The sequence below is a fragment of the Fistularia commersonii genome, chromosome 18 (genome assembly GCF_037954325.1).
Source record: "Fistularia commersonii isolate RoL2024-O1a breed Wild chromosome 18, RoL_Fcom_v1.0, whole genome shotgun sequence".
NCBI lineage: Eukaryota > Metazoa > Chordata > Actinopteri > Syngnathiformes > Fistulariidae > Fistularia > Fistularia commersonii.
The window spans coordinates 12921981-13044313 of NC_141301.1; the positions used below are offsets into that span (position 1 = coordinate 12921981).

The 122333-nt window shown below is 47.2% G+C and overlaps 3 protein-coding genes and 1 non-coding gene across 6 annotated transcripts; 2 read left to right on the plus strand and 2 right to left on the minus strand.

Moving 5' to 3' along the window:
• Nucleotides 1-3991: 3991 nt before the first annotated feature.
• Nucleotides 3992-72865, minus strand: arhgap35a (Rho GTPase activating protein 35a). The gene is made up of 7 exons (XM_086164680.1): nucleotides 71927-72865; nucleotides 26161-30010; nucleotides 18963-19104; nucleotides 14019-14096; nucleotides 10919-11050; nucleotides 9448-9553; nucleotides 3992-7781 (listed from the first exon to the last, which is right to left on the minus strand). The coding sequence occupies exons 2-7, from the start codon at nucleotides 29893-29895 to the stop codon at nucleotides 7289-7291; spliced, it is 4686 nt and encodes a 1561-aa protein (XP_086020806.1). The 5' UTR covers nucleotides 29896-30010; nucleotides 71927-72865; the 3' UTR covers nucleotides 3992-7288.
• Nucleotides 72866-77326: 4461 nt separating this feature from the next.
• On the plus strand, nucleotides 77327-82259 carry ap2s1 (adaptor related protein complex 2 subunit sigma 1). Its single transcript, XM_086165017.1, has 5 exons — nucleotides 77327-77480; nucleotides 77963-78112; nucleotides 78428-78541; nucleotides 80128-80187; nucleotides 80869-82259. Exons 1-5 carry the CDS (start codon nucleotides 77478-77480, stop codon nucleotides 80968-80970), a joined length of 429 nt encoding a protein of 142 aa, XP_086021143.1. The 5' UTR covers nucleotides 77327-77477; the 3' UTR covers nucleotides 80971-82259.
• Nucleotides 82260-83771: 1512 nt separating this feature from the next.
• On the minus strand, nucleotides 83772-96032 carry rab4b (RAB4B, member RAS oncogene family). Of its 3 annotated transcripts, XM_086165018.1 has the most exons (9): nucleotides 95760-96032; nucleotides 94128-95668; nucleotides 90077-90157; nucleotides 88924-89038; nucleotides 88690-88752; nucleotides 86212-86366; nucleotides 86004-86099; nucleotides 85740-85908; nucleotides 83772-85650 (listed from the first exon to the last, which is right to left on the minus strand). In XM_086165018.1, exons 2-8 carry the CDS (start codon nucleotides 94141-94143, stop codon nucleotides 85793-85795), a joined length of 642 nt encoding a protein of 213 aa, XP_086021144.1. In that variant the 5' UTR covers nucleotides 94144-95668; nucleotides 95760-96032; the 3' UTR covers nucleotides 83772-85650; nucleotides 85740-85792. The 3 variants fall into 3 exon arrangements, with proteins under 3 accessions (XP_086021144.1, XP_086021145.1, XP_086021146.1); XM_086165019.1 differs by lacking the exon at nucleotides 95760-96032 and having other exon boundaries at nucleotides 83772-85644; nucleotides 94128-94442; XM_086165020.1 differs by lacking the exons at nucleotides 88690-88752; nucleotides 95760-96032 and having other exon boundaries at nucleotides 94128-94447.
• Nucleotides 96033-96910: 878 nt separating this feature from the next.
• Nucleotides 96911-96982, plus strand: trnae-uuc (transfer RNA glutamic acid (anticodon UUC)). Its single transcript has one exon. It is a non-coding gene; the product is annotated as a tRNA-Glu (tRNA).
• Nucleotides 96983-122333: the final 25351 nt, after the last annotated feature.

Here is a 122333-nt window from a genome sequence, read left to right on the forward strand (position 1 = left end):
CGTGCACGTGAGCACGCACGTGGCACAAGCCAAGATCCAGCACAGGAGTTCAGTTTCGCTTTTGTAAAAAAAAATAAAAATCAAGGAAATGTCTTTTCCCAGCCCAGGTGGCGGCGGATTCATTTAAGGCCAGACCACGTGTCTGCAGGCGGATCTGATGTCGTCTTGGAAATTTCAAGTATTTTTTTTTATACCAATTATTTTATTCCAGAACAAAGCTGGTGAGAGCGATCAATCTGCAGCAATTCCATCCCTCTGGGTTGCCTCCGATTGGACGAGCCGCGTGCGTCACCCGTGTCCCCGATTCCCCCTCGGGTTGAACTTTGACACGACCTCACATCATAAAAATAAATAATACTACAAATAAATCAAACCTATTGAGACTCCACTGTGCATAAAACAAGAAGACGCGGTTTCAAACGTATCAGTTTCCAGCCGGTCAATGAGGCCGGCCCCGGCGGCCCCCGGCGGCCCCCCGGTGGCCCCGGTGGCCCCGGTGGCCTCGGAGCGCCGTCATCAATTGAGGTATCAATATGGAAATACCGCTGTGACCCAGACATTAATCAATGGGCTCCTCAGGGAGGAAGAGGAGGAGGGCAACCGGAATCATCAATGAGACTGATCGGCCCGCAGTCAGGCTCGGACACTCGGTATTGATAAGAGCCCTTGCACCTGCGGCGGCGGCGCGACGGCGGCGGCGAGGCCGCATCTGAATTCAATCCCCGCCGCCGCAGCTGCGAGTTCCCAAAGCAGAAGGACACGGTTGAGCGGGGAGACGTGCCTCGACTCATCATAAGACCCGTCTCCTTTTTCCCCATATATGTCTCTCCTCCTCCTCCTCCTCCTCCTCCTTTTCCTCTTCCTCTCGGCCCACTTTGGAACTTCTCCCCCCACCTTGCAAAGACGTGTCGCGGCACAGAGCGCGTTAAAAATCGAGTCCTTTTGTACCTAAACCGTGGATTTCCTTTCGCACCGCGACCGTCTCTGAAGGTTAGTCGAAACTATTTCCTTCGCCAACCTCCTCGGACTTCGCTCGGCGCGTTTACGTGCAGCTCGACCTCAGAGAGATTTCGACATCCGCCCTGTTTCTCGCTCTCCGTGTCCAAATCTTGACCCAATCGATTCTGGCTCGGCGTTGACCCGGACGCAGCGGGAGCCCGGGTGCGAAGCGGGAGGGAGGGGTGGGTAGAGTGGGACAAGTGCGCCCCCTAGTGGCGAGGCGCCGTCTGCGCAGGCGGCTACAAGCGAACGGCGCGTTTCTAAAATAGCCCCCCTCCCCCCCGCTGTTATTAATTCCGATTGTTTTTGTTTCTTTTAATTTAAAATCAACCGCCTCTCCGGTCTATCCCTCGTGGCGCTCATGAAAGGTCAGAGTTCAAGGGTCGTGCGTCCCGCGCCCGAGGGGCCCGCCCTTTTCATTCCCAATCAGCCTCTCTGCCTCTTTTCCCTTTCCCGCCGTGCCAGGACGGAGGGATGCACCACAAAGGTCACGGACATGGATTTCCTTTGGTTCGACTCGATGGAAAGGTCAGACGAGGGCACCGCGGAGCGGCGGCGACGCCCGCGCCCCGGCCTCTCAGGGACCGGGAGCCTCACGTCACCCCCCGGAACGGGCCGTGGCGCCCGGCGCCCTTTTTCAGGGTCCCTCTCCTGGGGGGGGACTCCGGTCTCTCCGCAACCCCTCGATAAAAGAGGAGGTGGACCAGAGCCAATGCACTTTCAAGCTCCCCCCTGTGGGCCGCGAGTCCAGGTTGCGGGCTTCTTTGCAAAAGGCCAGGCGGTTGCAGTTATCAAGCGTTTTTTTTTTTTCAGATTTGACAAAGTTCACAACAGGCTCCGTGGAACGAGAATTCAACACACGCGTGGAATGCAAACGCGTTTAAAATCAAAGTTTTTCATTCATTCATATACACAAACGCGCAGTGGCAGGATGGTTGCCGCTGAGGTTTATCCGAGGCGCGATTATTGCGAGTTGAACGTTTTTAGGGCCCAGCGTGGCGCAGGAGGTGCAGCGATCATCTTTGGAACAGGACACTCCCGGTCCGATACGTCCAGCGAGACGCCGAACCCCCTAACTGCTCCCCTGGCGCTGATGGACGGCGCCCCACTGCTCACGGTTCATCCATGAGAACGGATTTCCCCACGAGGGATTAATAAAGGACGAATTATTATTATTATTATACATTCACTGTCAGTGAATGGGTCGGGGTCGGAGCGGTAGCCGATCCCGGCCGTCATCGAGCGAGAGGGACGGCTCGCCGGACGACATGTTGAGAGACAAAGTCATGAAGACACATGCGACCATTCACTCGCTCATTCACGTCATATGGAGACGTTCCTCCATTCGCCCATCCGGACAATTTAGGGTCCGAATCAAACCGGGCATCTTATCCCCGCAGCGAGGACCAAAATCAAAATCAGAGCGGCACGATTAAAAGAGATAAATCTCGGAGTAGAAACGAGGAAATTGGGAAAAAGAAATGCCACAGACAAGAGACGGGGAAGAGATGCGTATTAATAAACGAATCAAAAGATTTTAAAAAAAGTGAGGAGCAACTCGAAATCCTCGTAAAATAAAATTACTTAATTTTCCCCTTTTAAAGCTTTTATTTTCTTAACATGGGGTTTAAAAGCGGGAAACGTGGAGGCTGTCCAAAATTAAAAGCTAAAAGCGGTCGAGGAACACGTTCAGCCCTCCCCGACCTCCCCACGGACCTCCTGCCAGCAGGTCTAATATGAGTTTAGGCCCGGCTTCAGTCGGGGATTTAAGGAGCCAATAGATAGAAAAGCTTTTGTTTGTTGCCAGGCAACCAAGGTAGAACATAGCGGGTCCACGCAAGCTGTCCTTCAACCTCTGCGCCCCGGCATGCATTTGGCGATAAGATCCCCGACCGGCTTTGTGTGGCGCTAATAAAAACGCAGGTTTCTGCTTTTTTTTTTTTTTTTAAGGGTGTTCTCCTTCGCCCCCGAGGAAAAGAAACAAGGCGGACGGCGTCGGTGTGGTTCGCGATCATAATCGTTATACTCTTGGGCCGCGAGGAGGCCTCTGGTGTCACTCACGCCTCACGCTTCTGCTGCTCCCTTCAGGGGGTCGCCTCTTCCTCCAGACCTCCTGCACGGCAGCTCCAACCTCAGCATCCTTTCACCCGGATCTTCACCGTCGCTCCAGAACATCGCACGTGTGTGGACTCCCATCTTCCTCATCTTTTCCGCGCCCGTTTCTCCACCTCGCTCTGGCACCTACGGCTCGCGAGCCACCTACGGCTCTTCCGGAGACGCATTTGGCTCAATTTTGAGTTGAAAAAAAAAACAACCACTTGTGATATTTCTTCATAATATTGTGTCATTTTAAAGTAAACAGAAATTAGATTTGAAGATAAATTTAAAGGGTCACCAGTCTGTCGGGTGGGGAACCTTTAGCTTCAGAACACGTCCGGGTCGTCGTAAAGGTGAAGAAATTAATTTTATCAGATAGCCAACTACATTACCCGCTTCAACCCTTGTAACGGAAAAGATGGCGAAAAGAAAAAAAAGGCGATGATTACGGTGCTTTCCAGGCTGCGTGGATGGAGGAATTTGCATTTGTAGCGAGAGCAGGATCCGCATGTCTAATATGTAATGATGAAATTGCATCGATGAAACGGTCAAATATAAAGCGGCACTTCAAACAAATCCATGCAGCACCAGAGGTCGCATTAAAAGGAAGACATATATTAAAAATACTATATGGCTCTCGATTAAATATGTTTAGAAATATTTGTCTTTTATGGCTCTCCCAGTCAAAAAGGTTGACTGTAAGCACTTAAAAAAAATCTTGCACCTTCTTCATCTCTCCTCCATGCTCCTTTCCAGGGTCAACTTCTCTGGATGTTCATGACTGCCTGCACCTGGAGGGGGTGAAATAGATTAAATTGAAAACAAAAAAAAACCTCTTCTTTTCTGCAAACCACCTTTTCTCGGCACCTGATTGATAAAAGTCAAGACACGGCGATTATACAAGATTTGATTTATTAACTATGATACAGATCACATAAGGCCTTGCTGTATACATCATTCCCGTTGAGACAAACAACCATACTCTGCAAATGTTTTTATGTTTGACGTTATCTTTTCAGTTTACAGTACTTCATTCTGCTTTTTTTTTTTTTTTAATTCATTATTTTCTCCCTGCCCCAACCCCACCGCAATTATTTCTTTTATATTTTTCTTATGATCTCATAAATAGCGAGAGTGGTGGAGCCCTCTTCCTTGCCTGGAAGAAATCATGCATTATACTGGGCCGGTCTCTCAATCGTTCACAAAGAAACTTAAAAAAAAAAAAAAAAAAAAAAAAAAAAAAACATTGTATTTTTCATTATTAAAATAAAACATAAAAAGAAACTTTTTTTCTATCACCACTGACTAAAGGGCAAAGTGTTAGACCCCCTAACATACCAATAAACAACCATTTGAATATAGTTTTGCTTGTTTCTCATTTTAACTTAACAGACATCTGTCACCATTGTTTGCGAAAGAGAGAGAAAAAAAAGCAATGCAGCCACATTATCGCTGAACCAATGTCACATTTTTTTTTTAATTTTTTTTTTTTTTTAATTCAGTTGTTCTCTCCTTATGTTTTTTTTTTTTTGTTTGTTTTGTTTGTTTTTCCCGTCTCGTCCCATCCCTCAGTCGTCTTTTCCAGTCTTTGGCTGCCTCACAGTCAGTTCAGTATTAACACGTCGATAGACGTAAAGGGGGAACGACGTTCACGCCACGAGTACCAGTGGTGGGCGCTCCCAAATAATGATCCCCATTCACGCGTCCGTGGATCAGTGTGTAATCTGGCCGAGTTAACAGGGTTACACAGCGGGGTGACGACCGCGAGGAGAACCGCATTCCTCTCCTCCACGTTTTGTTTGGCGTCTGGCTGCTCGCCGAGCACAGCTGGGTAGCATGTTTGCTGAAAAAAAAAAACCCCAAAACAAAAACGACAAAAAAAAAAACATCCAAACGTGCACGTCCTCTCCACGATCACAAACACACACACACACATATATGCGCGCACACACTAGGTAAATAGGTAGTGTAGAACAGCTAAGAGTTCAGTGATGAGTTAAAAGGCTTCCAGGCAGAGAGGGAGGAGAGGAGAGTCTTTTAAAAGATGCAATTCAGTGTCAAACAGAAGAAGTGACCACATACGCCACTCCGATCAGGCCTCTGCTATTTCCCGCCACCTCCCTCCCCTCCCCATCTCGCCGGTTTCTACGGTAACAGCAGGCTGGGCACAGGAATGTGTGATGCTCCATTCCGGTCATGCAGACACATGAATGGACTGTCTGTTCTGTCAGAACCAATGAGCCCTCTTGGACAGAGACTGACAGAAGGATGCGGCGGGACGACCGTGACAGTGGGGGCAGTGTTGGGCAACGGCTACACGTATGCAAATGACATTTTAAGAACACAGAATGCGGGCTTGTGTCTTCATTTCCGGGGTAAAGAGCATCGTCTGGGAGGTATTTCAAAAGGGAAGGATCTCGCGATCCGAAATGTCTTTTTGTCGTCCGGGGAAGTGTCGGGCCTAGGAGTCCATGGCGAGAGGTGAAAACACACGCCAGAAGGCAGAGAGGCGATTTCATTCACTGCATGTCTAGTCAACTGCAACGTGGCCACATGCTTTGCGGCGGGAAAAAAAAAAAAAAAAAAAAAAAAAAATCACAATTGATTTGCGTGTTCCTTTTTTTTTTATGTACATTCTATGAGCTCTAAAGATAATGTCACAAGACAAACAATAAATTTTACAATTGCACCCAGAAGAGGAGCTGACACTTGTCAGAAGCACAGCAGGGAGAAAAAGTGGTGCTACGCCCATGCAGTGGCTGAAGCGAGGTCGTGGCTGCAATACTCCTTTTGTCCGCTAGATGTCAGTGTTGCGCTCCCGCAGAGAGGGACAGCAAATAGTGGGCTGATTGGGTGGAGGTTTGGCCGTTCATGTCGTGGCAGCTCCAGTTTTTGAAAATGTGCCTTCAAAGTGCTCAGAAAAGTGCTTTTGAACAAGGTCCTTACTTTGAGAACTGCAGCCCGTACTCACTCGGGGGGAGGGGAGGGGAAGAAAAACAAACAAAAAAAAAAAAAACACCTCAGTGTGAAGGAGCAACGCGACGGGTGAAATTCCAGCAGTGGAGTGGAATCCTACCATTCCCGAGACTCGGGATGGAAGTTTGGCGTTGGAAATGTGTGTGTTCACGTGTCAGCGGAGATGAGGCGTGACGCTCAGGTTTGCAGCAAGAGAGCGGGAGGGGAGGGTTCCTTCCCAGGTTTCCTCGGGTTGGTGAACATCCACAATCCTTTGCCCTGATCTGCGGCCCTGCAAATCCGGTCGGTCGAGTTTTTCACGTTTTCGTCGTCACTGCTGCGCTTGGCGCCCGCGCACGCTTGCGCCGGGAAGTCGATCGACGAGAATTTGCAAATTGGGGAGGATAGAAACCCCTGTCGTGTGACAAGTATCACATCTATCTGGCAGCAGGGATAGCAACGCTAATGTGTGTCACTGCCTCGCCCTAGCTACGGCCTGCGGTTAGCTACGGTGGGTAGACCGGCTCTGACACACACACACACACACACACACACACACACACACACACACACACACACACACACACACACACACACACACGGGTAAAAAAAAAGAAAAAAGTGCGCCAACAACAAATATTCCCGACACAGTAGAAGGCTAAGGGACTGAGGAGAATGGTTGTCAGAGGCACACTGGCCACTAAGTGTGTGTGTGTGTGTGTGTGTGTGTGTGTGTGTGTGTGTGTGTGTGTGTGTGTGTGTGTGTGTGTGTTTGGTGCGGCAATCCCATCAGCTCCCATCCCCGCTGTGCCGTGACCTCGGAGTCCCTCCCTGAGTCCCTTTAGCAGTTACTGGCAACTATTTGTGTGTAGGTTCTCTGTAAGGCAAGGAGGGCAAGCCTACGTGAAGTGAGCCGGCGAGGGGAAGGGGTGAAGTGGCGAAAGCGGGGAGGACGTGGCGTCAGTTCATACGTGCCCCTTCCCCCCCCCGTGCGTCCTTTCTAAAAGCGATGGCGGGCTAGCGAGCCCCCTCCTCCCAAGACATGTATGCTCTCCCTGTACATACTGCATCTCCCTCTATCATCTCCCAACTTCTCCTCCCACATCCTCTCTGGTTTCAATCTATCATCTCTGGTTCCCTCGATGACGAGATCTCCTTTTCTGAACCCTTAACCCTTCCTCGTCGTCGTCTTCTCGGGGTTTTTTTTTTTTTCCTTCTCTTTCCCTTCATCCCTTGTTCACAGCGTGTGTTGTTCTGTAGGGGGGTGGTGGGGGTGCAGGGCGGGGGGCAGAAGAGCAGGGATAGGGGACTGTGGAGTGGGAGGTGGGGAGTGGGGTGGGGACTGGTGGTGGTGGTGGTGGTGAAGGTGGTGATGGTGATGGTGGATAGAAGACCCATAGTGGGGAATGACCGGTGGGGTCGCAGGAAGGACGTAGGGGGCCGGGGACGGAGTCGGTGAGGACGAGTAGCCTCCGGCCATGCACGAGTAGGCGGACGTTCCCCCGCCGGAGGAGAGCGTAGAGGTCGGGGAACCCGGGAGGCCGTCAGCCAGCGGCTGATTGTAGAAGAAGTATGCACACTGGTGGATGAAGCTCTCAATGATTGTCTGGTAGGTGCGGGTGGCGGTCAGGGCGTCCATGGTGGTGAAGTCGGGTCTCATCAGCGTGGGCCAGAAGCAGATGGACAGGTTCTCGCTGGTCATCAGGTTCAACTTGTTGTTCTGACTCACCCTGCGCACACACACACACACACACACACACACACACACAGCGAGAAGAACATGTGGAACCTGTTGGTCACATGGGAAACTCAAACATGGTACCATCTTGGTTTATTCACTCTTTAAACAACGCCGGGCTGCAGCTCCGTGTTCTCCGCTGGTACTTTTCTGCTGGAAATGCGCAACTGGCCCTCGTCATTCGGATTTTGGCAACGCGGCCCCAGGCCTCCCCCACGTGGCCCGTCCTGCCGCGGCGTGGATGCCAGCACCAAGTGTGTATTAGCGCTCGCCTCAAAAGGCTCTCTTGTGTTTTTCCTCTGGAGACGGAGAGGCGTGGAAAGTACCGCAAGGCGAGAGGCGTTACGGCGTGGGTCAGTTCGGGAGTTTTCGGCGGAAGCGGGAAAAGTCCAACAGCAGTGATTACGCCATTGTTCAGACGAGCGCGCTCTACGTGGCTTGCAGGTCTCCGGAAAATTACAAGAATCGTCCAAACATTTCACAGGATGCAGCTCCAAATGGCAAATCCCATCAAGTTAGAATTCTTGAATGGATTTACCGTGATTTCCGGACTATTGAGCGCGCCTGAATATAAGCCGCACTGGCTAGCCGATCGCTATCTCGGTCTTCCTCCAGCGCACTAAAACCATTAAAATAGTCTTCCTCTTTGTTGAACTGGCGATTTCACCAACATTTCATTGGTCCGATGTGAGCTTGACGGCTCAAAAAAAATCTCCATAAATTAGCCGCATCATTGTAGTGTTCAAAGCGGGAGAAAAAAGTAGTGGCTAATAGTCCGGAAATGATGGTAGTAAAGTAGCATGTCTTTGCAATTATCGCTGAGAAAGATTAAAAATATGAAATATTGGGATTCTGTCGAAAAAATAGTTGTGTGTCGTCTTCGTCGTCTGAATAGATGCGAGTCTCCTGCAGGGGTGAGGCTGTGGGGGGTTTCTAGGAAAACCCCCGCGCTATTCACACGGGACATAACTATGTGTGACATACAGGGGGAAAAAAAACTGAAAAAGCAGCATTTTATAGTCCGGAAATGACGGTACTCACTTTCTTGGATTAGGAGGAAACTTTTGAAAGGCTTTACAACAAAATTCTGATGTACAAACGGTTCACAACTTGTTTTAATTCATCGATTATCCATGGCGCCCTCCGTGGCAGACGTGTTTGCTCACTCCGCAGTTGCGTGTCGGCCAAATGCACCGCGGACAGCAAAGGATGAATTTCAATTTCAATTACGTATGACGATAAACGCATTGAATGTTGAATCTATACTGCTCATCCCGCACGTCCCGTTCACCCCGGATAACGGGGTCACGTACAGAGACATATAACCATCGTGTCCATTCACCTTTTCACGTAAATGGTAAAGACATAATGTACAACCGCGCAACTCATTCACGTCATCTGCGGTGAACCCGCTGCGTGTTTTTGTCCTGCGGGAGGAAAGCGGACACCGAACGCCACGTTGTTTTTCCACACTATCGCGCTTCCTGTCCGCCGAGTAGCCCTGCCCCTTTCCCCGCTACTCATAAATCCGTCTTTTCTCCGAAGAGCCCCGTCCGACCCGTGACCTCATCTCATCGACGTCACTTCAGTCGGGTGAGCGGGAGCGGGTGACCGGCGGTGTCGTCAGCGCCCGTCTCCGACCCCGTCCCCTCACTTACTTGTTCAAGTGGCTGATAACATATTTGAAGACCTCGTAATTCTCCTTGGGGAAACGGCGCAGGATGTCCTTCATCGTCTGGAAGCGTTGCTCCCTATCGTTGATCTCTGAGCGGAGAGAAAAAGAGGAGGGAGCGATCAGAGACGGGGGTTTGAAAGGGAAGATTAGGGGACGGCGTCGGGGAACGGGAGCGAAATGGAAACGAGGGGGGAGCGCGATGGAGCGGCGGGGAGTTTGAAGAGCGATCGGACTCGGCTCTCGGAGACGTCCGCGCGGGTTCCACGCGTGACGCGCTTCGGAGGACGCCGCGCCGCCTCTCTTGGGGAAAAACAAAGACCGCACGCGTTCTCCGTGCACCGCAAACACACGTCAGACTACGGGAATTCAAAGCTACGTAAGCGGAGGGTGTGTTAACTCTGACGGCTGCGAGGAGTGAGTCAGAAGAGGTGACGTCGTCAGCTAACACAGCGTATGTGTGTGTGTGTGTGTGTGTGTGTGTGTGTGTGTGTGTGTGAGCAGATGTCCTCCTCCTCTTCCTCCTCGGTCCAAACGTGATTTACAATCAGAGAATTGGGGTCGTGTATTCCCACGATGAGGTCAGTTTGGATTGAGAAACAGATCGGAGGCCGGATCCGGAGACGGGACTCGACGGACGGCTTTCTTGACGTTCCCCGACGGCCTCCTCCCGCGGCGGCGGCGGCGGCGTGCAAATCTGACATTTCTGCAGCATGTGTGCAGTCGCAAGTCCGACAGGAAAATGCGTCCGCCGGTCCAGCAGGAGTCCATTTTTTTTAGTTTCTTCAAAATAAAGCTATCAAAACGTCCACGTCGCTATTCGTCACAAACAGCGGCTCGACCGGGCCCCGTCACGGCTGAAAGGCCTCGCAGCCGCCGTTGTAACACACACACACACACACACACACACACACACACACACACACACACACAGGAGAGGAGGGAAGTGACAGCGGCCCTCGCCTTCCCTTCATCCTCGGGGCTAAATCTCTTCGGCACGAAGCAAGACTAAGCTAAGACTTAAATCTCAATTCTGGAAGATTACAGAACACAAGGAGGGGAGGAAAAAGAAAAGGGGAGGTCGGCGTGGAGCGCCCTCCTTTATCGACCTTTAGCGTCTCGCACTCCGACCGGACTGCGTCGCGCGGCGCTCTGCCGCGTACGTCCATCACACATGATCGACGCCGGAATCTCATTTGCGGCGGCTTAAAAATATTCCTCCGCCGCCGCTGCACTCTTTTCCTCCGCCCCTCCTCCAGCTCCTCACTGGGTGACAAATCCAATTCTCTCCATGGATGGATTTGGATTGCGAGAGTTTTTGCTTGTTAGGTTAAAGAAAAGTAACAATGAAGGGAGAAGGATTTGGGGTAGATTCCAGTACATCTCAGGTTTTAGCAAAGCCCCGTCCCGTCCCGGATCAGCCTCGCCCCCCCTTGTCGTGACAGCGGAAGACTTACTGAAGGCCTCCACCAGCTCCCCCTGCATGCTGTAGGGCACCAGAGGCTCGGGAAGCTCGGAGAAGAAGGCCTTCATGGCTCCGGCCACCGTGTTGATGGTGAAGTCCTTCTCCACCAGGTCCAGGTTGTGATCTGATCGATGAGAAGACGACGACATGCCGTTATTCACCATAGAAGAAGAGGGGAGACTCTGACGTCCTTTGTTTGTGTTGGCGCTACCTGTTGCTCAGGTTGCCATGGTAACGCTGTCTCCTCAAGCATCTGAATGACCGTCGCGCGTCGCTTCTGACGCTCTGAGTCGCTTTTTTTTTTTTTATTACCTCCTGTCGTAGCGGCTCAGAGAAAATATCATCACGGTCACTTTCCGACGTTTGCGAGATATTATGGGATTGTTATCAGAAACGTCGCAAGTACCGTATTTTTTCTTCTTTTATGAGGCGCACTAAAAATCCTTACATTTTCTCAAAAATCATCCGTGCGCTTTATGATCCGGTGCGCCTGATGTATGAATACCGACCTCCAACCAATTTTATGCGGCACACTGCGCTCAAACATCTGTCAAAATGTTTTAGTGCGACGAAGCCGCTCCGCTTGGTCGATTGTCAGACACAGGGACGTTGTATGAAAGTACGTTGTCCTTGGTTGAATAAGGGTTGCAACGTCAGATAATGTTAGATAACCTATTATGTAGTGCTGGAATACAACATTGTTCCAACCTCTTCAGGTGCTCGCTATCGCTGGCAACCATAAACCAATCAGAACGCCACGTAGTGCGCTTATCTCCGCCGCTCTTTGTAACACCGGTACGTCTTGTGCTTCAACATAATATTACTGTACATTTGTGTGCACGAGGACGCCCAAAAATGGCACCTGTGAAGAGACATGCTTACAAAGCGGAATTTGAACTCAAGGCTATCAGTCACGCAGCAGATCGATAGAGCAGCCGTGAAAGAATTCAACATTAATGAATCAATGGTACGGAATTGGAGGAAGCAAACGGATGAACCGCGTCGAGTAAAGGAGACCAAACAGCGTTTCCGAGAGAACGAAGCGAAATTAATGAGATGAATAAAGTTCGACTATATATAGTCTATATTGTCTATTTGTGCAGTTTTCTCTTTGTATTGTCTTCTCAGGACTACGGATGGAAATTAGCTATGAGCTACAATCTGGCACAAACATCTCAGCCTCTGTGCTTAATGTAACTGTACACTGTCCTAATAAACTTTTTAAACTAAATAAACTAAACTGAGTGTTTTGTTTTGCTTTATATATTGTATGTTTTATCGTGCGCCTTATAGCCCGGTGCGCTTCATGTATGAAAGTAGAGCCGTCAGTTGATATGCGCCTTATAATGCAGCGCGCCTTATGGTTCGCAAAATAGAGTAATAGCGCAGTTAATACGGAGTCTATATAAACTGCTCAAAAAAATAAAGGGAACACTTAAACAGCACAATGTAACTCCAAGTCAATCACACTTCTGTCCACTTAGGAAACAACACTGATTCATTTTGACTTGTTTTAAGGACATTTCATCAAAGTTGGATCAGCCTGGAGTGTGTTTTTACACTTTCATTTGAGTGCGACTCCAAATCCAGACCTCCATTGATCGTTTTTGTGTGATTTTGTTGTCAGCACATTTAACTATGTAAAGAACTAAGTATTTAAAAATAATATTTCATTCATTCAGATCGAGGATGTGTTGTTTCAGAGTTTTTGATTTTTTTAGGAGTCTATAATATTTGATCATTTCAATAAGGGTTGGTGAACATATGGATTGGAGGCATTCGTTCACTGTGCTGACTTGGCCCCTAAAATAAATCATTTAAACATAATTAACAACTCATTAATTCCTTCTTCATTTCTATCTTTATGGCAGATTATCTCCATTCCAGCAGATTTCCACAGGATGTGTGTGTTTGTGTGTCAGCAATAATTGGGATTTTGGCGATTGACCTAAGAGCAGAAAACACCAAAGAAACAAATAATATTGGTAATAATATAGAATTTGGTTTTGAGAGATATTGACAACACACACCCCCACGGCGGGACAATGTTTGAGAAGGGCTTAGTCCCCCGTGCAGCGACGGTTGGCTTAAGAGCACTCCTCCCTGTGGGGATCTTCGGATTCACACGTTTCCAGCGGAGAATCAGAGGTTGAATCTCGCGGCGGATAATCAATTATCATGCAGATTAGACTGTTTGTTTGGCGTGCGCTCGCTATATTCTGATAAAAATTGACTTAAAGAAAGCCATATTCGCATTACGCGTGGCTGTTTTGGGCAAATGCGTTGGCTCGGGGTCGGCGAATCCCTGACTAATAACGTGAGAACGGTTTCGCTGGCGTCACGTGAACCAGCTGCGCCCGTAGCATGTGTGTGTGTGTGTGTGTGTGTCACTAACGCTACCTCTGGGAAATCCATTTTCAAAACCCCATTAGCGAAGGCGCTGTAGTTCTGGAACCATGACACCAATTACGCATCCAGACACATGCAACAAAACAATATGCACGGATATAAAAGATACATGCACGTCACGCCGGTGACATAGCTCACATGTTCCTACGTATTGGGAGTAAAACTTGCATGGGAAGCTGCTGACATGACATCTTCACACTGAATACACACTCTTCTCCCCTTAGCTCAGGGTGATTCAGCGCCGGTTTTCAACTCGGGTTGGATGTAGCCCCAACCAGGCATGGACACACACACACACACACCTACAGATATACTGCCATTCACAAGCCATCTAACTCCGCTATCTATCTCGCCGGCGACATGCTTCATTAAACAAACCAATCTGGAGATAATTAACTGCCTGCACCTGATTGACACCCGCGTGGCCACACACCGGGAGCACTTGTACATGTGCACGGACACAATAGCGTGCAGAGAGATTGAGGCGGCAGCTGTGCAGCCGGTAAAGATGCGAAGGGCCAATTCCCCCCGGGAGGATTAATGCTCCCCGGGCAATTAAGGGGATCCGAACGGGTTGCAGGCAGAGGGGGACCTTCATGGTGCATTTCCTCGTACCCGTGATGAAGTGTAACAGGAGAGACCGGTATTTTGGCATATGAGGATCGGACTGGCAGGTCACACACCTTGGTCAAATTGCCGCTGCATGGTCTCCATCTCCGCCTTGTTCCCGCTGACCCTGTAGATGCCCTCCGTGCTCAGGCCTGGCGGAGAGACAAAGCACATTAGAGGCGTTATTTACGGCGCCGATTATTTAGTGATAATTCACCTCAAAAGACAGTTTGTCGGATCCTTTTTGGGATGCGGTGGCTCTTCTGCCACGCTCACTGAAACGACTGGAGGGTCAGCGCTGACTTTTCACCTCCTCCTCCTCCTCGGTTTGTCAACGGTCAAGTCAGATTCATGTTTATTGGGATGCGCCACATCTCACAGGTATTTCAAGACCCGTCATTCAGAAGAAGAAGAAGCCATTTAACACGGGCGGGAAGAAGCACCGGTTATTAAGAGCGACCGTTAGAAAGATAGATGGAGAGAGAATAGTAGGCAGAGGGAGGGATATACCCGTATCACTTGTACAGCACTTTGATAGAGGATCCTCCATAAATACAATAAATATATGTATTATTATCATTGTCATCAAAGGGATGGATGGATAGATGGATAGATAGATAGCTAGATAGCTAGATAGATAGATGGATAGATAGATAGATGGATAGATAGATAGCTAGATAGCTAGATAGATAGATGGATAGATAGATGGAAGGATGGATGATCACTGGGATCATATAAAGATGGCGGCCGTCCAGCAGTCCTGCTACAAATTAAGTAATAATAATAAAAACAGAAATCAACATCACTGAGCCTGAATATTTTCCCGTCTCCACGTCCAACACGCAAACATCATCCGTTGGCCAGATACTTCATGACGACTTGTTTCACATTGAATTTGTTTTCGTTGGGAACTGTGAATAATGTTTTTTTTTTAATTGGGAAAACATGTAGGACTCTGATATCAGTCCCATTTTGACACCCAGGGAGTGTTTTCTGCAGCCATTTCCCTTTACTGTTTTTGTTTTGTGAGTCAGACGGACGCGACATGAGTGCACGCAGGCACGATCTGACGACCGACGAGACATTTCTCAGCCATTAAAAATATCTACCAGAGAAATGGTTACATATTTAAAAGGACAGGACGGTGGGGGAGGGACGGGCTGCTGTTTCAGAATGTGTGTGATGAATTTTAAATGGCTGTCAAAGGCTTTTGCTTGTTTGTTAGTTATTTAATTTGTCAAAATGACTGAAAAAATATTCCTACATCCTGCAGGCTGAGCACGACATCCCTTTGAAAACTAAATAAAATAGAAAGATGAACACAGGGAGGCGCAAAATGCTGCTCCATCGCTGGTTCAGTCTCGTGGAATCCACCGTAGCACCTTAAATAACATCTTCATTTTCAAAACAAGTCCATTTAGATTCCCCTTCAAGTGATAATCATTACAAAATCAATAAGTGAACCTGTTGCTACACGCCGTCCCCGCCCTGAGCACCGGCCGACCGGCGCCCACGGCCTGGTCGGCTCAAACGGCGGCGTTTTCTCCCGAGCGGATTATTGCCGGGCTGCGTTTACCCAGCGGCCTGCACTGCTTTGAATCAAAGCGTCTGCTGAATGACTATTTTAGCATTAGTCTCCTGCGCACGGGAGTCTAATGATCCCCAAGCGGGATCAATACCGTCCGGCATCAGAAGCTATCTGAGGTCGGACAATGCTTTTCAGAAAGAGGTTGTTTTGAAAGACTTCTGAAAACTGACCCGAGCCGTTCCACCTATCAATATCAATTATTGAATCAATCAATATAAATTATTGAATTATATTGATCAATATCATTGTGGGTCTCAAAAAAAGTGCATATTATACGCACAACACACATATATAGATAGATATTCTGTCTGTACATCTACAAATTTATGCATGTATTATGCAATATATACATAAATACGTACAAATGTGTGTATATATATATACATGTACAAATACATACAGATACATACATGTGTGTAGATCCATATATGTCTATATATGCCTGTATATGCATGCATGTACAATACATACATACATACATGCATACATATACACATGTATGTATGTAAAAATACACATATGTATGAGGACACACACCTATATAGATTAATAGATTAATGAAATATACAAGTATGTATGTACATGTTTAAATACATAGATACACACACATATATATATATTTGTGAGTTTGTACAAATACATACATGTATGTCTATATATGCATGTATGCAAGTATATACACATACACATAATTACACATATATGAGGACATACACTTATATAGATAATTGGAATATACACATGTGTATTAACATGTTTATGCATGTACAATATATACACATACATACATGCATACACACATATTTATGTATGTATATGTGTGTATATTATATATATATATATATATATGCATGCATGTGTGAATGTACATACGTGTGTGTATACATTCATATTTATGTATAATACGTTCATACATATATGTTTGAATACAAACAAATATGCTTGAATATAAACAAATACACAAATGTATCACAGCAAAATTGATATAGTGCTATTATATAGCTCTTTCACAACTCAAAAGCACTTCATACTAGATTTCACCCTTTCACACGCACACACACACACACACACACACACACACACACAGATGGGGCCAGCGTTTCCATGCAAGGCCATCTTGTGCAGCTGGGTGTTGAGCGTTTTGCCCAAGAACACCGTCAAGCAAGAGGAGGGAGCCGGGATTCAAACCGCCAACTTCCAGATCCAGCGGGACGCCGAGCACAGCACAGCAGCCCGGATTGATAGAGACAGATAAAAGCGAAAAGGGCGGGGATCCGTTCACCGCCTGAAATTGTACATTCGGTATTTGCTGGCAATTTGGGCAGACAAAGAGCAATCCCCGGCGTGAGAGAGAGATAAGGAGTGGCAGAAAAAGTGGGCGAGATAGAGAGAGGTAAGGAGGAAATGAGAGAGCATTCAGTCCGGGCCCGCGGCATCGATCCCCTCCTTCTCCCAATCAATTATCCACCGACGCTTTTCAAGGCAGACACTAGGAAAACAGGGATGGAAGGGGAGATAGGGAGAGGCGAGCGGCGGAGCGGAGGGGGGGCCGGGAGGGGAGATAGGGGGCAAAATAGGACAAGCGGGAAAGGACGAGGGAGATAGCGGAGCGGCGTGACGAAGCATCGGAGTGGAGGTCAGGCTGATCAAAGGGGGAATGGAGAAAATGAAAGAGATTCGGATAAGAGCAGATGTAATAGATGTCGCTGCTAATCCTTATTACCGAGCATAAGACCGCTTTTATCCCGGGTGTCGAACGCCGCTTTTTCAGCCGTCGCCGCTCACGTGGAGAAACGGGAAGATTCGGCTCACCTGGAATCCCGGAAATTCAAATTTCAAGTTAGCCGCCGCCGCGCGTTCGAGCCGGGGTCGCGACGTCACGCGATCGAACAGTGACAAAAACAGTCGGCGCTGAGTCGCGATTTCCTGCGAACGCCACGATCCAGAAGAAATAGCGCATTGTTACTCATTTCCCCTTCCGGTAATTCTGAGTATGTGCCCATGTGCAAGGCAGCTAAAAAAAAAAACACACAAATTGAGGGAAGCTCGGGACAAACAATACTCGATGACAACGCCGCGGCTAAAACGTACACAAAGAAAGGGAGAAGGGGGAAGAGGAAGGGGTGCAGTGAGCCAGGAGGTGATGAAGAGGGGGTGGTAATATGGGTTACGGGGGGGAGGATGAAAGAAATCAAATGTGACAGGTGAAATAAAGAGTGCAGGCGGAGGGAGAAGTAAGAGTGGATGCGATGAACGGAAACACGAAATCGCCAAGGGGACACACACACACACGCGCGCGCACACACACACGCAGGAACACATAATGAAATGATTCTAGAAGGTGCTAAACTCCGCAGAATCAAACGACGGGCCGGCGTTCACACCTCGACAGGTGAGACCGAACACGGCGCCCGCTCATCTGGATCGGCGCCGCCTGGGCAGGAAAGCTAATAGATACTTTGTGAAGCCTCGGTGCTCTTTTAAAAACAGACGGGGGGGAACGCGCTGCCGTGGACGGGAGAAATAATGTCACCGTAATGTTTGGAGACATCGGGCGCGGGAATGCAACCTGCTTCATTGAGCAAAGGATCTAAAGAAAGGATTTTGCAATTAATGAGGCATGATCACATTAAAAAATCTATTACACGGTTATTACTTAAGCACAAAGGGGCCATATTTCTTTTTTTTTTTTTTGGGGGCTGAAAAAATATGCGGTGCAAATGAAAGATCTGCTGGTATATTTTGATGAAAATCAAATGACTGCAGAACTGGGGACCTTTTTTACCCTTTTCGGGGTGGAGACGATCAATTTGAAGCAATAAATAACATCAGCTTACGGCGAGTTTCCGGAAACAAAATGCAAAGAGGCGATTTATTTCTCTCTTTTCCAAACAGAACTCCGAACCGGGTGTTCGGCACGATCCAAAGCGCTATTTACAGACAACCAGAATTAAGGAATTGACTAAAGGTGCACTTCCTGCGGCGGCGTCAGAGAGAGAAAGCGAGAGGCGAGCGAGCTTTAGCCGGTTTTAGCATCCGAGCAGCGGGGTGGCGATGTTAAGAGGCGCTAGGTGACCACATCTGGGGAGGGAGCGGGCGAGGCGCCGAGAGGCAAAAATCAAGAAACATCGTTGAAATGACATTTTGACGCTCGAAATCTTTGGTTCATTTACTAAAAACCCAGCTCGGCTCGGCTGATTCTCCGAGTAAAAAAAAAAAAAACTCCCGCAAAGAACGCGCCGCCGCCGGAGAGGGAACGAGGAGGAACCTGCAGATGGATTACGAAAAACGACAAGAGGAAAAGCGGAGTGAGATCATCGGCACAGGAGGAGGATTAAGAGGAAGGGAGAATGAAAAATCTGAAAAAGCGGCACAGATACTTTGGCGTGGGATTCAGAGCCGCTCTGCGATTGGTCGACCGGCCTCTCACCTGTTGTTTCGATGAAACGGATGCACTTCTCGATGAAGACGGGGATGGGCCGCTCGGGGGTTACCACGGCGACCAGCGGCATGCCGAAGTAGTTGCTCTCGATGGGTTTGGAGATGGAATGCCGGGGTTTGGCTCGCGGTTTCTGGAAGAAAAACGTGGAGGCGTCAGAGACGGACAGAAGGAGATCGGTTTTTAAATTTTTGCGCTTAATCTGATCGTTTCTTGGAGGACATGCTATCTCTAATTAGCACAACAGGTTATTGTTTCTGCGAGTGTACGTGAGCAACAAGGTACACACACACACACACACACACATTCCTGTAAAACCTAGCTGATAAGTAATCACACATTCCCATCTCGCTCTGTGAATCAACAACGGTAGAATTCTGCTTTGGCCTCCACGCTTTCGTCCTCACGCCGCGCCACGTCCTCCCCCCCTCGTCCGCGGCGGGTCGGCGTCTCCGATTTACCGTTCGATTACTTTCCAGTTATTTCGATTTTTCCCTCCCAGTCCATCTGAGGCGTCGGCGATAATTGCGTTGCGTGTTAATGGAGTTCGGTAGTTGTTTTTTTATTTTATGTTTTTTAAGACCCCCCTCGGGCCTGGATCTCCAGTAAGTCTGTCAGCCCCCTCCCACCCCCCCGGACGCCCCCGAGGCCCAGCCTCGGCAGGCCGGGGCGGGTGAGACGGGACTGCATGGTTGGCTGGGCGCATAGACTGCAGAGGCAGTGAAGGCCTGACAGACAGACACAAGAAAGGGGTGGAGGAGTGCTCATTAGAGAGATGGAGCCCAGCGTGCCCTCTGCTCCAGATACTGGCCTCGCTGCACTCAAACAAACATTTTCGATACACACACACACACACAAGCACGCACGCACATTTGCGGTAATATCCCCAAGTAAAAAGCACGGAACAACTAATTAAGAGTGAAAAGACCGGCAGAAGCCCGACCCCGGCTTTCGCTGCACCGTCTGTTGAGTAAACATCCCGGCGACATTTAAGGAAAAAAAAAAAAAAAAAAAAAAAACGCTGCTTTTCCGAGTCGTCCTTCAGACGCGGTCCTTTCACCGTGACCCGCGGTCAGTTGTCACATGGCGGCGTCGAATTAAAACAGCCAGTTCTTCAGAGTGTCGGGTTGTCGGGGTGGCGACGAGATGGCGAAACCCGAGCCGAAACAGTGGATGAAATAAAATAAAGAGAATTTGGCAGCGCACGCGTGTTTATTTATTGTTGTTAAGCGGGACGGCACAGCGCAGCGGTTAGCGCTACCGCTACGGCTAGAAGGTCCCTGGTTTGATTCCAACAGTGTCAATGTTCTCCCTGCCTCTACGTTCCTCCCACAGTCCAAAAACAAGATGGAGGTCCCAAATTTTGAATGGTTGTACGTCTCGATATCTGGCCCTGTGGTCGCCTGGTCCAAGGTGAACCCCGCCTCTCAGCCAATGACAACGGAGATAAGCTCCGCCCCTTCGCGGCCCTGACTGCAGGATACGCGACGTCGATAACGGGCGGATGTTGTTGTTGCCGCTGAAAGACTCAGACGTGTGTTTCCACTCCAAACCTCATGTTCTTGTCATTTGATCGAGTCGCCTCTCAGACGCTGACTGAGAGGTTTCCATGAATTCTCTCGGAAAAAGAGACGTAGAAGCAGATATGCGTGCGTCTGTGTGCAAATTCTTCCCAGGGGTTCCAAAAACCAAATTTCACTCAGCCTATCTTGGTGTACTGAGTTGCAACTTTAACTCTCTACTTCACATGTGTAAAACTCAAGGACCGCGGGCCAAATGTGGCCCGCCACGTCATTTTATGTGGCCCGTGAGAACTTCAAAAATGGTCTGATTGTCTTAAAATAAATAAGTCAAACACGTGCATTCACCATAAACTACATTTCCAGCAATTCGTCCCAATCATGTTACCCGCTAAGTGACGGCACCCCGCCATACAGGTCGCAGTGTATCCACATCAAAGCAATTTTCAACAAGTGGAAATGAGAAATAGAAATGATCCCTAAATGTCCAAGAAGAGAAAAGTTGATGCAGATGGAAGGCGAGCGCATGTCTGTGCTTGAAGGAGAAAAAAAAAACAGTATGTCAAGCGTTATGAGGCCGCGTCGGTTGTCAAAGAGTACAATCTACGCCTGCATTTTGACACCAAACATGTATGCCAAAGTTAACAAATTGGCCCAAAAATTAAAAGCCTTCAAATGCATATGTAACAAGGAAGGAGAATAAATTTAGAGTTATTTAACATTAAGAAGTAGTTACATTTATTTTATATCACATTTACAACACTGTTACCGCTACATGTGACTCTCTGAGGGCAGCCATTATGCGGATGTGTCCTTCGGTGAAGACGAGTTTTACATCCCAGCTCTACGGGGGAGTTTGAGCGACAGGTCAAACACCTGTCAAATACACTGGAAGAGCCAATCAGAAGGCAGCTCTGCTCCCAAGGGGTTCCTTCACAGCCCATCTTCCACCCCTACACCGCATCTTCCGGCCCTCGGCCCGGTAATCTTTGTTTAATCCCGGCGACGAACCAACCGAGTGCCACCAAAATGCAACCGGGAGCGCCACATGAGCGGATCCACAGGGAGAAAAATCCGGACCGGAACACCGTTTATCTGGCGGCTCCATCCGGCCATCCCTCGCTACACTGCACAGCCCCAATGCCGCGCCGCAAACAAGCTGTGCACAAATTGCCTTTTCTTTTTGTCTGGAGAGACACATTTGTTAGCAATAACAGATGCATAACAACCTGGGAATCAACCGAGCTGAAGAACTAAATGGCTAAATGCCTTTTTTTTTAATTTCGTTTCTAGCTCCGAGCAGCACCTCGTGGTTTATAAGCGTCCCCTTAAATTGTGTGTATATGCGCTATCTCAATTATCACACAGTCTGAACCCCCGCCTCCCCCTGCAGTTCTGCCTTCTGGCCACTCCTTCAAGTTGCTGACTGAGACAGGATGTGTTTGCCGGCCGCCGACGAGACAAAACAGACCTCGGCCACGGAAGACAAACACGACGTAGACAGCGAGACGACAACGCGGAGAAATCCCACCCGCTTCGCCGCCTCTCGTATTTTTGTCCATCGCCGGTTATTCTACATCACCGTTGGCTTATTGTTATTCTTTTGTTTTTTTTTTTGTCTCCTCTCCTATTTTTCACAGGAGAACACCAGGCTCGAAGTAGGTGACTGCAGAATTTAAAACATCCTAGTTTCTGGCTGACAATGTTTGAAAAAATAAATACATTAAAAAAAAAAAAAAAAAAAAAGGCTTCAGGGAAAGAGGGGGAATGTTTCTCTCGGTGAAGGTGGGGGTGCAGGACGGAGACACAGTTGGTCACTGCCTGAGGTACGGGAGTTTTTTTTTTTTCTTTTTTCAAATGGGCTGAGAGTCCAGTTTCCATTATTTGTTCCTACTCTGTCACAACTCAGAGCAGACAGCACCTCCAGGCTGGGAGGCGGGAGAGTGTTCGTCGCTTATATTGCCGGGCGCGGTCGCAAACGTTTCGCCGAGAGGACCGAAGGGCTCGGCGACGCGCCGGTTCTCCTGAGGGGGATCCGGGCGGCGTCCGACCCAAACACCGAGACTTTATTTCAAAGAGCGGCTCGGTGAACGGCTGACGGAGCGCTGTCAGGTTTGCTTGGAGTCGACCTGCGTGCAAAGCGGACCGGCTCACAATGCAGTCGCTTAGACGGCTGGTCCCCAACCTTTTTATCACCGGTCAACGCTTGACAATTCTACCACGGACCGGGAGTTGGGGGGGGGGGATCAAACATAGATTGTTTATATTGCAAATATAATAATAAACATGAATCCACTGTGTACTCGTATGCAACTTGATCAGCAGTTTCCTCGTAACACTGCGGCAACAACATGAGTATATTGAAGGCTTCATTGCCTCATTAGAGAGCCGCTCACCGCATATTATGCAGAGCGGGCTTGGTCTGTGGGAATCTCCTGTTGCCATAAATCCATATTTCAAGCAGAACTACTGGTATTGTCTGTTAAAAGCTTTCTTTTTCTTGGAACTTGTATGCTCTGCTTCTACCTCTTCACTGGGCCTTTTCCTCTATCGAGAAGAAACTTCCCAAAGACCACATTTTGCGAGCTCGTGGGTTCAATTTTTGGCGCTCGAGAGAATGTAACCGAGAGAATCCGGGTCATTTTTCAAAATAAAGATTGTTCAGACTCAGATAATAAATCCAACGGAAATAATTATTTCTTGGGCGGCCCGGTACCAATTGATCCGCGGACCAGTACCAGGGGACCACTGACTGAGATAATGGATGAATGAAAAACTCATAAATGTGAATGTATCTTGACAGTTCTCATATCAGTGCGCACTTTTAATTTCTGATCCAGACTTGCTAAGGGGCGAAAAGCATGGACATCATTCTGACATGACGATGACTCCGGCCAAATGTACATTTGCAGAGATAGAATGTGTTGCCACGCGCAAAAAAAAACCAAAAAAAAAACATGGCTTCGATAATTTTGAAACATGTCATGAGAGACCGAGGGTGTGTGAAAACAATTATCAACCTCATACTGAACCCCCTCCCCCCCCCCCCCCCCCCACCGCCGCCAACCCTGTTAATAATTACGGCCACAGCGTCCGACCTGAGAGCCGGAGGGGAAAATGCCACGAATGCATGCAAACACTTAGAATAGAATTCATAACAAAAGAATGTCCTCTGGGAGCGTGCACGCATCCCTGCGTATTTCACAACGCCATGCAACAAGGTTTATATATAATTAAAATATAGGGAGCGACATGGCTTTGACACTGCGGTCTAATGAATTCATATTTCTGTGCGGGATTAGCTCCCGGGGCCTCGCACATCTGGGGGAAGTAAACAAGGATTAAGTGCGTTAGACAGAAGCGCACGTGGATTTGCAAAACTGATGGGAAGAAGATGCTCGCGTTCTGTCTCTTCTGATTCACGCCGTGTGTTTACACGCTCGATCCCGGGATTGATAATTGCGCGGGGTTCGAGTCGCCGCGACCCCGAGGGAGACGCGAAACTGTCGGACGAGGAGCGGGGGAACGCTTGAAGGGGAAATAAAAAAAGGAAAGCGCGATAATGGGGAAATTCAGGAGCACGGACGACAATCAATATTAGCGGAGGCGGACGCTGCGCTGACAGGTACGCGCTATCAAACCATAAATATGGAGGAAAGGCTGCTGTGTAATCAGCGTCCATAACTGCTGTCATAACCGGCGCCGAGGGGGAGAAAGAGAAGAAGACGAGCCCTGACGGGTGACAATGTTCAGCTTTTAGTTTCGGAGGCACGACGGCGGATCAGGAAAGTCGGTGAGGCGTCTGCTCTCTTTAAAATAGGGGTCTCAGACTCGCGGCCCGCGGGCCAACCGTGGCCCTCGGAGCAATATTTTGTGGCCCCAGCCTGAAATCAAATCTTTGCGATAGTGCGGCACGTTGGTTTTTTGTCATATGTATCTGGAGGTTTAAAACGGGCAAGGAAAAAATGAAAAATTAACTTTGAAATCTATTTTTTGATTCAAAATTTGAAAACAAAATGATTTTTTGATGAAAAAACATCTAGTGACATTGTTAAAACAATCTTTTCTTTTCTTATTTCTACAAAAAGACGATAAAAAAAAAATACGATAAAAAAAAAAACAGCAAAATTCAAAAGATTGATTTAATAACCAGAATAGCCACCATTGGCCTTGTAAACATTATACCTCCTCTTCTACTTGCTACCAATCAATTTCTAATAAATTCTAATGGCAAAAATGTTCCCACCGTGACAAGATTCTCTCTTTTCACTCAACAATACTTTTAGTGTGTAATTTCATCAATCTTTTTTAATATTAATTTTTAATATTAATTTATTCATAAAGATTTTTATAATTTACCTGTTGACCTCCTTTACAACAAAACAAAGGAAAACTTTGGACTTAGTGTTACTTCTAGCTAATGATTTTACTGGTCCGGCCCCCTCGACATCAGATTTGGCCGTATGTGGCCCCCGGACCAAAACGAGTTTGACAACCCTGCTTTAAAATAAATAAGTCTGCTGAAAACAGAGCTAACGTCGGGTGTAGGGCGAGGAAAATACAATATTATAGGTCTCCTTGAACTGAATGTGTAAATTTTGAAAAACAGGGTTTGCATTCTAACGCGAGGTATAATGAGATTGTAATTCCATTACAGCGGGGACGACATCTTCTCTGCAGAACCACATTATTACCCTGTTACTGAAAATAATGTCCGGGTCTTGTTATGAGGAGCTTCATGGGGGGAGTCATTTATTTAATAAAACTGTTACCAATTACATTTCTTGGATAACAGATTTTCCCTTTTTTTTTTTTTCCTCCCCTCAATCGAGCTTATTGCTGCTCGATCGCTAATAGCAGATGCCGAAATATCCTCTGACGTTTGATGGCGACGAGTTACGGTAGAAGACGCGTAGCGGAGCGCAGTTTGGAACATTTACATTTCTAATTTAAACGAGAGAAAAAAAGGCTCGTGTGGAAATTCTGTCTCGTTTCAATTTTCTGGCACAATTATCTTACAAACAGGGTCGCCGTTCGATCATTAATTCAAATTTCGGTTAAATTCTATTCTGGTGCGGCGGTTATGAACGTGTGGGTGAAAAAGAATGAACAAAATCTCTATGTATTCCGTGCCTCTTCAAGTGTTCCTCTCCTCGGCGCTAGAAGTTTAGCGATACTGACAGAGCGAGGACAATGCAGGAGACACGCTCCCTGAGGAGAACCCAAAGTGTGTCATGTTCCTTTTTTTTTTTTTAACCCAGCAGAGGAGCAGGAAGCAGAGATTTTGTATTGTGCTCATTAGTTATTCTTAAATTTAAGAGATAAACACAATTATCCTCCTGTAGCCATGATTTATTCATGACGTCGAATTTGCATTGCCGCGCTTCCGCGACTATTTAACGCGTGACACTTTGCTCTTTGCTGCTCCCTTGTTTACGTGCTTCTTGAAGAGATTTAAAGCTTTGATTTAGGACAGATGTAATATTTAGCGGGGCGATATATCCGGGCGATGGATTCATTCTCCACCAAACAGCTCATATTTTGCCGCTTTTGTGACAAGAGCCGCTCCTGACCGAACACCCTTCGCAGTCACTGTGTATCGCAGGGACGTCACTTCACTTCCAGCCCATAATTTAACAGTACAGTTCGAGTCGGGTGCGAACGCTTACCTTTGTATTCCTGCGCAGACTTTTCAGTATGTTCCTCCTTTTCGGGTCCTCGCTCTCTTCGATGGAGTTGTCCTTTTGCGCCCCTCCCTCGTCCTGGCCGGCCTTGGGCGGACCGCCCATCTCGTCGTCGCTGCCTATCGAGAAGCTGGTCCTGAAACTGCTGAATTTGCCGAGCCGTTTGGATCTGTCTCTGTAAAGCTTGGGCTTGGCCCCGATGGCTGATAGCTTTCTTCTGCGCTCCAGTGAGCTACTGTCAGCCTCGCTGTCTGAGCCGTTCCCGCCGGCACTCCCGTTGGAGTGTCCCTTGTTGGCATTGCGGATGGTGATGATCTTTCCCTGTGTGCTGTCATGAGGAACCGAGTAAATGTTCTCCTCTTCCGTCGGTCGAGGTTTGCTGACGGCGTCCATCGGTTCCGCGTAGTCCGAGGGGTCGTACCCGCCGTCGCTGCCCGGAGCCCAGGTCACCGCTTGGGGCAGAGAGCGACGATTCGTGCCGCCTTGCTGATCCACGTAGGGCCCGAGGTTGACCTTACGGACGGGCTTGGGTTTCACTTGCGGCGGGATCTTGTTGTTCAGCTTGCTTTCAAACGTGCTGATGTCAGAAATGATGGAGAAATTGTCACTCGAATCCAGCTCCGGTAACTTGAAGCTCGCCAGGTGGGAGCTGAGACTTCCGTCGTCCCTCAGGGTGGGATAAGGAGGTGAGGGGTCAATATCGTCCTCCGAGTCCAGGAGAACGTTCACCGGACTGGGAGAGCCACAGCGAGGGCTGGTGCTCTCGTTAGTACACGCCTCGGCCACGTTGTCATACATGTGCGTGGCCTCCACGATAGTGCGCTTCTCCACCACCTCCTTGAAAAAAGACTGGAAAAGGTCTATCTTGTGGAGGCCCCCGACGACCCCGCCATGTCCGCATATGACCGTGTTAAATCTGGCGTCGATTTCGTGGGCCAGCTCCTCTCCCTGACAGACCTGCTCCTTAGCCGATTCTGAATCCGACAGCTCCATCGGACTCTCTGCTACGGCTAACAACTGAACGGGGATGATATCTTGGACCTCGCAGAGGAACGCGCACAAAGTCTCCATGGAGGCCTTGCGACGGGCAGAGTAAACTGCAACGTAGCCGTGGACCAGTCTGGTCTTGCGGAGGGAGAATGAGGAGTGGAAGGAAAGCAAGGACAGCTCGATATTCTGCTTCTGACCTCCCACGCTCAGATCCAGCAGGACGGACGTGCCGCTGCTGAGGCTGGAGGTAGGACGACAATGCTGCGGCAACAGGAAGGGCGCGAGGAGCTGGTCTAAGTCATACGTGTCCCCGCACATGAGGCACATGACTATCTTCAGGTCTGTTTCCAGCATCGGCTGCGAGTACGAGTCTCTGAAGGCGGAGGAAGAAGGGGGCAAGGGCGGAGAGCTGCTCCCTATGCTTCTCCTCGTCTCCAAGAGGCCCTTCAGCATCTGGTTCACTTGCTTCTCGTTGACATTGCGCCCGTAGCCCATGCCCGGGGAGGCGGGGTCCAGGTAGGCGCACTGAAGCTTCCCAGCCACCTGCATCCCTTGCTGGATCAGAGTCTGGGCTGTCTCTCCTCCAATGTCCCCTATAGACCCCACCCCTCGCTTAGTGACCAGAAGGAGGGACAGTGGGAGTTGCAACAAACTGTTTTCTCTTTCCCTTCTATTAATAGTCGACTCCCTAAGCTTCTCTATGCTCTCGACCACATAGGAGAGGGACTCCTTGGAGTTGTACAAACACAGACAACCGTGAGGGGTGAAGGTCGGCGTGTGGAAAGAATTGACCGGCAGACGCACGTTGCCCTCTATGGGACGCAGCGTTAACTCGTACATTTTCCCGTCCAGCACGTACCTGTCGTCGCTGGTGCACAGGGCCCTTATCTCGTTTGCCATCTCTCGGGCCAGACCGTCCCTACCCAAGATGACCAGGTTGATGCGCTCCGCCCTGCCCCCGTCGGGTCTCGTGCTGTCCGACGAGGCGTAGCGCGTGGGGAACCTGGAGGCGAGTATCTGCTCTATCTTAGTGTCCACACAGTGGGGGCTGTTGGGACAGGTGTCCTTGGTGGGGTGGTAGACAAAGTGGATATGTTTCAGCACCAGGGCGTCCCTCTCCGCCTGCAGCTTCTGCAGAGCTTTAAACCTCTGCTCCTCACCCAGCACCTCCTGAATGGCTCCCATTTTCTCCTTGCTTGGCTTTGCGTCCACTTCGAGCTCGTAAAAGAGCTCCGAGTATTCAAGGAGCAGCTCCTGAAAGTCCTCTTTGGCTCGGTCGATGATTTCCTTCTGGTGTTTGCTGTAGATATCCGTGTACTCGGCCTCATCCAGCCACTGGTAGAAGTCTTCGTTCATGATGAAGCTCCGAGCCTCCTCCCACGGTTTGCCCGGCGTGATGAACGGCGAGACGCTCAGCTTCTCCTTGAATTCCCATCTCATCTCGGTCCGTTTTCGCTCGTTCCTCAGCTGCTCCAGGTGGTTCGCATAAATGGCCTCGGCCGCGGGCGTTTCCAGGAGGTCCTGGGGGATTCGATCGTCCTCCATGTTGTCGATGTGTGGCGTCGTCTCCCAAGGTGTGTCGTCCAATACCACAAACCACTGCGAGAAATCTCTCTTTGTTTCCAGGACCTTCTGCACTCCAGACCAGCTCAGGTGGTCTATCTCGTCCAGCTCTGGCAAAAGTACGGAGAGTACCGTGGGGAGAGTCGTGAGATAGGCCTTCCTACGTTTTTCTATATGCTCTTGCTTGAGTCTATGTACATGCTGCTGAAAGAGTTTCTTGGCTTTCGCCGTGCCCTCGAGAAAAACATAGTCCTTATACTCCGGGGCCGTCTGCATGCGCGCACTGACAGCGGGCCACGTTTCATTATGGTTCTTCACAATTCGGTTGACCAGCCACTCGTAGCGGTCTTTGGCTGAGGCGATCTGTTGACTCTGCTGTTTCAGCGCCTCGAAGTACGGGATGATCTTGGGCTTGCCCCGGCTCTTGTCTATCAACTGAACGAGGGACAGGAACGCGAGGTCGACGTTGACGTTTGACCGCGCGGACGTCTCGACCACCTGGAGATTCTTCTTGGTTAGGGCAAAGGTGTGCGAGTCTTTAATATACCGCTCAACTCCTTCATCGCATTTGGTGAGGACCAACACTACGGGTTTCTTTGTTTTGGCTAGCTGGTTGTAAAGGTTGGTGACAAACTTCATCTGGTCTTCAAAGCTTCGGTTCATACCCCTGCTGACGTCCACGCAGAGCAAGAAGCCGTCGACCATAAGCTTGCCCTCGGGCATTTGTTTCTGCTCAAAGTCCTGTTCGAGCCCCAACTGGTCTGTGCAAAAGTACATCAGCTTCTCGGCCGACGCCAGCTTGGTAGAGGCCGCCCTCTTGATGTAGGGCTGTAGCGCCGTGCTCCGGTGAGGCTGGAATGTCTGATCGTCGATAAATTCCGTCTGCTCCACCACATTCATGCGGCACTCCGGCCCCTCCTCCATTGTCCGACCGGCCTCCCCCCAGAACAGGAAGTGGTCATTGTTCACCACGCGGCCTCCGAAGTCACTGGTGCTGAGGACCGAGGTGTGGTCTAGGTAGAAGTCGTCCGCGTTCGGCCGGACGAAGCGGTTACACAAGCAGGACTTTCCCACGCCGCACTGGCCTTTCTCTTTCTCCGTACCAGACAGCCCAACCACAACCAGGTTGTAGGTGGGTGCCCGGACATCTTGCTTTTTGGCCATCATCGTCGCTGGCAGAGGCTCATCCTGCCATGCTGGCCACAAGCTCTAGGGAGAGGAGGAGGCTGCCAAGGAAGCAGGGTTTCCATGCAACAGGAAATCACTGGACTGGAGTCTTGTCCTGCAGGACGGAGAGAAGGACAAGACATAAAAATGACAGGAATGCAACGCATTTCAATCGCAGGCGCGATTATCGCACGGCCGCCGGGTCTTTCATCCCGTCGCCTGTGCGCAATTAATACGTAATGTTTAATCAGCGGTCCTATTTCCACCCCGAACGTTTCCTGAAGAGATTGAGGTCAACGGCAAAGCCGCTGGAATGCCGCACGTTACTTAACCCAGCTGTAGTTTCCGAGCCACCCGCCCCCCCCCCCCCCTTCCCCGCCATTAAACTCCTTTAACTAACATTCTCCACGGACTGAGCCGCTCACGGCGGGGCCGTGCGCGTTTCGTTCCTCGATTTCTGGAGACGCATCAAGTGTTGCGTATCCGCAGTACGCGAGAATTAGGTTGGCTTCCCTTTTAGAAAACGGCGCAGACACGTGAAGGTGAATCGCGCACGTCGGATAATACCACGCGCGAAAAACCCAGGCCTGCCGAGTTCCTTCTACCCCAAATATGAGACACGAGCACCGGGATGAAAGAAGATAAGTGTTCTCGAGTTTAAGTTACTAATTGGCCGACTAGGGAAAGCCATCTGCATTTTAAAAGCCTTGGCTGACTCTCCCACATCAAAAAGTTGTTTTCTCAAACGGACGCCTGCAAACACATCATAAATTTGTTGATATACCATCACTGGATCCCGACATGCTTATAAACAATGGAAACCCGTCCAAATTGGCGCCGCCTTGTTATTAAATGGCACCTAAGCTCGGGCTCATATAAAGAGGCTTAGTTGGCTGGCCAATCTCAACATATTCCATCGCTTGATCAGACCTAAAATAGACCGATAAGAGACAGGCATGAGGACGTTCTTCATGGAATAACCCTCTCTGACAGCACAATTTCAAAGGAACAAAAGTTTGCCAGCACTGTCAAACTGCCAACACAAACCAGCAGCATGAGACAGCATCATCCGTGTCAAAACCGGGCTATTAATGCGGTAAAACAGACATTTAAACCGCTGCTCAATATGGATAGCTGCTCTGACAGGAAGTAGAAGAGCAAGACAAAGCCTTCGTTGCCGCTGAATCGAGCTCTACTGACAACGGGCGTGGAGGGGGAGGTTAACTTCAAAATCCGAATTATCGGGGATGATAATGAAAACGAAAAGGTCGGCGAAATGTCCGACTTGATGCTGATTTTAGAGTCCACACTGTTTGATGAATGCGTTTGATGAAGTTTGATCTGTAAAATTCAGAGGTGGTGGTGGTGGGGGGTAACTAACATCATGGAGGCCAGGCGTTCCCTCCGCGCTGGCAAATGGAAGCAGAAAGGGAAATCAATATGAAATAGGCAGTCCTTTGTAAAGATGTTTGTTGCGGAAATATACATGGAAACGGATTAAGGCGCCCGCGGAGGAAAAACGGCGAGATGGGTTTCGGTCTAACCGAGAGCAGGGGACTGCTGGGTTTCAGTTTGAGCCAGGTAAACAATCTATCATCTCCATTGCTGCTGATTACAACCAGTTTATTCGGTCTGATGTCTGATTTAAGCGCAAATACTGAAGAAAAAAAAACAGTAATTAGAGTGGAAAGTCAAATTCGCATATTTAACTTTGCATAAACCTCTACTTTTAAAAACTTAATGCTTTTTAGGAGACGTCAGAAACTAGGGGTTCTAATTTGGTGCCTTGCATATGTCATTACACCTAATTTGACATTTGAATGTAGTTTGCAGACAATATCTTTGAAACGGTGAGTCCGCCCACATCCCTCCATACGCAACATGGTGTTTCGGTATTAAAGTGGATGGGATGTGTTTCGGCAAAATTCCTGATACGGTGGTTTCAAGAGGGCGGATAATTTAAGACTTAAACGTCAGCGGCACCAGCGCGGACCGGGTCAGGCCTCGTCCAAGAGCGCAAAGTCCACGACGCTCGAACGGAGGGTATTTTAAGGGCGTGGGGCGCAACGATTCTTACGGTTTCAAAATACCATCCAGGGTTCCCGATAGGATTCCGAGGAAAAGCAAAAGCGTCGATGAATAAAATCTGGGCACGACTGGAAAAGTAGGACGGGGTTGCAGGTGCTCAACGAAGTTTGGTGAGCTTGGATTGAAAGGTGTGTGTTCAGAAAAAAACTGTAAGAAAAGCATTATGTGTGTATTGTTGCAGATGCTGTACTATGTATTTGTACTATATATTACCACTGCATAATTACAACCTTTTCACAAATAGGATTCTGTCTTGTGCTCTCTCTCTCTCTCACACACACAAAGACATAACAGTTCAGAACTTGTAGAAGAATAATTTGTTTGCTACTTGAAAAAATAAATAAATAAAACTGAGTGTATTATTTGCTGTCTGAAGAATCCCATTCGTTGCCACGGCTGCTTATCGAAGTGAGTCGATCCATGTGAGGTTCCGGCAAATCCGGGAAGCGTCGGAGGCAGACCGCCGTCCCCCAGGCTCATTTGCAATCGAGTTCACAAGTTAATGTGACGATCACGTTTGTCGCACAACTGAAGTTTCATCGTGAAATGCATTGGTACGGTAAACCCTCGTTTATTGCGGGGGTTACGTTTTAAAAATAACGCGCTATAGGCGAAATCCAAAACCCGTTTTCAAGCCCAAGCGTTTTAAAAAAATATAAAAATATAAAAGTTTTCTTACAAATAACTATGATAGTTTTCAGAAAAACTGTACAGTAAAATAATAATTTTAATAGTTAATACGTTATTTTCCTCCTTCTTCATGAAGATTCATTTATTCTGTAATGGCGCCCTACGGCAGCATAGCTTCTACCTTCATTCAGCATGTCCAGAAGTTTAACTTTTTCTGCGCTTGATAACATATTCCTCTTTCTTTTGGGCGCGTCGTCAGGTGCCTTTTCCGGTGCGGAACATTTCGTCGACAGTGTGGATTTTGTCATGGAGAAAATTTGCAAAATGCAAATTTGGCAAGCTGTACAGAAACAAGACGCGGAGATTTCTGGATTTCTGATACTGGTCTACGGTTCTGTAGCCAATTTGGATGCAGAACACAACATACTGTACTGTAAAAAGAAAAAAAAGCACTAAAAATAAAAATAAAAAAATACATGCACTACAAAAAAATACGCGAAACAGTGAAGCCGCAAAAGGTGAAACACGTGATAGCGAGGGTTTACTGTATTCCTGTTTTTCCCTGAGGGATAGCATGAAGTTAGCCACTGGGTGCTAGCATGAATTTAGCCCCTGGGTGCTAGCATGAAGTTAGCTCGACTAGATCTTTAGCAAGGTTGCAGATGATGTTGGACCACACCCTGGTAAGCCGGGGTGATTTGCGATGACGGGTGAACGGGACACGTGTCGCTACACAACCACGGCGGCTAACGCACCTGCAGGAGCTTCGCTTTTGAGAATGGTTTTCAGCGATCCAACGGTTAACTCACACAGGTTTCTGCAAATATGAACACGACAGCACACACAGACGGCCCGGATCAGGTCTTATCTGTCAATGCCGTCGATCAGCACGTCGTACGAGAACTTTTTTCGAACTTTTACCGTCTCTGACCTCATTCGTACACCTGCCTTGTGGTTGTGACTCAGCCAAGTTTTGACATCTAATCTCAGTCATACTGCAATACAGAGCACCGAGTCTAAACAAGTTCCGCGCAACATGAAAAAAAAAAAAAAAAAAAAGGCGTGGAATTTCTACATGGGATAATGATTTTAAAAAAAAAATAAAAAAGGAGCGGCGGATGTTTTGACTCCCGGAGTGACATCGTCAGGAACAATATTTCTCCAACGCAGCAGCAGCTGTTGATGGAAAATTAAAACGATTTATCGGACTGACCCGACCCCCGAGCTAAACGGGGAGGAAAGTATAGACGCGTCATTACGGCTGCACGGTTCTGCGCCTTTTAACACGCTTCCCGCTGGCGACGGAAACGCGGCATTTCAGACAAAACAGCTTCCGTTGATAAGAAGAAAAAAAAATCTATTTCCTCTTTTTGCAAACTTATAAAGGCACCGCTGCAGGAACCGTGTTCAGCTCCGCCGCCGCCCTGTTGTCGCCCACTCAAGACAGCTGGTCTCTCCATTCGCCCGGTTTCTGCCGCCCATGTCCGGTCGCATACCGCCGTCCCGAGGCCCGGAGGCACGGATAGGTTAAGGCCTGCGTCGCCTGCGTCGGCCTCCGACCCCGGGACCGCAGGGTAAACAGCGCAGGAAGTGGAAGAGGTGCAGGAAGAAGTGGAAGGCTTTGAATGGAAGTGGGTGCGCGGGGGAGACAAAGGGGGTTAAAAGAAGAATGGCAATGAGGAGAAGGGGATAGAGGTCATCAGCCTGGGTCATGTGAGCAGCACACTGGAATCCCCCCAGGAAAGAGGGGCCGAGCCTAGCGGGGCCCGCCTGAAGCTAAGGGTCAGGGCCCAGGCCGCTAACATCCCACTCTCCCTATCTAATTGGGAAAAAAAAAAAAAAAAAAAAAAAGCACTACAATCAACCGCCATCAAAAAAAAAACACATCTCCACATCCTGGTTGCCTCGTCTTTTTCCTTCTTCCGGTTACTCTGTTCCGAACGTCTCGCTTTAAAAATGGTCGAAACGCACACGGCGGTCTGGTGTTAACCAAAACACGGCGTTCTAGGTCAGCGGCTGTCTCAAGGACGCGGGAGGCGAGCGCAGATAGGATAAGATAGGAGAGGTAGGGCACTGGAGGGTAGGCTGAGCTAATGGCGGGGCAGCAGGGCGTGAAGTTCATGAAAACATGTGCTGCAAAAGGGAAGCGCGGAAGAGCCGGCGCTCGCTCGACGCTCATGACGCGGGATCTCTTTGCCTTCACGGGGTGGCTGCATTCCTCACATTACAAACCTAAAAGAGTCGGCGAGGGAGACTCCGAAAAGGGGAGTTTGGACGGGGTGGCGGTCCGTCAGGCGTGTCTTGATTTTGTTTTTTCCACAAAAAAAAAAAAAGGAAGAAAAATCCTCGCCGCTTTAGCATTTTAGCCTAATTGAGTGCAGACGGAGAGCACATTTTGCGTGAGCTAAATAAATACAGAGTGATCAAATTTGATGAAGTGCTGAAATCTAAAGGGTGACTGGGATAGCAGATTCAGACAATATTTCAGTTTAGCATATATTTATATGTACTTCTTCACTTTAAACATGCAGGAGGTTCATAGGAGACCCAGACTTGCTTGGACGCCTGAATAAGAGAGTGAATGGTTGTTTGTCTCTGTATCAAATGAGATGGTGAATGGTTGTTCTTAACATGGCCAGAATGAAAGGGTAAACCATTTGTGTTCTCCATAAAACGTGTGAAAAACTGAATGATATGACATGTGGATATGATTATTGAATGAGAGGGTGAATGGTCGAATATCTACAGGACAGTCTCAGAAAATTAAACATTAAACAAACAAAAATTCCTTTTTCATGATATTATAATATTTTGAGATAGGATTTTTGAGTTTTCTTAAGATGTAAGCCATCATCAGCAACATTAAAATAATAAAAGGCTTGCCATATTTCAGTTCATTTGTAATGAATACAGAACGTATGACATTTTTGTTTTTGTAATTGCATTACAGAAGATAAAGAACTTTATCACAATATTCTAATTTTCTGACAGTCCTGTATATTGAGAGAGTGACTAGATTTACGCCTGTAAATGTCATGTGAATGGTTGTATGTCTACGCAAGTAAATGACAGGGTGAATGATTGCATGTCTCTATATAACATGTGAACCGTTTTATGCCTCTATATGACGTATAAATTCAAATCTTTGTACTTTTTAAGACCTTAAAACACTTTATAGCCTTGACTTTGACACTTTATATTTTTATTTGTATTTCTTATTTTCCCTCCTTCCTATTATCTATTATTGTTATGTTTTACTTGAAACTCTGGCACAACAATTTCCTTCGGGATAAATAAAGTTGTTCTTATTCTTATGAACGACATTTATGGTCTCTATATGTGGCCCAGTGATCAACTGGTGACAACGTTTAAGTTTAGCATACATTTAACCAAAATTATATATACTTAGTATATCTTCAGTTTCCTCCCACTGGAGACCATGAATTGCTCGCACATGTGAATGAGTGAGTGAATGGTGAATAAGTGAGTACACAAATGTGTGTGTGCGATAAGTGAATGATAGTCAGTCCATACAATGTGAGAGCGAATGGTTGCACGTTTCTATATGAAGAAATCCAAATGAGAACGGTTTTGTGGATGCGATAAGTGAATGGTTTTGCATGACGTGTGAATGAGCGGGGGAATGATTTTATGTCTCTATATGCGGCCCAGTGATGGACTGGCAGCCGGTCCAGGGTGAACCACCCGGTGAGAGGCGGGATAAACTCCAGCTGCAGGATAAACGGTATAGATAACGATTGAATGATATATAACACAAATGGTAATCAATAGTTTTAACGACGTAACATTTAAGTACTTCTCGGCTATAAGAGAAACGAGTCGTTTCGTACGTTCTCGGGAGGGAGTCGACAGAAACAATTGACACTGAGAGTCATCGAGCTGCTTAATGGTGATGAAGATGGTGATGAGGATGGCAGAGAGGCCGGGAGGGGAAACTTTCATTCTCCCTTACGTTCAGGAACGAGGCTCCTTTCCGTTGGCTCCGAAAAAAAAACCCAAAAAAAACCGTTTTCGCCGTCTGATTCACTCCTGCCTAATTCTCGTCTGCGATGAGTTATACTTCCATTCTCGCCCCGATGGTTTTTCTGTCTCTTGCTGTCACCCTCAATAATGTCTTGCTAATATAGATTACCCTCATCGCTACGCCAACCCCGCCACCACCCCTTCTGTCAGGATTTTTTTTTTTTTTTCATTCTCAGTCTCCCCAGCGCTCTCAGGGGACCTGATGTCCATTACTGAGAAAGTGGGCTTGAGGGAAGGGGGATCGGGACTGGGGAAGGGGGATAGAATAGAAATGGGAATTGGGGGTTTGGAAAAGAGGGGGGGGGGTTGTTCTGTTGACGGGGTCGGTTGGCGAGCGGCCCGGTCGGGGGGCGCGGGGGCGTTAAACCGATACCACTTCCTCCTCGGAAAACGGTTTCGAAATGTGCCGAATGAACGCGGGGAGCGGGGTTGAGATCAAATGGCGCAAAGCTAAACGTATAACCTCCGTAATCTGTGGTTACCATAGCGACACTTACCGCGCCGTTTACGAGGGGAGGGAAATCTGGGCGGACGTTTTCTCAGGCGGTGACTTCGCATTGTTTAAAGTTCCGCGCCGTGAAAGGCGTCGGACTCGACCCGGTGCATTTATGCAAATGTTTTGTTTGCGGTGTCAAATGTCGGAAGGGACTTGAAATATTCATCTTCTGTGTTTCCGCCTAGTAAATCATCGCACGGAGATTAGAAACAGCGAGGACGGCTCGGGCATTCTTTTAGATAAACCCTCTCGAGCCTTTCATACTTCTGTCAGAAAAATGAGTTATATTTCAATATTTAAAAAGCAGAGTGATATACCACCGCTTCCAAAATTGGATGATACTCCATTCCTCAACCGGATTTAAGAGACTTACAGCTTTGCACCGGATGACAGATACCACAAACACACAACCTCCGAATTTCAATCCTGCCACACAACATATATTCTTTTTATATCTGACAGATATATTCTGTAACACCGGGAGCGACCGGAGCGGCGTGCCGACAGTCTTTCCCGATTCAGGTGCAGATCAAGCTGGTCAGCGGTGACTGAGATTACGGGCGGCGGGGATTATCTCCGGGCTATTTGCGTCTTCCCATTTTGCGGGATCAAAAATGGCGCGTCCCGTCCATTAGCGTGATCCGATCGCCGGGCGATACGACCGCCCGCATGAGGAAAAAGCCGGCGATGCGGCCGATAAATCCCCCGTCTGAACCCTGACCCCAAACATCGGAAATTATATATCAGTCGGGCTCCACGAGACGGGAAACATTAGGAAAACACGGCGCCAGAAACGCAAATTCAAAACAAATCATCGATCCGACCGGCGGCATTCGATAGTTCAGTATTTCTTGTGTTTTAATTAGTCGCGCTTCCAGCTTCCTTTGCCAAGGTCAAAGTTTCATTTCACTCTGCAGAGGCGTCTGGCCGCCGGCCCACGCCTATCGTATTTTTTTTTTTTGTTATTTTCCCCAAATACGCTCCGAACCCTCTGCCAATCAGAGACGGCGCGGCTTCTCGGGTGACGCCGGGTCCGGCTAACGGCTACCGGGGAGAAGTCTTTATGGAACAACACGAATTCCATTACTGTGATTGGTTTCAGGTCTGGCCAGTTGCGCTGGAGGAGGCGGGGAAGGGGAGCGTTTGGTCTTTTTTGGCGGCGGCTACCGTCCTCCTGCCAATCACAGCCTGTCTAGTCTAGCTCGGCGGGTTTGAACGGAAAAACATCAATCCGGCCTTTTTCATCCGTTCACGATTGATGCAGCTTTGTGATATGACAAAAAAAAATTAAAAATCACCGACGGCTGTATCGATTTTTTTTTTTCCCAGCGCCATAAAATACGTCATTCCGGATATCGCCGCTCTACATAGAGAGTACGTATTCATGGATATGTACTTGTAAGGGGTTCTGCCACGAGGGAGGTCCCGGGAGTCCGACACGCCAGGGACGACCGGACCTTCTCGCGCGAGTTCAACTTCCCCTTCCTCCCGCCGCCTGGCGCTGCGCTGATAGGGTGCCGGTTATTGATAGACCACCTGAAGGGAGAGGAAGGATACAGGATAAGCCCTGACGGGAGGGAGGGAGGGGTTGCGGGTATATAAACAAACAGTCACCAAATGAGAACGTAGCGTAGCGGGAGTACGACGGGAGGACAGGATTCACGGGATAATCGGAACGGCGGGGATATTTTGACGGCGCGGGGGTCGGAAGGGCGTACGGGTGGCGAAGGGGAGTGTGTTAGTGCGTTGAACCTCCTCAATGGCGGCATAAGTCCTTGGTGATAGCGCGGCTAAATATAATGTGCCGCAAACGGGGGCCACTGACAGCTGTAAATTCGAGCCAGCGCCGCATAACTCCACCCGTGCACACACACACACACACACACGCTCTCACAGCGAGACGCCTTCTTCTAAAGATAAGGTACTTTCTCTCCCCGCCGACAGCTAGCGAGCGCAAAGAGAGACGGGGCGGAGGGGCGGGCGGGTTTTGCAGACATCACCCGGCAGACTTGGACGACGCCTCCGTGACCTTCCTGCGCTAACAGCGAAGTTAGTCATTTCCAGCGGCCGAAGGGAAAAAGGCAAAGCTCCGACGGGATGGAATATTAATCAGAAGCCTTTGACTTCTTTGATCGGGCAACAGAATTGTTCTGCCTCTCTGGGTTTCCGCCGCAGGGGACAGGACCTTTTTATTTTTTATTTTTTAAAAAAAGCACACACCTGGGCATTTTCCTTCCTTTTCTCACTTAACACACTATTATGGAAGACGTCATCTAGTTCAGACCCAGTTCCTGAAGCGGCGACTCGGGACAGAAACGGCCAAACATGGAAAGCTTTGCACGTCGGAGATAGAAAGACCGCGGCTTCCAGAAAGCGTCTGTCGGCCCGAGGTTATCAACACAAACAGCGACTGTTGCTTTACACGCCGTATCACAACAGCACACCAGACTGTACTTTTCCCCACTTAATTAAACCCGACTATCTCCGCTGTTATTCTATTTCCCTCTCACTCGCTTCTCCCAGAAGATTCAGATACCATCAGCTCATTAAATGCCCATTATGAGTCGCGATCGAAAGCGAATACTTTTATTTTTAACCGCTACGATCGAAAGCGGTGCGAAAGCTGTGTTTTCTTGAATATTTGGGGCTTTTTTTTTTTTTTTGGAGGGGGAGGAGGAGGAGGGTGTTTTCCAGCCCAACCCATTCATAAAATTGTTGCTAGTTCATTGCCATTAAAAAAAAAAAAAAAAAAAAAAAAAAGTCGGATTGTACGTCAAGATATTTCAAAGAATATGACTGTAAAGGATATGCAGCTCGCGCTGTGATAAGGCAGAGCGGCGAGATTGTGCAGCATTCCAGAGGGAGTGATAAAAACTAACACATTGCCATTAAATGAACTGATAACATCCATAATGTTCTCTTTCTCCCTCTCTCTCTGACAGCCTTTCAAGCAGACTTCCGCTCAGCAGATGTCAGGCCGGTCCGCCGCTGATGTTTACGTCCATCCGACGCGTTTTCCGGCGTCTGCAGCTCCTCCCCGAGCAGCCGGAGCTGATGGGACGGCACAAACCAACACGGATCGAAATATGCCGCCGCTCGACTTGCACGGAGTGAGTTTGCGTACGACTCCCGGCTCTGCTCTTTGTGGAGGATTCAAACCCAGCTGCTAATCTTCCACCTGAGCGAGCCTCCTAATTCTTCGGGCGAACAACTTGTTTGACGGCCGCGTAGCGCCGGTGCATCTGCCTCGCCTTTCATTTTCTTTTACGCGCCAGGCTAAACGGCATTTACGGCCAATTTTCCGAACCTGGTTCTTACTCGGAGAACAGCTCCTCCATCTGTCCGCTCCTCGATAAGTTAGCGTAAACTGAAATGCACTCCGGGGTCCTTGCGGTTTCGCGAAAATGAGAATTTAGAGCGTCTTACGTTGCACTCAACGAGCCCGGGCATAAACCTGAGAGTGATTACATTATAATGCTCCTAAACAAATAAAAATAAAAAATCCCTCGCATCATTTGAAGGTGGACGGCCTTAATTCTGCCGGGCCTGAATCTTGAAAACAAGATTATAGATTATATATAGAGACATTTCGCTGAGTTTTACCCCCCAATTGGGTGATTTCGGGATTCATAAAAAATATGAACTCACCCAGCAAAAACAAAATAGACTTATTAAGGAGCAATAGATGAGCTGCAGCATGACCTTGGATTTTATTCAACGCTAATAGCAAAGCGCTTAAGACCGGGAAGACTGGAAAACCATTCAGCCCAGAATAAACTAGGAATTAACCAATAAACCAAAAATAATCCTCAGCAAAAAGATGACTTGATTGCAAACAACTTTCCATTATGGAGGAAATGCTGAAGATTCAGCTTTTGTCTTTTGTCTGCTTTGGACTCGAGTTGGCGCAGCCAAAAAACAAAAAAAAAAACAAAAAAAAAAAACGTCTGCTGCTGGTTGCCGGCTCGAGTCAGAAGCGTGATCGGCTCCGGGGTGTTTCGGGCGGTTATCGCACCTTTGAACTCGAAAAAAAGAAAAACGCAGTGCGGATGAAGCAACATACAGCAACGGCGGCAGCAAACACGGATCCACCGGGCGATGTTTACCCACAGAAAGAGACGACTCACGTTCGCCGATCTCCACGCGGCGATTCCTTTTGATTAACGTTCAAAATAGGGAGGTTTTAAATCTGCACGAGACCTTCCATCTGGACTCGTAGATCGCAGGCTTTGTATATAATCGAGTTTTTATGATCCTCGGAAGGAGATCTTACATCAACCAGAGATCGCCGCAACTATTAATAAGAAACAGATGGTCTTCACACACCAAAGCAGCCACCCTGCACCTCCATCCATATGCTACAACCTAGATAGCGCCATGATCACCTCTCTCACACACGTGCACAAACTCCTCTGTGCTTAAAACAGCAAAAGCTTATATTGTAATTTCACAACTTTCCTCCCTCCGTCCCCCGCCCGCTCCCTTCGCTGCTATAAGAGATGTTCACGCGCTGCTGAATCTTCAGACCCATTAAATGTGGAAATGACTGGAGTGAAGAGCGCACAGATGAGGCAGAAGGAAAATGTAAAATGTAAAAAAAATAAATAAAAAAACATGCACGGCAACGTCTGCGGTACGCCGAAATATATAAAGTCCAAAAAATTTATAATGTGACATTGTGACAATTCGCATCTCCAGACGGTCCCGCACGTCGCTCCTGGCTGGACGGGGACAATAAAAACAAACAAAAAATAAATAAAACACAAGGCGTGGTCGGACCCTCCTGCTGCTTTTTGTTTTTCACAAGTCTCGATTGTTGACAACCGAAACAAGAGCCGTACACAAAGCGGGTTATTATCGCCTGCGTTTTTACACAGACCTGATCGATGGACTCATCGACGTTACTGCAAAAATTGCTCATTAAAACAAAATGGATCTTTCTTTTTTTTTTTTTAACTTTTGGACCCCCCCGGTCATTGTTTGTTATAAAAGAAAAAAAAAAAAAAAGCAAAATTGCATCTTTTTGTTTTGCTTTTTTTTTTTTTTCTCCCATCTGGATTGATACGAAGGAGCGGAGAAAACGTCGAATTATTTTCTCGGTTAAAATTGCAACCTTTTCAAAGAGCCCGGCGATGAAACACGAGGGGAAATCAGCAGAGGAGTTAGTTATAATCTCTCAAGCAGAGTGAGCCGAGGGGGCGGCAGTGGGGGGGGGGGGGGGCTACAGCTCCAGGGTGGAGAGGAGGTTAACACCGGCACCTGCTGCTAAGTGCTAAGCACTTGTGGTCGGCTAATGGTGTGCACGCACACACACACACATACACACACACACACACAAACGGCTGCTTTACCATCACTCATGTGCACTCCTCTCTGCTGTCACTCTGACAGGCCTGGACAAGACAGAGATGAACCCTAATTAAAAAAAAAAAAAAAAAAAAGGGAAGACAAACCCTTTTTTTTGCTTTTCTTCGCTCTCAGCTGCTGCACAGCTGTCTCTGCCTCGGATGGACTATAAAGTTTCTTCATCTTTAAAAGCGCCCGGCTCTGTCTTTGCGTCCCAAACAGCCGAAGCCGCCGCGGCGTCGGCGGCGTCGCTGGGTACGGGGAGAAAAAAAAAAAAAAAAAAAAAAAAGGACAACCTCACGGACCCCCTGGAATAGTCGCACACATCTAAATCCCCGTTGCAGCCCGCGGGGGGGGGAACGAAAACAGCAAACCGAAAGGCACGGGATGACAGTGGGAAAATTATTAAGCTCCAGAATAAATGTGGAGGACTGCGGCCAGAGACGGGTGAGTCACCGCACACACACACACACACACACACACACATGCAAACCAACTTATGATACAATTGAAGACACCTGAATCTGCCATATGGCAATTAAAGATAATGACCTTTTACTGGTTGCCACAGTAACCAACTGTTGGCACAGAGGCAGATGGCTGCCCGCCCCCGACCCTCCTCTCCTCCCCGCTCCCTCTGTTACTTGCGGTGAGGAGGGGAGGGCTCGCTCTCTTCACTTTCCTTTTTCTGTTCTTTCGGCCTGTGCGATCCATGAGCGGGCAAAGCCAAGCCAAAGAAATAGGTCACTTCCACGCTTTAATAACCCCCCCGGCTGCAAAGAAAAACAGCCTCTGGTTTCCGCGGTGATAAGAACGTGAAACAAACCCTGGCGCTCGGACCGATGAGTAAGACGGGGAAAACACCTGACTGCAAACCAGTCGACCGCCCCGGTTCTCGACAACCGGCCGGCTCGGACAGAAAACGAGAGCCGGGCGACAGGATGAGTCACCGGCCAGACAATTAAAGGAAAGTTTGGGATCTTTTGTGCTTAAAAGAGGCCGGGCGACGGCAGGACGTCTGCAACGTGTGCCGACACAGTCTCTTTTGTTTCCTGTGTGTGTGTGTGTGTGTGCGCCACAAGGATGCAGATCGATTCCTCTCGGAGCACTCTTAATTTTTTTTTTCAGCTTGTTTAACATACTTAATCCCCTTTTTTGTTTTTTAGCCTTAGCAACAAGAGCTTGCAAGGGAAAAGAAGCGAAGCGGTGCGTTTATTCGTTTTTCGGCTACTCTGCCCCCCCCCCGGCCATCGCCTCTGGAATTCTCCCAGCGCTGCGAGAGGAGGAAGCGGACGGGCTTGTCCAGAGGTTACAGGGCTTGTGCTTGGTCATCCATTTTAAATCAGCCTCCAGACAGACACAGAAGCGCTATTACAGCTCAGGACTGATCTGGTCGCCGCTGATCTGCTGCAGCTGTATTAGGCCCCGAGACCCGAGGTCTGCGGGAGAGAGAGAGTGGCTGAGAGGCGCGCCGCTCGGCTGATCCCCTCCAAAGCATGTCTGGAAATCCCGAACTTACGCTTAAGACTTGGAAAATGTCCTGTACGTTACATGCCGGAGTCTCAGGTTAGCGATAATACAAAAGTCATGTCAAGTCAGGTACTATATATTCATGCGTTCGGTATCTAAGACGGCTTATCCGGCGTTCGAGGTCACGGCGGGCGCTGGAGCCCGTCCTGGATCAGAAAGAGAAATTTTATTGATCGCGGAGGAAATCGTGCGATCCCAGATGCTCCGTATAGACGCACATAAAAATGAATAAAACAAGATGAGGTGAACGGAAATAGATAAATAAAGATAATAAAATATAAATGTTGTCCGCGAGCCGTCTCAGTTCAAAAGGCGGGGTCGCAGGGCCACATATGGAGACGCGTACTTTTATATATATTTTTTTTTCTATTGATTTTTCTACATCTTTTAATACTCGTGCTTATACTTTTTATATGTACCCTTTGAGTAGGAGCAGCTGCTGTAACGAAAAAGCAATTTCCCCTCCGGGGAAGTCATTCTGATTGGGATCCGAATCCTATCGCACATCTCCGACTAACCTACAGCACATCTCTTTGGGCTTTATTTCATTTATACGTTGTCTAACGGCACTTTCCACTCCCCGGCAGGTCTGGACCGCACCCGAAAAATGATCTGCAGAAAGCCAACGTGAGCAAACGGAGCAAAAAAAAAAAAAGAAGCAGAAACACCGCGTTTTAGCCGAGATCTGGAGATTTAGCCAGATCCCGGCTGAATAGCGGGCGACCTTCTGCCTCGACAAAACGAAAAAAGAGAGAGGAGGGGGAGGATCTCGTCTTCGAGGCAAAGTTTGCTTCGAGTAATGTTTGTATAACATGAGCTGCCGAATAAGGAAAATAAATAAATAACCGCATGATTAACCATCTGTTTATTTTGAAGTCAACAGTTGTTTGAGCCCCAGAGGGAGGTTCGAGAGGGACGGCTGGAGGCCGCCGGTGGCCACAAAAACAATCCGGAAAAGCCCGGGATGGGGAAAAGGAGGCTGCGGATCAGATCAGAGCTGCAGGGGAGAAATAAAGCCAAGAAACTCCCTTGCAGTGAGTCAAGAGTAGTCAAATCTGTTAGTGGACCACCGGCCCATCCATGAAATGGACAGAATATCTCCTTGCAGGTGTCTATAGCAACATCCAAGTCAGACCATAGCGTGCGCACACACACACACACACACCAAATCTGCCATTTCCACATTACAACTCAAAATGGAAACACGTAATTGCATTGGTGAGGGATTTTTTTTTTTTTTTAAAGTGGAAATCCCTGGGTTCCTAACAAAAACACACTCGGCGCAATCGTGTCCTTGACCTTTGACCCGGCAAAAGTCTGGTAGTAAAATCAGCCTCGCTCCCCGAGTTGACATTGCAAGCAACTTTTGGAAATTTCCCTCCAGGTTTCTGCTGAGAAGCGGGACGTATAGAACCCGGAGCCTCCGCTCTGCCGGTGCAGAGACGATAAAATAATCAATAACGACCTTTGCTAACCTCCCCCTCAGTTCTCGAAGTTACATATCGTGTTTCTTCCTCTTCGCACTAGTTTCTGCGTCTGCCCCTGTTACTCCTCCAGGCCAGGAAAGAAAATGTCTCAGGAAGGGGCAGGAGGTGAAAATTAGACGATTCTCACGCCTGGAACTGGAAAGAAACCAAGTTGGATTTTGCAGCAACTCCCTCGCTTCCCTCAAACAACGAAGCGCGCGCAAACACACACACACACACACACACATTCTTCCAGTCCTGCACATGGCGTTGATGCCAAGCCTTATCCATCATTCAGTCTCTCGCTCCATCCATCTCTTGTTTGCTCTCTAATTGGCAGCGTTGCTCCAAACTACCACGTACCCGCACGAACCCGGCAGGATGGCGAGCGCGGACGGTCGCAACGCTTTCCTCCCCTTGTTGCCGTCACAGAGCCGTGGAAGAGTCAAATAAAAAGGCCTTGAGATGATATCGCTGTCTTTTAAAAAGGGTCAATCACAACCCTGTTCTAAGAACCGAGGACCTGGTTCCTCAAAAGGATCTGAAACAGCAAAAGAGTTTGAATCTAGCGACTATATTGCTCAAAAAAATAAAGGGAACACTTTAACAACACAACAGAACTCCAAGTCAATCACACTTCTGTGAAATCAAACCGGTGTGACTCCAAATCTAGACCTCCATGGGTTAAAAAATTTGATTTCCATTGATAAGTCGGCACGATCAAGTTCATGTATAGAATCAAGTATTTAACAAGAATATTTCATTTGTTCAGATCTAGGATGTGTTATTTTAGTAATCCCTTTATTTTTTTTGAGCATAACAGTATCTCCACATGCTCTTAGCCCATCCCCCCCCAAAAAAAAAAAACAACAACACATTTCTATGCTTCTAAGCAACATCATGTCCGTCCATTTGTCACGAATAATTAAAGCCCTGCTATTACTTACAATCAAACAATCATGGCAGCTGCGTTGTTGACACAGTTATTACTGTTACTGCCGACATTCCTGACAGTAAAACGAAACAAAAAAAAAAGCCCTTTCCGATAACACGGGGCAGCTTCAACTGCAGCCTCTGTGGCGGAGGGACTTTCAAATGCGACACGCCGTTTCGCTTCCGACGCTGACGTCATCCTCGATAACACGCACACAAACACACACACACACACACACACCTCACAAAGACACAGAAACGCACGCATCCGGCGAAGCATGCCATCCTTAAGCCCTTCTAATCCTTGATCTCAGACAAAGGGAAGGGCTACTCTCACGCACGCACACACACACACGAAAGCGCTACACGACACACCTTTTCTCTGCACGACGTGCACGCCTGTGTCTTGATGAGCACAAGGTATGCTCGTTGCAGTGACGATCATGTGATAGCAAAGGATTGTTTGCACTTGACACAATACGTGTGTGTGTGTGTGTGTGTGTGTGTGTGTGTGAGGTTTATTTTTCCCGTTTCGCTCCCTTTCTCTTACGACCTGATTCAGCTCACTTTACTTCCTCCTCTTCGCCCTGTGTCTCCATGGGGATTTGAACAGAGGAGAGGCAATCAACAAGTTCCCGTTGATCTTTCTCTCGACGAAGCGATAAAGGAAACACGTGTGAGCCGCCGACGACCGAGACAATACACGCCGTGACCGAATGACCTTGAGCGGACGGATTCAAAGAGCCTCCGCCGAAAAAACGGGCGCGAGAAAACCCCCCGAGCAGGATAAAAATCTATCCTGGCGAGTGAAGCTGGATAAATCCCCAGTTCCTATTGCACGCCGGAGACCGCCTGCCTCGGTGGCAGTGAGGAGGGCCTTTGTTGATAAAAGAAACGGAAACCCAGTCACAAACTCTAACCTGTTGCCGCGACTGAAACAAGAAAGACGATTAGCCCCCGTCCGCTACTAGAAGGGTTTCGTTGCGCTTTCCTTTTCCCGATCTTTAAACTTCGCACATTCACCGGGTCTCAGAGACGGGGACGCCACATCGCGATATATTCGAGAGATTAATTAACGAACGACATCTAAGCAAAATAATCGACCGAAACGCCTCTCCTCGCCCGCCGAAGAGTTCTGCAAAGCTTCGCCCTTTAGCGCTTTTTCGCTAATTGCGTGCTGAGCCGTTGGGGCGTCTTTGCGCGGTTGTGAAGTTTCCTCAGCCAGAAGCACGGCGGGGGTCCGCCCATCGGGCCGCGTTGCCCCGGTGACGACGATCCGCGGGGGCGGAGGTGACGCCGCCGCCGCTGAAAGGAAGAGACGGCGGGCGCCGAAACCGAGCCCCGGAGCTGACGGCGTCCTCCGAGGCGGCACTGGAGGCTGACAGGGAAGTGCTCTCAGAAGTTCGATGCACCTGTGAGACATCTGAGTTTACAGCTACCGTGTGACGAATTCAGACATCCAGACATAAGAACGACACTTCTCTTCTTTTTTTTTTTTTTTTTTCTTCAAATGTGGAAAATCTTTAAATCCCCCCTGCAGAAGCGGCGGCGGCGGCACCTGTCCTCGCTTTAGAGTGCAGCTCTTGCATCGACGCGAACAACTTGTGATGAAATTTAAATGGAACTCCCGGCACGATCAAGAGGATAGAAAAATGAATACGCGGATATAAAAAGGGGAGCGGCGCGTCTGTTTTCAAACAGCCGCCGACACCGACCGGACTGGTAAATATTGGCCCGTTGGAATATATCTACCATTATTTCTCGGCCGCCTATTAAACGCTATCTCTTCATCTCTCCATTAACTGGCCTGTCAGGGTGTCTGTTTGCAGGGCGGTTCTCCACATTGGCATGTTTACCTCCACTCAGATTCCCATTTAGATCCCGCGGGGCGGGAGGATGTCGGGGCACGTCCGTCCACGAGTCAGACTATCACATTAATCCATGCGTTAACTCTATTTGCGCCACGTGTCGCGAAATCCTTTGGAGAAAAAAAAAAAAAAGAAAAACTTCAGTAGTGCTCAGCGGGGCGTGCGCCTTCGAATTAGATCGAATTGCGCAGAAAAGTAAACACGAGCGTCCGGCTTCGGCCTCCGTGCGCAAAGAGAAATCATCGCGAGGAGTCGGCGCTGCTTTCAAATCGAATATCGTGAGATTGACGTGACAGGCGTCAATCGTGACCCGTCTCTCGCACGGTTCAGTCCTGGGATGGGGATGTAAAACTCCATGTTTTCCTCGTGTCTCCTTGTTTTCCACAAGACCCAGACGTGTGAATTAGGGCGAATGTTTCCTTTTGACGTTTACCCTGGCGACCGGTTCGGGTGAACCCCATCTCTCGCCCAATGACAGCTTGGATCCGCTGTGAGCGCAACATAAACCATTTAGATGGTGAATGAATGAATGAATGAATATACACCGCTCAAAAAAATAAAGGGAACACTTAAAAAACACATCCTAGATCTAAATGAATGAAATATTCTTATGAAATACTTTGCTCTTTACACAGTTGAATGTGCTGACAACAAAATCACACAAAAATGATCAATGGAAATTAAATGTCTTAACCCATGGAGATCTGGATTAGGAATCACACTCAAAATTAAAGTGTAAAAACACACTCCAGGCTGATCCAACTTTGATGTAATGTCCTTAAAACAAGTCAAAATGTGTTGCTTCCTGAGTGGACACTATGATTTCACACAAGTGTGATTGACTTGGAGTTACATTGTGTTGTTCAAGTGTTCCCTTTATTTTTTTGAGCAGTATAGTTATTTACTGCGCGCACCAAACTACTGGGTATGTGCAGCATTCAGAAACGGCGGTGGTTTTACTCGGCACTCCTCTGACGTGTTCCGATCTGCAGAAATCAGGTTGTGACTTCAGTGACGAAAACAAGGCATTCTACGGTGTCATTCTTTCACCTTGGACATGCCGGAAACCTCAAGGCTCTTTTTAGATTGTTTGAAAGGAATGGAGTTGCAAAGTGAGAAAAACAAATATTGGATTGAAGTTGTTTTCATCCAGAAGTTAATTGTGACTTTTTTTAGTTTATGAGACACTTAGTAAATGAAAATATCTGAAGAATTCTGAATTTGTGCGTTTTTCTACTCGGCCAGCGAGATCATTTCCTGTCAGGGGTAAAAGTGACTTCTTGCTTGGAAATCAAAGAGGCTTTTTTTTTTTTCCCCTCGTTTTTATCAAATGGTTTAATTGGCGTGAACCGTTCTGGATGATTGCGGCCGCCGCCGCCGCGGCGGCAGAAATATGGCCAGAACCCCTTTTAACACAACGAAACCAAGCGCAGTCACTTGACTAGAACGGCAATAATCGATGTCTGACACAAAGCGGCGCGTTACGCTGCAAATAGGAGGGCCCTTAAACAGACAAACGTGCTCGTGCAGAGTGGAGACGCGTCTCCGCGAATACAAATAAGCGTTTTATAAAGAACGGTATGTATGGAGCGTGCCTCGGACCAGGCTCCGAATGGTTAGGGTCATAAAGACTCGCGGCCAGATGTCTGTCGAAAGAACCTAAAGCACGTCGGGAAAGAACGAGGGCACGAAAAGATCGCAAAGGGATGCAACACCACAAACTTCATTCATCTTTCGTTACTCTCCAACTCCGAGGCAGATCCGGCACGGCGGGATGGAAACGGCACCGAGCCGAGGGTTTCCGAGGTCACGACCTTATGTACGTGCCGCACTCGGGGGTTCCGTCTCAGCTGTCATTGGTCGAAAAAGCGGCGTCGCCGGCCGTTCGCTCTCGAATTCACATATCTGTGCAATCCTGGGTGTTTTGTGAAGCTCCTGCGTGTTTTTGGGAAACCGGAGGAACCCCGCAAAGACACGGGGGGAGAACAGGGAGGCTCCGCACTGAGAAGAACCCGATGGGAATTGAAAGAGGGACCTTCTCGCTGTGCGGCGGAAACACAAACCTTTGTGAATATTGTTTCTGGGCAAATTATCCAGCTTCTGTTTTTGACAACGCCCCTCCACCACCACCACCATCGGAGCGTGCTTCTCACACGAACTTCACACTGGCATGGGAGACATCCTCCTCACTGCCTCACACACACACACACACACACGCACGCACATACCATCATGGCTGCAGACAAAGAAGCTCACGTGGCTCTTTTTTTTTTTTTTTTCCTCCATAATTCAACAGCTTGTTCACACATGTAAGGCCCCCAAACACCTTCCCGCTTAAAGGTTTTTTGTTTTTTTTTTTGTTCAATACGCAGACACAGCATACATAAAACACCGGCTATAATAAAAAAAAAGAACGAGGAACGTTAAGACAGCCCAACGGCAGCTGGACCTGATTGGTGACAACACTCCCATTCATCACTCGGCCCCTGGAGACTCCGCATCCCCTTCGCCGTGACAGCAGCCAGCAGCGCGAGCACGCCGACGTGCACGCAGTTGTGTTACAAAAAGCGCAAACTCGCGATGCACAATGGCCCGTGTCAGCGTAAACACCAATCAAACAGTGCCACTTGTGAACATGTGTGTGTGTGCGCTCTTGTATCCACATATATTATTCATCTACATGCAATCACATGAACAAAGTGTCTCTGGTGGGTGAGATAAGGGCTTCTTTATTTTCAGCGTTTTTTTGTTTTTTTTTCCTTGCTTGCGCGCAAATGTGTGTTCTACCGATCGTCTATTGAGCACGCCGCTCGTGAAAAGCAGGGGTTAGAAATGAAGAAAATAAGCCGGGAGGGTGGAGTGAGAGGTTTAAGGATGGAGGGGGAGAAAAGATAAGCCAAAAAAAAAAAAAAAGCAATCTCTTATTGGACGTAGGAATAAGACAAAGGCGACGACAGAGGAAGTGCAGCTCAGAGACAGCAATGAAGGGGCTTAAGAAGCCTTATCACTGCCATATTTTCATTTTTACTGCACAACCTTGGATTTATCACAAGAGATGTGTGAAATTCATACATTTGTCTGCAGCACAGCAAGAAAAAGAGGCAAAAAAAGAAAAAAAAAAAAAAAAAGTCATCCACGATGCCGTCTGCCTGCACGTAAATGCCGGCACAGGCGCCTGTGGCGGGAGTTTTACTCGCACCGACACATACACAAACGGCGTTCTCCTTCATTCGTGAAATGACAGTCCCGATTCTCCTCCTCCGTCCTCCATCCACGCCCTGAGTCTAGGGCGGCGCGCGAGCCAACCAGGCACGGGATGAGCTGGATTAGAAGGGGAGGCGCAGCTGGGGTCCCCGACGCCCCGTCACCCGAATCATCATCACGTAACGTTGTGAAAAATGGTCATTTCCAGCACCCGAGGATCCAAACACACCTCAGTAACGCCAAGGTTTCAGCCGCTGAGTCTTAATTTCGGGTCCCAAACACAACGGGTGCGACAAATAACCGGATCAGTGGATATCACACCCTCAAAGTAAACATGGAGGACGATCTTCCGGGCTGCCTCGTCGTGAGCGGTTTTATTTTTATTTGGAAAATACAAGAAAATGCATCACTCGAAGGACTACAAGATTCAAGACGGCGCCTTGGATTCAAGCGCTAATAAACAAGGAAAAGTTTTCCGCGGTTCTTACCGAGGGGCGAATGAGTTAACCGGTGAATTATTGGGGTAAAAACATATTAGCATTGCTTTTTTGCCTTGTGGGTGTTAGCTGAAAACAAATAATTCAAATTTCAATTAATTCTTATTGACATAAACCCGAGCGAAAATGTTTCCACCCCGTCCCCAGCTGCAATGAACACACACACACACACACACACACACACACACACACACACACACACACACACACACACACACACACACACAAAAGAAGAAAACTACTCGAGTTCACCACATCCTCCGAATTTCGCAGAAGCTTTAAAAGCCGGCGTACTAAAGCGCTGGGATCCTGGGATTTGCCTCTCGTCTCGGAATTAGCGCGTTTCAGCGCGAAAAGAGGCCGAAACAAAACTGATAAAAACGCTAAATGTTAACGGAATGAGTTTCCGAGGACGCGCCGCCTCTTCCACCGGCCAGGAGAAAGACTCGCGATGGAAAGCCGGCCAATGAATGGGAGAGGGGAAGGAAGGCGGGCGAGCAGGTGCTGTGTCGGTGGAAGATATGGCTTCTGTCCACCTCAGCATTTCTAAACAGCCAGTTATCTCCGCTCTCCACTGGAGGAGAGGTCATTGCTTCTTTCTTTTCTCCTCTGCATCACCATCCTCCCAGCTTCCCCCCCCCCTGTTTTTTTTTTTTCTTTCTCTTCCCTCCAGCCTTTTCTTCTTCTGTCTCATTTCTCCGCTCCCCACCTCTGCCTTTGCAAACCCCCTCTTCTCCCCTTCCGCCACCACCATCCTTCTCTTTTATCTTTACCGGTATTCTCCTACTTTTGCCTCTCCGCTCCACCCTTCTCCTCTCCATCCTCTCCTCGCCCATTCAGCGGCGAAACAAAGCCGCCCTCGGCGTCGCAGGACGGCTAATCAAGCAAGACCAGAACGCGGCGGCTTTTCAGATCCACTCCACCGCACAATGATACCGGGCCGCCGCGGGACCGCCGCCGACGCCGAGGCGGGGGACGGGGTGGAACGAAGGAGCGGGAGAGCGGGAAAGGTGGAGATTTAATGAGGGGAAAAAAAAACACACACAGGAGATAATAACCTAGAAAATATTGTCAAAAAGATATTATGATCAGGGGAGGCGTAGCCGTGTTTACATTTTTTTTATATTTAAATGAACACCGAATTCATTTGACAGCGCGAAGGACCACAAGCAGGTAAAGATGAGACGGAGGGGGTGGAGAGAGGACGCTAAACGATAATTGGGTGGAGAAAATACTCCGACAGGCCATCGCCAGCGAGACCGCCCGCTCATGACAATGATGAAACCCGGTAATGGTCAGTTGCAATCTCCTGCTTATTTTTATTTTTTATTTTTTTTTTGAAGCTAGTACGCCATCCCGGGCTCTCTCCCCGGCGAGGAAAATAAAGACTCACCGGCTTCGGGGGAAAACTCGAAACCACAACAAAGAAAGCTGGTCTTGCAAGATGCGGAGATAGACGGGAATATTTAGACGTGCCACGGGAACAATGAGGGAGGCGCGTACAGCTGGGAGTCCACATTCCGAGTATTTTGTAAGCCGGTGAAAACACAAACCGACATGTCTTTTAATATGAGCGTTATGAATTATGCAGGTGAGAAAACAATTTCATCAATTTGTCCGACGGTGTGCGCCGACGCCGTACGGTTTCCCACAATCTGATTCACGCAGCAAAGCGCGAAGCGTCCAAAAGAGTCACATTTCATTAGGAGTTCTGCGCTACTGGCGCTGTATTGTGCTTATGGACACACAGGAAGTTACTGTTGTGCACGGCAGGAATTAACCTTGTCGCCGCATCACATGTGACTGCAGACTAATGTGGAGCTATGTCCATTACGGCTCAATATATTTAGTCGAATTGGATTTTATTACAGGCGAAGAGCAAAATAAACAGTTCTGGGTAGAAAAAAAAAATGGATTCAATGTAGATCCAGAACTAGGCCTGGGTGTCGCTGACAAGCTGTTATGAAATATTTAAGGATAACAATAATAATCATCATCATAATAATTTATCCTTGATTAATCCCCGTGGGGAGATTCGTTCTCTGCAATCAACCCAACATCGGTGTCTTGCTCAACAGCACTTCGACACACTTGAGGAGGAGCCGGGAATCGAACCAGCTCTACCTCCTGCGTCACGCCGCCCCCAATATAATCCATAATAATATATAATATAATCATATACATTTACTTTGTGATGCGCCGGATTTATGTTGGTGGTGCTGGAATTTGAATCCATTCATCATTTCTGTGCATGTGTGTCTTTCTTCAATTCATTAAAAAAAAAAAAGGAGCTTTTGTTAGCCATTGGTGGTTAGCGTGTAATACCACCTACCGCCACCGGGGGCAGTGTAAGAGTCACAGTTCTGCAGATCCCCTCCAGGAGCACCATATTGCCACAGCCCAGGCTACAAATTATGTCGTAAATTAAATTTTCTTCAATATTGCCCTGCCCTAGTTTTTGCCAGGGCACAGCACGCACACGTACACACACACACACACAGACACACACACATGCACAGAGTGAGATCAGGGAAGAGGCGGGAGTTGCCAGCACAGACGAACACATCCTCTCTCTACAATGTGAGAGGAAGACAGGAGAATTGAAAACAAGAGCAGGAAGGTAGGCAACTTGTTATGCTCATGGCTAATGTGCCACTCGAGACAGAATCTGAAACATTTATATAGTCGCGTTGAATCGCGCAACTTCTAATTCTGAATCCGATCTGAAAGAGTTGGCCTCAGATCGGATTAAAAGCGACGTGAAAAGGGAGCGTAAGCCGACACGGAATCCGACCCGCAGTCGAGTAAGATCCACCTTCACAATTCCTGATTCCAGTCCAGAAAGAGGCAATCGAGGGCAGATTCTCCAAACTCCTTTCTAACCTTTCAAACTTCTAATCTAGGTTGCCAAATTAGACTGCTATCTCGAATTATAATACATTGTGATGATAGGAATGATGGAAAACTAACCCGGTGCTAAACTTGGATACTGGAGTCTCAAATCTCCACTTTTTAATTATTTTTATTACTATTAGGTTTTTTTTTCATAATCGTGGCTATAATATGATGTTACCAAATAAAATAGCATAGAATGCACCCTAAATCGTCACACATTTGGCGAATTTCAATTAGCAGAGACATAAAACAAAGTAAAAAAAACAGCATACAAAAAAAATTAAAAAAATAGAAGATTTAAAACATAAAAATGAGAAATATAAAAATGTATATTTGCATTTCATTCTATATTTTTATATATTTATATCTGCCATGTCAGCCGTGCCTTAAAGTAGTAGAACTAAAAGTGAAAACAGGGCCGCTTATGAGTATAATGAACTGACTGAGTGAAATCAACAACATGATTTACAAACAAGTGCAAAGTATCTGGACATAAACAGTGGTGTGTGTGTGTGTGTGTGTGTGTGTGTGTGTGTGTGTGTGTGTGTGTGTGTGTGTGTGTGTGTGTGTGTGTGTGTGTGTGTGTGAAGCTACGTATGACATTTACACAACATAACTTCAGGTGAGTTGCAGGAAGGCGGCTGGGGGGGTTCGGCTAATCGAGAGCGGCGTCGAGCTGGTTAGTTGACACAGCTGACTCGGGTTATCCTCTCAAATACGGCGGCGAGCCGGACCTCGGACGACCCTGCGGCGGAATCGGAGACAGACCGCGCGGTTTCACTTCTGAGACTCCTAATGTTCTTTGCCTGTCGGTTGAAACCACAGCAGGGCATCCGGTGCCAGAGCGGCGCGCCGTACCCGGCGGGCCTGGCAGACAGCTGCGGATTTACGTCCGTCCAAGCGGGTAGTTGTAAATAAAAGACCTGACGTCAGCGGGCGGTCATGTTTGTTGTTTGCGGTTCCGAGAGCTCGCCGGCGAGACGCGTCACGGTACGTACACAACACGGAGTACAAAAACACAGCCTGGGAGGTGGAGGAACACATCGCGCCAAAGGCCTCCGAGTCCGTTTGTTACTTTGGGCACCGAGCGGCGTTGTAAAATTCTTTAGCGCCAAAATAGCACCCGTGTTAAATAGCTTTTCGCGCTCTAAAAAGGTAGTAAGATCTCCGACCAGTTGATTTGGCTGAATTGCGCTGTGACAAGAAGAAAACATATGATTGGACGGTCATTGGTTGGACATATTCCTGCAACTGACATGAAGGAGACTCTCAACTGCACTATTTACATCCAAATATCATAATTACTAGGTTCGCTGCATTGATAGTTTGGTTTCTTTCACGTGCTGGAAATAGCCGAAGCTAAGCTAAACGGCTCGGCGGGCTCGAATAACCTGAAAAAAAAAAAAACGGGGAAATGGCTAGTGGATGATATCGCAGCGAGGGTGAGGATCGACGGACTCGGCCCCGACGGAGGTAATGAAAGGTGTTTTTCCGATCGGGAGGAGGGAAGGACGGGCGATGCGGGCGGCAGACTGGGGGAGCGAAGCTGTGAGGCTGAGAGGCTGAGAGGCGCGAGCGATGGCGAGCGGCGGAGGAGAGTGTGATGGTAGGATGGGATTTGAGTCTTTTAACTTCATTAGTTCCGCCTCAGTCTGGGGCCTGTAGATTATGTCTAATTAAGCAGCTTAACATGGCTTAAAAAGCACCACACAGAAAGCACAAGAGCCTTATCTGTCAACCTGCTCAAACGATTCTCCTCTCCGTCTCCTCTCCCCGTGGCGGGCTAACATGAATTCTCTTTGCGTGGCCTTTATGCGGGTGAGATTAGGGGCTCTGACTTCGGCGCGGGGCAGGACAGCGAGCGGCTCGGCTGATAGCGGCGGCGTGGGGATGTGGTGAGACGGGGAGTGTGTGTATATGTGTGTGTGTGTGTGTGAGACCAGCAGCAGGGAGGCAGATGCTTCCTTTTAGACTGCGGGGAAAAACAGAATCAATGCAGAAGGTGGGGCTCGGCCAAACACGGGTCCTCCCGTCATTGTGAGCGGCGGCACGACGATTATTCCACCCAGCGGTGTGCGCCCACGTACGACAGAGGACGATGCATTTCCATCCTTACGGACCTCCCGTGCAAATATTTAGCAACTTCCAAATGTAAATCCTCAATTTGGGAACGTAAAAGTTAAATAACCCGATCGGTTTTGGAAGCTCCAACCATTTCTTGTGCAGTGCATGGTTTTAACTGGTATCTCACGACAGACAGGGGAAAGTAACATCGAAGTGGCGGTGCGGGCGAGGAGGGCCAAGGGAGGGTGGGTGTGCGACCTTCCCCCACCTCGGGCAAGAATTGACTCACGGAGTCGTCCGGAGGTGCGCGCCTGCCATCCACCCATGAAGCCCTCCTCGACTCGGCCTTGTCAGGTCAGATCTTTTCCCGGACGACGAAAGATCTTTTTCGGGCAAGATGGCGGCCCTCAAAACAGGTCCATTTTGTTAGCAAACACACCGGGGCGGGCGGGCGGGGAAAGCGTTCGCGAGAGGTCTGTTAAGCACGACGGCCGCCGATTGCGCCGACTGGACTGCGGACGCACGGCCACGCCCTAATCACGATAACAAGGAAATTATAAATAAACTGGGGGGAAAAAAAAGAAACAAGCGTGAAGGATAAGCAAACCGCTACGGATCAGAGAGCAGCGCGGCGATGAGGAGATACGAGTCATGGCCGGTCTGATGTAGTGAAGAGAAACATTGCAGGACCTGCAGAGGGAGGAGAGATGAAGAACGAGCTCCGATCTGATAGAAGGGATTTGCCCTTCCCTGGAACAGTAATTTACTAAAGCCATTCTGCAGAGGCCCATCAGTGGTGATCTGCTGGCAGATTAGACGACAAAACCTCATCCCTCGCTTTCCCCCGCAGCCAATCAGCAGCGGGCGGCGGATGAGGGGCGAGCAGAGGCGGGGAGGGGGACAAAATTTCCTGTCTCTGTCTACCGAATTTTCGGGAGGTCGCGTAAACAAACACAATCGCACACGCGCATGCAGAATTTATCCGGGGGGAGCGAATTGGAGTCTGAACTATTGCCGTTTCATTTTCCCACCCCGAGGATACGGCGGCTAACACGGCTCGCTCGCAAGAGCCGGGGATTTGTCATTTATAATCAGTTTTTTTTTTTTTTTTTTTTTTTGCTGTTATTTCCCTCGCGCCGGCTTGTATTTTCTGCAGTCTGTATCCTGCCCCGAAGGTCCGCGCAGAATTTCTCCCGTTGTATCGGGCCGGCCGCTTTCCCGTCCCTCCATCTCGCACAGCAGATGCGCTGCGGAGGCCCCGTCAAGTGCGCCCCAGCTGTGCAGGCGACGGGAGCTGTTTACCACGGTGCCTCGTCGGGGAGCCCCGGGAGCGGCGCCCCATGTGGTCACAGAGCTCTCACAACAATTGCACGATATATATATATATAGGACACGAGGCCGAACGCTTTAGACTCTATCAAGAAGAACAGAAAAAGAATTAGCACTCGAACTTGCACGCTTGAGGTCGGTAGGGACGCGCAAACACACGTGTCAAATGATGCCTGACAGCGAATACTAGATACCAGACACGCCGGCAAGTGATTTGAACGGACGCCAGGCGAGTTGATTTTCCTGAAGTGTGTTTCTGACGCTCCCTATTTCTTCCCCGCTCCGTGACTCGGGAACGCCTTTCACACGACGCCAATAAGGTCAAAGCTGCTCCGCTCATCATTCGACATCTGGCCAGAGCCAAATGGGAGACAGAGATATAGATATATATAGCTGGCCGAGCCCGACTGTCATTGGGCGATCGGTGGGGTTCAGCCTGCACTGGTCTCCTCATGTGGCAACACACAACCATTCACCTTCTCATTCACACATCTGGGCACATGAGGTTTACCAGGGAACCTCCTGCATGTTTTTGGAACGTGTAAGAACATGCAAACTCCACGCAGAAAGACCTCCCGTCGGATTTGAACCAGGGATCTTCTTACTGCCAGGTAGCATTAACTGCTGCACGCTACTATGTTGCCCTCATATATATATATATATATATATATATATATATACACACACAAGTATATACACATACACACACACAGACACACATACGTCACTCAGACACCATATGTGTCACTGCTACACCGATACCACTACAAATATTGCCGTCGTTCAATGTTAGTCGCAATCTTTGCATGTTTATACTGTCTAGACTTCTTATATATTGTCACATTGTTTATCTTTTTATATATATTGTGAGCATTGTTAATTGCTCATTCTTAGTTTTTCTATTTTTGATAGCTTCTCTTGCATACATGCACGTTCATACCCTCACAGATATATATGAACTAAAAAAATAAAAAGAAATATATATATACACACACACACATATAGATATATAAAATTTAAAAAATACATATATACATATACAAATATACACACATACACACACACAAACATATATATATATACATATACATACACATATATATATACATACATAGTCACACACAGACACACACACACACACAGATATATAAAATAAAGAAATATATATTCACATATAGACACACACACACACACACACACATATATGTAATCTCTTTATGTGCGTTTGTGGATTTGTCTGGGATCACCTTAGATCATTCTGGCAGCAGAATCTGCAGGATCTGTGCAGCGGTGACGTCTGTCCTCCCCAGAACAAAACACAAACGGGCCCAAAGGCTTTGTCCAGGGAGCTTTATGAAGGAAATCTGTTGTCGACTAAACAGTGCAGACTCCTCTTTGGGCAGAAACCTCCAACAGATGATAAAGATAAGGTGTGTTTTCAAATCTATTCTGTTTTAACCACATGATGATGTTGATGCTGTGTCATTTACTTCCATACATCGATGCTTGGATGTGTTATTGTACCTTTCATTGAAGAAGCTCAATGGTGTGACAATCAACACGCAACACTGCGCAGACACCGCCAGCATTTGTGGGCAACTGACCACAACAATCTAGCTTACAAGATGATTACTCTATAGATCTTGACACACACACACATGCACGCAAGCTGTTCTTGGCAACGAATCCCTGACCGTCAACATCTCGTGTCTGCCTCGTCAACACTGACATGAAAAAAAAAAAAAAAAAACAAGCGCCGCGAAGCAACAGTGAGCTGTTCCTCTGCCATCACATCCTCCCTTTCAGAGCTGGTGCTCAGCCTCGAGGAGCTCTGGTGCTCAGCATCAGCCCTCCCCGAATCATCCACCCATGTCTCCTGTCAACTATGACCTCTAGAGAAACAGGCGAGGGGAGGACAGGAGAGGAAAAAGGCAAGGCCCTCGATGTGAGCGCTGCTCTGTGGTCGAAGAGACAATTTCCCAGAATCCGATCCGCCGCGGTCAAACACCGACGGCGCGGGATGTATTTACATAGTCGAAACCGGCAGAAAACTGAAATACTACAGGTTGCGTTCTCCCGTGCAGAGTTTGCGCAAGGTCTGACGGTAGGTTTACCGCAGCGATCTGGTTCAGGCCGGTTTGACGAGTCCGAGGCGCGGGTTGGGTTTGCTCAACTGAACCGCGCACAAATGGAGATCTCCTTTACTGTCAAAACAGCGGAAGTCGAACGGCGTGCCGCGGAACCGGGACGACGCGTCTGATATACCTTTCTGTTCATTTTTTAATTCTAATTATTATTTCCTTTCTGTGTGCATACTTGCAAGCAAAGTTTGGAACAAGTCCAGCCTGTTTTGTTATCGTCCGCATTCTTTCACGTGAATGCGGATGACAACAAAACAGCAAACAGGAATTTAACGTGCTTTGACAAATGAAGCGAAACGTCATAAAGAAACGACCAAGTTAAAAGGAAAAAATCCTACTTTGACAAGTTAGCAGCCGGTCTACGGCCCGGTTGAGGAATGAGGGATTAACGTGAATAAATTTATTTAAAATATGGTCCACGTCGAGCGGGTCCTGGCAAAGACGAATTGCGACCGAGGCGTCATGTCCGCCGGCTCGCCTAATGCGCTCCTTGATTGTTAAAAGCTAATGATGAACGATTTTCTACTCAGTGAAGAGATATGATCGCCGACTGAGAAGAGATTACACTCTAAAGTAGCGTTTACCATAATCACCACACGATGAAAACCCCATTAGTCATCCGGAGTCAAAGGTAATGAACTGCTTTGCCTTTGTGGAGTAACTGCGAGATCAAACAGTGACAGGCTCGCTTGTGCGCAGGAAACATCTTGTTTCTCTTTCAATATGCGCCTTACCCTCGTGATTACATTTAAAGGTCAGGTGTAAGTTAATCAAGCCGATTCGTGCGCCGTTCCAGAAGCTCATCTAGACGACACGGAGACCTTCGTAAAAAAAAAAAAAAAAAAAAAACGCTGGTGGAATGAAAATATCGGGGGGATCATGAGGAAAATAAAGTGTTTTCCAAGGAAAAAAGAAAAACGGTCTTCGGCGACCTGTTGAAATAGCGATGTTGACTGCTCTAAACTGATGAAATTCTGGGAAGAGGTAAAAAAACAAATAAGTGAGATTTAAAAATTAAACAGACCAATTGATCCGCAGCAATTTATTATGGGTACAGCATCAACAAGCGACCTAAGGAAAAACCAGGTGTTTACGCTTAGAGTTCTTCTATTAATTGCACATAAAATGATCCCAGTAAACTGGCTCAAACCCCACCCACCTACCCTGGACCAGCGCCGTCAGAGGCTTAAGGATGTAAACTGCATGGAACGCATAACAGCAAACTTACGACTTCAGACAGACCTATATCTTGACAAATGGGCACCCACGAAAAAATATTTGGAGAGTTGAAGATATTATCTCTATTTGACTGAGTTAGATGCTTTTTTTTTTGTTTTGTTTTTTTGTTGTTTTTTTTTTTCTGTTTTTTTAGTTTTATTTTATTTTTCACTTGCTATTGAGGAAATAAGTGACCTATAAAGATTATTGTATAATGTATATCTTGTTATGAAGTTTTGTAAGAATGTGTATGACTCTGTTAAGGAACCTGTTCTAATAAATGTTCAAAAAAAAAGGAATAGCGATGTCAAGATACGCGATGACTTCCTGGTCGCCGCCGTCGCTTCCCCTATCCGGACCGAATCTCGGGTTGCTTCAGGAACGCTCAGCTGTGTTTCAAATAAGCATCTACCGCGGATTTCCACGTCCAAGATGCACATCCATGCGGTTATCTTTGTTTTTTTTTCCCCTTCCAGGTACGTCACGTGGAGTTAAAGGACGACAGTCCCGGCTCAGCCCGACCTGACAAACTGCATTCTCCGTGACCTTTTCCCTCATTGGGCAAAAAAGGTCTGCATTCTCTTCTCTCTGACAACTGTGACTAATTCAAGCCGCGGCGTGGTCGGCCTGTCCTCTCACTCCTCTCACTCCTCTCTCTCTTTCTCTTCCTCTCTCAGCAAACCTTCAAACAGGAAAAATGTTTACATTCTTTTTAACATGTTTTTCCCTCTGTTTTTTTTTTTTAATCCGTTATCTCAGTGACTTATGACATCAAGAAAAAAGTTGTTTTTCCAAAAAAAAAAAAAAAAAAAAAAGCAGAAACAGAAGAAATAGTGCAGGCTCAGATGTGGGGATGATTTCCAGGCAGTGATAACGCATTATGTGTATTATTAGAAACAGAAACATCAGCAAAACTATTGTCGGGCTGTTTGGACGTCTTTTTTCTGAGTCATGTTGAATCATTTTCTGGATTTAAAGCTAAACCGGAGCCGGACTGACAAGTTCAGAACGGGTCTGACCCCGCGCGGCCGCGCTTTTCGGCTTATTTTCGTCCGAGAGTTTATCAAAAGAAGAAGAAGCGCTCAAAAACCGCGAGCGTCTGCTGTCAGATTGAGACGCATTTCTTCTCCCCGGCTCTCATCGGGAATGTTACAAAATGGTGGCTCCTCAGGAGCACGGGGCTGGAACACTGCGGCAGGAAATGAACTCTGACATAAGAGCTGTGAACCTTTGGGCCCCTGCTGCATCTTGGGAAATTATGGCACTGAGAGGAGAAATGACCCACGTCCCTCCCACCCCCCCTTCGTGAAAAAACCCGACCGGGAGCGAAAGCCGCTCGCGGTCCTCGGAACAACCCCGGCGGGAAGCGAGATTATAAGCTCGACGGGGAAAAGAGTCGGACGAGCTCGGATCTCCCGGACTTTCCGAGAGTTCGGAAAGCAAAAGTGACATTGCCCTCATTCCTCAGACTCTGTTAAGGTTTATTTTGTTCTCTTGATATTGACCGGCGAGTCCAAGGGTCGCCGACAGCCAAGGCAAACAAACCCCACGAGATCTGGTCCTCTCATGCGGCGGCCGCTCGAATGCGAATTCTCAGAGCGAACGCTCACAGCGCGTTGTTCTACCCGTAATAAAGAAAACATTCAAGCCGCGTCGCTTTCCAGCGTCTATTTAGCTCAAACAGACGCGTCTGCCCGACGACGCCGAGCGCTCGGAGAAACAAGGTCAAAAGCGGGGCGACGCGGAGCCGGGGCCGGGGTGTCCGGGAGCGTCGTCTGTCTCTCTTGAAGGCAGATGGGCCCCGAAGCTCTACAAAAGACGGCAGCCGGTGGCTGGCAGACAGGCGGAGGCAGGAAAACAAAGGCCACCGTCCTAAATTAGGATAAAAAAAGGCCGGCTCTTGGCCCGGGACGCTTTGGGGACGCCTCCCGTATCAGCGGGGAGAAATCTGGCCGTCGGACCCGGGCGTTTATCGCCACTCCGCTTGATGGCCGTAAGACGGCGGTATGGACATCATTAGCTAAGTGGTGGATGGATGACAGGCGGCGGCGCTGCGATCGATAGAGGCAGACCCGGCCGTGCGCGGCCGCGCCGTGCTTACTCATCAGCCCGGGCGCTGGGCCGGAGCCCGAGACCGAGCCCGGACCAGATAAGGGATGTCGAGGTGTCGGGGGCTAGCCGGCCGCGATAACAAATAGCTATGAACAGCCACCTTATCTTCTCACCTTAAAGAGGATATGATGGCTGCCGTCACACAGCTGCCCAGCAGCCCGAGCCACTCGGGGTCAGCCGCCAACACTAGCAATGAGTCTCGGTGTGTGTGTGTGTGTGTGTGTGCGTTTACTAAGCGCTTGCATTTTGCAGACCACAACATTGCCCTTTGACTGCAAAGGATTTCAAATTCAAAACGCCAACTCCTTTAAAAGGAGGGCAACAAAACATCCATCCATTCATTAGCTTTCCAGCTTATCCTGCACTCGGGTTCTGGGTGGAGGTCACCGGGTGAGAGGCGAGGTTCAACCTCAACCGGTCACCCGTCAGCCACATCTGGAGACACTCGCCCTGTCATCCATCCAACCATCCATCCATCTTCTGTCGCTTATCCTGTCGCCTGAGTTTATCCCGGCTGTCATCGGGCGAGAGGCGGGTTACACCCCGGACTGGTCGCCGGTCGATCCCAGAGCCACATACAGGACTGTCTCAGAAAATTAGAATATTGTGATAATGTTCTTTGTCTTTTGTGATGCAATTGAAAAAACAAAAATTACTTTAAGATATTCTAATATTTAGAGATAGGATTTTTGAGTTTTCCTAAGATGTAAGCCATAACCAGCAATATTAAAATAATAAAAGGCTTGCAATATTTCAGTTCATTTGTAATGAATCCAGAATGTATGACACTTTTGTTTTTGTAATTGCATTACAGAAGATAAAGGACTTTATCACAATATTCTAGTTTTCTGAGACAGTCCTGTATATAGACATACAAGTGTTCACTCACTTTTCCCAAATTTTTTGGACCGGGAACGCAGACACGGGGAGAACATGCAAACTCCATACAGAAAGGTCGAAGCGCTAACCACTGCGCCACCGTGCCGCTCTCATTCATACTTCAAATAGAGACATTCAATCATTCACACACCATATAGATACAAACATCCATTCATTCATTCACATGTAACCGTAAACATAAAACCACCCATCCATCTTAGGCGGCCGAAGCAGGGAGGCCCAGACTTCCCTCTCCCCGGCCAGATGGTCCGGCTCTTTTGGACATAGTCTCTGGAATACCTCCCCCGGGTGGCATTAAACCATTCACCCTCATTGCAATACAATCGAGGTGTAATTTTGCATCTCAAGTCTCTCAAGACCCCACACAGAAAGAGCATGGATACCGGGTGGAAGCTCCAACAATAGCCCGCACCAAAACAATAAGGCAAAAGATAAAAACCTCAGAAAGGCTTTTTTTTTTAATTCAAAACAATAAAATAAAACCCCCGTTATCCAGGTCCCGTGTGTCCTTGCACACGCCGTAGACCGTGTCCGCGCATGTTCACTTGGGATGTGCCACCGGCCACCGCAGCGGCGACCAGACCGGCCCAGAGTGGCGACTGAAACAAACATCTTGTGACAAGGTGGTGCCCTTCCCGTGTCCTTAACCGCAGCTGACAAGAACACTGCGCCGCTCGCCACAGACAGGAGCCGAGAGAGGCGTAAATAAACACAGACGGTCGTATTTGATGACAACGTATAAAAAAAAAAAAAAAAGAGGGGAGAGCAGAAGAAACAGAAGGGCAACGGGTGCTTTGGAGGGAGCCTGAGAAAAGTTGGGGTCAAGTGAGGTGCTCCGCTGTGTCCGCCGGCCCCGTTCTCCTCTCTGCTTTGTGACGGTTATTGGTCTGGGATGCCAGCTTTAATTAGAATAAGTGGAGCGCCGTTCCGCGGCGGCCTCTCTCTCTCTCTCTCTCTCTCTCTCTCTCCGGGGCCAAGTGCTGCAGGTGCGCGGGGACTTCGAGGACGGACATGTCAGCGCGGCGGCGGCGGGCGAAGCAGCACGTGACGCTAAAAGTACGAAATATCCCGCTTTAACCCGCACGTGACACACCTCTGCATTATTTATCACCGTCATAGCCGGGATTGTATCGCAACCTTAACTTGGCTCGATTATTTTTAAACCGGTAATCAGTGACTGACTCGCAATTCAGTATGTCATCTCAGTCATCCATGTAGCCCAGGGGTGTCAAACTCAAATACACAGTGGGCCAAAATTCAAAACTGGGACAAAGTCGCAGGCCAACATTGATAGTTATCAAAAAAAATCTTCCTGCAGATATAACAATGAACCTTTTCATATGGATCCAAACAAGTTTTGCTTAAAAACTAATAGCTTAATACTATACAATGTATAACTTAATATTGCACACATGCAAAATCCTGTTTTCTGCCTAATTAGCAAGGTGCCAGTATTAGCATAAGGTCGCTATGACTACTGTACACAGAGGAGAGGGCGTTTACAGGTCCTGTTGTGATTTTCATGCCAAAACACCAGCAGAAAATTCTGGGATTTGTAGAATTAGCGATACATGCACTGTAGACTAAACCGGCAGGCCAGCTCCAATAATCATTTTTTGACACCTATGAGTTTGACACCTATGATGTAGCCTATCCGTCACTGGGCGACAGGCCTGGTTCACCAGTGGATCACGAGGTCCCGTAAAGACACATTTACACCTCACGTGGACACATACGGTCATCCGCTCCCTCATTTGAAATTTCTCTTTTGTGGGATGATTTATTTCTATTCTACAACCATTCGCCTTCCCGTTCGCACGTCAAATAGAAATACACGACCATTCGTTCTCTCCTTCGGACATCCGGACAATTCCGGGCCTCCGTTGACCTTTTCGAACGTGCAAACTGTCGGAATCGAACCGGGGATGTTTTTGCTGTGAAGCAGAAGCTCCAACCCCCGCGCATGCGCGCTAAGAAATATAAATGTCTTTGGAGGAGAATGTCTGCAGAGATGTTTGAGTAGCGTCGAGGAGCAGAGCGAGGACAGACAGTTCTTTAACATAATAACATTCCCGCCAGGAGATGGTTTTTATGTATAGTCAGGATTCCTAGACGACTCCCGCGCTCCTCAAAGCTCTCAGACACAGAGTCAGGTCGAGTCGATGCCGCCCAAACATTTTTTCCTTTCTCAATGAAATCCGTCTAATGCGAGAATTCCAGCACGGAATAAAAATGGCACGGGGAGTCATGTTGACATGTTCCACGTTGGGTAATCAGAGAGCACGCACACACACACAATACACTGAATCATGCACTCAGACTCTTTTTTTTTTTTTTTTTTTTTTTTTGAAAAGGATGGAAAATGATGAACGCGCATTAAGTGCCTGGCACTGATATTGCTTGACAGGCTCTGCTAAACCAACAGTGTCTCTGCCAGCATACCGGGAGCCAAACAGCCCACCGGGCCAAAATTGACTCCCGGCCAGGGCAAAGTATCAGGAATGTGTTTCAACCTATTTTCTCACTTTCGTTTCTTTTAATTAAAATACATTATACTCATTGTCCCTTGTAAAATGTCAAAATGTGTATATGCATGGCAATACTGCACACACACAGCAAGCTAGAAAGCATATCGGTGAATGTGTGCATATATATATTCCACGCGGTTGTAAATAAAAACTCGCAGTGCTGCATATGTAAAACATATGTAAACTTTCATTACATTTCTCAGCTGCATAGCAGTAGAAGTGCTGTGTAACCCCTTTTTTTTTCCGCACCGAGTCGCCTGTTAGCATCCAGGCATACGGCATTTTCCCAAGTCCTGAGGATTTTCAAAGCTCGAGTACGATTCTGTTTTTCAAACAGTCGAGCGACTCCTCGAGGCCGCAGTCACGTCGGCGGGTCGAAATATACAGCGCGACGCTTTCATCAAATAAATGGAAGGTGAGCCGTGATGCAATTATTCAAAATTGCTTGAATGTGCAGAAAGTATAGGCAATATGAAAAAGGCGGCTAACTGGAAAGAGCCTGTGCGTGATGAATTGTCATCTAAGAGGAAACGTTTCAAAACAGAACAGACGAGGTTTTCTTTTTTTTTTCTCTCCTCCTCACGTCTTGTTACTCTGATTATTAGAGAGAGGGTGGAGAGAGAATAAAAAAAAATTTAAAAAAGCCTCCTTTGTCAAGTTAGTGTGAGAAATGTGCACGTCCAATTCCACAGACTCCAGCCGTGCCCAGAGTTATCCTATAATACATGTGGAGGTGGATTTAGGGCAGTTTTGTTTGGCTTCTGAGGTTTCCAGTGTCTACAACCATTAAAAGCGATCCCTGCACGGCCGACGTAAACGCCGACTCAGAACCGACCGAGACGGCCGAGAACACGTTCCCGCGCCGACGTCCCGTCCGAGGGAAGCTCCGGACACCTCCGTCGGTAAGCGGCCGGCGCAAATGTGCGCGTGATTATTACCGCAAAGGCCCAACCTATTGAACTCTGGGCCGCGGCCTCATTTCACTGGCAGCGACTCAATCATAACATCTTATCTACGGACGCGCTGAGTCATGGAATTCAGCTGTGGCCAATAGCCAAGCAGCAGGGTTACTTATGGCTGCCATTGATTGGTTGATCCGTGTGTGCAGAGCTGAAAGGGCACATACCAGGAACACAGCCTGGAGCAGAAACTAGCAGCGGCAGTTTTATCACGCTGTTTTACTCTCCGATTCTCGCTGCTCTTTTCCAACAACCGACAGCCTATCATGCGTGTGCGTGCTTCCCCCCCCCCCCCCCCGTTCTTAGATTTCCCGCCGCTCCCCTCGTGTTCTCTCATTGAAATTACCATCGCTCATTACCCTTGCCCCTCCGTTGTGTAATTCTATCTGGAATACCAAAACAAGAGCGGCTCACGCCCAGAGGTCACCGTTCCTCTGCGGCTTACATCCTGCTCCTTCGTCACCATGACCACGCAGCCTGCAAACACTGTGTCAACTTTTCTTTTTTTTTTTTTTTTTTTTGCATATAGAGGCTGGCTTAAATGCTTCCGGGCCCTTTAAAATGTCTTTCAAAAGCCCTGCTCCGAAAGGTCTCTCTTCTCACCGCTATTTGCCATTAATAATTGATGTGCATTGAAGAGCAAAGCCATTAAAAGCAAAGGGATATGGAGACAATTATGGGATGGGTAATGGTTGATTTCGCTGAGAATCGCTCTTGTTTTTTTTTTTTCAGGTTAGCAACTTGTTATCGAGGGGGGTTTACACGTGTCCGATGATGAGGCGATATTTCTATCGATTGTATTCCCAAAAGCATAAAGCGGGCACAGTCGACTTCACTGACCGGAGGCCGGTCTCCTCGCGCATAATCTGGTCATTCATACAGAATCGGGGCAAAAGCACAGAGGCCTTTATATCAAGCGGCCTCCATCTGCAAATCTGTAATGAGCAGGGGAGCTGAAACAGTGGGGAGAGAGAAGGGAACCTCAGTTCAACTGCGGCGGGCACACTTTCTAATGGAAATTCAGATACAATCATCCCAGAATGCACCTCTCCCTGCCTAATAATCGGCCACCAGAACAAGGCAGCCATTGAGAGGAGAGTGACTGAAATCTGGTCCGCCAAACTCCAAAGCTGCCTGCTATAATTAGCTCTTTTCTCCATCAAACAGAGGCGTACACTGACTCACAAGCAAGCCACTCCTGTAATACACCAGAGAGAGTAAGAGGGAGATTTAGCGAAAGGCACAATTTTTGATGAGTCGAGGAATGCTCTGCCTTGGGTGGAAGGTCTCAGCTTGTATTGACAGGTAGGCTGGGCGTGGAGCCGGCGACCGCCTTCTGCCGGTCTGAGGTTTCAAGCGGTGCCGTGGACGGTTTCAAAAGTCAAAAACATTGGGGATTCTATTACCCATCCGGCGACGACGAGGAATCTCGCCGTTAAAAAAAAAAAACAAACAAAAAAAAAAAAAAACACTTAGAAACTCGCTGCTGATGATTTTGCACCTCCGGTCTGACGGATCTGCGGGGGGTTGAGGAGGGCGCGCTGGTAGCTGGGCCGCAAGCCTGGCCAAATGGCACAGCCATTAGAGGAAGAGGAGGCTTCCTGAGAAGGTGTGACCGCGCTGCAAAAGGCCCAATCAAGCAGGGAGCACGAGTGCTGCTAATGCCTTTAGCTCGCACTGGAGAAACCGGTCTTTTCCCAGCAGACGTCTCTGAGTCCGCTCCCCGCTGTCCTCCCACTCCAACTGACTAGGATCAACCAAAAAGAGACTATTCGAAACGGTAACGCCGACGAGGGCGGGTCACGAGGCGACCGGCCAGCTTGGAAAATGACGCTAAATATGCAACAACGCACCGTTTTGAGGGTCACTTGAAACGTTTACGGCAACAGGTCGCTGCCCTGTTTAACGCCGATCACCGGGCGGAACCACGAAAAGAGAGAGGGGGGTCCGCTCTGAAGACGGATTTAAAAAAATACATGGGGGAGAAAAAAAAAAGACCCCGGAGAGAATAAACTGGTGGCAGTTTGATGATTCCAACCCCGCTAATAAAACGTATCCACTTCCACTGGAGCCAAACTTTAGCCCGGGAATATTCCCAGAGAAATCAATGAAAATGTTGAAAACACCGGTGATGGGTTTCATGGCTCTTTGAGAGGAGCCTGATCTTCAAGCTATGATCCCCTCTGAGGGCCATTCAAAGGAACGGCTCTCCACTTCTTTTTTTTCAGTTGTTTTTGTTTTAAATAGCGGGGCTGGGATTTGTCTCTCTCACTTTGTTGTCGCCTTTGTTTCTCTTTAAGTGCATCCGCAAAACGATGCTTTTTTTGCAGCCTCTTTTCGACGGACGCGCCGGATTTTCCTCGCTCTCGCGTTCGGACGAACCTCACGAGAAAGATTCGGGGCGGTACGACGGTCGTCCCCTACGAGCTTCCGGATTTGCCCGGAAAACATTTGCGTCGAGTGTTTTGTCGGTTATATTGTGAAGTGGATAGCGACGTGGGGAAAAAGCGGCAACCTAAGTCAAAACACCAGATTCACAGGGGTCGCTAGCGGCCATTACTGAACTGCCAGCCGAACGCTCTGCCCTTTTACGCTGTCTGGCAATGACACAGCACTGCGGAGCGAAGCCCCGGCTGCAAGACCTGCGTTGCAGCTGTCTCTCCGAGTTCCACCCGGCCGAGTCGTCCCCTCTTCACATCCGCCCGAGGCTTATTCTAAAATCAATACCATGCATCGTGGGGTTCGGGGTAAAGTTACTAGCGCCCGCTGACAAAAAAGGGAGTGGCCGACCGGCCCGTTGAACACGTCACGGCGGCGCCGGCATTGAACCGAGACTCGCGGGTGACGAACAGATAAAGCATCCAGATTAGGTCACCGTGACAACCGTTTGCATGTTGTTTTCTTTAATTAGACTGGGAAAATATCCGGCAGGTCAAGGCGGGTATCCCCGCTTGACTTATTCGAAACGGGGCCCCGAAGACGAACCGGAGGGGCCTCGCGCACGAAGTCGTGAATGACGAGGCCGGTGGAGACGTGACCTCCTGCACGGGGCTTTGCAAAGAAAGTGGGGCAATTAATACAAGAGCGCAGAATTACACATAACACAAGTATTTCGAGTGTCCGGCCTTCCTGACCCGGAGTGGGCGGTCGGTCGGTGCAGGATGTGTCCTTTGCACAAAAAAACAGCAGAAAAAAAAAAAAACAGACGAAGGGACCCCCCCCCCCCCCCATCCCCATTTACTCATAAGCCACAAACATCACATTGAATTTCGCCTTTCAAAATAAAAGTCCCTGCTAATCTGGATGATGACATCCAGATCGTTCCCAAACGTCAGTCTCACTCTTTGGACCCTCCCAGCCCAGGTGTTGCTCTGTGCAACAAAAAAAAAAAAAAGAAAAAAAATATAATCGTTTATAATAAAGATCTATTTTTATGACCCCCCCCTCCTTCCTTTCTCTTGTTAACTTTCATTAACAAAAAAAAAAAAAAACAGCGCAGGGCCACTCAACACCCTCGCCGTTGTTGCAATAATGACCGGTATTATTATCATAATCATAATTATTACTATTTTTTAAAGCTTTAAATGACAAATGGGGGGGAGGGGGTGACTCCCAGTTTTCTTGTTAGTCCAAACACTCCTGCTGCAATCTTGAGGAGGAGGGGACACAAACGCCTCCGAATGCTTATAAAATAAAACCCTCCTCCACGGAACCCACAACAGCTGATTTAGGTTTATATTATGGTATGGAAGACGAAAAAAAGATGGAATATAGTAAACATACCATGGCGTTCCTTCCTTCCTCTCTCCTGAATCCGTCCACTCCTTTCTCCGTCGCTGAGCTCCTCTGCGACTCACAGCCGGCGGAAGGACTTTTTAAAAAACAGATCCCCCCCAAAAAAAAAAATGTATTTTAAAATAAAAAAAAAAAAAATAAACCCACGAAAACAATCCGCTTTATTCTACACGCTTCCCCCTGACGAACCGTCCGTCCGCTTTCGCCTTATTCTCTTTTCCGAGCTAAAGTTTGGACGGCAGATCCCCCCCCCACACACACACACACACAAACAAAAAAAAAATGTAAAAATAAAAAAAGGAAGAAAAAAAAGGGGGTCTCTCTATCTCTCCATTTTCTGTCCGAGGAGGAGAAAAAAAAACAACCGAAAAAGAAACCAGGAGGTGGCGGCGGGGAGGAGAAGAAGGGAGAAAATGCGGTGCAAACTCCGGCTCTTTCTTTCTCTCACCGCGGCTGGAAAACGAGGAGAAAAGGGGGGGAGGCGGAGGGTAGGCTGCACACACACACACACACACATATGCACACTGCTTCCACCAGTTATTATCTCCTCCGCCGTGTCACAGGAAACACAAAAAAAAAAATATATAAAAAAAAAAAAGGAGTGGGGGGAGGGAGGGTGCACAAAGAGTCCGCAGGAAAACGCGATGTGCGTGTCCGTCCGGCGGGCTGTGCGTGTCGGCCGCCTGGCGCAGAGCCGCGGGGAGCCGGCGTTGCTTCCGCCGCGGAGCCCGGGGAGCTCGGAGCCTGCAAGGCGGATCCTGGAGCCGCTCTCCGGCCCCGCCGTGTGCTACGCTCGGCTCGGCTTCTTCTATTTCTTTTTTTTCTTTTCTTTTTCTTTTTTTTTTACTCCGCTTTCCCAATAATGGCGGACCTGGAGCTCCCGATCCCAAGCATCTCCCCTCCTATCCACCGCCGACACACACACACACACTCAGTGAGAGAGAGAGAGAGAGAGAGAGAGAGGGTGGGAGGGAGCGAGAGAGAGTCTCGCCCAGCGGTTCATGCACACAATTACAACACACATGCACACACACACTCACTGTTTGCGTGCTTGTTTATTCTCCTACGCGTTGACATGTTAACATTTAGGGAAGAAAAATATACATATAAATAAATAAACCAACAAAATAACCTCAAAGGAGTCAGCTGATTTCCTCCATGACCTCCGAGGAACATGGGGACCGTGCTTTTTCAGGAGCAAACCGAGCATTTAAGTACAGTTGTGGAGTCACAACAACAACAAGGACAAAGAAAATGACAACAATATAAACAACAGCTACTAAGACGACGCCCTCGGCACCGCCGTCGACAATAACAACAAGTATTACAACCAAAACAACACCGCCATCAACAATAACAATGACAACAGCGACAAGAAGGACGCAAACAAAAACAACAGCGATAACAATGACAACAAAAAACAAAACTGGTACCGTCAACGATAAGCATGATTGCTATGGCAACAATAGAGACGATGAAAACAACATGAATACCGTCGACAAAAACCGCATCAATACCACCAACCGCAAAACCATGATAACAACAACACTCGTCGACGTGTCGACAACGACGATAACAACACCGACTACATCAAGAGTGCCAATGACGATAAATGTGTAAATACTATTATTCGGTTAAAGTCAACTTTATTGCAGATACCGCCATATTGCACACACACAGGACTGAAAGTGTGTTGTTCTAGGATGCTCTATTTTTTGTCATTAGTGTTAGACGTAATGGGAGTAGTAGTAGTAGTCGTAATAGTAGTAGTAGTTTTTAGGTGTCCTGTGACTCCAACAGTCAAATATTGATACAAAAACACGCTTTCGTCCTGTCAGTGAACGTAACATTTTATTCTGGAGGCTTTTTAAAGATGAGATCACGACAGATATAAATATATTTAAGATTACAAGGTATCGTATCCTCTCCATTGCAGTAGAAATGAGTTATGGAGGTTATTCTAAATGTTGTTGTTTTTTTTAATATGACTGACTACATGCTCTTATTGACAGTGTGATAAAAGAGAAGAAAGTAAACGGTGAATTCATCCAGGAGTTACAATTTAACCCTCTTTAACACAACTTAGAGAAGATTAACACACATCAATATATAGAGGCATTGGTTCAAGTATGCAGTTGGTTCTTCCTGTCAGGTGTTATGAAACAATTAAAAAGACAGATGGCGGATTACTGTAATTATCTTCTGAAATGTTGCAGACATTTCGTCATCGTTAGCCATGTTGTGGAGATACAGGCGTTATTTCAGCCGGGCCGTGATTAAGCCTGCCGGCAAAATGATGCTAGTTCTACGATGTAAAATAATATAACTTCTTCCATTGTAAGTTTATTCCATCTCTGTCTTTCTAAGTGTACTTTCGGTGTTTGTTTGTTTTCCTTTCCTGCTGCCTGCTTATTTAAACGACCGGCCGCGGATCGGGTTCTGCGTGCATCCTCCTTCGGCTTCTACGAGAGGCGATTTCATATTATTTCACCCCGTTGTGTGGCGGCATTGTTTCTGCATTTAAAAAAAAAAAAAAAGAGACTGCATTCAGTTCCTCATGTTTGTAATTAATAGCCTGTGCTTGGTCCATTTGCCTCACTTGGCCTCATGTCTCACACACCACTTCCTTTCACAACTGATCCTCATTCTCCCTTCCTTGTTAAAACCCAAAGCGTTTGTCATTCCCTAACAGATATTTAATGTTCCATGACTTCATCACATGCAATAAATTTGCTGCGCGGCCACCCCGGGTCTTCTTCCTAAAACTGTATCGAGTAGCGCTGAGGGAAAATATTAAACACCTGAGGAAATCCATCATGTCGAAGGTCACTCCCCCGTCGTACGTGTTTGCGCGCAAAGAAACGTCCGAGCGGTTTAATTAGTTACCCTTTAAGTTGTTTCTGATCGCAGTGATTAGTTGCTCGGGGAATAAATAAGAGGCCCGAGGACATGTTTTGACGTTTTTATCGGCGTAGACCAAACATTTAATGAAAAATATATATGTTTCTCGCGGGGGCGCCGCGCTCTCGCCCCGCATATGTGGAAAATGGCTGCGGTGACGCTCGGGACCTCCCCTCCGTACGGACAGCTAAGACAGACATTTCAGCTCTTGCATTGCAAATTTCTCCTGGAAATCTTGTTACCGTGCCTCTCTGTTTGGCCTTTATTCAATTTCCTGAACATGCTTTTCCAATCTGGTATCTCAAGTCGGCGTATGGATAAGATATAAGCGTATCTGTTGCAGATTGCAAAGCCCTGTGAGGCAAAGATACGATTTGAGATGTTGGGCCATCGAAAATAAAATGGACCCGACGTAATAAAATACATCATCCAGATGTAAAATCTGATGGCTTGATTTTAAAATGACATTAGCTGCATCTGAGTGAAACCTTTTTTCGCTATGCTTGCAGAGCCGTATAAGAGATTTGTAACCGTGAGGCAAGATTCTTCAAATTTGAAGTATGGAGGTCGGGTGTGTGTGCTCTCGCGGGTTGTACTGTGACCCTCCATTAAATACACACTGCGGCGGGGTTCAAGGTGCGCTGCCCTCCGTTTGAATAAGTCCACAAGCTTCTGTCCAATCACATTAGTCACCGTGTTCTCAGCCATATTTGCATGACCCCAATCACACAGAGCGAGATTAGTCGGGGTCAAAGTTTCTCTTGAATATTCTGCCTCCGTTTTGCATGTCTTTTACTCTCCTTCCCGGCGCAAGCGCTGCTCCGCTTTTTGTTAATTGAGCTATTACACGCCGACACGTAAGGACATTCGTTCGACATCTTGTTACCGCGAAGCTCGCCGTTTTGAAATACGTGAGGTTTTACAGTACCTACTGCGCGCGCGTTTATTTCTAGTTTTTCTAACTCTCGGGTGTTTTTGTCGGAGGCCGTGTGATGGATTCTAGTAAGCTTAAAAAAATCCGGCGTGTGTTTTGATTTTCGACGCCTCTGCTTTATGTCAGGATGCGGGCGAAAATTGGCCTTTTGGCCAAATCATAGGCTTCTGTAGTTGATCAGCGAGCGCGTCGGAATTCACGAGGAAAGTCGGGCCGAAAAACACAGGCCTGTGTCTTCAGTTTACCCACTGGTTACTTTTGCTTTTTATTGTTTCCCTCATTCTACCTCAAACGTCTCTGTCTTTGCAGCTGAAATATTTTGGGTCCCAAGGGCAAGCGCATTCCTCCACTCACAGTTGTGCAATCCCTGACAATCACGGTTCCCCCATCCCCCTCTGACTCCCTTAACACCCCGGATGCTCAGAGAGGCGAGCTGTCCAAACTGTCTGGGCAATGTTCTGTGGCTGTGACTGGCTGCCCGGCCAGACCAGTAAACAAACTCTGAGGCCTGACTCTGCAGAATGCAGCCACACATGATGTTCTATCCCACAAGAGTAAAGAACGGTTCTGGGAATTTCTTTTTTTCTAACTTTTCCGAATTGTGTCATTCTGAGGTGTTCGACTGCGGCGGCTAAAGGCTTTATAAAAAAAAAAAAAAATAAAAAAAAAAAGACTGAATGTATTTCGGTTTGTTTGCCTTGGGTTTTTGTGATCCCAAACAAAGGTGGAAAACTCACTTAACATTTGGGTTTTGTAACAATGAGATTGTTTTGTTTTGCGCAAAAGGCAAAAGGCCCATGAGGTCCTGCAACCGCCAGAAGTTCCAGATGATCCTGTTTGGACATCGCTAACACTTCCCACCGTCACAGTTTTTTTGTTTTCGCGGTAGAAGCCTGCCGAAGAAAGGAACTAATAAAGGCCCCCGAGTTGATCCTCTGAATTTGGCACAGATGAACTCCAAGTGCATATTTTGCTCGTGAACTCATTATTTATTTGTCCTTATCGCTGCTCTATCACTCCTATATGCCAGCCATAATTTAATAGGGTTTTATTGGCACTATCAGCCCTGCAAAACCAGCTCCTGGGCTTCTAATTGTCTGTCTGTGCATTTGTCTGTCTCCTGTCTCTTTTTAATGGCCAAAACCAAATTGCTAATAAAGTTTTATTCAATTGAACTGAACAGAAACCAGAGATGATGCTGGACTGAAGACTCATGGATTTGCCCATTTGATTGACATGAAAAAAGGTTTATTCTTTCAAATTCAAATGATTAGCTACTAACTGAATCACCGCCTGCTCAAAATATATTCATGACCTTCGTTCTGATGTATGTTTTATCTCTAAATATCCAAGCGATTTGCTTGAAAATAGCGATAAAAATAACAATAAAAATAAATAAATAAAAGAGAAGGAACCGCCCCTTTGGTCTCACGCGACCCAAAAGATGACGTAAGAAGACCAATCAGAGACGGACGCCGGTTGTTGTAGTGTCTTACCGCCTTCGAAGACTGCAAAGGGTGGCTGTAAAAACTACATATCCCGACATGCAAGCTGGTCTCGTTTCCGCACTCCCTGTTAACTGGAAAAGATAGCGGACAAGCGGCGGGGAAAGAAAATTACTGATGTATCTGTGTAAAAGCACGGCATAATTTCTCAGGAACGTGCTATTCTGGAGCCTCTAAGGTCCACATTTAGGCGTCGAAAATGGTAAATATGTCATAGAATAAGATAGGACTATTTCCTAGAGGTGGTAGCGTATCATCACTAGCACGGTACCGCCTAGCCTGATAACCTTTAGTGTGTAAGCAGCAGCTAAACTACCAGAGTAAGCTAAAGGTGCAGACACAACGTAACGATGTTTCATTATATATACAAGAATAGTTGCTAAAGTACAAATATAATTGTTTTTACTGGAGCGCTTACTGTTACTTACCTGATAATGACACGATAGGGTGACCCGCAGTAACTGTTAGCTTTGGCGTAAGATAATGTTAGCGTGTGTAAAAGGCTTCCACCGGTGACCGCGAATCTCCGTTTGCCACATTCAAAGTGTTTACCGTATTTTAAGTCTCAGGCGAGTGACAGGTGTGCAGCTTAATTAATTTTGGTCTTACACTTGAAATGCTGTTCGTGTTGCTAACTAATGTTTGTCCCTATCTTCGTTGTCACCGCGTCGCATCGCACACCAGATCCGCTTCATCCTGATCCAGAATCGAGCTGGAAAGACACGACTGGCCAAGTGGTACATGCAGTTTGACGATGATGAGAAACAAAAACTGATCGAGGAAGTGCATGCTGTGGTCACTGTCAGGGATGCCAAGCACACCAACTTTGTGGAGGTATTTTTTACTTCAATATCTGACAGTTACAACTGTGTGACAAATATTTATACCTCAAAAGATGATCCAATAGCAATGATATGATCCTGCATAATGACACAGACGACACATAGTCATTGGCAAGATCGTGCGATTTTTACCAACCTTTAGAAAAAACAAACAAACAGTCTGACAAAACTATTTTTGTCCCACGCATGACGTTTTGTAATTAAAACAGTTCACAAAAAAGCTTGGTATAATTTTTGTTCACTGTACTTTGTGTAGAATTTTGATGACACATTGAGCAGGGGTTTTAACATGGGTTCGCTTTTGCAGTTCAGAAACTTCAAGATCATTTACCGGCGATACGCTGGACTGTACTTCTGCATTTGCGTGGACGTGACGGACAACAACCTGGCATACCTCGAGGGAATCCACAACTTTGTAGAGGTAACTGACTCACGAGTTACAATACAAAGAGTTACTAGGGAAGTGAACTATGATAATTTCCTTCTCGCACTCTGATGGATTTCAGGAATGTTTGTAAGTGTTAAGGATTTTCCGCCATTTTTCTTACCTTATGATGGAATGCCTCACTTTAAAACCGTAAAATCCCTTGCTGTGAGGTACATATCCCGCGTGATCTGTTGTAATCAACATGTAAGGATGTATGCGGTATGTCAAGTACTTTACAGCAATATCACAAATGTCAATTTTATAGAAACCCCCTCTTTCTAGAATAAACACAAACTACCATTTAAATATTTTAATTCAGTATAATACAGATCTATAAGTATAGACCTCAGTTGATTCAATTTATGAATAGATGGTGTTTAAATTTGGAATCAGATTTGTAATTCTGGAACCAGTTGTGTCACTGAAGAATAATTGAACATGACACAAACCACGGACAAACGGGTTTTTAACTGCGCTCATAGTCACGTTGATTTCGGTTGGAGTCCTTACCTCAAGTGAAAATAGAAATAAAACAAATTCCTAACCCTTTAGTGCTTGTCATTTTGAATATATGTGTTGTGAATGTAGCTTCAGACGGGTCACTCAAGCCCATTTCAAATACATGATATTTCGAGTATCGGAGGATTTCAGCCCAGATATTCCCAGCATGAGTACTCTTGTTTGAATGATGGGCATCTCAGCTTGAACATCGGCTATAATAAAAGACATTGCAATTGGTTGAACAACAACAAAAAAACCCATCTGCTTTCCGCCTACCCTATCCCTCCGGACGACGAACCGAAATCTGAAAAAGGAGGCCTAAAATCAATACTGTTACTAGCAACAGATATTTCAAAGGATAAAATGCACACCAAAAGTCTCTGGCTTCTAATCATTTTCATTTTTTTGTTGAAAAGCCGCAAACTACAGCTGTATGCCTGAAGTACGACCTGCTGTTTTTTTTTCTCTCCCTTCCGAAAACAAACAGTAGACCATTTTCAGGACTGAAGGTCATCCGATCTAATATTTGACTGTGAAGGAGTGCATGTTAGCCACTTTGGAAATGCAGAGCACGGTCTTTCCCACTGATCTTCCACTTAACGGAAATCTAAAACCAAACTTTTTCCTTTTCTTTAATACCATTATTTCTAGCCTGTTCAAATCTCTCGTCAAACAGCTGATTTTTTTTTTTTTTTTTAATTATTTTTTTCCGTTTCTTGTACCTTGTGGCATTTTCATCTCCCACAATGCTGCATTCCTAACAAGTGGTCAGTAACTCTGTGTTTTTGAATTAGTCATCTATTTCCAAATGTTCTCCATACAGAGGGTCACGGAAACATAACATGTCATTTCTGCATATTGTGCATCAATGCCCTTGGTTTTTAAATCATCCTGTTACACGGGTATCAGAAGAACTCTGCGGCCACAACGTCGTCCAAATAGTTCTGCATTAATGCGTGACATTTAGCTGTACAACTAGCAGATGTCCTCAGAACGCTCCTATCTGGTTATCTATTATAATACTGGATGAAAAGGAAAGAAATATTTGACTGATCGTTTTTTTTTTACCCCCTGAAAAGGTGCTGAATGAATATTTTCACAACGTATGTGAATTGGACCTTGTATTCAACTTCTACAAGGTGAGTACGCCTACGCAGATTTCAATTTTACGCAACGGTCCCTACAAGCTTTTCAGCAGAGCAGAGCATATAACGTTTTTTTTTTTTTTTTAGCAGCTCGTAGAAATGAACGTTTAATCACTCAGTATTTTTGACCTAATCGGTTTCACTGGAAATGGATCTATTATGAAAAAGTGCTCCGCAACTGACGGCTAATTACCTAAACTGTCAGAAGATCCGCCCACATGCCAAGTTGAAGAACTACCCACATTTGTCTCTCTGGCGCTGAACGTGACACCCAGAATGGAAAAGGCGAAATCTACACGTCCCGACAGCGCGCTCGATCTGCCGCTGTTCTGCCATAGCGCCTATTTTGCACATCAATCCGGCGTGGTAAAAAAACACGATTTACTCTTATTGAGTCTCTTCACATTCATCTGCGTGTTTAACCGTAAAGTGGCTATTTTTACATTCTGACCTCGGGAAACAAAGATGATTGAAGGAGTCATGACGACTTTTCAGCCAAAGCCAGTTTTCCGCAAAGTTTCCGTCAAGGAAGAGGATATTGTTGCTTTCACCAAGAACCACGTTGCGTTGTTTTCTTTTTTTTTTTTTCTTAGCTTTCGCTGTCCTCTTGAAATGCTGAAAACCTTCTCGTCGACCCCGCTCGCCCTCTAACGTTCCGCCTGCCTTTACCCCCAGGTGTACACAGTGGTGGATGAGATGTTCCTCGCTGGAGAAATCAGGGAGACCAGTCAGACCAAGGTCCTCAAGCAGCTTCTCATGCTCCAGTCACTCGAGTAGAAAACGAGCCCCATCATTTGCTGCCCCGTCTTTCCCTCATTTACCTGGAGCTAATCGAGCAGACCCCGGCCCCGCCAGGACGTCAGGAGGGGAATGTTTAGAAGTACAACTACATGATCTGGTTTACTTAAGGACATAGACAGCAAGGTAACCTGTTTGTGAAGGTGGTCTTTCTCCATGCATTATTCTGTGTTTGCCGTATGTATGAGTAACAGGGATCAATTGAGGAAAGAGGCCGCGCATTGCATTTCAACGCTGTGCGGTAATGACAAACATTTCATCACCAAATTCAACGTAACTTAATAGGGTCTCCCTTCCCACTCCAAAGCCAGAGGCTGCATAAATTAGTTATTTCTCAAATGAACCTCTTGGGCTTGGCCTCCCTTTTGCTGTGCAGTGCAAGACAGACCTGCCCCGCGCTCCTCTTCCTCTCAACGTTATCGAACGACACTACTGTAACCAACAAGCACCATGTATAAAGAGAGCCCGCCACGTGGATGCAGAACAATCTGAAGTCATCTCACAATGTCCGTCAACTCCTGTGTTTCCACCGTGCGCTCAGATTTGCACCCGGACGGCCCTTTAGAGTACTTGACCTCCCGTTGTAAAGCTCATAATTGAATGGAGCGCACTTGGGATGAGTGCCATTTTCGACGGTGCCTTATGGCAACCTTCTCTGTGCCAGACACACTCATGGCGCACGCTGACCATGGAAAGTGTAGGTTTTTGCTCTGATAGCTGCATTTGGGACGCAGATGACAGTGACAAAACTCCACATCACATGGTGCTTGTTTGTTACACTTCACTTATAGACAAAAAAAAAACCCAACAACCTGAAAATGTGTTTTACGTGGAGCAGTACTCCGAGGCCGGCTTCACATTGTCTTTCCAGTGTTGCTTGCATACAGCGAATATTGTGTAATTAATGCCTCCATTCCAGAGTGATTCCTGTGTTTGGTTCAGACGGTATTTGTTTGAAACCTCTGTGGTGTCTCACGTTAAGTCAGCATTTAAAGGTCTCTGAAGCGCATCATGAACAATGTCACTACCTTTGACGTCATACTTAGATTTTAACCATATCCTGCTTGAAGCTATATTAGATGTCACTTCTGGTTAACTTTTGTATATTTTTTTTTTTAAGATTAGCCAATATCTGCAATTGTACCCCTTCCCTTCTTGTCCACATAAAAGCCCTTGATTAATGAGGTTTATTAGTAATGTCTCCCTACTCGACTATCTGCATCTGTATGTCACTATATGTAAATAAAAGATGGTGTGATCAGTGAGCACATCTGATTCATCTTTTTCTCAAAATTCGAGGTTTGATTTAATGTCATCACACATTACTGAAGGAGATAAAGTACGTTGCTTCAGCAATAAATGTGTTAACGGACCGAAAAGACAGTTACCAGACGAATAGGGGGCTGGTGTATTAGCGCCATCTACTGGCCACCTGTCAGCACCGCAGTAAATCATACAACTGTTATGAGGTCATCTTAACAGCTTGTCTAAGATCGATAAATCAGTCAATATATCCACTTTAGCCACATTAAACCACTCAGGCTGTTACTGAATTGACCCAGAAACGTAAATCCAGACGACTGGACACAGTGGGCATTCACTCATCGTCTTCAGATGAGACCGATACGCTTACCTCACTGACCGTCTCGGAGATCAATGACTAAAACGCCAATCCGACCCCGACTTGGCCGCCGACGCTCTCAGCGAGAACATGCAACTGCCTGATCGCTCTTAACGAACGGCGAGATCCCACGAATTGGCGGGATCCGGTTTCCAGCAGCTCTCTCCGGGGACGCGGCCGGAGCCTTCGGCTGGGAGGTTAGAGGTCAAAGACAAAGCGGACACATTAACAGCCGAGACACCTTGTTAGATTTTAACTGGAAAAACAGGCAAATTTACTGGGAATTGCATAATCAATACAATCAATGAGCGACACTCACCCTCAGTGGACAATAGACAAATCTTATTTACAGAATAGGTTACTCCAGATGCACAGCAGTGTTTACATTGATTCTAGAATATCAGTTACAGCAACAACTGTGTTGAACATGAGTTTTCAAAACTGGATGACGTCAGAAAAACATGTATTATATGGCTATAATCACGAGATCCTGTAATGAACCCGACCATAAACAGAGGAACGGACGCAAACCCGATTTCCCACAATTTATCCGGAGAGGCGTTCGCCACATCGCCGGTGATATTTAGAACTCAAGAGTTGCTGCCGTCGGCCGCTCGCAGTGCCGCAAGTCAGCTGCCCGTCATCATAAAGTCGGTGGCGAGAAAATAACCCAACCTCAGACGGCGGGCGCCTGTGTAACGCGGCGGGAGCGGCGGCCTTTCGCAGTAAATTCAGGTTTACGCTGGGATTCTTCCGACTTTTGGTACGACCGCGGCTCACTTTGCAGGATGAGCTCCGCAGAGAAAAGCTCCGGACGCTGTCGGTTTATTAAGTACTTTGTCGATGACGATGCCAATTGATTAAAAACCCATTCGGGAATAATTAGGAACACCGACGTTTTGTCCTCGCCGAGAAAAAGAGGCTTCTCTACTATTTTAAATTGGAACTCTTTAGTGGAAAGGCTCACAGTACAAAAGACTGCGTTTCATAACCCATTCATTTAACACCGATGTCATAATTAACTAACGTTATCCATATTTTATGACTCCTCTGGATCTCACTTTAACAGCGGCCCGGCTGTTCGTCCCCAATCCGATTGAGATCTCGGTTATTGTACGGTTTTAAAAATAAATAAATCAAAATAATAAATCAAGACGTCTACAAGTAAAATCTTTATTACAGAGTACAGTTCAAGTAAAATTAAATGTACAATTCTATTGTTACAGCATATGAACGAAAGATGTTAAAAGTAAAAGTGCACTTGCAGAAGGAGACAAACTATCACAGGATGCCGATAGTAAATGATTTTTTTTTCCTTTTTTTTTTTTTGAAACCGCCCGTCTCGATAACCGCAGCGTTCCCTTCTCGCGCAGTTCGCGATCCTTCTCCTTTTAAGTGCCGGATCACCTCAGCTTCAACGCTTTGGGTTTAACTTCACCTCAGGCCGGAGGAGATGGAGGAGGGGTCAGTTTGACCGTCTCTCAGTGCTTTCAGACACAAGCAGTGGATTTGACTAAACAGTAGGTCATTTGGTGTTTTCTTTTTTTTTGGGGGGGGGGGTTCTGACTTGTTAACTCTTCTTCAGCGGCCCCGCGGTGATACATGGAAAAATGAAATCCATGTTTCGGGAGAGGAGGTGTGTGTGTGTGTGTGTGTGAGGAGGGGGAATTCCCCCGTTTTCTCCCGGGTACCGCGGGGTTTTGCTATAATGAGAAAACATCTGCTCGGCAAGCTGTCGCAGCGGAGCGGGGCCGCTCGGCTCGACGGTCGAAGCGAAAGCGACTCGGAAGGTTAAAAACAGAACCCTGAAATTTTATCGAGGCTTGTGCGCAACCGCGCGTGATTAAACAGTGTCAAGCCTCTGTGAGGGAACTGGGTGGGCGGTGGGAAAGTTTCCCAAACATGGCACTGAGGCAAAACCAATTGTGGTTTCCTGTGACGTTCCTTATAAGGTATGTGCATGAGGAGCAGCACGCATTAAAAGATCAAAAGAGAATAAAAAAAAAAATAAAAAATCCCTGCAAGCGGGGAAAAACGTTAATTTTGCCCCGACTCCTAATCCTTGCTCAACACTCCGCGGGAGGTCACTCATCGGAGTCAGGGACCTTTGGAGTAAAATGGAGAAAAATAAAAGAAGTCTCTTCTTTTGTGCTTTTGGGTTTATCCTTAACCCGATCCGTAGTCGGACGCGGAGTGATTGGACGGGACTCGAGAGTGAGCGGAGTATCTTGGTTGCGGTCGATAGTCTACGTCCTAAAAAGTGCACGGCGATGCACGCTACAAATTCGAAACTCGATGTGACCGCATGTCTTAAGAGGAAAAAAAAAACAAAAAAAAAACACAGCCTGCAGGAAATGAAAAACTTTCCACGACACTTACTAGTTGCTTCAGTGTGGATAAGATTGAAGGGAGGATATACGCTGGACCGCCGCAGGAGGGTTTGTATACGCGTCGGTCACCGTTTATATACAAGTCGGAATTAACCGAGTCGATCGACGAGAGGACACGTTTGGCCCGTTTCGGCCTGTGAACATCCGAAAGATGCGCGACTGTAAGAGTGCAAACAAGCAAAACGTCAATAAATGCCTTCATGAATGTTAAAACTCGGGACGAGCTCCATTCACATCGAATACGAAAGTATGAATCCTACATGGAGAAGTTTAAAGGGCCCGGATATACCGCCAAAAAAAAGAAAAAAAAAAAAAAAAAAAAAAGGGGACAGAAACAAAAAATAATTTATCAGGAAAGATGTGCAAATAGAGAAAGCTTAAAGAAGCGCGGGACGAAACGTACAGAAATAAAAGCAGCGGTGCAGCCCAGACACCCAACCCTTGACGTGTCCTTGTCTGGTAAGCGACAAAGGAGCCGGGGCTCCTCGCTCTCGCGCCTCGGGGTTCCTCGGGGTGACCTCCTCGGCCAAGAGGTAGAGTCTTACCAGAGGTCAGGGGTTGCGGTATCTCCCTGTCCGCTCATCCAGGTGATCCGAGGTGTGTGAGGTTGCCGGAGGAAAGGTCCCAGACACCCCAAAACACCTGGAGCTGACACCAAGAACACAGAGAGAGAATGACTGCGAGTGGCTTAAAGTGAGGGAATCCATTCAAATCAGAGACGGCGAGACGCCGCTGACCTGTACGCGACGTCCTGTCAGTGTGGGGCTGGGGGGAGCGCGGGGGTCCGGCCCTAGCAGTTACACTGCTGCTTGTTCTGTGTGGTGTTGCCCCTCGGTTGCCGCAGCTGCCTCAGCGAGGCGTCCCCGTACTGGATCCCCGAGCCCATCCTCTCCGGGTCCAGCTCGCCTTTTGAATCAGAGACGAGCGTGCGGGCGTTAGGGTCTGCGCGCCCGGGCGTCGGGACGTCGCGCGCTTCCTCGGCAAACGACCGCCCGCCGTACCTGAGTCGATCTTGTTGAGGATGGTGCGAGCGCACTTCAGGAAGCCCTCCTCGACGTTCTCCCCCGTCAGAGCGCTGGTCTCCAGGAACATGAGCTCTGAGAGGATTTTAAAGAGGAGGGGACGACGACCGATAAAAAACAAGATGAAGCGCGCGGGAGCAGCAGCTTTTACACGGGGGGGGGGTAAGAGAGATTTAACGCCGGTTACCGTTCTCCTGAGCGAAGCGCGACGCCTCCAGGAAGGTCACCTCTCTATCGGCGTCCAGATCCTTCTTGTTGCCGCACAGGATGATGACTATGTTGGGGCTCGCCAGCGTCCTGGCGTCCGTCAGCCAGTTGGTCAGGGCGTTGTATGTCTCCCGGCTGCAATGCGGGACGGACGGGCGTGAGTCGGGACGGCGAGGCGATTGTAATAAATGTAATGTTTCAAAGCCGCTGAGAAATGAGTTTCTTAGCTTGTGCAAAGTACCGCTCCTTGTTTTTCCGTTTTTTTTTTTTCCCCCTTCAAGGTGCGGTTGTGTTACGACAAGGTGTGTGACGGATATTTTCAAAAAACACAAGCTCTGACAGTAAACAGACGCCAGCGGGGCGCAGAGTCGCGACGCCTCCGGGGTAAAAACAGCCAAAGTCGGCTTTTGCCGTGAGTTAGGAGAAATCCTGTATTCAGCGAGTCGACTGTCGAATTAAATGTTTATAAATATTCATACGTCCTGTTATTTTTAATGAGGCGGGAGGAAGAGGCGTTTTAATTATTTTAATCGGCTTATTTTAGTTTCTCTCCGAATTCGGTTTCGGGGTGCTTTGATTTTCTGCTAAAACGTCTGACGATGTTTAGACGGCCAATTTAAGAGCGGCTCATAGCTCATCCGTCCCCGAGCTTCTCCTTCAGTTTCCCCGTCAGGGCTGTCAAGCTTTCAAAACGAAGGAAAATTACAAACGCTCAACCCGCAGGGACGCAACGTTTCTTCCTGTCCGCTGACAGGGAAAGGCGGGGACCGACTGCTGGCCATCTGGGGGTGTCGAGCAGCCAAGACTCTCTAATACGGAATCCATCAAGGGTAAGATTTTAGCCAAAATATCGCTTGGCTTCGGAAAAACGCTGCAGAAATATCGCTACAGAACTGCGTGTGGGGGGTGAGGGAGGTAATGGCTCCTTCGTGCTAATAACATCAGCCATAAGTGATGGTACGGGTGACGGACATTAAACCGTGATGTCCTTCGTTTCTTCTCCTGTACGACTTGAGTCTCCTTGACTTACGGTTTGAACTGGTTCTGTGGCCGAGCTCGTAACTCAATTTGCTCGTAAATCAAATTAAATTCCCCCACTGAAATTTACTGAAATGCTATTAATCCATTCCAGCCCCTCCCGTATTGAGGAAAATGTACTTTACAAATAACAAATTATATATAAAAAAAAAAAAAAATACTGCACGCTTAATTCTACAATGTGTTGCTAAGTAACTTGCATACTTTATGGCTAAACTTCATTTAGCGACAAAGTGATCGCTGCTCCTCTTCTAAAAATGATCAAACCATCCCCGACTCTTCCGATGGCTGCCCGTTCACATTCCCGCCGTTTGCTGCACCGAAGCCCCGTAAATGTCCCGTGGCTTCTCACGCTCTGTATTTTACCCAAAACAACTCCTCCTCCTCTACATGGACAAGTTGACAACATGCACAGCTCGCTCACGATTTTCGCTAGGCTTGCTAGCGGCGGGCGGCGCGTCCGACTTCAGGGACGGCCGCGCCGTTGTCAAACGCTCAATCCGCTCGCTTGTAATTCAGATCTCGGCTCGTATCACGGAGCAAAAACGAACAAAAAAAAAAAAAAAGAAGAAACAAAAATACGACTGAGCGATGGCTCGTATCTTGGAAAACTCGTGCGGTACCGATGTGAGCGTTCCCCCGATTTAAAAGTTCTTTGCATTCAAAACCGTCCGCCGACCTCAGGGCACACGCAACACAACCCTTTCTATCTTCTGCTCTTATTACTATATTCTCTTTATCACACATTTTTGTTCTACCCTTCGGGAATCCTGTCGCCGGTCTTTGCTGACATCTCTGAGGACTCAGATGCTGAAGTGTCATCTGTTTCTGGACTCCGAGTTTGGATGCTCGGCTCCGTGCGCTGGAAGCCTGACCGCAAATGTAGGCGTGACGGGAAGTTTGTCGAAAAACCCCCCGGGTCAAAGCCGCAAACGGCCCCGGAGGCGGGACGCGGGTCCGCCTGGTGGCACGAGGCCCGAGAGGTGAGGGGGCGGGCGCGGGTCGGCAGAATGATGGCTCGCAGCTGGATTCGCGAGCAGCCAGGGCATGACGTAAGTCGGGCCTCTTTCGCAAGCCGGAGGGAGCGGGCCGTTCTGCTGCGGTCCAAATAGCACAATCCTTCAACCACTTTCCAGTCCCTTTTCCCGGAAAACCTTTTCACCTATGAAATGGGATAAATGTCTCTGGATTCCAACCCCCCCGACCCCCCACTCACGCCGATCTTCTCTTCCCCTCGTGTTATCTCGCTACCATTTCCCGTCAGCTGACACGGTCTTTGATGGGATTTGCTTTACGATTGCGGCTAGCTCCCGGGAAGATGCCAAATTCGGCCATTTTAAATATGAATAATATGACAGAAATGAGCCACGCTGCCCTTAACATGTGTCATACATAAAGGTGTACGAGTTCGGTGTTTCACCTGGTAATGTCATAGACGAGGAGCGCTCCGGCTGCTCCTCGGTAGTAGCTGCGTGTCACCGAACTGAGAAGGTTACAGAAATGGGGACGTTAGAGGACACGGAAAAAAAAGATATTGTAATCACGATATTGCCGGCAGACGACAGGGTGCATGGGAAGGTAAATGAGACGGGGGGCCGCCGTCTCATTTACCTCAAACCTTATATTTGCGAGCTCAGATTGAAGGGGTGGTTACCGGAAGCGCTCCTGCCCGGCCGTGTCCCAGATCTGCAGCTTCACCGTCTTCCCTCCGACGTTGACGACTCTGGAGCCAAACTCCACTCCGATGGTGTGGTTGGAATCCTGTTTGACTGCCGAGGCGCCGAGGGAGAAAGCGGAGGAGGGGGAGACGGTGAGGTAATAGCCGGCCTGTTTCTTGTTACGTGTTATTTTGTTTCCTAAAAGCTGCAGTGTGTTTCTCTTCCTGCTAAACTCTCAACTGTATAAGCACTGAGGCAGCCTTTGGACTTCACTTGTATATCAGTGTTTGGATCCGTAATGCGCATCTGTGTGGTGCTCGTTTGAGAGACGGGAGCCGTTATCTTCAAGCAGCTCATCTGCACATTAGAGGAGAGGAGGCGTTCGGAGACGACGAAACCTGCCAACCTGCCCTCCCTCTCTTTCTGCTAACAACCCAGGGGCCGAACACAGCTGACGCTCAAAGAATACGGGGAGGCGTCGGCGCGGCTCCATTACGCACCTTCCTGCATGAATTCTCACAACAAAAACTATGGAAAGCACCTGTCAGGCTGCTTGACTTTGTGAAAACACAATATTCAAGGGCATCTTTAATTCGAATGCGACCGACGCTGGCATTGATTCGGGGACAAGTACTTAAGGTATTGTCTGCAAATCGTAGCTCATGTCTAATAAAGTAGCCATCATATAAAATGACTATATTTGTGTGAGCATAAATTCAATAATCTGATGGTGAAATCTGAATCCTGATAAAGAGTCAAAGTATTAAGTCATTCAAAACGTGAAAACAACAAAATACCAACATCACTTGTCAATGATATTCTTCATCAAATGGTTACCAATACATTTCTTGTTTTTTTTTTTGATAGAAGTTGTCAAATGTTTTGAATTTATCCGGCTCAGTAAACTCATGTATCCTCTCCCTCTGGTTTCCCCTCCCAGCCGTCAGGGAACAACTTTCTCGAGAGGAAGTTGGTTAAAAAGTCTCTCGTGACAGTTTCTGTTTTCGTATTCATGCTGTCTGTGTGGGACTATTTGATGCGTCAGGCATCACGTAACTCGTGAAATCAGTGAATACAGTGAAACAGTATCTCACATAATGCGTTCCCGGCGTGGCTCATAAGATTTAATAGGGGAAAAGAAAATCTTACATTTGTTCTCAATGAACTGATGGAGGAGGCAGGACTTCCCCGTTCCAGCGCTGCCAATCACCAAGAACTTAAACAGGAAATCTGAAAGGAGAGGAGGTAAGAGATCAATGCAAAGCCGACACGGGGGGAGAAACCCAACCTGCGGCTCATTGCGATCCCATCCTCGGAGACAATCCTTCTAATCCCGCTGAGCTACAACGTGCACAGCACCCAGCAACCCCGAATTAACCTACTAATCACCGAGTCCTGCACGGAATCAGCGCAACATAGTGCTTACGCTTCAATTATATCGTTGTTTGTCCGAGTTGGAAGGTGATGGTGCGTGAAGCATTGGAGACGCTGAGGCATGTAGTGACATGTTGAAGCGTTATCTATTAAACTCGGCTGGCTGGAACTGACTAGGACAGGAGCCAGCTGGTTGGACAGATGTTGCAACGGAGATCCTTGACTTTGAATCTGAACCTTCACAGATGATGCGGAACCCAAATGACTCAGAGGCCCCCCACCTCCCACCTCCCACCTCCCACCCCATCACGTTCTAGACAGCCTATGGCCACTGATCATCCGGGGCGTTATTTCATTTTGTCATCAAAAGCGCAACAAGGGGGATTTTAGAATCCAAATTGCTGAATCTGCACATTTTTATGACGGTAAAATTTAGCATACTGCAGTGCAACAAATCAATTTTCTACGGCCACAATCAATATTCTTGCTTTGGGTCTGCAGGAGATTGGAGTCAGAATGCTATTTTGGTTAGAGCTCAAGCGAATCTCCGGGCAGAGCTGGTGGCCTGGCACATTATTAGTGACCACCGTTGAATTCACATGGCGGGAGAACATGTTGCAAATATTCAGCTCTTCCGAGGCCAACGGGAGCAGCAGATGTACAGGAAAAAAAAAAGGGATGACACTGATCTTCTTTCCTCATCCAGCATTTAAACATATTATGCTAATAACCCCACCTGCTTTGGTAAACAAAACCCACTATCACCAATGCAGAATTTAGCGTGTGCTTGTCTGAGACGGTGTTTTCTCAAGCAACGTGAGATAAGGGTCACATTCAGGATAGCATGAGGGGTGCGGTAAACAAGCGCACACATACGCGCGCACAAAAACACACTTACACGCACGTACACACCTTTCTTCTCACACAACGATCAGCCTTACATCTAAACCATGCCTTGTCGACGGCCGTGACAGCAGAAGATGACAGAATCAAAAGCAAACAGCTCTGTTTTAGAAGCGTGCCTCAGCTTTTCAGGATTTTCCTTGACATCCCGCACTCCCTTGTGGGATCTGCATATCACAATCAAGCTGTCAATATGTCAAAGCTGGAGGGAGGAGTGGTGCAGCTTGGCGCTCTCAAAAGCAGCCCACCCGCCAATAGTGTTCTTTGTACATCAATATTAAATTACCCCTGAGGAGATGGACTAACGCTCTTGTGTACTTTCAGTCTTTGTGACAACATTTAATACACTAATCCCCAGATCATCTCGAGGTGTATGTTTCCTGTGTCCTCCGATGTATAGACAAGTGTGCAGGACATGAGGGAAAAAAAGTTTCCCGTCATGTTTACTCGGCTGTTAAAGTCACAGAGTAGAACAGAGACTTAACAGATCACATCATTTTATGAGCGATTTGATGAGAGACCATTTCCAAAGTCAACGCAAAGAGAACCACTCCCTACTAGGTGCAATGTCTGCAGAACTGAAACATTAGCTAGGAACTAGGGTGCCATATTTACTTGAAAAATATACTGGATCCAGTATTGAAAACCCCTAGAAGATACTCGACCTTCTTCCTCTTTCCTCTCAAACTAACCTTGGTCTGTTTTCTCAAAGCAAAATATTTCGGATGAATAAAGTTCAAATACTGAGCCTTAACGCAACACAGCTGGCACCTAAAAACAGAACTATTTGGACATTTTGGCTTCAGTTAGGAGGACATGCAATAAAACCAACTCACAGGACAGAGACGGTTGTGTGAAGTAATGTTGAGGATCCTGCATCGACTGAAATGGAGATCCTATCACAACCCTAGTGTTTACTTATTTGATGATCAATGGGCTTTTTCGAAGACAATTTTCAAGATATTCATCATTTTATTTCCATTTATTGGCTAGAATACGGAAATACTTTTAAGCATAAAATGAAATATTTATAGAGTTTGGGCCTGCATTTAAATTTGGAAAATGTGATGAATACTTTTGAGGGGTAAAATCAAATACAAAATTAAATTAAAATAAATAAACCTCACAATCATCATAGAATGGCTGACAAAAGTTTAAGCCATTTCCATTTCGAAGAAGATTTTTTGCAAGCGCATAATATTATTTGGTTCCACATGGGAGTCTAGTTTATTGTGATTCCTGGTTCACAAGAGAGAACAGTCATGTTTTCAGTTTTGCTTGACTGACCTCCTATTGACAGAAAAGGTCAACTGTCTGCAGCAAGGGAAAAACTAAACTAATTGTTTTTTCTTTTTTTGAGCTGTAATTAAATTCTATGTAAATAGGAAAGTGTTAGAAATAAACAAATCCTTTTAAACTGCACAAAGAATGAAATGAGAATAAATTATATGAAAGATCTTAGTTATTTCATTCTTTCACCGGGGGAAAAAAGTAGAAACAAATCACAATCCTTCAATTGTTTTCTCATCCAAATAAAAATTTAACATCAATTATCATTTCCTTGTGAGATTATATTGTTTGTTTGTTTTTTCTCCAGAATTTTAACAGGCAACACTGCCCTCTAAAAACCTGCCACAAAAAAATAAATGAAATCAGACAGTCTTTTTAAAGGGGGGGTGGTGAAATGTGTGGAACTCACATTAAAAAGTGATTATCATCACTATACTCGGTATCACACCTGGTAACTGAGATTTTCTCACAAGCTGATGGATGTAGTAGTACGGGTCAATATCACAAAGGTGCTTCTAGATGCCTTTGTCACCCCTCAGTTACTTCTTTTTTAAAGAAATGCAATCAATAACTTTGTCGATGTAACTACTAATGAAGAACAGGAATGACAAAGAATTAAAAAAACATGAATGAAATGGATCTTGGACAGTCAGTCATGTACTTCTTGCCAGTTTCACTGCTGCCCCTCAAAGACAGCAGACAGCAGAGGAGGCTGGGGGGAGAAATCAATAGAAAGCTATTACAGCTACCATTAGTGCCGGCACTTTCACATAAATACTGCTGGAGTAAAATTTCATAAAGGGGATGAAGGAGACAGAGAACAAGTTGGGGCAAAAGGACAGACATTGTGTGACATTTCAAAACATGAGGGCCGAGGTTGTCTTACTTATTGTTCTCATTGCAACATTACCTCAATGTATTTGAATTCTGTCTCTGCAGAAGACCTGTCAATTCATTGGAGGTCGCTCATGGTAAATGGGTGTGTGTGTGTTTCTTTTTTTCCCCCGTCAATCATTTGAAACCCAGACAATCTGCATTCAAACTAGGAGGTTTAAGCTAGCAATTGCTGCAACAAGTAAAAAGCAGCGAGGCTCGGCTCTACAGGTAACCGAGGCTCATACACAGCTTTCAAACTTCCTTATCCAGACGGGCCTTGCAGCTACCACTGAAATCAAAAACGCACCGCTAACAAGATCTCCATGTAACATTAATGCAGCTTGCAAAATGAGCCAAACCGCCGCGGAGCCCGAAAAAAAACCACCTATGTTTACCACCTTGACTTTAAGTAGTTACGTGTCTAAAGTTGATACAACTTTCACCTGCAAATCATACACCATATGTCTATATCATCTTCCTGATGTATCGAGGAAACAATTAGCACCGTCGCTGACAGGAGTGCGCAGTCTATTAAACACAACCACATTATTTGCTGCAGTCATATGAAATGACATTAAAAATCAGTTTCTCCCCGTAGCGCGTACGAGTTTGACACCTTAGGCGGAGGCTAGCGTTAGCTATCCGCGTAGCTAGCCTGCTAGCCTAGCAGGGTTGTCACTACAGAGCACAGAGAGGTGGGTTAACTGCTAGCAAACATGACATTATGTACACTATCACCCGACTGACACACACATACCGTATGTCTCGGACATGTCGGCCTTTGTTGTATTTGGGAGTCAACCGGAGCTTTTTGAGTGATTTCACAGGTGTTCGCCGGACTCCCACCTCTTTCGGGGTGTTTATCTAAGATGCTAAAGGCTCCTGATCCTCTGAGCTTCCTTCGTTTCGACCACAAGCAAACACGGCAGCTGCGTGTTACGTCACGTTTCGGCGAGTGTTGCCTTCACGGACTGATGCCAGTGTCGGATTTTTTTGGTTTGAGTAACGCAAACCGTCAAAGTAATCACAAACGTTATTTTCTTTATTTTACGATGATCCAAAAGATGGATTATCAGTGTTTCTTTACTCTGATCAAGACAAGGCATAAAATGTCAGTTTTCGAGTCATGTTGGCCGTATTTGTTCCAATGTTTGCATTTCAGTGTTTAATGGATGCTTTCCAGTGGATTTCAAAATAAAAGTAATGACAGCTGACAGTCTATTACAACTTTTCTTCATTATTTATGGTCAAAAAATCTCGGAAAACGCTTTGAGCATTTCGATCTTATTTATTACATGTAGGAGAGGAAGCTTCATCAGCATAATCAGAATTAAAGCAGTCCCGTTTGAATCGAAATGACCCTGAAAGCAAAATTGCGTGTGTATTAATATCTGATTCAGACATTTCCTCTGGAGGATTTGCATTTAACAAAAGATGATCTAGTTTTCTTCTATATAGTTTATAGTTTTCACTTGTTATTTAAGACACTTTATAGTTTATTTGTATTTCTTATTCTCTCTTTTTTTTAATGTTTATACAATTTTCTACTATTATTTATTTTTGATATATTTTTCTTGTAACTCTGGCACAACAATTTCCTTCGACATACATTAAGTTGCTCTTATTCTTATTCTTATTCTTATTCTTATTCTTATTCTTATTCTTATTCTTATTCTTATTCTTATTCTTATTAGTTGTGGGTGCAACAAAAGGCCACAAGGTGGCAGACAAAGCTAGTTTTACCTTCTGGCAATATTTTCTTCAACTATTGAGTTAACGTAGAGGTGGCCCTGAGGCCTCACCATGACAGAGCATGGCTTGGAATTTAATACCCTCCTCTGAAATATCTTGCATTTTCACAATAAGACCACGATAATTACCTCCAAACCGCCGCCGTTATCAAAAGAAATATTAAAAATGCAGCAACATTCACGTGCAGCGGCGTGTGCTGCCAAACCCAACGCTGCGTCTAAGGTGCGCGGATACTTCTCCCGACTTGCCTCGTCTTTTGAGGTTTTTTTAGGAATGTCTGTTTGTTCTCCACTTATTCATTCATCACCTTTCCATTACCTTGCGCACACAGAAACCCTCACGTCGGGCCCAGGGCGTGGAGTGGAAGGACGCCCAAAGGCAACAGGTAATAAATTACAGCCTCCCATTCTGCTAATATCTCTCTCGGTCCCTCCCAACCTTTGTTCCGCTCTGGCAGATCCCCTCATCTCTTCCAGGCCTTTTCACAGAGATAAAAGAAGCGGGGGAACATACGGCTCGGCGTCGTGTGGGGGCGAGGATGTTTTCCTAAGGTGGACGACAAGAAAAGATGGCCTCAAAGGTGTGCAGCAGGAAGGGAAAAGAAAAAGGGGGGGGGGCCGTCAGTTGCTCTGCTTACCTTTGCGGGCGCCTCATTGTTTCTTGTCCTCTCGTCGAATGCAGGCATCGTCATTCCTGCAGATGTTTGCCTGGACCGAGGGGGGGGGGGGGGGTCCGTGTGTTTGGGTAGGATTTGTAGGGGCGAGTTGGTGGGGGTTCGACCTTGGACTGCTGTGTTTCAGCCAATTAAGAGCAAAGGAAAAAAGAGAGATCCATTGGACTCACGTGTACTTTTCAGGACAAGCCTCCGACAACCCCAAAAAAAAAAAAAAAAAAAAAAAAAAAAAAAAAGAGGTGTAAAGGGAGGAGGGAATTTCAAACCGAGATCAAAACAAACGTGTCCGGGATGATCACAGAGGGGAAACCCCGACGACAGCCGCGCTGTTTACAACAAACACTGAGTCATTTTTCCACTGATAACAGGTGACGCTCCACGGTCGGCCGGTGTCTTTAAATCTGAAGTGTGTCACATAATGACACATGAACCATACAAAAGGACCGAGTTATAACCTGCTGTTTTATATACAGTAGAGATGAAAAGCATTCCCCGGGGAACATTAGAACATATGACACTGTAAACCTAATCATTAGATGTGAATGCATTAATGAGCAGAGTGGAAAGAGACCTGGTTGAAGTCTTTTTTTTTTTTTTTTTTTCTTCTTCAAACCCAAGGCTTAACCTATAGCGCTGCTTTGACTGTAGAAACAGAGCTGTGGAAGATAAAACCGTCTGCACCTGTCGAAAAACTCACCGGAGCCACGTCGAGGGGGTTGCGTACGTGCGCCGCGGTTCAACTCGAATCCGGTCGTATTCAGACTTTGGGTTATTTATTGGCTTTAGGGCAGTAACGCTTGTGCAACTGTTTGTTTGCATCCTCTCGCATTCACTGTGTGCACGGCTTGAGTCAATAAACCCCGCGGTTCAGGCCGCGCAGACCCCGGGCTATTTGAAAGGGGATTGGTGCTGCACCACAAAGGCAGCAGCAGTCTTTGAAATGGAAAAATGATAAATGCGTAAATCTTGACTCAGAGGGTCCACACGGATAAAGAAACTCATATCAGATCCCCTCCATCCTTCTTTTCATGTGATGCTTGGATCTCCAACATCTTTAGTAGGCATGGCGGCAGTGTGGTTGCAAGAAAATGCAAAAACATGTATACATGGCATTGTCCCATATGGTCTAGCGGTTAGGATTCCTGGTTTTCACCCAGGCGGCCCGGGTTCGACTCCCGGTATGGGAACACAGCTTTTTGGGGGTGTCGTGGAGCAATCGTCCTCGGAACCAAACTTTCCTAGTTCAATTTCCTGGTTTGAAGCTCTTTAGCAAGACGTTGAACCCCGAACTGCGATGCTAGACGGCAAGCCAACCGCTCACGGTTCATCCACGATGGGTCAAATGCAGAGAAGGGATTTCCTGCAAAGGATTAATAAAGTATCATAAAATGACCCAGATGTGTGAATGATCTGCGTCTCCGTTGGTGTCCTTGCGATTGACGGCTCCAGGGTGAACCTCTCGGCCAATGACAGCCGGGTTAGACTCCAGCACTCCCGAATGCAGGATAAACAGTATTTATCCCCCCAAAAAACTTTGCGGTGGATAACTGGCATTGCGGCATTTTGTGGCATCAGAGGTGTAGATTTCATCCGCAGATTAGCCCGGCTTGGCCGTCACCCGTGCTCTTCCACTTCTTCTGCCGGTTTCTCAGGGGTCTCTAGTTGGTCGTGTGGAGTCACTGAGGCGAGACCGAGCGCCGGGGGAACAGAGGAACGCCAGGAAGTTCAAGTAAACCCCAAAAGAGTGGAAAGATAGGCATCTTGTATCCGGGTCTACAAGAGCAAAGGTGAAGGGAATACTTCCAGCTGTCAGAAGCACAGGGCTGAAGAGTGTCTTTTTGATAATAGTGATAATAATGGTGATATTCCGTCTCCCACGAGGGTGGCTTTTTTCGTTGACCGTGCAAAAAGTGTCGCACATTTTCCATCCCAAGTTACATTTTAAGCTATAAGGGAAGTGTTTGCCTCTGACGACGTCCCCTTTTTCCCGTGAAGATGCCGTCGGTTCCAGTGTTTGTTGCCGAAACGCAGCTAATGTCTGCTTCTTAGTCAAAATTAAAAATGTTAAATGACAGATTTATGGTTTTGTTCTGCCGCGCTTATTTTGTAATTGCAGGGTGAGAACGCACATGCCCGACCTCAACAGATAATGAACTTAATGAATACATTAATTCAGATCAGACATCTCGTTCTCAGATCGCGTCGACTGAGTTTTCTTCCGCACTTTGACGCTTAAATGACAAATGGTCGTGTTTTGCCTTCGTTGTTTTGCAGCGGTAAAGGAGTCAGTAGGGGTGAGGGGTTAAGAGCGCGGCAGGACGTGGACATGAACAGCTGTGTAAGTGGAAAGAATCCAAGTGACCTCTCTTGCAGCAGATAACTATCTCCAATCCCCGGCGGCGTCTTTTTCGCCATCAGCACAAGAACTCAACCCTCTTCACCTCCACAACACAGATCCGGGCCACTTTTCCGCTTTTCACACTGTCGGGCCGAAGCCCGGGGGCGAGGACACCACTCGGCTGCTGCTCACAGCCCCGGTGTTATCAGCTGCCGGGAGCTTTGCATTCATCATTCACACACACACACACACACACACACACACACAGACACACCTTTCCCAGCGGTGTCCCAAACACAGGATTAAATTTCATCCAGGATTAAGAAAGTATTTACTCCTTAAGAAAGAGATTTTGATACGTCACCACTGCTGGTGGTGCCGTCGGCCTCACTGACGCACTGGTGGAAGCACATAAGAGGCTTTTTTTTTTTTTTTTTCTTTTTGGGACATGACGCAGACCATAACAATGTGTTACACAACTCAAAAATGTCCTCTTTTATTAAAAAAAAAAAAAAGGTTTAGCATCCCTCGCAACCATACCAACTTGATCATGTTATTTCCATCGTAACAGAGCGGACAGGTATCGAGATCTCCGTCTAATATCTTTGTCCTTGTTCCTGTTTTATGAAGCCAACATTCTCGTCTGAAATTATTGTCACATCTCGCGCAAGTTCGTGAACTTTGTGAACATTTCTTTTTTTTTTTTCAATCAACAACTTGCCCTGATCCGTTTCTGCCATTTCTGTTTTCGCCTTCTTGGAAAATAATCCATCACATGTTCGTGTCTGACGCTCTGACACATATTGACATATGGAAGGTCTTATCGCCTTCTCCGAGCGCACGTCTGCTGGACGCGACTTGTCAAGGAATCTCAGCGTGATTCACTCGGCGTGTGGAATTCATGCCAATTAGATGTGCTGTTAAATTACAAAAAACAAAAAAAAAATCACCTTGCAAGGCCGGGAGGGAAGACGAAGGCGCCACATATTTCTTTTTTTTTTTTGTTCAATTTCCGCTCTCTTTTCCATTTCAGTGTGGAAAAATAGCACAAAGACACGTTTCTTTATTCTGCAGAAGACGGCGTGATAACCCCCCTCCCCGTTTGAAAATATCACCGCCATTCAGGAACATGTCAGGGGACACGTACGCAAAGGCGGATGCAAGACGAGAAGAAAAAGAGGCTCCTTCCTTTACGTGTGTGTGTCTGACAATACGTGATCAAAATCACAAACGTCTCGGCAATCGTTATTTACTTCTTCGGACTTTGACGTGCTTTTTTTTTTCTCTCTCCTCTGAACCTCCACGGAAAGGATTCTCTCTCAGGTTCTCAGCGGGCTCATATGCCTCCCCGCAGGCACAATCATATACCCTAGACGTCAGTATCCATCACCCTCTTCTTGAAACCTGTCAGGGAGCGTATTCTCTTCCAACAGATAGGATCCCGGGATTTTCTTTTAATTCATTTTTTAATGCGTAAAGAAAACAAGTTTCACCGCGTGATTCAGTTTTATCTGCCGTAGCGTTTCGGAGATTGCAATCACGATAAAACTGGGATTCCTTGGCGTGGAATATAATCTAACCCTGAATAACGGCCCCAATCTAGGTCAGTGGAACTCGTCTGTAAGTGAATCCAAATGTCAGGATGTGAAAAGGAGCCCCCCTCTCCGAGTCCGGGTCTCCTCTTGTGTTCTCTCGCAAGTTGATTCATGCCCTTGGCCGGCCCTGCGGCGATGTGTCAGTGAGAGAAAACAGTTGTCCCTGGAGGATGATGTCAGGAGCCATGATGAATGACATCACTGACCGCAGCGCCCATACATCCTCCTATCAGTCCCGGCGCGTTGTCTCAGAAAAGGTGCAATAACTTCCCCGCGCTCATGGAATCTTCCTTTTCTGCTCGATCAAATTGCACAACCCGAACGTGAGTTACGCACAAGTCACACCGGAGGCGTTGACCTATTTTTGCAGGTCTAGACGTTACACCGTTAAAAAAGAAAAAAAAAAAAAAAAAAAAAGCTTTAGTATATATTAAGGCGTCATAATTCTACTTTTCAAAATCCTTTTTTGAAACAAGAGATGGGGAGGGGGGGGGGGGGGGGTCGCTGACCTGGGCGAGAGGGGCTAATCTTTGGCTAATGGGGATCTCCAAAGCTCCCAGGTGTGCAGCACCTGTGCTTTGTTTGGCCCTGTCATGCAGGTGAGTGTGTAGCGCCCCCTCATCTAGCTGTCACCGCCGCAGCCCCCCACAACTCCCCGCGCTCCCCTCCTATAAGATCCAATTGTGTCCGGATCCCACATCCCCTCGAACAGCTATAAACACGGACGAAGCCGCACCTCGCGCCGCGTTTTCGTCCGAGCCGTTCTCACGCGGTCCGGAGCAGCTGTGCCACGGGTTTCGATCAAAACCGTTTGATTTTCCAAAGCAGGGTGAGATATGCAGACGTCCAAGGACACCGGGGCGGCGTGCGTACATTCTCCAAAAATAAAAAACCCTCTCGGGAGAGACGGGAGCGGTTTTGTTTTCGAGACATTTTTACATGCGAGCGTGTCCTTCGGAAAGGTTCGCTAAAAATTCAACAGCGGTAAACGGAGAGAACGAAAACCGGGGTCAATTTTAACAAAGGTTTAATGATGGCATTTATCAAAATCGCAGGGGTGCACGTGAATTTTCACGATCTCCGCTTAAAGACACGACGCTGCCGGGTCGTCGGTTTTGAACCGACGCCTTGAAAATAATCATCATCACATGATCAGGGGTGTCCAAACTTTTTGCAAAGGGCCACATTTGGTGGTGTGAAACCATTCAGTTTGACACTTAATGAACCGTTAACATTAAATGCAAATGAACAATTTTGTTAAATATTTAATTGCAAATAGCATACTTTTCATGTCTTAACATAGAGCACAAATCTAAAGTTTTTACCAGAAAGCTGTCTTTTATATTTGAATGCCACATGAAAAAAAACTTTCAGAAAGATTAAACTTATCTAGGTTGATTTGAAAGATGACATTATTCACTATTAAATGTTCACTATGAACTTCGCGAACAGGAAAATAACACTAACAGTGATATTATTCAGAAGTACAAAACATTGAGGCCCACATGAATCCTTGAATTACTCCTTATTAAAAAGGAAAATGCAGTGTTTTTCATTATTTGTATTTAAGACTCAGGTCAAAAATAGGAAATAGAGAAAAACCCATTGAATTAGATTGTATTGTATATTTTATGACAAAGGCTGCTGGCCGGTATAAATCTGAAGACGGGCTGCATTTTGCCCGCGGACCGGACTTTGGACGTACGTGATCTAGATTATTCAGCAAACTGTGAAATATAAACAAAATGATTTCAGACAATAGTAGATATGAGGTGTGACGTCTGAGACTCAAAAGACTTAAAAACTGAAATTTTAGGAGTTTTACAGGAGTCAATTCTGGATGGTTAAGTACAAGGTGGTAATCTGAGCTGTTTTAGATGAGTCTTTTGCCCAGAAATAAGAATCACGGAGGAAATGCAATGGGCTGAAATAGCAGTGGCTCCGCAAATACCCGGTGAAAACATTGCACGGCGGGTAAAAAAATTGCTTAAACAAACTAGTTGTAGTCTTGTAAATAGATTCACAGACACGGTCTAAAAATTTGTTTTAAAAGCGATAAAAGCGTTAGTCTTTTCCCAAAGTCCGCTGACGTTCGGGCGGCTTTAGGGCGAGCGTTTTCTGACAGAGACGCAAACGGTCTGACTGATTTAAACCAAACTCGGAGTATGAAAGAGCTCATCGCCGATGAGCGGCTCGTCCCTGAGACTCTCCAGCTGCGGCCCCGTCCTTATTTCCTCTCGCTTCCAATCGCTCTCACCTAAGATGACAGGGTCTCTGTAAACACCGGCGGGTCTCACTTCCATATGGAGTGTGCCTCTCTGTGTTTGCCGATCCTTTAAACACACTTTCATTACCTTTATTGGGATCCCGGCTGCGAACGCGTGCGTCGGACTCGGTTTAAATGATAATAAAAAAAAAAAGAAGTAAACAGATTGACTTCACCTCGATGTTTCTCTCAGCGTTTCCAGCGAATCTCGAACATTAAGGATGGGCTTTTATTCCCTACAGATCCCCCCCCCCCCCGGTCAATTAAATTAAACCCCAGTTCAAAAGTAGGTCTTCACAATCCGAGCTTTGCAGGGGCCTAAATGGTCGGTGAGCAGGACACAAAGGAGCGGGAGGATTATCTTTTGTGGAAGTGACAAGTTTTTGAAGCTGAGTGGGGAGGTCAGGAGGCCTTTTCGGAGCTCACCTGGGAAAGTGGCAATTTAGCCTATCCCTTCAGTGGTTACTATAGCAACAATGTCTGACGCCCTTTGTCTCGGGGACACGAGTTTAAACACACATCAAATTATAATCCACTCTAACCCATTGTGTTTCGCCACTACATTTTTTTTTTCCCCCCATAATAGACTCCCTCGGTTTCACATGCTTGATTTCTGATTAACCCTCTCATTACTCGCGACTAAAGCAAACCCTCGGGGCTACGGCGGCTTCTCTTCAGGCGGCCACACCATCCCCCGCTAGCCCGCTCCCCTTTTTTCCCCGGGACCCCTTCGAGGCACAAACAAACGACCTCCACCGGGACCCAGCGGCAGGCTTCGGCGGTACGGAGCCGCTAAAGAAAAACGCCGGCCTTTTGGAGCATCTGCTCGACGTGTGAATTTACCTGGGCGTAAACCTTGCGGGAACACATGGGCGACACATGTGGCGCACCTCGCAACGCGCTCGGCTCCTCATCTCACGTGTAAAGTTTTCGGCGAAAGCGAAACCCCTTTCTTGTGTAAGTCTGATGCCGAGCCAAAATATCGCCACGGCGCCGGGATCGCTACGGAAAGTTAGCGTGCTGTTTGCTTTGATCGCAGAGAATGTAACTAATAGCAACAGGTTATGTAGCGTATTAATCTGGAATAAAGTCTCACAGGTGGAAAAGTGTTAGACCTGGGCGGTGCTGGGATAGAAGTCAGGGGAAAAAAAATATCAAAGAGAGGTCTTAATACGATCATGTGGAGACGGAATTGTTTTCCTTTGTGTGTGTGTGTGTGTGTGTGTGTGTGAGAGAGTGTGTGTGTAATAGAAACGGTTGTGGGGTCGTATGTTTGCATGTAACCACGTTGAATCATCTCTTGTTTCTGACTCAGATCTCAGTCAGGACAGGCAACCCAGACAACTTAACCGTAACCCCCCCAACACACACACACACACACACACACACACACACACACGCACACACACACGAACATCGCTTTCATTATTTTCTGTACATCCAAACTCAGGTTTGGTTGAAGCCTTTTCATTTCCTAGGTAATCTCTTAATCACAGAGCCCACCTGGGCATTGGAGGCTTTGTTTGTACAGAAATCACTTTCCATGATGTCACTTCCTCACATTTACACACACACACACACACACAAACACACACAGATCTCGATCTATCAAAGAAAAAGAAAAAAAAAATTGATGTATCATAAAAGAGTTTACTGAAATTACAAAAAAAAATGACACAAGAGTTCAATTCCCCTCAAAACAAAAGCAGGCTGATAGAATTTCGCTATTTTTAGGTGTGGAGGTTGTTCAGCGAACCTCAGGAAGTTTGTCTTTGGCTTCCACGGATTGTATTTGTCTTCAAGGATTCGACACGAGGTTAAAAATATTCAACATTTCAGGATGAAAAAGTTATGCGGTCGATGCTAAGTTAGATTTTTATTTTAATTTAGATTTCAGTTCCAGCAGCTGGGATAAATGCGTTTTAACACGGCTTTATCATTAAAAAAAAAAAGCCTTTTTTTTTTTTTTGGTGCCTTATTCCATGGTGCACTCGTTCAAACACAATTCCTTTACCGTAGAACTACAATGCAGAATTGCAAGTGTGCGTGTGTGAACGTGAACGACAACACAAATCTTTCAATATGTACAGATTATGGTATGTTTTGCAATAAAACATAGACCTATAGGTGTACTTTTATAAGTTTGCGTGCACGCTTGCGTTCACCTACACACACACACACACACAGAGTATTGAAGTTTCATCAACTACTGGAGGGCAGAATGGAGACTTCCTTACAACACAGAGCTCTATAAACCATACTAGCAATTATTAAGTCCCCTTGATGTGGATAACATAGGTTCTTGTGCATGTGTGTGTGTGTATATACTTTAAATATGTGGATGTGAACGGCATACACACTCAAAAATACTGTAAGCGACCCTTTGCTTTTTATTAATAAAAAGATAATTGTGATAATTAGCCCGCAAATGCAGAAACAGTGTCATATCCAAGCTGCCTGGTGCGATTCAGCACATTTAGTCCATTTACTACGAGAGCTCTGCGTGGAGGAAGTTAACTTTCATAGCTGTGGTCGGCCGTGGAGCAGGAGATGTCCTTGTGACTGAGAGGAATATAAGGATCCCCTCATTTATTTGTTTTTTCTTCTTTTCATGCATTATTTAGATGGTGCTTTTCAAATAGCTTACATGCACGGATGTGTGTGTGTGTGTGTGTGTGTGTATGTCTGTCTGTGTGTGTGTTGGCATTTCAAACCTAAACCTAGCAGTTACTCCACTACCTCCGGCCTGTATAATTTTTCAGAAATATTCTGCATGCGGCCCCGTATCGGCTATCCAGCCAAAGCTGTTATTATCGGAGATCTTCGAGCTCAGCAGAGATACCGCCAGCCAGCCGGGCTTGTTATCCCCGACGGGACCCACTCTAAGCAATCATTTTTAAAATACACAGCAATTTACCAGTTAAATAACCAGCTTCTTCTAGCCGTTCAAATAAATCACCGTAAGCTCCTCGACACCGTAGCGGCCAGACGCTCCTTAATACGCGCCTCGGAGTGAGCGCTCACTCAGCAAGTGATCTATGTCGCCGCACGCAAATACAGACGTCGGACACATTCGCACACATAAGCGCATGAGCGGATACAAATACACACTCGACCCCCCCCCCCCCCCCCCCCCCCCCCACACGGCGCCCCGGACGCCATCTCCCCTGATCCCCCCCACATCGGCCCACGCTAGCCTGCTCAGCCTCTTCCTCCTCCTCAATCCAAACACACTCCCGTTTGAAGAAGAAATTGGGCCCAATAAATCAAAAAAAGTGTAACCAACACCAGTGCCACGCCTGTGTTTCTCTGCCCCCCCCTGGACCCCCGGGAGCCCCATTAACAGGCTCTCCGAGCACTCGGGGAGGAAATAGGTTAGCCGCGACTCCTTCCTCTCCTCCCGGCATTGGGCCGGCGCGGTACGCGGCGCAGCACGTTCCCACACTGTCAGGGTTCACCTCTGACTTCTGACCTGGGAGAGAACGGAGGGGGTTGGGTTTGATTGTGTTATGGAAAGGGGCGGGGGGGCGGGGGGGGACCACCCAGTCGGGCTCTTAGGGGGCCCCCTGGGGATAAGATGGCGGCTGGATGTGGAGCTATTCCCTCCAGTCATAGCATTACGGCAGGTTCAGGAAGGGGAAGAGGATCAAAGTGCGTCATTTGGGCTGCCGGGGGGGTGGCTTAACTCTCCAGCCGGTGAAGCGAGGAACGACGGAGAACCGCGGAGAGATCTGGAACATCTCGCCTCAGAGCGCGTTCGGTCCTCTATTGTATGCCGTCGCTAGCTTTATCTGAGAGATGTCCGTGCTACAGGGGCTAAGTGATAACTTGATTGCACGGGTGATCGGACAGAGGGATCACTCCGTCCCGGGGTTGTAAATCTCTCTTTATCACCTATCAAATAGCGGCCCCGGGGTTATTCGGCTCTTCAGGAAAGTTTCCGAGTGACCCGACGCTTCACCGGGCAGTAAAGCGGAGCGGGACTGAAGGGACGGTCCTGTTGTTTCAGCTTTAAGTGACAGTTAACGCGCTAAATGGCGGCCGCCTTACTGTCACGCTTCATTTGCCTTCCTGATGTAAACGCAACTTTTATATGCAAGGTGCAGACAGGAATAGTGGCTTTAAAAGGCTGTAAAACTATTGAATTGTAAATAAATTGTCTTTTTAGTTTAGAAAATCGTTCACGCAGACACCCACGCATACAAGTCATCTTGTTTTGGCTCCAGATTGGACTCTTTTGTTTTGGGCTTTGCCACGTTGTTGTGTTTTACCGTTTCAGAGTCGTCCCCTCTGTTACGGTCAGGGTTTAAGTCCTGTATTTGTTCAGGTTTCACTCCTCTCTGATTGTACTCCTCGCTTCTCCAGAGTCGATCAATCACTCCTTGTCGATACTCCCTGATACCGCCGTGTCTCATCGGTCAGATTCCTCCCTGCCCTCGCGTACGTGCTTCTCTCGGATATCTGCTTTCCCGCTCCGACTCTCCCGTGTTTGGCTCCTTATCCTGATTCCAGCCAGACTATGTTATAAAAAGGAACTAAAGCATCATACGTGATGAACTTTTCACGCCATTCGTCCTTGCGTTCTGCCGGCAGAGGACTCCGGGTCCTCCGACCAGTTTTAGCTCCAACTCCAAGTTGTTTTCTTACGCTTCTATAGGAACTCATCCGACCATTTTTAAAAACTCTTGCTGTCGCCTGTCGCCTGTTTTCTTGCGACGGAACCAGCAAGAAATGAGCTTACGAAGAAGTCCGAGCTCTTCTGGCCAGATGCGTCACGGAGGAGTTTCCAGGGCTCGTAGGGGAAAGTCCATATTTTGCCAAAAATAAGTATGAGGGAGCTAACATGGCTAATCGGCGCAGGGGGAAAATACAAACACTCCAATCCATCTGATGGTGTTACCGCCATGCAGAACAGGAATGCTGTGGCAGCTTCGCTGTCCGTGTTATCCATGACGTCCTTCTCTTTTTCATGCTTGTTTGTTTTCAGTGTGGCGCTCGAGGTACACGGGCGCTCGGTCACCCTGATCCCTACCCTGGTCCCTTACTGCCAGTGAGAATGCAAAACAAAAAGGCTAATTTTTGGAAGGAAATTTGAGCTGGACAGTTCTGAGAACTTTCTATCCATTCTTGTCGAAATGGACTTGAAGAAATTAAAGTCCGGTTGCCACGGCGAGAAGCTTCCAACAAGAAGTCACCATGATCTGGATGACTGAGAACCTCCTATCCTATCCAGAAGCAGCTATTGAAGACCCAGAACAACCCCGGTCCAGTTGGTAGAGCAGGTGTCCCTCCTATCTGACATTTGGCGGTTTAATTCCCGGCTCTTCCTGTCGGCATACTCAAATTTCCTTTGGAGAAGCCCCGAACCTCAGGCCGTCGCCTTGCGTGGCAGCTCTGCCGCCATCGGTGTCAGTTTATGATAATGCTATCAGGAGTAAAGCACTTTGAAAACACTGCAAGTTGAGACCATTCAGCCACTACGCTGATCACATTTGACCGGACACCTTGTGCAACCGCTGCCCTGTTGTCCCGAGTGCAGGGCATGTTGTGTTTACTGGAGTGTGGCTGAGGGGCAAAGGGCAGAGAACAGCACACATCAACAGAGGGGGGAGAAAAAAAAAGGGAACAGGCAAAAAAAAAAAAAAAAGGGCAATAAAGAAGGAGTGACAGTGGGAACAGAGTGTGTGAAAACAAAGAGATTTGACAAGGCAGGGCAAGAATGCGCCGGCAGGTAGTGGAGGGGCCCAGGAAACAGGGAAGAGCTGCGAGTATGCTCGATCCTGACCCAAAAAGTTTGGATTGAGGCTACAAATGGATTTTGTCGAGGACTAGCCGGTCAGCAGCGATGCTAATTCACAGGCAAGGTCACCCATGAATGTCAGGGACAGGTTGACACGCAATCTGCGTACGGTCGCGACCGGAGGGGCGTACTTGTTTACCTCCAACACTTACCTGCTCGGCACGACGGAAAGAGATACACGACCGGCTGCTGTTCATTCCGGCGCAGGAATGTGTTGTGTGAACTTCTGCGGGAGCTCGCTCGCTACAGACATGAGTCTTCGTCAAAGTCGCGAAGATGACGGGTCGAATCTTTAAAAAATCAGACCCGTGTCAGAGATTCTAAAATAAACATTTCAACTCAAAGCGCCTAAGCGGTGCCAATCGACACGACCAAAAGCCTAAGCAATATAATTTAAATCGTCAATTTAAGATACAAACCACTGTCTGCTCTCTAATTACACCTTGATCGCACCTATTCAGCCCTGATGACGAAAGATCTATCGAGATATAATAACACACAAATATCGTGTTTGGACGCGCAGGTAACGACGGTTGTGCAAAAGGCTTAAAAAAAAAAAATCTCAGGAGAACCAGCGAGTGAACGAAGGAAGGGGAGCAGCTTGTTTGTGTTTGGGGCAGGAGACAATGAAGGATTCTGATCGTGTAAGAGGAGGGGAATTTCGGGGAACGGAGCGGCCGCAGACACGTATTGCGTTTCCCTTTTTCCTCCGAAAATATTTTTCTCGGTCGGATCTCGAAAAGGCTGAACTTAGTTGATTTTGATTTCCTGTGCGGAGGGCGGCTTGTCCTAATAACAATATACCGAGCCTCCAGATCGCCCTGAAATGGTCCTTTGTCTATTGTTCCACCAGATATCGACCTTCCACAAATAGAGTCGGGCTAACGGTAACAATGGCTCTCATATCCTGGCTTCGGATGACCTCTCGACTTTTCAGATATTTTTAGGTGACGTTATTGTTTCATATCATTATGACCATATCCAATCATTCACATATTTGTTCATTCATTATCTATACAGCTTATCGTGGACTCGGGGCGGAGTGGCTTGCTGAAGTCGATCCCGGCTGTTCTGGGCGAGAGGCGAGGTCGAAGCGGTACCGGTCGCCGATCGCTCACGGCATCACATATAGTAACACACAACCCTTCATTCTGCCGTTTACGTGGTACGTCTCGTGATAAACCCAACTTTGGTCCGAGACTTTCGGGATATAAATTAGTTTGAGCCTGGAGAGCGAGCGAGGGACAGATGTCTGAGAGTAAGATGATACCGGGCTTGGTTTCTACCCAAGTGACAGGAGACACGGGTCACAGTGACCAGGACAAGTGACCCTTGGCAGCTGGGGAGACGGCATGTTTTTTCATACATGCGCACATGTGCTGTGTGTTGCGTACGTATGTGACACATGATAGCATACCGGGCAGATGTCTGACCCAGAGATACCAGTTGTCCGGAGATTCCCACGCTAAATCCGCAAAGACGACGGCCCTCTCTGCCCGCAGGTGCGAGTAACTTCGGGGTTTTCACATCCAGACGAGGGAACGCTAACTGTCGGGCGTTTATGATCGATGCGGTTGGGATGACGTGGCGCGTACACAAACACGGCGACGCTGTTGACTATAAACAGATATAAACGCATGACGTCTCCGTTGTGTTAACACGGCTCCCGGGGAAATCGGTATTTAATCCATCCTCCATAGAAGGCGCCGACATGCAGCCTCCAGGGACCGACTGCGATTCTTCCTTTATCAGCGTCGTTCAGGGACACTTCCAGGGGATTAAACCCTTATCGGACACGTCTGATGAAAACAGGAGACGGGATAAAAACAGACGCAGGGAGAAGAGGAAAACATCCCTCAGACTGCGAAGACTAATCTACCACATCGTGTTCTTGCTGACTGAAAATTCCAACATAAATGTATTTCATAACTTTAAGTGCAGGGTACGAGATCCAGGCTTACTATATCCGTTCTCACTGTTTTCCATCTTTTCCACAATGAAGCTCCTCATATTCAACCGTAGGTTGAAGTAGAAAAGCACGTTTTCAACCGAAGAGGGCTTTCATACTCAGCCACTTCTGCCCTTGTCTCTTGTTTTTGTGCGCAACCTTCAACATACCTTTGTTTGAGTGTGTCTGCAAGAGAAAAGCCTCTGTGTCGCGTCGACGGAGGTCAGATTGCAAACAGGAAATGGTAGCTGATCAGGTCTTTATTTTCAAAACAGTCGGCGACAGAGCAAATAATACGCTTTGTTGAGGTTATTTGTTTTAAAGGGGCAACGGAGACAGTGGGACGGGCCGGGGAGGGGGAGGGGCAAAGAAAATAAACAGCGGAAATGTTTAAGTCCAAAGAAAGCCGGTCGTCTCAGGAGAGGGCCTGCCGGCGCATTTCTGTAGTTTGCATGGGACACACGTCGGACGTATAGCAACATTACACTCACACTCATCATTGATAAGATAACAAACACACCAGATTTCTGATTTAACATTGAGGCGATGGGTTTCCACCGTTTCCATCGCGGCATCCAATCCTATCGGCCTCAAAGTCGCCGGTTCGTTGAGCCAGAAAAAGGTGGAGGAACGTGCCACGCATCACGTACGTCCCTCATAATCTTATGTACGCCAGAGTAGACGTGTGATATAAAGCGCAGAGCTGTGGGATAAATCCTGGGATTGGGTTCAGAGGGGCTCTGCTCTGAGCGGTGTGACGTGCCCCTCGTTTGCCCCCAACCGGCCCAGCAGGAGCGTAATCTCTCTTTTCACTTTTGCCCTCTTCGCCCTTTCTCCGGAGGGACGCAGCGCTCACAACCGGCCGAGCAACGTCTCCAAGCCGGATATAAAAACGAGGATGATTTTCATTCCCGCCGGAGTTGGTGAATCGGAAAATTGGATGGAAATTGGAAAAGATGAAGTTTTGATCCGTGGAGTGTCAAAAAGCAGAACCTTTAGATTAATCTCCGAAGGCGGTGTGATTTGCAGCAGGCTGTCTGGTAACACAAATCTGCATTTTAGAAAGATGCGTTTTTCTTTCTCGCCATTCATTACCTTCACTGCTCATCGGCACTCGGGCTTCTGGAAGTTATCCCTGGACCGGCCATCACACGCATATGCATACAACTTTTCACGCTCAGACTGAAATAGAAATGTTGTTATACTTTATTAATCCCCTGCGGGAAATTCGTTCTCTACGTTTAACCCATCGTGGATGAACCATGAACAGTTGTCTGGCAGCACCACTTCGAGGAGGAGGCGGGAATGTTCACCACCCCCAACCCCCCAAAATTAAGTCGGAAGGAAATGTTTAGACTTTTCCTGGAGTCTTGCTGGGGTCGTGTAGCGCTCCTGTCATCTGGGTCGTGAAGTGCACAGCCTCAGAGCAGTCGTAGATCGGCCTTTTCTCGGTCTCGGGTTCACAACAATATCTTTCAGTCTTTGCAGTGACGTAACACAACCAACAGTTTAAAGATGAGCTCCAACAAAACATTAACAAGGAGACCTGGTTGACAAATCAGGAGAGCAGTATTGGCGGTAAGGACGGTATCTGTTGGCGGTATGGATGAACGGGAACGGCATCGTTACAGAGCGTCCAGAAAGAGGAGCAGATGGCGGAGCTTTGGACAGAACGGCCCGTTTTGGACGACGTCAACTCTCCGATGTATCACGACCGAGCGGAGAGGGAAAAGCGAAAGACTGAAATAGAAGAGGCTCTGCAAATACCTGGTGAAAACATTGACCGGTGGGACGAAAATACTGAAAGATCATAGTTGTCGTCTTGTAAATAGTGACCCTGTAACAGTCAAAATCTCAGTCTGAGACTGGGCTGCGGCTTAAAACTCTTGAAAAAAATGCCTTAAATGTGAGATGATAGTTTTCTCTATAAAAGATTCCCAAATCTTTGGATGTACGGGTGGCATTGGTGACTTCGGTGAACCTCCTGTCTGGTTTTGGACCAAGAGTCCGGAGGAACCCCACACAGATACATGGAGACGCCACCAAAAAAAGGCAAAGCCCCGTTGGAATCCAACCGAGGACCTTCATGCCGCGACGCACACCTGGTATAAAAGAAGGCAGTCAGATCTGGTTTTTGTTTTGGATTCTCTGGATCAAACCAGTGATCCACTTTGGTCCGTGCCATTCTGATCGTTCCGCGTCGGCCTGTAATTTCACCGCCGCGGCCGCCTCTCTGTTTAGACTGCTATCGCAAAAAGGACAGAAATGACAGGTGAACGAGCGAGCCGCTCAGTAATCTTCCGGCTTGTTGGCCATAAACCCGTTTTAGATGACAAAAGAATCGTGACTCAAACCGGAATATTGTGCCAATGCCTTCCCGCCGTTGTCTGGATTCCTCTTCCGAGAGCACGTCTTTCATTATGTCTTCATGACAGCGTGTCTCCAAACCCAAACAAAGTCGAAAGTGATCCGTTCCGGCCGTCGGATAAGACACTCGCAGTACTTTCTACGTGACCCGTGGACGTTTTTTGGAAACCGAACAATGCGCCGGTTTCACGGTTCCGCCCACAAACGCAGATCGCATCTTTCATCAAAAGGTAAGGGAGATTCCTTGGTGGTTGCCATTCAAAGAGGTTTTGCAAAGCATGCAGGTCTTTCCACCATGAAGAATCACCAGTTCACCTTGATCCCAAACCATCACCTCACATTCCGGGCGCCGACACTCACACACACACACACACACACACACACACACATATTCTCATCCAGTTCAGCTGTGCTACTTTTATACTGAGTTAAAAGACTTTCAGCAGTCATTAGCATCGCTTTTCAATTTAGTATTTTGCAGACCATAAGGCGCAGAGCATTATAAGGTGCAATATCCCTGTGTCAGGTGGGAACAGTACGACAATCAACCAAAGTCGCGGTAAAACTTTTTGACAGATGCTTGAGCTCAGTGTGCCACATAAAATTGGTTGGAGGTCAGTGAGCACAACATGAATTCATACATAAGCATACTGGATTATAAGGCGCACTGGACTATAAGGCGCACGGACCATTTTTGAGGAAATGCGAAAAATACGGTAAACCCAAACACAAACACATGGACGATCCTGTGTTTATGACACAGTTCTCTGAGCGCCGAGGGCTTCAGGGCCCCCGGGCTTATCTGAGGCACTCAAAGAGAGTTCCTCAGCTGCAAAGGAGAAAAAGTCCACAAGGATCACCATAACTCATCCGAGTGAGACGCCGAGAGAGGGAGAGCTCGACTTCTTCCGAACGGCCGCGTAGGCTTCCTTGGTAAGCAGGTGTCCTCTTTTAGGCCTAATCCTCCCAGACCCCTTTTAAAGTGGCCTGATGTTTACTGTTCTCCCTCTGGCCGACACGCTGTGACGTCAGCGCGCGGAGATACCGGCGCCCGTGTCCGCAGCTGAAGTGTGTATTTCAAGGCGGTTCATTGCGGGGACGGGTTTTTATCGCCCGCATCTGTTTCACTTAGAGAAAATTTATGATAATGGCCCTCCAGCCAGCGCTCCACAGGTTTTCCTTATTTATCCATTTAAGCTCCCACCTCCTTATCTTCTACCTCTGCCCCCTCTGGTCAACGTCTCACCCCCTCTCTTTTTCCCTCCACTATCTCATTTCTTTTAATGCCGCTTTGTTTTTGTTATTCCTCCCCCTCCGGCTCAGTTTCTCGCCTGCAGATGCGCCGCGATGCCCGCTTGTTTACTTTTTTTTTTCCCCATCCTCTGGTTATGTCATACTCTCCGTCTGCAGCCCGGGGAGGTTTCTGTCAGTCAACATGTCACGGAGCGGCGCTCATCCGTCCCCCCCGCCCGCTTTCCATCGGCTCACAGACGAACGGCACGTCACCGTTTTGTTTCTCTGACCCCTTCAAGCCGCAAGTTGCTTTACATGCACGTCTAATTTGGGCCGAACGAATGAGACAGCGTCGGTTTCAGACACCGCGTCTCAAATAGGCCTCCCCCTCCTTATATAACTCGGCAGCCAGCAGCTTGTCAGGTATGTTTATCCAACTATATTAATATTACCCAAAGTTTCAAGTGTCTGATTCACCCCTGGTGCGTCCGAAGCAGCTGCGAGCGCCGTTAATAGAGCGGCGTCTGAGCCCGTTTGACGCGTTCAGATGATTGAAACTGGTTAAATCAGCAGTTACTTTGGTTGGGGTGGGGGCAAAAAAAAAAACTCCACTCGAACCAGAACAGCACGTCTCCTGTTGGCTGATAAAAGATGTGTGCTGAGGGCTTATCAGTCAGCTCTTTGTTCACTCCAGCATGTGTGTGTGTGTGTGTGTGTGTGTGTGTGTGTGGATGAATACTATATTACAGCTCTGAAGTTAGGGGTGGGTTATGTAATAGCGAGGGGGGTGATGGAAGGACAGAGTAATGTATAGGGGCGTGCATACACTAAACTGTCTTTCCTCGCCGGGACATGTCGGAATGGGAATAGGACGGCTGTTGTTTGACCCCGTCTCCCCGCTTCAGCTCATCAATACGTCTCTTTGACCGAGACGTCCCGCGTCCCACCGGCCAGCCCCTACGCCCGAAAGCTCCCATTAACGCTCCACCTCCATCTTAACGAAAAACAAAACAGCCATTCAGGACGTACGGAATAATGTCTCAATGACTAGCATTCCACCTGCGGGCGCTAACAAACATGTATTGTCTTTTGTGAATGACTGTACCGAATATTAAGATGTGCAGGGCGGGATGGAAAAAAAGAAGACAGGGGATTATTCACAGAAACGCAGGTGAGACGGAAGGCAGACACCCTCCGATGACAGCGCTGTTGAAACAGATGTCGGGTGAGGCCGGACTCGAACGGAGCACAACTCGAGCTCCTTCGGGAGCGACGACATGACAGCGCGCAAGTTATTATTATAGCGCGCGATGCACTTCGGGGGTTAAAACCCGGTGGAATATTAGGTGACAGGCCGCGTAGTACCGTGTGATGTCTGCTCCGGGTGACTTACGCGCGGTGAGGTTTTGCCATGTTACCCCCCCGGGGGGTGAGTCTGCAAGAAGGGGGATGAGCTAATTTCGGCGTGCACGTCGGCCCGCCGGTCTACTGGGGTCCCATGTATGGAGGCACCGACACGTCTGCGGCGGCAGCCACCACGTAAACATTAATTATAGGCGACAGTCAGCAAAGAGAATGACAAGTGAGATTGGAGATCAGTGAAGAGCTGCATTCCATTCACGTCACTTCATTTATCAACGTGTATAAAAAAGGCTGACTATGATGATGAGAATGATAATAATAAGAATACATTTTATTTAAAGCGCCTTACTCATCACTCAAGGACACTGTACAGATATAAATATATATACACAAAACACAGATGTAAAAGAAAGAATAAAAAGTAAAAACAACAAAGGTGACAAAGGGCTAAAAATTAAAAAAATGAACCTTTAAAAAGAAAAAAAAAGGCCACTTTTGTAATTTGAAGTGGGGGAATGAAAATCAAAGTTTTATTATATTATATTATATTATATTATATTATATTATATTATATTACACTATATTCTATTCTATTCCATTATATTATGCTACGTCATATTATATTATATTATACTATATTATATTATTTTATATTAAATTACACTACATTCTATTCTATTTTATTCTGTTATATTATATTATATTATGCTATGTCATATTATATTCTATTACATTACATTATATTGTATTACACTATACTATATTACACTATATTATATTATATTATATTATATTATATTATCAACAAACCAAGGTCAGGGCAGTTTCAAAATGAGCTAATAACCTGGGATTTAAGGGCTGTTGTTCTTCATCCCAATGCTCACATTAATGTCTTTGCTGATCCAGGCAGCTGCAGTGCGATCCCCACGTGCACGGATTAACTTTGCAGAAGCCGGGAGACGGGATTCCCTGTCGGATGCCACGGCCTCGGTTGGCGTGTGATTTGCAAGGATGGGAATCAAGGCCTACCTAGTAACTATGCAGATTTTATCGCTCCCCTCACGGCATCTCTCACTTCTCAGCTTCCATTCATTCCCAACTTCCATATTACAAGTCAAAACAAAGAAAGAGGAGAGAAAAAGAAAGCAGGACTTTTAAATTCACCACAAATATGATCAAGGTCAATCATAATGGTGGGTTACTAACGCGAGGATAGAATGAGCGAAATCAAGAGAGACTAAAAACAATGGCCAGAAGAAGCACGCCAAACACCGCGTTGTGGTTTTAGGTGACTCTGCCAGACGGTTCCTGTTTAAATCCACGTCTGTCCACATTCATATCGTGAAGACCTTGACGATGTAATAATGGCTTGGAGAGCAATTTTGGAGCGCTTTAGTCTGCTCAAACCCATCTTTGACCCAGTTGGTGTTTAATGTTCTCATTTTACATTATAAAATACCATCAGCGTGTTATCCTTTCTGATCATTTCATCCACGACTTTAAGAGGAGACGCTTCGGGAATTGTGAAATATCTCACTAATGAGAGCGGGACGAGCTGACAGCAGCTTGAGCTTTCACCGGCGGCGGCTTGAGAATCAAACGCAAGATGGATGGACGTGTGACACGGAGGAATGCCGTGAGAGCTGTACGATTAGACGGCAATATCTCTTACTGGGTTGCTGTGTGTGTGTGTGTGTGTGTGTGTGTGTGTGTGTGCACGAAATGAAACATCAACAGGCCCCGGGGACCTTTTCCCTGCTCATCCTCAATCAGCATGTGACAGCATCCAGTGTTTGTGACGGCTTTATAAACACAGCCGCGCCGCTCGCAACGCCGCCGCGCACGGAGGGGAGGATTGCGCAAAGAAAATACCGTATCCAGAGAACGACGAGAACATTTTGAAAGCAACACGGGAGTGCGTCGGGGACGATCGGCCTCCCGTCAATCCTGGAAAATGGCTGGCAGACGCAAAGCCGCGCTGCAGGCCGTCTCGGCCAGGACTCCCAGGGCGTTTTGTTCTAACACCCACAGGCTGCGCTGTGCAATTACAATAGCACCAATGAGCCCACTTGTATTTGCTAATTTTTACACACACACACACACACACACACACGCATGCGAAGGCACGCTACGGTTTGACAGAGAAGACTGTTGTTCTTTCGGGTTCGTCCTCGGCCGGCTGCTCCGAGACGCCACGAGTCTACATTTCAAAGACCAAGGTCAAAGCGTCTCGCATTCACCAGGAAGTTACACGGTAATGAGACCAATTAGGAGGCTTCTGCACCCACATATTGAGTTGCCTCCGTTTCTTCGCCTTCCCCTTTCAGAAGAAAGCCTCGCTCTGTCCTCGGAGAGGATCCACATTTTTGAACCGAATACCCCTAAAAACAATAAATACGGCCTCCGCTCGAATTTGGCCGTCGGGCCGCGGATGACGTTGGACTCCCGCGGACGAGCAGAAGGGCATCGCTCCCATATTTACTCGCTGTCCTCGGCGTCTCCGACCCCCCTCCCGCCCCCAGCCTTGACTGAGACACTAAATATTTGCCCGCTCAACTCTTTAGCCACCGGCGGCAGAAGTAGCACTTACAAGATTAAGCCTTCACTTTTAGCCTTTTATGAACATAAACATAAAAACACAAAAAGGATTCAAGCAGGGAATGTGAGTATCCATGTGCATTACTGTTGCAGCGGGTGTTTTTTTTTTTTTCATACGCGCCAATATCAGCACGCTTTTACAGTTTTGCAGGAATTGGAATTCATCATGTTCACCAACACATTCGCTGTTGTTCAGTTTGAAGGTTTGATACAGAAGGACATTAAGCACAATGATAAAGCAGTATAATCGGCCCGACCGCACCCTCAGTGGATTTCGTGTTGTGCTGCGCTCGAGGCTGTGCATTTAGAGTAACAGGTTTTGTCCTTTTTTTTTACCGTCTACTCTGACCGCCGGCTGAATTTCACCTTTGGTTGTTATTTACAACTGTGAAATATGCGTACACAGTGACGTATGGCGGGGGGTGGGGGACACAACGACTACAGCTTGTCAACTTTCAATGTTTTTATTATGATGGAAGATCATGACAGTTTGGTAGACACCTTGCACCCTGAACTACCGTCATTTCTGGACTATTGAGCGCACCTGAATATAAGCCGCACCAGCTAATAATAGCAATAGATATCTATCTATCTATCTATCTATCTAGGTGTGGAAGTGCTTTATAAGCTACCAGATAGATATAGATTTAATATAGATACCGTATTTTCTGGAGTATTGACTGCACCGGAGTATAAACTGCACTGGCTAAATATGGTGAAATAAATATATGTGTACATAAATAGACCTCACACGTCTATAATCTGCAGGTGTCCATGTTGTAACATGAGATACTTACACAGAAAGATGTTACACAGAAACATTTTTTTGAGCTTTTTATTAAATACATAACAGTAACATCCAAAAAAATATGTACTTGAAATGCTTTTTTTTTTCCCAAACCATGCCTGTAACATGGCTGATGACAAAGATTGATATAAATAACACTAGGAAAAGTCAATTCATCCATTTCGCTCTTCCTACTGCGCATTACAATCAATAAAAGTTGTCTTCTTTGGTGTCGGAATTTGAACAACCTCAGAATTTCACAGTGATTTCATAGCTCCGATGCTAAATGTTTTGTTGGCATGAAGCTCATTAGCCCCAAAAGAAAATCTATTGAATTATAGTCCGGAAACTACAATAAGGTCATTTCCATTTCTACTTTTGACACAACAGAAAGACCGTGGAGGCATGCAAACTCTGGGTAATTCAAGTTTTACACAACAGCGTCTCACACGGTGGAGGAAATGTCACATTGAGAGCCGCAGTAGCAAAACTTAACCTCGGATTCCTCATTGACCGCGACAATAAACCGTGCCGTTAAACCAGAGGTACTTAGACTCTTGGTTTCTGGAGCGGCTCTTTGTTCCCATTCTTCTGGCGCTGAAAGCCGCTTCGCCGCTGACACACACCAGACGTCATGACCCCGTTAGCGACGTACCCGGATCCTCTTTCCATTCTTACCAACTCGACCCTTTCCTAATGATTTATCGGCCGACGCTCTGCAGGCCGCCGAGGAAAAACAAAGGCGGTCACAAGTGAAAAGGAGTCGGATAAAAACACCTCCGTCGAAAGGGTCGCGGCCGTTTCGCCGACTTGAATAGGATCGCTTGGAAGGTGGTTTGCCTGTTTTTTACAGTGACGCTGTGTAACAGAAAGGGGCGAAACGCAGATAAAAAGGCAGGGAGATGGAATGAATTCACATTCTGACGTAGCATCTAAAACATCGGGACTTTCATAGTGTGGCAGCGGTGGTTAAGGTACTGCGCGGTCATGGGCGCGAAAAAAAAACAAAAAACATACTTGCACCGTCACTGTAAGGATAACTGAGCAAGGCGTCATATCATACATTCACAACTTGCATTTCTAGTTTCTACGTGCCGAACGTGTTTGGGGTTTTCCGAGCGTTTCACCTCGATGCAGGCGCCTCGGTGTTGAAATCATCGTTCAAAAATTCAAAAGCCGCTGCAGATCAGCGATCCATCACAGTTAACATCGTGTTTGTCTATTGTCACAGATATGTTATCACGGCGCGGCGCAACGGAGAAGCAGTTTCACATCACGACACTGCTTGACCCCCTTTTTACCTCCCCTTTTCCCCCCTCGATTAACCAGTTCTAATGGTCTTTATCGAAGTTTACGTATTTCTCGATAGACACCTCGCGATGTGCCTTCGAGCACAGCAAAACAGGGGAACGCGTTATTTGATATAAACACCGATTATTCTTTTATCCGAACATGCAACGTCTTCTCGTCGGGTCTTGGTCCGGCTGTACCGCGTGGATCCAGACACGTAGTCTGGACAGTGTCTGGGGTCAAGGCCCTCCGAGAGCGCTCTTCTCATAGGTCACATCCTGTCCAAAGGGGGGCTCCTCTTTCCGTGGGAGGCGGGAGGCTGGATGTCAGAGGTCGGGGCCGCTCTCTCGGGTTTCAAAGCCGGCTCGGGGCCGAGGTCAAGGGGTCGCCGCGGGTAGTTCGGCTCCGGTTTGGCCCTCGGTGCCTTTGCAGATCACGTTAATGGCTTCCCGCAATTAAACACTAAAGATGGAAGCGTTTATATCTTCTGGCGAGAGGGGGAAAGACAATGGCGGTCGCCGCGACAACCGTCGCTTCCGGCCAATCACGTGAGCCGTCTCTCGGGAGTCCTAGCCTACCGCGCGGCGCCCGGGGATCGCTCCTGCAGGAGAATTTAGCGGTTCTCGCTTGGTTACCGAGGGATTACTGAGCAATCAATTACCGAGGGCGGCTCTTCTTTGACCCGAGTTGACAAACATGGTCTCGGTGTGAACTCGCCGGCTGGCCGTGTCGTCATGTTTCATCGCGGAAGAAAAAAAAAAGGCACGTACTATGACGAAATATGGCAAACATTTTTTTGCAGAAGGAAAACCATTGTTGCTGGCGGTCGGAGAAACCTCGGGGTGGAGAGGGAGCAAATAAGAAATGAAAGAAAGGGACTGGAGAGAGCACAGAGAGGAGAAGGTAAAGGTCATCTCGCCGGCCGGAGCCCGAAGAATAAGTCATTGTTTCTTTATTCGATTGAGAAAGTGAAGGCAGATATTGAGAAGTGGGATAAAGGGCCTTTCTGGAAAGGAACCAGAGTGGGGGCGGGATGGAGAGGGAGTTGGGCTGAGAAAGAAACTGAAGGGGAAGAACAGTGCCAAAAAAAAAAAAAAAAAAAGAAGCAGCAGACCCGGGGCAAGATCGAGCTTTAACAAAATGGACGTAAGTAACGCGGCAGATCCTGTAGATTAGAATCAGGTTTGTAACAACCTCTCCGCAGCGCCGGGACCAAGTGGAACTCATCTGCAGGTGTTATCTCGCTTACTGATAAAGAGCTTTATGCACAGCGTGGCGTGCGAGACGGGAGGGACCGACAGCTGGCCCCGAAAAACCTTTTATAAGTCCAGATCCAGATGGAATATGTCGATCAATGAGCAGAAAATGCAGTCCGACAGTCACGGGTTAGACTTTATGAGGAGGAAGTTTAAACTCCGGATTTGCGGAATCGATTTTCGGTCGAGCCGGGACGGATTCGCGTTGTTTACTCCAGAAAGGCTTCGGTCCATCTGCACGGTTTAACCGGTCAAGACACAAATAAATCACATGGGCGGGCGAGTAAGCAGCTCATCTGTGATATTATCAGTCGGGAACTAAAACCATGAACTCATTTGGAGCGGGATTTGTTTACGCTGCAAATAAAAGTCCGTTTTCCTCGATAATGTGATTTCTGTCGTTCAGTATTAACACTATGAGTCACCGGCGCTATCAGATGCGTCTTTGTAAATCAGTCACGCCGAAGGCTGTTCGATTCGCAGTCCAAACAGTGAACGCCAGTGCGACATCAAGGACGGACGACGGAGCTAAATATGTGTGTGTGTGTGCAAGGGGATCCGAAAACACACACACACACACATCCTTTGTATCCCTTATCTATCCCATATGAGACATCAAAGCGGCACAAGCTGACAGCAATCAAACAGAGAATGAGGGAACGCCAACAAAATACACTGATAAAAAGAGATCGAGTAGAAAAAAAGGCAAAAAAAAAAAAAAAGAAAAAAGAAAAGAAGGGGCGGACCTGGAAGCGAGATATAAACATGGGTAAATGAGAAGGACGTGGAGAGAACCAGGAGAAAATGTTCACACATGTACCACAATAAAGGAGATGACGGCCGTACAAAGAACAATGTGCATCTCTGGAGGCGAATCACATGACGGCAGCTCCAATGCGCCGCAGCTGCGTCTCCCTCGCTGACATCATACGGCTGGATTCAAACCAGGGAATATGATAAACCGTTTAGGAAAGTGGGGGTCGGGGGGAGAAAAATAAAATAAACAGGTGGTTTCCCTTGCAAATCCAAACCACATTGGATTAGACCCCAAAGTCTGTACTTCTGCTTCGGTTCCGAGAGTCGTGGAAGGGCTGGTACTTTTCATGCCCCAAATAAATTTTGGGCGCTCGAGACGAAAACAAAGCAGGGCGACTTGGAGCTCCAGCGTCATCTGGATCGGGACCAGACGCTGAAGAATAGTCGACCGAAAGATCACGCCCCCCGAGAGATAGAGTGAAACTTTGGCGCGGCAGACGTTAGTAATTAACCTTTACGGAGGAGAGTTTCTATTGTCTGGCAGATTTACAGCAGAGAAAAGAGAAATCTGCAGCCATTGAGCTCTTTATTGTCAGATCGATTCATTATCTGTCCGCCTATCGGCTCGACCACAAGCTGAGTATTACACAAGCTAACGCCGCGCTTAAATCTGAAAAAAAAACACAAGCCACATGTGACTGGTTAACGCACGCCGGCCTGACTCAAGCAATAAACCGCAAAAATATCAAACGGGCCTCCGTCGATTCCCAGCCAATATGATTTTTCAAATAGTTTCCTGGAAACCGTTATGAATGAAAAGCAAAATGCATATAGTGGAAATTAATTGTGCTGCTTGGCCTGTTGTTTGCGATGTGTTTGGAGGAAATCTATCAGGAAAAATTCAAAGTGTTGATTGTCTTATTTTATGTGAAATTCTTCCTT

What these genes read in the sequence shown, in the direction of transcription:
- ap2s1 (XM_086165017.1), top strand. An exon ending in GAATCCACAACTTTGTAGAG is followed by an intron (nt 78,542 to 80,127) that starts GTAACTGACTCA and finishes CCCCCTGAAAAG; the next exon opens with GTGCTGAATGAATATTTTCA. An exon ending in TTGTATTCAACTTCTACAAG is followed by an intron (nt 80,188 to 80,868) that starts GTGAGTACGCCT and finishes CTTTACCCCCAG; the next exon opens with GTGTACACAGTGGTGGATGA.
- rab4b (XM_086165018.1), bottom strand. An exon ending in GCCGGGCAGGAGCGCTTCCG is followed by an intron (nt 88,753 to 88,923) that starts GTAACCACCCCT and finishes TAACCTTCTCAG; the next exon opens with TTCGGTGACACGCAGCTACT. An exon ending in CCTCAACAAGATCGACTCAG is followed by an intron (nt 85,909 to 86,003) that starts GTACGGCGGGCG and finishes CTGATTCAAAAG; the next exon opens with GCGAGCTGGACCCGGAGAGG.
- arhgap35a (XM_086164680.1), bottom strand. Translation starts at nt 29,895, where the DNA reads ATGATGGCCAAAAAGCAAGATGTCCGGGCACCCACCTACAACCTGGTT. An exon ending in GCAGCGGCAATTTGACCAAG is followed by an intron (nt 11,051 to 14,018) that starts GTGTGTGACCTG and finishes CTCATCGATCAG; the next exon opens with ATCACAACCTGGACCTGGTG. An exon ending in GTTATCAGCCACTTGAACAA is followed by an intron (nt 7,782 to 9,447) that starts GTAAGTGAGGGG and finishes GTGTGTGCGCAG; the next exon opens with GGTGAGTCAGAACAACAAGT.